Genomic DNA, 144,179 nt, shown 5'->3' on the forward strand with positions numbered 1-144,179 from the left:
ATTAAAATGGAAGGGGAGTAGAAAGCTCATTTTCTGGGCAAATCTGAAGACAAAAGGACAAGGAGTGTTCCTCTAGGAAGAGATAATCTCATTTCTTTCTTTGAAATGGTAACTACAATTTTAAAAATAATCAGAGATAGATGTTAGAAACAGTGTATTCAGATTTCAACAAGACAAGTGACAAGGCCTCTCATGATATCCTCAGACCAGGGTTTGTCATCCTTGGCACTAGTGATACTTTGGGCAGGATAATTCTCTACTGTGGGAAGCTGTAGGATGTTGAGCAGCAGTCCTGGTTTCTACCCATTAGTTACTAGTAGCATTCTTCTCTAGATTGCGACAATCAGAAATGTCTTCAAACATTGTCTAATGTTCCCTGGGGTCTAAATCGCCCCTGGTTAAGAACCAAGGCTTTAAACGTTGAACCACAATCTTATCTCTGATCATGTTTCTCCGTGTGTGCTCTTGGAGATTTAGTCACACTTTTGGTTTCAAAAAGTATCCCTCTATGATGGTTCCTACATCTGTCCTCTAGCTCGGCCTTTTCTTCTGAGCTCCAGACTCTTAAATCCAACTACTTATTGGGGGTAGATTTTTGGATATAAAACATATACCTCAAACTGTGTGCTTAAAATGAAATGTGTTGTTTCCCCCTCGTATCTATTCTTCCCATATTCCTTCTTGGTGATAGCATCACTATGTTACCAAATTGCCCAAGTGAGAAAAGAAATCATGTTGACCATTCATTTCTTTCTCACCATCAGACTGAATTAGCCCTCCACACTGCCAGTCCTGCCTTTTGAACAGTTCTTTAAGCATCCATTGTTTTTCAGCCCCAAACTGACTGCCTTAGGTCAGGCCTTCTTGATTTCTTGTCTGAATTAATCTTCCTGTCTCCAGTCTTACCTCCTTCCAATCAATTGTCTACAGAGTGGCAAGTCTTTTGAAAACCTAAATATTTTTCTTAGGCTCCTTCACACTTCCTCATTGCCATCAGGATGCAATCCAAGTTTCTTGCTTTTTTTTTTATTTTTTTAAGACAGAGTCTAGCTCTGTGGCCCAGCCTGGAGGGCAGTGGCAGGATCATAGCTCACTGCAGCCTTGAACTCCTGGGCTCAAGTGATCCTTTTGCCTCAGCCTCCTGAGTAACTGAGACTACAGGTGTGAGCCATCTCATTGGGCCCTTGAAAATGAAGCCCCTAGTGCAGGAATAGAAGTAGGGTGAGGCCAGCAAGTTGCCTTGAGTACAAAACCTAAGGAGACACTCACTCTTAGGATTGTCAAATGCAGTGTTGGCATTTTAGAGTGAGTGCCACTTTAAATGTTAATCCCTAGATATCTTGCTTGTCCCATGCTAGTTGCTTTGCCTTTGTAAGGGCCACTGATCCCCTTTCTGGTCTCCTCTCTCATCACATCCTCACTTAAGTCCTCATTTCTAATGCATGGACTGTTTGCAGATCCCTGAATGGCTACCATAACACCTGCCTTAGCAGCAGACTCCTCCTGGAGTGTCAGGGTAATGACAGAGTGACAGAAATCCAGACAGCATTCATCTCATGATGAATCGCAAACATCAAGAGAGCAGTGGATGGGGTTTTTTCTTCAAGTTTTTTATTGTGGTAAAATACACATAACATAAAATTTACTGTCTTAACCATTTTAAGTGTATAGTTCAGTGATATTAAGTACATTCATGTTGTGCAACCATCATCACCATCCATTTTCAAACTCTTTTCGTCTTGCAAGACTGAAACTGCATACCCATTAAACAACACTTTCCTATTCTCCCTCCCCTCAGCCTCTGACAACTACCCTTCTACTTTCTGTCTGTATAATTTTGACTATTCTAGGTACCTCATATAAGTGGAACCATATGGTAATTGTCCTTTTGTGATTGACTTGTTTCATTTAGCGTAAGGTCCTCAAGGTTCAATCATGTTGTGGCATGTCAGAGTTCCCTGCTTTTTAAAGGTTGAATAATATTCTTTTGCATGTACATAACACATTTTGCTTATCCATTTGTATACAGATGGACACTCTGGTTGCTTCCACATTTTAGCTACTATGAATAATGTCTCTATGAACATAGGTGTGCAAATATCTCTTAGAGACCCTGCTTTCATTTTTTTTTGAGATATACCCAGAAGTGGAATTGCTGGCTCATACGATAATTCTACCAAATGTCATGTTCTAAGCCTAGCTCAAAGGCATTCATTTTGACAAAAGCTTATACATTTAAACAAACAAAAATCATAAAACCCATCTTCTGTTATAGTCATTGTCATAACAACATCACATCTTATAGCGTATGGTTGCTGTGGTATAATTTACTTCAAAATGCTTCAGCAAAGACAGTATGATATATATTTGTGCATTTAGTTTAATCTATGCCCTAGGGGCTGTTAACATTTGAAGTCCTCTAATTGAGGATATTCATTCCAGAGACTATTAGCTCTTGAGAGAGTCTAATCAGGAATCAACATTCCCAAAGCAACTACTATAAGCGTTCAAATATCTTAATCCTCAGCTCAATATCACAGACTAATTAATTAGTCTAATGGATGTTAGAAATGATTTTCACTGGTGGAAATGAGTGTTATTCAAGAAGTGTGTATTGTTAGAAATATTGTCTAGGACGTCCCGCCCTTGCACAATAAGGATATAGGAATCCAGTGAGACTGATAACCTACAGACCTTTAAAATGGCACTCTAGGCTTAGGATTCCAGACTGGTCCCTTGTTTAGCTATTTATTGGAGGACTTGATTGCCTGATTCTGACTGGAAGTTTTGGTAAATTCAATAGTTTCAATTAATATTGCACATTTATCTCATGTGAACCTTTCATGTAAGATATAGTAGGAGCAGCTAAAGGATCACCAAGACAGAACATTGAACTTCCAGAACCAATTGGATGACTGTCTAGATGTCTCTTTGCATGACTATTTGTATGAGTGTCAGAATTTGGTCTCATACTTGCTTTTATTATAGCACACTACCTGCTAGTGAGGTTGTTGGAGAGGAGACCTATTGCTTTCACCTATTTCTAACTCTTGAAGGCTACCCCTATGCATCCAAAAAATCCTAAAATGTGTGAATCACCAATTTGCTTAGGTCATTTTGTAGCAGGTACCCTATTGGAAGCAAATAGAAGGGTAAACCTGTGCATGCAATCGTTGTTTCAAATTGGAGACGCCTGCCTTCTTGTTGAGATCTCACCCAGTAATCCTGTCATCCTTGGCCCTTAGCATTTTGTAATGTATAGCCCCTGCCCAAAAGAATTGGAAAAATAAATCATTCTTACGCAGCTGGGTACTCCACCACCTTGATAACCGGGATTTCACTTTCTGCCATATACTGCTTTCCTAATGCCCAGCAATAAAGCTCAAGTAAATTTAAAAAATTATACATAGCCGGGCGTGGTGGCTCACACCTGTAATCCCAGCACTTTGGGAGGCCGAGGCGGGCGGATCACGAGGTCAGGAGATCGAGACCATCCTGGCTAACATGGTGAAACCCCATCTCTACTAAAAATACAAAAATTAGCTGGGCCTGGTGGCGGGCGCCTGTAGTCCCAGCTACTTGGGAGGCTGAGGCAGGAGAATGGCGTGAACCCGGGAGGCGGAGCTTGCAGTGAGCTGAGATCACACCACTGCACTCCAGCCTGGGTGACAGAGCAAGACTCCATCTCAAAAAAAAAAAAAAAAAAAAAAAAAAAAAAAAAAATTAGACATAGATGAAAGGTAAAAGTGAAATGTTCTGCCACATTTTCCTTCTATGGACCTGTCCTAGGAAATGCAAGATATTAGATGTGCCTAAGCATAAGTGTAGAGAAACACCGTATGTATTAGTACATTTTCATACTGCCATGAAGAAATACCCGAGACCGGGTAATTTATAAATAAAAAGTTTAATGGACTCACAGTTTCATGTGGCTGGGGAGGCCTCACAATCACGGCAGAAGGTGAAGGAGCAGCAAAGGCATGTCTTACATGGCAGCAGGCAAAAGCACACATGCAGGGTAACTTCCCTTTATAAAACCATCAGATCTCATGAGACTTATTCACTATCATGAGAACAGCATGAGAAAAACTTGCCCCCATGATTCAATTACCTCCCACTGGGTCCCTCCCATGACATGTGGGGATTATGGGAGCTACAATTCAAGATGAGATTTGGGTGGGAACACAGCCTAACCATATCACCATGTATTTAAAAGTGTGTCTGACAGAAAAAAAGAGATATTTCATGGTGCCACAGCCAAAGATCATTGATTATTTAAATAGAAAATCATAGAATTTTTGACAAATGATTAAATAGGGAAAAAACGATGTTATGATTTGAGTAATAGTTAACATTTTCTTTAATTGTTTAAGCTGTGACTACAGTATATTTTATGAGCAGCAAATTACAGACTGAAAATTCATGATATAATTATAAGGCAAAAAGATTAATTTTCATATATTGCTCATAGAGTCTCATGGATTACTGTCATAATCAACTATAACTTGAAACCATATCAACAGGACACATGTTAATGATATGTACATAATTGCTATTATGCTGGAAGGTGATTTAGCTTAAAAGGTAAACAGATCACTTAAATGATGTAATTAGTATTACATTTACAGAGGTGTCTCAATTTTTGTGCTTTTCTCTTCTTGCTCTGCTGCAGATGAGATTTTCCTCTCATCTTCAAATTGTCTCACATGCACACACAAAATGGCACCCACTTAAAGCTGAGGCTGGGCTGAAACATACCAACATGTGGGCTTCCATTGTCCCTCATTCATCACCCCTCTAGGGCCCAAGGTGGAGATTCTCAATGTTCCTCAAAAGGGTTCCTACACTGCTGCTTTCCACCTTGAGGTTCTCGAATAGCTTTCAGCCTGGGTTGTATATGTCAAGGACGTTCTAAGGCTGTAAGGTTCTGGGTCACAGACTGTGGGCTTGAGAGTGGTGGCGTCATAGGAGGAGGTGTACCCTTGGGTACAGAGGTACTACTGAAATGTGAGGAACAGTGTGCCCAAGTGTGACTCAAGTGGGCCCTCTTTTCTCTCTCTTTGTTCTTTATTTTTTTTATTTTATTTTATTTTATTTTATTTCAGTTTCCTGTTTTTATAGCACCTCATCTTTTTTTTTTTTCTTTTTTTAAATTTATTTATTATTATTATACTTTAAGTTGTAGGGTACATGTGCATAACATGCAGGTTTGTTACATATGTATACTTGTGCCATGTTGGTGTGCTGCACCCATCAACTCATCATTTACATCAGGTATCCATCTTGGTGCCCAGGGCAGGGAAAACAGGAACTGAAATTGAACGTTCAGTATACTGGCTTGGTACCAGACTGCTAGGAATAGCTGTTAAAGTCAATTTTTTATGTCAAAATGTTTTAAAGTTATTTGCGAATAGATTAAGTCTCTGGTAAGTTTTTGGGGATGTCAATTGACAATAATGATAAAAAAAAATAAAACCCTTTCCTGGTGGCTTTCGGGACTCCTATACATGGATTGCTGCCTCTATATCCTGAGGTGCCCTCTCCTCCTTTGAGACTGCCGGTCTAGGCTTGTCACCTTCAGCTCAATGGCCCAGGGTCTGTAGCCTCAAGACCTCCTTGATGCTACTACCTGGGCTGAAAGCTGATTCAAGGACCTCAAAGTGGGGAGTGGCATGTAGTAGCACCTTTGAGGAGTATTGCGAGCCTTCACCTTGGGCCATGGAGGGTGGAAGAATCAGGGACAAGGGAGGCCCAGGTGTAGATGTGCTCGAGCTCAGCCTTAGCTGTTAAGTGGGTACCATTTTGTATGTGGAAGCGAGTATCATTAATTTTGTGCATAGAAAAAACCAGATGAGATTACCTTTGAAATCTGAGTTGCTGGAAGTCTGGAAGCAGAGTATGCTGCTTTTGGGGTAGAAGATAAAGAAGTGAGAAGAAAAGATAAAAGGGCATTTATATTTTGCCCTTTTGCCTGGGAACACCAAATGGAAACACTTGATGAAAACCCCTTCCCAGGAACTGAATTTAATTACATATTCTGAAGCTAGTATGACATCCTGTGGTTAGTGGATTGAGCACTGACTTTGGATTCAAATCTAACTAGATGACTTTGGAATACTTTCTTAACCTTTGTAAGCCTAACTTTAATCATCTATAAAATGAGGATCCATCTGGATTTATTTAATGAAAGAATAGCCTAAAGCACCTAGGGACTAGAGTATGAGGGGAGTTGTGGTAGTCTATTACATCCATAGCCTTGATGAATTATGTCTCCCTATATCCCTGCCCTTGAGTAGTTGCCATCCCTTGAACCTGGGTTGGCCTTGTGACTCACTTTAATTAGTAGAGTGTGTTCAAAGATTAAGCCTTAAGAAGACCTGCTACTTTCCGCTTTTGTGCTCTTGGGAGTTCTGAACCACCATATAAAAGTCTGACAGGCTGGGCGCGGTGGCTCATACCTGTAATCCCAGCACTTTGGGAGGCCAAGGTGGGCGGATTGCCTGAGGTCAGGAGTTCGAGACCAGCCTGACCAACATGGTGAAACCTTGTCTCTATCAAAAATACAAAAATTAGCCGGGTGTGGTGGTGGGCGCCTGTAATCCCAGCTACTTGGGAGGCTGAGACAGGAGAATTGCTTGAACCTGGGAGGTGGAGGTTGCAGTGAGCTGAGACCAGGCCATTGCACTCCAGCCTGGGCAACAAGAGCAAAACTTCGTCTCAAAAAAAAAAAAAAAATGTCCTGTTGAAGAGAACATATGACGAGGGAAGAGGCCATGTGGAGAGAGAGAGGGAGACCCAAGCATCCCAGTGTTCCAGCTGAGCCCAGGCCCCAACCAACCTGCCAGCTGAATGCAAGCACATGAGTGATTGCTGGCAAGACCAGCAGAACTGCTTAGCTGAGTCCAGGCCAGATTGCAGAACTGTGATTAAATAAACTATTTGTTGCTTTAAGAAGCTAAGTTTTGGAATACTTTGCCATGCAAGCATAGATAACTGAAACCTGGATCATGAATATTATGCAGATATTGTTTATGTAGGCAGCCCATGTCATTCATGAGGTATGTTCTAGGCCCTTCTTGAATACATTATGACATTTAGACTCACTCATAATACGCAGTCAAGTAAAACTGAAATATTTGAGTGGCCCTTTCAGACTTACGATGATTTTAATATAGCGTATTTGTACTCTGTTTATAAAAGACCTTGCTGCTTCTTCACTTCCAGTACAAACATTAATAGTTGCTGCCATCAGAGGGATGCTTTCATTAAGGAACAAAGTTTGCCTTTTGTCACCAGCTCTCCATGTAGATGCAGGAGAGAAGAACCAAGTCACTCTGAGATGTGGCTGACAGGTGGTCACTAGGCTCATTTATTAGCTAAGTACCTTTTCACTGCTTTCTGGCTTTATGGCATAGGCAGTGCAATTCTGTGCCTTTGCAAAATTAAAAAGTATGAATATCATGGGTATTTGAGGTGACTCAGGAATGGTCAGAACCATGAAAGTTAAATTCATAAATGAAAGTGTAGTAAACTGGGGCAGCTTTAGTTATTGTCCACCTAATATCCTGTCCTTCCCTCCCCAACCTTCTTCTTGTAGAATAACTTACTTTATTCACAGAAAATCCATTCTGGATGGATTAGATGAAGATGATCTCTTCTCCCTGCCACAGTGTTGGACACATGTTTCCACCCGGCCTTTCAACAAATGTTGGCCTCTCTTGGCAGATGCTGGTAGCCTATGGTGGCTAGCAGCAGGTGGAAGCCATGCGTCCTTTCCCCATAACCCCATTCCCAGATAGCATCCTACAATGAAAGCAAGTCTTAGACCAAATGCATGAGTATTTATTAGCAAGCAGGCCCCAAACACACCATTCAGTGTGTTTTGTAGTTCTGGGAAGTTTCATTTTTACCTGGATACTTGAAAGAACACCTTGCATGAGAGTCTCTTGTGGATGCCACAATATTCTGATGGTAGGATGAGCCAACCCTGTAAGTGGACCAGGTGACATGGCTCTCCTTGAAGTAGAGGGATGCAGGGAAGTGGGGGTCTGGCCTTTAAGTGCTGCCTGTGCCATTAGAATGCCAGGCTTGCCGGGTCCTCATGCAAAGTGGGGGAGAGTGGGCTTCTACATTTTTCCTAATCATTTACTACTTTGAATATTACTCATTTCACCTATAACATTTTCCTAACATTCTTTATATTATCAATAATTAGGAAACAGTCTAGGTATAGATTTTGATAATATATTTTAAGTGCTACATCCTCACATTTGCTACTGAATGTTTTCTGTTTGACTGTTTAGATGCAACTGCTTGCTTTTCTTCCCTTGCTCTCTGACCTGGGAGGCCCATGTGTCTGGACTGACTCCCTTACACTCTGGCTCCCTTACCCTCTGGCTTCTACTTGGGTTTGGCTAATGGTGAGCCCAGCAAATGATTGGACAGGGGAGGAGAGTAGGGTTAGGGTAATTATTCCTTCAACCCCATCCCTGCAGGGCTGCCCCACTGGCACTGACCATCATGAAGGTCAAGGTTATTGTCAAGGTGGCACTGTCTACATGGCTTTCTCCTGCCTGGTTCTGATAACTATTCCTTTCCCTCATCCCTTTGGGCCTATGAGTAGCAACAGCCCTGTTGTTACTAGTTTTTGAGTACTTCACTATCCTTTGTGATTTCTGTATCCCCTATTCACACTCCTCTTTGAATTATCCTAATTTGAATGGGCTGCCTTTTTCCTGCTGGGACATTGGGAAGGTGCTGATTCCTGATGAAAGTACTTCCATGCTAATTATCACCCCTGGGGTGTTGATTCCTAATTAGAGGATTTTAGATGTTAATCCCACCTAGGGTGGAGATCAGACTTGATTTATATACATATTTTACGTTGTTCATACTAAAACTTTTCTTTTTTGAGACAGAGTCTTGTTCTGTCGCTCAGGCTAGAGTGCAGTGGTGTGATCTCGGCTCATTGCAACCTCCGCCTTCTCAGGTTTAAGCGATTCTCCTGCTTCAGCCTCCTGAGTAGCTGGGATTACAGGTGTACACCACCACACCAGGCTAATTTTTGTAGTTTTAGTAGAGATGGGTTTCACCATGTTGGCCAGGCTGGTCTCGAACTCCTGGCCTCAAGTGATCTGCCTGCCTCAGCCTCCCAATGTGCTGGGATTACAGAAGTGAGCCACTGCAGATGGCTCATACTGAAACATTTTAAAAGTTAATGGCTATGTAGGCAATTTAACATAAAGCTTCCTGGCAACAGTGATTGGCTCAAAGATGGAGCTATAACCCTAGATGGAGCTATAACCCTAGCTCTAACCCTAATTAGAGCTTCTCCAAGAATTTTTGCTGCAACAAATACTGAAGAGGCAACCCCTTTTTGCTGTGATTGCTAGATATAAGGGTAAGTAAGTGTTGAACTTCTAGTGGATATTCCTGCTACCCAGAGAGGAAGGCTTAGCAGAAACTAAAAGTCAACAAGAGGAAGACAGGATTGAGAGATGGACAGAAAGGGACAAATTCCTGGTTATGTTATTGGACCCCTGGATCCAGCCATGCCTGAAGCTGAAGCCTTCTCTTTGAATCTCTCAGTTATGAAGGGAAATAAATTTCCTTTTGGTTTGTGTATATAAGATAATTTGAGTTGGGGTTTATTTTACTTGCAACCGAATGAGTCTGACAAATCCACCAAGGGCCTATTTTCTTAATGCTCTTTTTTATTTTACTTTTTCTCACTCTGTCTTATGGTGCTGATCATAATGTTCATATATATATAGAGAGAGAGAGGAGAAAAGATGCACCAGTACAAGTACCTGAAATGAGTTCAATCAATGCAGGCAACAGTTATATTTTGATGGAGGAGCTGGATATATTATCAAGGAAGGATGGCTGGGTGCCCAGTCTGGTGTTTAGTAGGCTGGTGTGTTAGGCCATCCTCACAATTCTATAAAGAAATACCAGTGACTGGGAAATTTATAAAGGAAAGAGGTTTAATTGGCTCGTGGTTCTACAGGCAGAACAAGCATGGTACTGGCATCTGCTTGGCTTCTGGGTAGGCCTCAGGGAGATTTAACTCATGGCAGAAGGTGAAGCAGGAACAGGCATGACACATAGTTAGAGCAGGAGCAAAGAGGGAGGGGCTTGGAGGAGGTGCCACACGCTTTTAAACAAGCAGATCTCTTGAGAACTCACTTACTGTCATCAGCACAGCACCAAGAAGATGGTGCTAAACAATCCATGAGAAATCTACCCCCATGATCCAAGCACCTCCCACTAGGTCTGACCTCCAACATTGGGGATTACAACATGATATTTGAGGGGAACAAACATCCAAGCTATATAAGTTGGAGAGATCGTTATGAATTTACATGTTGAGACTTCAACACTGCAGCTCCAGAAAATGGATTCTGTTAGTGTGACCGAGGCTACCCAAGTTTGAGGGGTTGGCTTCTTCTAGCCAGTCTCACAGACAGTGACGCATAAATCTAAAGTGAATTCACAATAGAAAACCTCACTGCTGAGCAGACCAAAAAGTTTGTGCCTTCTGGCACAAACTGGTGTAGTCTCTCTCTTTTGATTCTGCAAAAAACAGCCAAATTATAATCCAGAAGGCTAACAGGAGAGCAAGGAATCAGAGCTGGGACAGCAGAGCATGAAGGGCCAAGGGGGAGGGATGAGAGGTCATTTGTTGAGTGTAATGGTTAGTGTTCTCAAGCTCTGACTGCCCGAGGAGCTCATCCTGAGGTAGGGGGATTGTATTAGTCCCCAGTAACCATTGCAACAAATTTCCACAAATTGAGTGACTTAAAACAAGTTAAATGTATTCTCTCACAGATCTGGAGGTCAGAAGTCCTAAATCAGTATCACTGGGCCCAAATCAAGGTGTTGCTACACTCCCTTTGGAGGCTCTAGGGGAGAACTTGTTTCTTGTCTCTTTCAGCTTCTAATGGCTACTCAACATTCCTTGGATTGTGGCTGCATCACTCCAATCTCTGCTTCCATCTTCACATTGCTTTCTCTGTGTATGTCAAATCTCCTTCTGCCTCTTTCTTATAAGGATACATATGATGGCATAATTTAGGACCCACCTGGATAATACAGGAAAATCCCCCATCTGAAGATCCTTAATTTAATTACATCTGCAAAGTCAATTTTGCCACATAAGGTTAACATTCACAGGTCCCAGGGATTCGAATGTGGATATCATTTAGGGGGCCATTTTATAGCCTACCGCAGGGGTAGACCTGTTGAGTAGGGTGGGGTGTCCATTTTGGCTGTGCAGTGCCTTCACTCCTGGGTGGTTGCACTGATACCAGCTGATTCTTGCTTTCTGACTGAGCCTTCTTTTTTGACCCCAATATGAGCATCCTTTTTCTGCCATTAAGATCTTTTATAAATACAGAACAATCCAATCAGCTTTTTAAAGTTCTAGTTATATTCAAAATCTTTTTGATGGGATGTGGGTGTCCTCAAATATTTTCAGCCACAGTTTACATGGACTATATAGGTTATATTGGTAAGTAACACATCTGTTACTTAACCTCATCCATTCCTGGATGTGCCTAAATAATGTCACCCCCACCCCAATATATTGACAGCAACAGATGCTCTGGAATATCCACATGCCGAAATCTCTTCAAATCTGTTCTGACCTCTCCTGTCTCCCCAGTCCACACTAACTCATGCACGCGAGTGCAGGCGCACATCCCTCCCCCTCGCCCTACGAAGTTCCTTATATTTCTGGAAGCTTCTGGATAATTGACCTACTTCTGTAATTCCTTTGGCTTGTTTAGATTTGGGCAGAATTGAATCTTCACCTCTTATTAAATGTCAATACAAATAAGATCTAGCTTGCTTAGTGCTCTCAGTCACCTTTGAATTAGTTGAGACTACAAGTGTATAAAACAGACACACTTGTTACATTCTGATTTTCTCTTATTTAGTGTAGAACATTTAAGATACCTATGATGCTGGGCTACTTTCAGAAAAATAGAAATCATTCCTTCAGCTTCGACAGATATGACAGTCGTGAGGAAACTGTCAGCATCTGTTTGAAAATGTGCAGGGTAGAGAATGGAACTCGTAAATTTGACAAGCTTTTTATGTTCCATGCATAAGGGCTAGCGATAAATGAATCTGGATTAAACACTTATTTGTACTGTTATTGGCTTTTAAAAAAAGAAAACATTTTATTGCACTCTGATTGTAGATTATGCTTGTTGGGACTCATCCCTCTGTTTAGCAACATAGGGCAGATTTGATTCAATATTTACCATGTAAACACATGGTTCAGTCTCATGACTGACCATTTCTGGTTACCCAGCCCCAGTTGAGTGCAGCATCTCCACTCCATCTCCAGAGATCTTTATGTTAGTTTAAGGCAGTTGAAGGCCTCGTGCAATTTTTTTTTTCTTTTTTGCTACATATGATTTCCTCTATTAAGTGAATGACTTAAATTGTATTCAGGTTACCTTGGAATACGTAGTATAGTAGCGTTTAACCTGTCGACAGAAAACAATTTGCAGAGGAAAGCTTATCTAATGCTACCTCCTTGCTTAATCTGTGGCTTCTTACAGAATATAGGGTAAACTCATTTTCTTATATCCATGTCTCTCCACCACCCATCCCTAGGAAACCTCTCCAATCCTATCATTACCAACCATTTGCTATTATGAAAATGATCTCTCAGTATGCTTTATTAATTTCTACCTCGCTCTCTCCCTCTTCCTTCCTCCCTCCCTCACTCTCTCTTTCTTCCTCCCTCCCTCACTCTCTCTTTCTTCCCCATCCATCTCTTTCCTTTTTCCCTCCCTCCCTCTCTCCTGGCCTCTTTCCAGTGCATACTCATTAAGCACCTACAGTATGGTGGACTTTACACTTAGCATGGTAGGAAAGATGAAATTGACAATGCAGCCCCCAGCACTGCGGGGGATGTGGACAGAAGCAACAGTACTTACAGTATCTATAATGGTGAATGAATTATCCAACTTTGCTTGAGGAGGTCAGAGAAGTTTTCAGGGAAATGATGACTTGTAAGCTGAGTTTTGAAGGATAATTGGGGCTCACCAGGTAGACAATGCCAATACATTTATGGTTCGCAGAAGCAATAGTACAAAGGGAAGAGCACAGGCAAGGAACAACACATCTGTGCTACCTCCCTTCCCTCTCTACCTTCCTTGCACACATATTTACCGGATGCTCATGTTGCAAGCATCGCCCTAGGTCTCCAGAGACAACACCAGACGAGAAGGACAATATTCCTGTCCTGGGGCAACTTATCTGCTAGTTGTGAAATGAAACATTTGCTGAGACTAACAGGTCCTATATCCCTGAACACTTCAAAAAATGTTTGGGACATGTTGCATTCTGAATACTGCCTCCTGGAGTTTCACAGTGCACAATTTCACAGTCAAGGCCCTATTAAGAAATCTGTTATCTTCATTTACTGTGGTTCTCAAGTGCATTTAACCAGGGGAACTTTGTTTTAAGTAGCAATTAATACCACACAAAGCCAGTTTTCTAAAGGAGTCACTGCAGGAAATGTTTGAGGTCCTTCCAACCTCATTGCCTATTGTATCAGTTACCTGTTTTCATAATAATGCTGCATAAAAACGGCCACAGAACCTCCGTGGCATATAACAATAAGAACCCAGTGCTTGTACCCCTGGGGAGGTTGGTTAGGTGGCTCTGCTGACCTTGGCTGAGCTTGGTCCTATGTCTGGGGTCTGGCTGGCTATTGGCTGGGACAACTGGGATGAACTGGCTGTGCCCTGCTTGCCTGGGCATACACCTGGGCATATTTTCCTGGTGGTGACTGAGGCATAAAAAGGCAAGTGAAACTATGTAAGCAATTTTTCAGATCCCTGCTTTGTGAAGAATTTTGACATCCTAATGTCCAAAGCAAGCCACATGGCTGAGTCCAGAATTAAAGTGGCCGGGAATGGGGCACTACAGAGTTTCATGGCAAAGAGTGAAGATAAAGAGAACAGGGAGGAATTGGGGCCACTTTAGTACTTGACCGCATCTACCTAAGACCCCGACTCAGGTATCACCTCTTCCATGAAGCCTTTTCTGACTTTCTCAGACCCATATCCATTTCTTTATCTGAGACTTCCCACTGCACACCCAGTACCTTACTGCCAAATTAGAAGCTCTCTTAAATTCCCAGCTTGGTTCACATTGGCTCCCCTACCTAGATGACAAATTCCTCAAGGGTAGAGACCATATTTTTTATGTGTGCGTGTGGTTTTTTTTTTTTTTTTTTTTTCCTTTGGAGACGGAGTCTCACTCTGTTGCCCAGGCTGGAGTGCAGTGATATGATCTCGGCTCACTGCAACCTCCGCCTCCCGGGTCAAGCGATTCTCCTGCCTCAGCCTCCTGAGGAGCTGGGATTACAGGTGCCTGCCACCACACTGGGCCAATTTTTGTATTTTTAGTAGAGACAGGGTTTTGCCATGTTGGCCAGGCTGGTCTTGAACTCCTGGCATCAAGTGATCTGCCTGCCTCCCAAAGTGCTGGGATTACAGGCGTAAGTCATCGGGGAAAGACCATATTTCTTTTTCTTCTAAAAAAAGAAAAGGGATACACATGCAGAATGTGCAGGTTTGTTACGTAGGTATACGTGTGTCATGGTGGTTTGCTGCATCTATTGACCCGTTCTCTAAGCTCCCTCCCCTCACCCCCCACCCCCAGCAGGCCCTGGTGTGTATTGTTCCCCTCACTGTGTCCATATGTTCTCAATGTTCAACTCCCATTTATGAGTGAGAACATGTAGTATTTGATTTTCTGTTCCTGTGTTAGTTTGCTGAGGATGATGGCTTCCAGCTTCATCCATGTCCCTACAAAGGACATGATCTCATTCCTTTTTATGGCTGCATAGTATTCCATGGTGCATATGTGCCACATTTCCCTTATCCAGTCTATCATTGATGGGGATTTGGGTTGGTTCCATGTCTTTGCTATTGTAAATAGTGCTGCAATAAACATACGTGTGCATGTAGGGAAGACCATATTTCTTCCTGGGCCTGAGACTATATTTTATACTTTATTTGTATCTCCCAGAGCACCTAGCACAGTACTAGGCACACAGTGGGCATTTACTCAAGACTAAATTGAGGTCACAAGTTCCTAGATGCATAGATGCATAGGAACCAACGCTGAAAGTCAGGCTGTCTCCTGGGGGCTTCCCCTGAGGCTGGGCCCCCTGTACTCCCGATGCCACCCAGATTTGTGCCTACAGGGCTAAGATCAGCTCGGTGAGGTTGGGGGTGGGGATGGGGACTGGCACGTGTGTCAGAGAAATGCCAGAAAAGCTCTGCCCAAGAGCCGGAAGTTGCGTCTGTGTGTATGCACTTCTTTGCTTTTGTTGTGTTCTCAGCCCTCGCAGGGACTCTAACCACTTCCCCCTGAACTTCGTACGGGAACCTCACCTCTCTTGTGGTAGTGGTCCTCCTAAATTCGGGCCACTCGGCTCATTCTTTCCTGTCTCATTTTGTTCTTCCTGCCTCTTCTGTGCATGGGGGCTACATTACTGATGCTGCTGTTGCCCAGTTGGAGAGGAGAGCAGTGGTGTGAGAAAAGCACCCTGGACCTGTGCCCCTTAAAGTGAGGTCCCTGGGCCAGCAGCATCAGCTTTACCTGAGAACTGTTTAGAAATGCAGATTCTCTGGGGCTGTCCCAGACCTCCTGGATCAGCCTCTGTATTTTAACTGGACCCCCAGAGGCATAGTCAAGCCTGAGAAACACCAGCATCTGGTCACAGCTCACCAGCCCCTTAGCTTTACAACCTGGTAAATTTCTTCGCTTCTCTGTCGGACACACTGATTTTCCCTGTGTCAAATTAGATGCATTTAATTATGTGGTAATTCAGATTACTTTGTTGCTTCATCAGAGAAGTACAAAGGTGTGGGAAGTGGCAGAAAATCATATTGTGCACAAAATCAAGATCTTTTAGAGCTGGAAAGAACTTGATTGATCACCTCCTCCAGTTCCCTCTTGTTTTATAGCCACTTAAGGTCAAGCCTTGCTAAGGAGAATGTCAGTCTCCTCCATCCTTCCAGAAGAAACGCAGCCCCTGCAGTCAGAAGAGACAGGAAGTCCACATGAGACAGGAGGGAATGAGTTGACTGGCCTGAATTTAGAAGGACCACTACCACAAGAGAGGTGATGTTCCCATAAGGCTTGAAGTTTAGGGGGAAGTGGATCCCGACATGAAAAGTGTGGTCCCTGAACCAGTAGCATTACAGTCACCTGGTAAGAGAGGCGGTGGGTGGTTTGTGAGAAATGTGGATTCTCAGGCCAAAGTTCATATCTACTTGATAAATAGAGTCAAAATCTCTATATACCAAGAACCCTGGGTGATCTGTAAGCACAGTCAAGTTTGGGGAGCGCTGGGCTAGATGACACAGTCACTGGGAATGCTTGAAGACAAATGAAGCCCAGAATAGAAGCGTCATTTCCCAAGTAGTAAGAGTGCTGGCCCTAGAAGCAAAGAAATGTAGATTTGAATTTCAACTTGCCACTTCTAGACTGTGGTTTTGAGAAAGGTGCTTAACCCTCTCTGAGCTTCAGATTCCTCATCTGTAAAAAGTGTGAAGCAATTAGCATGACATTTGGCACTCAGGAAGTGCTTAGTAAATGTTAACACAACAAGGCTTCATGGCTAAAAACACAGATTTTGCAGCCAGAGTGCCTGGGTTGATAATCCTGGCTCTGCCACTTCCTAGCTGGGTGACCTTCAGCAAGTCACTTAACCTCTCTGAGCTCCAGGTTACTCATCTGCAAAGTGGAACTCACAATAGGGTTGTGACGAGAATTTCATGGGTTAATATCTATAAAGCAGTTAGATGCTGTCTGGCACATAGCAAGAGCTAAGTGTCTATTAAAAATTATATTGCTATTTTAGAGACTTGATGAAAGGAAGAGAGCCAGGGATACATTTTTTTTTTTTTTTTAAGCTTCAATAAGAGAGGAGTCTATTTCTCTCTCATGTAAAGAGTCAGGAAGTGTGCGGCCTTATGCTGGCTTTCAGGTATCCACAGGACCTAGATGCCTGCATTTGACTCTGCCTTACTCATCCTGTGGGTTCTGTCCTTATGGTGGAGAGAGGCTTGTGCAGCTCTCACTCCTGTACCAAGGTACGAGGCCAGCAGAATGAAACAGCTGAGGAGGGTCAAGGGGTTCTGGATTACTGGTGTATTGCTGTGTAATAAATTACCCCAACACTTGAGGGCTGGATATGATAAACACTATCTCACAGTGTCTGTGACTTATTATCAGGAGCAGCTTAGCTGTGTGGTCGTGGCTCATGCTCTTTCAGGCTGCAATCAAGGTGTCAGCAGGGGCTGCAGTCATCTCTAGCTCAACTGGGGAGGATCCACTTCTGAGCTCATTTCTGCAGTTGTTGGCAGGCCTCACAAGGTCCCCTTTCACGTTCACTTATGTAGGCCCCTCCACAGGGCTGCCTTATGACATGGCAGCTGGCTTCTCCCATTAGAAATCCAGCCCACACTCAAGCGGAGGGGATTGCACGAGGGCCTAAACCCCAGGAGGTAGCATCATAGGGGCTACGTAGCACAGGCCTCTTCCCAGTGACTCAGCTTCCCTCAAGCAGCCTTCCTGGAATTCCCACACAACACTTTTGTTTATAGCTCACAGGCTGGAACTTAGTCACGTGGCCATACCAAGTTGCAAGAGAGGTTGAGAAATAGAATCCTTTAGCTAGAGGCATTTCCACCCCCAATTAAAATCAGGGTTTCATTACTAAAGAAGAAAGGTGAGGATGGCTAGTTCATTTTCTATAGCCTTCCTATAGAGCTGTGGTTCTCAAAGTATGGACTCCAGAACTGCAGCATCAGCATCACTGGGGAACTGGTTAGAAATACAAATGTGTGGGCTCCATCCCAGACCTGCTGACCCAGAAACTCCGGGGGTGAGGTCCAGTGATCTATTTTCACAAGCCCTCTAGGGGATTCTGATGCACGCTCAAGTGTGAGAACCACTGCTACAGAGGACAAGTTAATCATCATGAATGGAGAGGCTTTCAAAAACGAGGCGTGTGCTACCTAATGATTTAGTTACAATTCACTTTGCAGTTTCCACCCCGAGGTTGCACATAATTTTATCAGGCAATAAGCTCCATTGTACAGATAAAACTTGAGGGTATACTTGGCAAAAGAGATCATAAATGAAGATTCCTTTATGATGAGCAAGGAACTACAGATTCTCGGTGGCTAGAAATTCCATTCTTAAATAGTAGAACCAAAGTCGGGTTATGTAACAGACTACTTGCATAATCAAATCCAGCAAAGCTGAATGTTTTAATCAACATGCAGGAAACAATAAATGAGGCAGCCTGTAAAAAAAGTGGAGGACTTCACTAACCCACAAGTAAATTGTTGGGAGGACGCTGCCTGGTATGGAAGACAGCTTATGGAGTCTGCAGCCCAATTCCATTTGTCCATGCACCCAAATATCCAGTAAGCCTCAGGACCTCTGAGCTTTATTTTCCTCCTAAAGTGGGGATGGTAATAACAGTTTTATTTGGCAGATGACAGAAAATTCACTGATGTTAAAATTCAGCATCGTAACCCAAATCCCTGGCACATAGTAGGGGTCACACATGTGAAGTGGTCTGTCTTCTCTCCTTTTATCTAAATAATGTATAGAGAGATGGTTCATAGCAATGATACTTTTAAGTAGTTTAAAAACTCACAAGGAAATTAAGAACTCTTAATTTGGTGTTGATTTCCTTGAAAATCTGTATTTTCTTGTTTTATTCCATTTCTCTTCGTTATGCTAGTTTCCATCACATTACATAATTCTTGCTCCATTTGGTGTTTACTATCAATCTTTATTTTTTCTTTATTATTGTTAGGCCTTTTTTTTTTTTGCAAATGGGTTTTGCAATTTAAACACTCTGGCTCTTTTTTGTTTTGTTTTGGTGTTTTGGCTTTCCTTTTAATTGAATATTCCTGACAACTTCTTGCTTGTGAAGAGCTGAGGAGAGCAGGCAGAATCCATCATTTCTGGTGTGCCTCTACCCTAGGAGGGGACTGTTACTTCCTGATGAGATGACACACTGCAGAGAACCACCCTATGTCTTTCTACTCCTGCATGTCCCTGTGTTGGGAGTGGGCATGCTTAAATTCCAGCCCCCACTTTTTTTCCCCACTCACCTCTGCTTTAGCAAAATGTGTAGCCTCTCTTTTCAACTCCTTGTTTGCATTGCCGGCTGCTGTGGGGGGAGGCTCCCCCAGCACCCCCACTCCAATCCAAGAAAGGAGCTATTCCTTTTGCTGAACACCAGTCTCCTTCTCTCATAGTGGGACTAGGTAGTGGCACAGAGGAGCTGGGGGAAGTTTGACAGTGCGAAGTAGCAGGGCTTCTGAGGGCTCTGAGCCATGTGTGGGCCAGCAACCCAGGGGCCTCTTTCTCTGGCCCTCTTCTCTGCCCACGCTTCCTGTCTGGGTTTAGCTTTGGCCCTTAAGCACAGCTGGCACATCCTCTGGGGCAAAAGGGGCCTCTCTTTGGGGGCTGTGGGGTGTGTTATTCTTTTTAGGCTTTCTCTGTGGTGAGGAGGGTGCAATAGGAAGTTGTCTGGTAGCCCCGTGGGAGCAGCCTATCCCTGGACTAGTTCTGGTGGATTACCTTGGGGTCTAATCAGGAGACAGAAGGCACACCAGGTATTTGAATAGTGAGGTTTTCATAGAAAGACATTGTTAATGAAAACAAAGTATAAAGTTGTTGTTGACTAGGTAATTGAAAGGGCAAAAAGAGAACACAAAGGTACTTCAGAGGTAGCAAGTGCAGGAACCCCACTCCTGAGGCTGAGGGAACAAAGGAAGAAGCTGGAAATATCAAAATCTAGAAACTTAGAGGAGGGGCCCCATACTGCTGAAACTCAGAGCTCTGAGGGTGGGCACCTCTCAGCGGGTGCTGAAGTCTCTGAGCTTGGAGGAGGGGCCTTTGGGGCTGGACTCCTGGGAGGTGGTATCTGGCTGGCAGAGCTGAAAAAGGTGCAGCTGGCAAAGCAGAAATGTGCTTTATGGAGCCCCAGCGTGAGCGTCACAGAACAGAGCATAGAAGAGCAGGTTTGGAGCTAAGAGAATAAATTAGTAACTGGACAACAACTTAAAAACTGGCACAAGTCCTTTTTACTATTGAGCCTGCCCTAGGGCAGCGCTTCTCAACTCTAATGCAAGTATGAATCACCTGGGGATCTCGTTAAAGTACAGCTGGTCTGGGATAGGGCCTAAGATTCTGCATCTTTGACCAGCTCCCAGGTGATGCGCATGCCTTGAGCAGCAAGAGCTAAGAGGCCTTGAAGAACCCGGTGCTTGCACCTTCCTGCTGGATGTGGACAGCAGTCTTCTGCAGGAGTCCCTTGTTGGGTTAGCTGTGTCCTTGTGACGCCCTTTATGCAGGAATGTGGTATGCCCTTCTCTCCCATGTTCCTTACTCCCGGACTTTCTCATTTCTCTCCTCCACATCAAATTTGTCAGAACTTTGCTAGCTGTTGGGAATTTGGAGTGGACACAGGTTAAAGCCTGGACTCTTCTAAGTGACATTAACATTTTCACCTGAGTCTTTTCACACCTTCGGTCAAATAGGGAATATAGGAAGGGAGCCCATTTGGGCTATTCTCAAATTGTTCCTCATTATAGACCTGAAGATGATGCCATATTGATGAGTGCCATTTTGTGATAGCTGTAGAGGGTGTTTCTTCTCCCATATTCTGTTGAAGAGGTGAGAAAGAATCCCAAAATATATGTACATGATCTCCACAAAGGCTCTCAGTACCATATCCATGTTTTCACAAGGGGATCATTTTGCTAAGTAAGTTTGAGGAGAAACAATGTTGTCCTTAAACAGCTTGAATGACAACACCAGGCTTCATAAATTGAAGTATAACAAGCAGGGTGGCAGCCTCAGCCCAAAAGTGGAAACCTGGGAACATCTTGAGGAAACAGCAGCTAAAGAATAAACTTCAAGCAGCCATGGCCAGCACAAACTTCTGGCAGCTAGCTATGGGGTCTCATGTTGGTGGCTGGGCCTAGTAGTTCCCTGGGTGGACTCAGCCGCCGAATTCCTTCTGCAGGGAGGATGTGAAGCTGGCCTTATGCTTCCTTATCACAAGTGAACTCTCACTCACATCTGGAGAGAGAGGGTATGAAGGTGAGTGAGCAGTTAAAGATAAACATTGAGATTGGAATATCTCAAGTGGAAGGTCTATTTGCTGCCCAGGTCATTTATGCTTTTCAGGATGATGCCCACTGGAAAACAATTTTCCTGGGATCTGAAGTTACAGTGTTTTAATACCTTTCCCCATTCACATATTGAGAATGTAATTTTATGTATGATCACCGTGACCTTCTGAAATAGGGGCAAAAATGACTTTTGGGGGAACTGAGAGAACTGGAGCACAGAGATGGTAAGTGCTACCTTGACCCCTAGAAAGGTCGCGGGTCTAGGGGTCACAAGGTAGCCAAATTGTGATCCAGGCCCCTGACCTAGAGAGATGTGTCCAAAGACCCTGGAAATCTGGCTGCTAGAGGCTGAGGGGTATACTTTGGTCAGCAAAGTTTTTCTGTATAGGTCCATATAGTAAATATTTAAGGCTTTGCAGGCCATAGGGTCTCAGCTGCAACTATTCAACTCTGCTCTTGTACCACGAAAAACAGCCATAGACAGTATGAAAACAAATACGTTTGCCTGTGTTCCAACAAAACTTTATAACAACAGGCAGAGGGCTACATTTGGTCAACAGGCTGTAGTTTGCCAACTCCTGCTATATACCAATGGTGAAAGTTGAAAACATGATACATGTACATGATTTAATTCTTTTCGGAACTGAGAAGGGTAAAGACTATGAGTTAGGAAGATGGAAGGTGAGAATAGGAGAGAAGGAGGAGTAGGAAATAAGATGGATAAGGTAGGCAGAGGGAGACAATAGATAAAAAGAAAAATAAAAAAAGAAGGAATAGGCGTTAAGACAACTTTGATTTGAGGGGAACTTACCAATAAGATAAAAGAAGCATGAGTTTGGAACCTTACCCAGGGCTGTGTGAAAGACAGTACAATTTCATCATAGTTTTTCTGTGCAAGATGAATTCACTTTTCTCACATGATTTTATTTTCAAATGACAAACTTAGAGTAGGCACAGTGAAGTTTGTGATATTAAATCACTGTCAAGTTATGCCTCTGTAAAAATAATTGTCCAACTGACTCTATCAGCTGAGTGACAACAATTTAAAAATACATAATTTATGACCAGGAATGATGAAATCTAGAAAATATTTCCCAGGAAAGAAATATGTTTTAGCTGCTCAATAGAAAAACAAGTCCTTTGTTATTAATGCACTGATGCTTATGAGTCTTCACTATCTCAGAGATTAAAGGGTTTCTTGGAGATGTCGAGTGCCTGGTATTGCTAAAGCTTTTGGAAAGTTTTGCAGACAGATCTTATTGTTTTGCAAACATTTCCCCCTTCTACATACTTTGAAAAATGATTTCAGATCTCTTTCAAGAGGCTTTCTTCTTCATAGTTTCCTTATTGGCTTTATTGCTTTCCTGTGCCAGCGAGAAAACCATCTGAGCCAGCAGCACAAAGACTTAACATTTGAAGAGGCAATCATTGCTGCCACTTTAGGGAATGTATTTTTCTAAAAACACGGGAACCTGGAGAGTGGGGAATTGTATGACTAGAGATGGTGAGCTGGGTCAAGTGGGACTACTTTAGAATTTTGGAGTACTCCCTGTGTCTAGAAATCCTTGTGGGTGTTGAATGCCTCCCTCTGTGGGGCTGTGTGGTGTAGTGGTTATGGGCACTGGCTTTGGATACGGACCACTTTGGCTTGACTCATATCTCTGCTACTGATTGGGTGGCCAATCTTAGACCAGTTACTCATTCTGTCTGTGGCTCACCCTATTCATCTGTAAAACAGACATGATAATATCAATATCTATCTTAAATAATCTTTATACAGATTGAAAGAATTAAAATACATGCAAGCACTTAGAATGCCTGGCATATAGAAAACACTCAACAAATGTTACTATTACAATTAACGAGAGGAAGACAAGAATCACAACAAATCAGGTTTGTGTGTGTGTGTGTGTGTGTGTGTGTGTGATTTGCGAATTATTTCTGTTATTGTTTTTTAATTTTTTAACTTTTAATTTCAGGGGTACATGTGCAGGATGTGCAGGTTTGTTACACTGGTGAACATATGGCATGGGGGTTTGTCGTACGGATTGTTTCATCACCCAGGTATTAAGCCTAGTATCCATTAGTTATTTTTCCTGATCCTCTTCCTCTTCCCACCCTCCACCCTCCACCCTCTGATAGGCCCCAGTGTGTGTTGTTCCCCTCTATTTGTCCATGTGTTCTCATCAACAAATCAGGTTTTCTTTTGAAATTTTGTTACCTATGGAATGGTGTATATGCATGTGTGTTTCCACTTAGGCTGTTAAATATTGGCAGTGGATAACCTTATAAGGTATACATGGAATGCAAAATTGTTGTGACAAGTTTTGTGCAGAGGTGATATTGCAGCTAATGAGATTTTAATCAAAGCACAATTATTGCTGATTGAAAGTTGTCATCAGCGTAGGCAACATAGAAAGACCTTGTCTCTATAACAAAAATTAAAAAAGAATTAGCCAGGAGATGGCTATAACTATAAAGTTATAGTGGCCCAGGTTTATAGTCCTAGCTACTTGGGAGGCTGAGGCAGGAAGATTGCTTGAGTCCAGGAGTTCGAGGCTGCAGTGAGCTATGAGTGCACCACTGCACTCCAGCCTGGGTGACAGAGCGAGATTCCATCTCTAAAAAAGATTAAAAAGGAAGAAAGAAAGTTGTCATGACTGTTAATATATTGTTAGATGAGATTAATCATATTTTAATGCTAAACTTTAGCTCAGACATCTCCTCTTAGTTCTAGACCCCCTTTGGATTAATGGTACCTCAAATTCAACATATCCCAAACTTATCTCAAACTTGTTCCAATTCCTGCATAACCTAACTCAGTAAATATATCAGTATCTATCCAGTTTCACAAACTAGAAACTTGGAGTCACCTTTGACCCTTCAGTATCTTTCACCAGATCCAATCCACCAACTTGCCAATTTTAACTCCTGCTATGGTCTGAATGTTTGTGTCCCCCCAAAATTCATATGTTGGAACCTAATCTCCAATCTGATAGTATTAAAAGATGGGGCCTTGGAGAGGTGAGGAGGCCATGAGGGTGAAGCCCTCATGAATGGGATTAGTGTCCCTATAAAAGAGGACTGAGAGAACCTCTTTCACCCCTTCCACCATGTGAGGATGCAGCAAGAAGGCGCCATGTACGAGAAAGTGCGCCATCAGTAGGCACCGAATTTTCCAGAGCCTTGGACTCCTCAGCCTCCAGAACTGTAATAAATAAATGTTTGTTGTTTATGAGCTACCCAGTCTATGGTAGGTTGTCATAGCAGCCTGAATGAACCAAGACACCTCCTAAATATCTCTCAAATTGGGCATATCTTTCCATTACCATTATTCACAACCATCATAATCCAAGCCATCTTATCTCACATAAACTACTAGGTTAGCCTCATTGGTCTACAATCACCCATTCTTTTCCACATCAAATCTATTCTCTCCAGTCTGGGCAATATAGTGAGAGCCCAACTCTACAAAAAATTAAAAAAAAAATTATCTGGATGTGGTGGCCTGTGCCTATAGTCCCAGCTACTTGGGAGGCTGAGGCAGGAGAATCGCTGGAGCCCAGGAGTTTGAGATTACAGTGACCTATGATTGTGCCACTGCATTCCAGCCTGGGTGACAGAGTGAGACTCTGTCTCTGAAAATAATAATGGTAATAACGATGATACTACTACTACTACTACTACTACTACTACTACTACTACTACTACTACTACCTTCTTGTTAAAACCCAGATTCAGCTTTATTCTTTTAACTGGCATCCTGCTGGATTTACTAGTGCTTTCCATTTCTCCTCTCTGTAAAATATACAATCCATGCTCACTGCATACTGACTGCTCATTGCTAGTAGATGACTCTTCAGGATGCTCACATATTTCTGTTCCTACCTGTGAAGCTGTGCGTTTACTAAAAATCCCTAACCTGTTTTTGTCACTTTTTGAAATAATTACATAATTTAATGAACAGTTACATAAGTTGATGAAACATGAACACATTCATATTTCAGAGAAGGAGGTTTTTTTTCCTATAAAAATTAGGTTGAATGCTTTGGGAAGACTCAGTAAGGGCAGGTTGCTATAAAAATTGCTGTTCAATTAGGTATGAGTGATAAAGCTGCAAAAGATCTCAGAAAATAAAAACTCTAGGAGGATTCTGCACTCAGAATGCTTGCAAATATATTTTTGTTCTTTCTTAAAAAAATTGAAATGGAAAATTGTAGAAAACACCTTATAGATAAGAAACAGGCCAAGGAAAGACATTCATCTAACCCACATTTAAAACGCAAAGTTGGCCGGGTGTGGTGGCTCATGCCTGTAATCCTAGCACTTTGGGAGGCTGAGGTGGGTGGATTGCCTGAGCTCAGGAGTTCGAGACCAGCCTGGGCAACATGGTGAAACCACGTCTCTACTAAAAATACAAAAAATTAGCTGGGTGTGATGGTGTGTGCCTGTAATCCCAGCTTCTCGGGAGGCTGAGGCATGAGAATTGCTTGAACCTGGGAGGCAGAGATTGCAGTAAGCCGAGATTGTGCCACTGCACTCCAGCCTGGGCAACAGAGTGAGACTCTGTCTCAAAAACATAACAAACAAACAACAAACAACAACAATAACAACAACAAACCACAAAGTCTGGGATCTGCATGGAAAGATTGGTGAATGGATGCACATTTTGAATAAAATGGTAAAGATCTGCATGTATAATTTTTAATGATTCTTATTTTATGGAGTTTTTCGAACCAACTGCTTAATTATCTGTATGGATTACATATCATCATATCATACCCTGAACTTAATATATTTGAATTCCTGCTTCTCTGTTTATCTTAGGTTATAGTTCAAAACCCTTAAAATGGCTGATGAGGTCTGGTCTAGGTGAGTTGGCCCAACCTCATCTTGAAACCTCAAGGTCATCTTGAAAGTTGCCTCTCTCAGCTCTATACTTCATTTAGTCCCTGGTACTAGCTATACAGTTTTCTTTCACAGGGACTTTCTTTGTGCATAACGTGCAGGTTTGTTACATATGTATACTTGTGCCATGTTGGTGTGCTGCACCCATCAACTCGTCATTTACATCAGGTATAACTCCCAATGCAATCCCTCCCCCCTCCCCCCTCCCCATGATAGGCCCCGGCGTGTGATGTTCCCCTTCCTGAGTCCAAGTGATCTCATTGTTCAGTTCCCACCCACGAGTGAGAACATGCGGTGTTTGGTTTTCTGTTCTTGTGATAGTTTGCTAAGAACGATGGTTTCCAGCTGCATCCATGTCCCTACAAAGGACGCAAACTCATCCTTTTTGATGGCTGCATAGTATTCCATGGTGTATATGTGCCACATTTTCTCAATCCAATCTGTCACTGATGGACATTTGGGTTGATTCCAAGCCTTTGCTATTGTGAATAGTGCTGCAATAAACATACGTGTGCATGTGTCTTTATAGCAGCATAATTTACAGCCAACAGACACATGAAAAAATGCTCATCATCACTGGCCATCAGAGAAATGCAAATTAAAACCACAATGAGATACCATCTCACACCAGTTAGAATGGCGATCATTAAAAAGTCAGGAAACAACAGGTGCTGGAGAGGATGTGGAGAAATAGGAACACTTTTACACTGTTGGTGGGATTGTAAACTAGTTCAACCATTATGGAAAACAGTATGGCGATTCCTCAAGGATCTAGAACTAGATGTACCATATGACCCAGCCATCCCATTACTGGGTATATACCCAAAGGATTATAAATCACAGGGACTTTCAACGTCGAAAGTTCCCTCTGCCCAGAGCACTCACCCCTTTTCTCTTCATCCCTCAGATCATTCCCTGATCTGCCTGAGTAGGTCAGATCTCTGTGGTGTTTGCTCTTGTCATATCACTTAACTCTCTATCATAGCTTTCAGCTCAATTGCAATTTTACATTTATTTTGTATTTGACTCGTATTTTCTGTACTAGTTTCCTACGGTTGCCATAACAAATTATCACAAACTTGGTTTAGAACAACATAAATTTATTCTCTCACCATCCTGGAGGCCAGAGGTCTGAATCAAGGTGTCAGCAAGGCCATGCTTCCTCCAAGGGCTCTAGGGAAATGTCCTTCCTTGCCTCTTCCAGCTTCTGGTGGTTCCTTGTATTCCTTGGCTTGTGGCAGCATCACTCCATTCTCTGCCTTTGTCTTCACGTGGTCTTTTCCGCTGTGTCTCTTAGTCTTTTTCTTCTGTCTCCTATAAGGACACTTATTGGATTGAGGGCCTACCCTCATTCAGGATGATCTCATTTCAAGAAACTTACCTTAATTTTATCTGCAAAGACCCTTTTCCAAATAAAGTTATATTCATAAGTTTTGAGTGTACATATCTTTTGGGGGGTGACTATTCAATCCACTAGGTCTACCTACCCCAATAGACTCTAAGTGTCACAATGGCAAGAATTATATCAGTCTTTGCCTATTACACTGCCTGACACACAGTAGGTGCTCAACAAATATTTATTCCTTGAATGAATAAATGGATCATCTTTTGAAGTATCCAAATTTACTAAAATTATTAATCAATTAAATGGAAGTATTGGACTACTGAAATGCTGATGTAAGTATACTGATCACATTTTTAAAACAAACAGAATTCATTAATTTTTATAAAATAAAAAATTCTATTGCTCTACAAAGCAAGTACCTGCTATTTTTTAAGTGTACCAAGCCCTCCTTTCCCTCCTCCAATTGACCACTTATTTCACAGTCATTTAGAATAAAACTTGAAGATCTAAGATCTAATTCATTCTGGTTTATTGTCATTTATCTAAAATTTAAAACAGGGTCTACCGATACTAGCCCAGTGAGAATTTAGTGATGAAGAGATAACTATGGGCATAATAGGAGAGAAGGAATGACAGGAGACCATGCAAAGAGTTAGGACTCATACTCTCTATCTCATAAATGTAAGCACTTCAAAGTAAGTGTCATTTAAATATAGCATCTGGAAGTCATGCATTTCTTGACAGCATTATTGCTGTTTATGACTATTACAGCTTCTGATAACAGTGAAGATTTCACCTAGAGATAAAGGACAAAAATTCTCAACAAACCCAAAGCATACCCATCTCCCAAATGTTTGAAGCTCAGGTTGCCCATTTTATTTAAATTTTTGCCTGGAGTCAAATGTGGCACAGCCAGTGTGGTTTCAGCATCGGATGTACACATCCTACAATTATAGAAAAGTATATTTATATTATAAGCTACTGGGAAGAAGCTGTGCCTAGGTTTCCAGACATTATTTGGCATTCTGGAATGTAAGAAAACAATGAGAGGCAGCACAAATGATAATGGTTGTAGAGGTGTCACTATTGACCCCCTTCATGAAACACTTCCCTGTTAGGGGAGATTATGGCTGACTAAAAGTAAGTCACTGGATCAAGGGGTCCTATCCTCTTCCTGATGAGAAACAATTATCAATTTCTATGAAGTCTTCTTTTAGCTGATGAATACGGGAGTGGGCTGTTGGCTTCATTTTCATTCCCAAGAGCTACAGAGAGGAGGAGCTTGGATGCCAACCAGGAAAGGCTGCCATGTGCATTAGCAGATAATTGCAATAGCAATTTACCGTTTGTTAAGTGTCTAGAAGGTCCCAAGCATTTTTCCTATATTATAGCAAATCCTCACAACAACCTGGTATGGTAGAGATTCCTAGCTTTAATTTATAGACAAAGAAATTAAGGCTCAGAGAGGCTAAAAAAAATTGGCCTTTAGTCACACAGCTAATAAATATCTCTTAGAATTAGAACCCATACTGTCTGGCTCCAGAGCCCATATACTTTCCACTTTGTCAAGGTGCCTTCCAGAGTTTGCTCTCTAAAGAGAAGAGCCAGTCCTTTGGTGACTTATTGCTAAGAGGGTCTTAGATGGCACTTGGATTTCTTGCTTTTCAAACTGAGATATTTGCACCAGTAGGTGTATGACAGGCCAGGGTAAGCGAAACCATAGAATAAACTTGATGCATCTTTCATGTGAAATAATCTATGAGGTCTATTTTATATGAAAATAAAAATTTTTAAGATGAAACAAAAGATTGAAAATATATTTCCTGCTTTTGGAAACTGCTTTGGGATCAACCATCAGATGCCAGATGTGGGGAAAATAGAAATTACCTTCATCCTTCTCTACCTTGAGAAGGGCTTCTATAGGAAAGTTTGAGAAATAGTGCAATAACATGGGAAAACTTAGTTGTGTGAGTATATCAGTTAGTGCTCAGTTAGGAAAACAGAATTAGTCTAGGTATTTCAGAGGGAATTTGATATAGGAAATTGTTTACAAAAGTACTGGCAAAGTGCAAGGAGCAAAAAGGGGAAGTTAGGTACCACAGAGAGTAGCCACTGTAGGAAGCTACCCTAGGGACTGGAGGAACTATTACTAGGACTGGAGGAACAAAAGGGAAGAGGTGATGTTTTCAGAGCTCAGGAGCATATTTGTCACTGAAATTATCCACTGCTGCAGCTTTTGGAATCTTGTCACTCTTGAAAACACCAAAGGCCACTGGAGCCTGCAGTTGCCCATCATGTCAAGATCTGCTAATGTCACTGTAGCACCCAGTGGCTGGCAGCCACCAGCAATTGCCCATCATCACAGCTGCTGGAAAAATAGAAGGCCATCTGCTGAGTCAGAGATGCCACCAGAAGCAGGAGAAAAATATCTTCTCTTGTCCTTCCACCTTCTTATCTCCCCTCATTCCTTCCCACTGGCAGAACCTAACCTGAGGCCAACAGGCCAGGGAGTCTGGGAAATGTAGTTTGCAGGTTTCCAGTCCCCTCCAACAAACAGATGAATAAAGAAGGGCGGGAATGGTGCAGTCAGGCAATTGACTCACCATAGCCTATTATGTGTTTAGTAACATATTTCCATAAAGGTTTACCTTATATTCCCTATCCCCCCCCAGGAAGTTAAGAAATGTGTATCTATTTGAGAGAAGTATATACAAGTATTTTATGCTTTCCCAAATCTATTTGGTTCCTGAGTTCAGACAGCGAGAGTTTGTATAACAAGTTCAGATAGTGAGGGATACTTTTTTTTTTTTTTTTTCCTAAAGCAACAAGCCTTTATTATGTGCGCCAGTGTCAGGCCTCACATATAGAATCATGGAAGTGCTGAAAGCATCCAATGGATTCACTTCTTGATTCAGCAAGCAATCATATGATGACCTTACTGAGAATAACTTCTTCAGTGAAGGGTTCAGGGAAGGTACACATTGTGCCCCATGGTTAATATGTATTCTGCAAAAAGTAAAGCTTTCATATGCCAATATTTTCTTTTTGGCAAATGATGTATACTACAGCCTCCTTTTTTATAGCTTTGCAATGCCTACATACATTGGAGGCTTCGAGCAGTTCTGTAGGTGACAACCCAATTTAATCTCATCTTATTTGATCTTGGAAGTCTCTTTTTACTGACTGCCATCAGGGCCCTATGACCTGCTGCCACAGGGAACCACCATCAGGGCTGTCAGCCAACGTGTGAAACATGTCCAATTTTTCTTTCAGGAAAGTGTAATGTAAACTCTGAACTTAATTCTTTGGCTCTAGCCTTCCTTGCTTTGTAACTTTGACAAATTATTTTTCACCCTCCAAGCCTTCATTTCTTTATCTACAAAATGGGGTGGTGGTGGTGGGGGGTCGGGGTGGGCGTGATGGCTCACGCCTGTAATCTCACCACTTTGGGAGGCTGAGGTGGGCAGATTACTTGAGCCCAGGAGTTTGAGACTAGCCTGGGCAACAAGGTGAAACCCTGTCTCTACAAAAAATACAAAAATTAGCTGAGTGTGATGGTGTGAACTTGTGGTCCCAGCTACTCGAGGCTGAGGCGAGAGGATCGATTGAGCCTGGGAGGCAGAGCAGCGATCACACCACTGCACTCCAGCCTGAGTGACAGAATGAGACCCTGTCTCAAAACAAAAACAAACAAACAAACAAACAGAAAATGAAAAACAAAATAGGGCAGGTGATATCTATTTCACAGGCTTATTCTAAAGACAAAATGAGATTATATGCATGCTCTATGGCAAACTGTAAAGTATCACACCAACCCAAGGATTCTAGGCTTCTCTAAGGTCTGTTTGAGGTCCCCAACCCTTAGGGTTGGTCATGATGCCTCTCTGCAGTGTGTCCTCTTGAACAAAATCTCAGCTCTGGAGCCCTTTCTCCCACCTTCCTGAGATTCAATACTTACCTGAGGCTTGTCATAGTCTTCTGGCTCCAGCTCTCAGGTGAATCCTGGAAGTAATAACTGATTAATTTGGCCTTCTCTGTCCCCCTCTAAACCATCCTAGACTCTGTTTCCAGAGATATCATTCTGAAACAGATTTCTGGTCTTTTTACTCTCATATTTAAAATAAAACAAAACAAAATTTTCATTAACTCCCCTTTGCATACCATATCAAATTCAACACTTCTGAGGTAGGTAGTTCCTTTTCTAATCTTATCTGCCCCTCACCTGTAGCATCAACGTTCCTAGTCTTCCAGTATACCCCTTGCTCTCTAGTAAAACACTAAGAGAGCTGGATGCCAATTCTGGCAGAGCTACTTATCAGCTATGTGACCTTGGACTTGTTACTTACACTCTCTGTGCCTCAGTTTTCCTCCTTGGTAAACGGGGATAATAATAATACTTATTTTATGGGATTCCTTTTTAGGATTACATAAAATAATACTTATTTTATGGGATTCCTTTTTAGGAATACATTAATGTGTATTAAGTTGTTAGTACTGTGCCTGGCATTATTAAGTGGGCAGATAATGTCATTTTTTTACTATTCATATTCTTGTTACTATCAGACCCTTATAATTTCCTTTCTCTTTTCCAGCTCTTTCTTCATCCAGGGATGACTTTCATCTTAGCTTCATCACTTAAAATCTTACTCATTTGTTTTTAATGTAACTTGGACAAATTATTTTAGCGCTCTTAGCCTTTGTTTCTTCATCTATAAAATAGATAAAGTCATATTTACCTCATAGGCCTTTTCTATGGGATAAATGAGATTATATGAAAGCTCTATGGCAAACTGTAAAGTATCTTGCAAGCTTTCTCTATAAGCCTTCTTTGACTATTTTCTGACTACTTATCTTCACTTTGATATCCCCTGAAAATGATATCCTCATAGGATTTTTGTACTTTATTTTTGGTATTTGTCATATCACAGCCTTGTTATAATTTGCCTTATTATTTATACACATGTATAGATTGAATACTTCTTAAAGTTAAGATTGATGTCTACAGCTGATGCAGTACAAGGCAGCAAAGTAAGTTTGCTTAATTGAATTGAAACCCAAATTTATAATACAGCTTTAGTTACTTTAGTCGATAACATGGGTTAGTATATTTTATTTGCACATTTCTTTACCCCAGGAAAGGGATCTCCAAAGGTGGAATTTCAGCCTTCACTGAATAGGCTATTAGTATAGAACAGTGCTATTCCAAGGTTGGTTTCCAGACTAGCAGCAGTAGCATCATCAACTGGGTGTTTGTTAGAGCTGTAGAACCTTGGGGTCCACGGGGCTGGGTAGGAATCTGTGTTTTAACAACCTGCTAAATTCTTATGCATGCTAAAGTCTCAGAAGCATTGGCATAGACAGTATGCCTGAAGAAAATTTTAATTTTCTTCATTTGGCATTTTATCGAGGAGTGCCTATTTGTAACAGTCTTTTTAATCAAAGGCAATTTATTTTAGCAAACTGTACCATGTTTTCAAATAAGCAAAATTTCTTAGAATTTAACAGAATTTACCCTAGTTTCTCAATGTGTGAGGGGCAGTAATTTTTTTTGGTTTATCATATCTATGGCAAATTTTAATTTCAAAAGGATAAACAGAGAGAGAGAAAAGACTAAGAGGTAAAAAGGCACCGACTGGTACTTAATCAAGTCTGTAAAACTGTGACTTGTTTTTGCAAGAATGTGAGGCTTTTGATCGTATCCTCCTTATAAGGGATATCCCAGACTGTTAAATGGAAAAAACCAAAAACATCTTAAGTGCTCTCTTTTTACACTTTGAAGGCCTTATCCTTCCATACTGAAAAATGGGGATTCTATATTGCAAACAGTAATGGTTCACGGCTGGAACCTGTTATAAATGTCGTCTTCCTGGCTGTGGGAATAAACACTTCAGAGCTTAGATAGTAATTATTGTCACATGAAAAGCAGGGAGGCATATTATGACTTCTCAACCGTCAGAAAGCCCCCTTCTTGCAAATGGCAGCACTTCACAGGGACTTTTACACTGTACTGTTTATAATTTTCATGACTGACCTGTTATTTTAAAATGCCAACAGGAAGATTAAGAATGTTGACAGGAAAGCAGTACCAACCAATGCCCTTTGGTCCTCCTAAACTTGAACCAGAAAGCTCCCTTGCCTTTTAAGGAAGATTATAATCTGCTAAAATAGAAAAAGGAATGACAAAACGATTATGTCCTATAATAAGTTTAGGACAATCCAGAATTTTCCTCAAGTAATTGCAGACTGCAGTGTGATTGTTTACATGTGTTTGTTCTGACTGGGCAATTTGGGCATAGATTGTTTCTAGTGCAAGAATAGGACAAAGGATGGAAGAGATTTTTGCCTGAAAGTTTGATCTGTTCCTGAACTCTGGACTGTTTTGGGACCTCATCCTTTGGTAGATTGCCAATGAAATAAATCATACAAGACTTTTGTGAAACATGTATGACCTCAGGACATTGGGACTTCTAAGCAGATAGAACTAAATGGGATTAAGTAAATTAATACTTGTAAAGCACATTGCATAATGCCTGGCACAGGGCAAGTGCTATATAAATGTTTGCTAAATGGGACATTCTACTTTGAACAGAGAGAAGTTGTATCTGTATTTCTAGGAATATTTTGGATTAGAAAATGAATGGATCTTGAAAGAATGGGTATCCTAGGGTTCAGACTGTAGAACCCCACAAAGCAGTTGGCACCAATTATCTTTCTAGCTGCTGACTGCCATATATGCCAAATTTCTACTTAGGATTCCTTCTGCCAATGCAGAGTTGCAGAAGGTGCACTGCATTTGGGATCTCATTCTAGACATAGCATGGCCACCTATTAGGTAAGAACCTTGGGCAAGTCCCTTCACTGCTCCCTGATCCTCATTTTCCTTAGATGTAGAGGCTCACATTAAATATGTCTAAGAACTTTGTAAACTTGAAAGCATTATTCACATGGATGGTTTTATCCTCAGATATTTACTTCTGGTATAACTGTGGAGTTGGGGCAGCTTACATATTTGGTGAGTCACCAGGGATGAATAGCTGAGTTGACATATTTTCCAGAGGAATGGCGGGATGCTACAGCAGGAATGTCAGGAAACTCCTTTTGAATGAAATGGCATGGTGGGGGAAGGAAGAGAATCCCTCAGTTGCTGCCACAAAAACTTTGTCAGAAATTAATGGAAAACATTTATTGTAATTGTCACGGCTTCTTGCCTATCTAGCATGCATTCTGCCTTATTTTCTAACAGAACTGTGCATTTTTTTTTCATCTATGTGTCCTGGGGGAAGTTAATGTCATCCACCTCTTCAGGGATGCCTGATTGGCTTAAGGTTATTCCTATTCTCCTTAAATGGACACATGATCAACTCTAGTCAATGAGACTGAAGAAAGCTGCTGAGGGGGCTTCTGGGAAAAGTTTCTTCACTCCCAAGAGGGAGCCACAAAAAGAAATAGTCTCTCTTTTACTTGTGAGCTGAAACCAGCCATCCCAACTGACATGGAACTTCCCGTAGATTATCTTATCAATCATCACAGCAGTCTTTGGGATAGGTGGTGTTGTCCCCACTATGTGGAATGAGGAAACCAAGAGGTTAGGTTGCTCAGGGTCACCCAACATCTAGGTGGAAGATTTAGAACTCAAATTGAGGTCTGTTCAACTTCAAAGGCTGGGCTCAAGTTGTTGTTGTGGTCTAAACTTTGCCTCAGATGAAAACTTGTCAAGAGGCAGTATATTTACTGTGCTATGGCCATGAAGCTAGCAGAGACTGGGAGCTGGATGGTCTAAGGGTTTTTCTTTCTTTCTGGTTTTTTTTTTTTTTTTTAAATGTTGGCTTTGCCATCTAGCATTTGACCTTCTGGACCTCCATTTCATCATGTGTAAGACAGTTGGACCAGATGTTTATTGAGGTTCTTTTTGGCTTTGAGATCTTTCAAAATGCTTGGTAAACAACAGGGAAGGATAAGAGAAAATGAAAAAACATACATTTGGTATCTTGAGAAAGGGCACCAGGCAGGATTTCCCCTTTCAGTCTGAGGTTCAGGGTTACAATGCATCAGTGATGTTGAAGAACAGCAGAAAGTTCCACATGGCATTCAACGGAACAAACCAAACCAGTTAAGATCCTTGCTACAATAAGAGGAACATAGCTAAAAAGAGGCCAGATGAGGGATATTTTCTGTAGGATCCTCCTCATCAATCCAGCCAGCTTGATGGCTGAGTTCCTGAAGAGGGAGTTAGGCTCTGAGGAGCGTTTGTGCTTTCACTTCCTTCCATTCCCAGAGTGCTTAAAATAGGGTGGGGCAGGGGTATATGAGGCATTTTTCAATACTTGACTTCTGTTTGCTTCCTACTGCTGGAAAAGTTTCTGTGATGTTATCACCAGAGATAGCAATAGTGCTTACAGATTCTTCAGCCCTGAATCAAGAAGGAGGAGCCCCTTGCAGGAGACACTGCAGCTCTCATTTGGGGCCAAGAAAGGAGTGGAGACTCTTGTAGATAGCATGAGTCCATTAAGCCCCTTTCCCATCGATGTTAGTTTTCTAGGGCTGCCATCGCAAAGTATCAGAAACTGGGTGGCTGAAAACCACAGTTTATTGTCTCACAATTTTGAAGGCTAGAAGTTCAAAATCAAGGTGTCAGCAAGGTCATGTTCCCTCTGAAACCTGTAAGGGAGAATCCTCCTTGGCTCTCTCCTAGCTTCTGGTGGTTGCTGGCAACCCTTGGCATTCCTTGGCTTGTAGATACATCACTCCAATCTCTGCCTCCATCATCACATGGCCGTCTTCTCCCTGTGTGTCTCTTCTCTTCTTATAAGGACACCAGTCATATTGAACTAAGTATGCACATAAGGTTATATTCTGAGGAATTTGGGGCTAGGAATTCAATACTTATTTTAGGGGGACATAATTCAACCATGCACCCTTCCAGGTAAACTTCTACCCATACCTAATTGAGTTCTTGCTGTATGAGGCAGTGAGTTTGTCTCTTTGGGGTTGCTTTTCAAAACCAGTCTTTATGTTTGTTGAAAAATGGTTCTATAATCAAGAAATTATATGGGGTGAAGGAGGAGCTGGATGTTCCTGGAGCAGCAGCCAAAGGATGTGGTCCCCCAGATCAGAGCTTCTCAAATGTAGTATGCACACAAATCCCTGAAGATCTTGTTAGAAAGCAGATTCTGATGCAGTAGGTCTAAGGTGAGACCTGAGATTCTGCCTTTCTAACAAGCTCTCAGGTGATGTTGACGCTGCTGGTTCCTGGAGTAGCAAAGCTCTAGATCTAGAATAGATGGTGGTCACATCTGTTTATGCAGAACAGCTAAAATGTATCATTCTTGGGAAGTTTCAAAACTTCAGCTGTATACTAGCCAGAAAAATTCCCAGTAAACTAAGTCAAAATATCCCAAAATGGGAAAGAGCAATTCAATTATTTTTTTTCCATGTGAGAATGAAGTCAGAAACATCTGTGTACATTCATCTGGATGAATACAGTGATTTCTAACTTCTGGACCACGCTGAATATTTGAGATATGCATGTCAGAAAGATTGTTAGGAACAGACCAACTTCAAGATTTAGGGCAACCAAGCAACTTTCTACCTCGGTGTGTTGGGAAAACATCATTTGGAGAAGCTTCAGGCCACTGTTGACAGGGACTGACTACCTCCTTGTTTGAGAAGTCAAACAGCCAGATTTATTTGGGTTCAAATCCTGTTGGAGGCTCAGTCTCAGGGCCCACCCACATGATCTCTGAAGACTGCAGCTGTGGCTTTGCTCCCACCCACACCCGTAACCCTCCTTGTTTGCCACTTCCCTTAGCCCCTCAATGATTCCCAGACGCTCCCCATCCATGCTAGTCAGAGGCTGGACCAGCATGTAGAAGGACCAGGTGGCGGAGCCAGGGTGTATCCCTTGGAGGGTCCAGCCTCTGGATGAACTTCTGCAGAGCAGGTTCCAGAGAAGAGAAATCCTTTTGTGATGTCAGAGGCTGGCAATTTGGTTTTCCAAGTTCAAGAATGACCTGATTATTTCCAGCTCGAAAACACCCATGCACTATTGGATCTCTTACAATACTTAGTTGGAAGTTTCTAGGAAGATAGTTGTCTGAGTGTTTGGCACAGTGCATCTTTTGGGTCAGAATGTTAGTTTGTTTCCATGGTCAATACTAAGACTATAGGATTTGTAATAAAATCCAACTGTGTCAGAGTACAAATCCCTGTAATGTCTTCTCATAGTTGAAAGAATGGGGAGAAAAAGAACAGCACAGAGAGTTTTGGTTACCTATTGCTGTGGAACAAACTACCCTAAAACTTAGTGGTTTAAAGCAACTACTATTTTACCTGCTCATGATTTTTTTAGGTCAAGTATTTGGAGAGGCATGGTGAATATGGATTGTCTCTGCTCCACAATGTCTGGGTCCTTGGCATTGGTGGCTGGAATGGTTGGGAATTGGGTGAGATGGCTCAGTTGGGGTCATTTGCTTGGGTCTCAGTTCTTTGCCATGTGACTTCTCTACTTGGCTATCTGGGCCTTACCATGGTGGTCTCAGGATATTCAGGCTTCTTATAATCAGACAGTGGAAGCTTCCAGGTTTCTCTGTGGCTTGGTGCTCAAAGGCTTGGCTCAGAACAAGCACATTGTCATTTCTGTCATATTCTATGGGTCAAAGCAAGTCACAGGGCATGCCTAGATTCAAGGGGAGGGAAAATAGACTCCAGCTTTTGATGGGAGGAGTGGCAAAGAATTGGTGGACACTTCTAAGCTATACAGAGACAGAAGTGGAAAGAAACATTTTTGTTCATGTTCTATCCAGGTTCTGATTAGATTAGTTCAGCTCAAGCAGTCAACAGAGTCCCCTATGATTCCCCTGGTCTCAAACTTCTAGTGGCCAATTTTTAACTTTAGGGTAGAGTTAGCAAGTGGCCTTTGAACCTTCAGCTACACAGGCTCACTCGGTCTTTTCATTTTTATTTTTCAAAACTTCCCTTTTGCTTTTCTGCCTTCCAATAGCAAGTCCTTTCTAGACGAAGGCTTTGTTCAAAAAAAATTCTTTTATTATGTATTTTTGTTGTTTTATAAAAATCATTTAAGCAATACATAAATACCTTTTCATATGCAAAATTATGATGATATGGCAGTACACATAGTAAAATGTAAAAGTGCCTCTTCACTTTGTCTCTCCATCTACTCACCTTCCCAGAAGCAACAACTGCAGTTTCTTGTGTCTCCCTTTATACATTTCTCTATACATATATATTCAAGTATACGTACATATGCTCATACAAAGCTTTTTTTCTTAAATAAGATCTACACGAATTATTCTGCAAGTTACTTTTTCCATTTACTACCATGTCATGGTGATTGTTCTGTATTAATATATCCATGCACTGCTTTCTTTTAAATGGCTTCATATTCTATTGAATTGGTGTGGTATAATTTATGTAATGACTCCCGTGATAATAGACCTTTAATTGTTTGTAACTTTTTTCAAAAAAAATGGCAATTGAAGTATTTTTGCATCTCTATGTTTTTGTACATGTGCATATATTTCTATACTTCTATATGATAGATGCCTGGAGTGTAATACCTGGGTCAGATAGCATGGGCATTTTCACTTTCAATAGATACAGACAATTGATCCTCAAAATCTGGAGTACCAAATAATACTCCTCCAATCCATTTCTCCATACTCTTGACAACAGTGAGTATTACTAATATTTTTAATTCTTCCAGGTTGATTGATGAGTAAAAATATCTCACCATTGCACTTCTTTCCTGTAATTATTGGTTATTTATATTTTTATTCTGAAATATTCTCTGTTATCATTTGTGAAGTTAAAGAGTATGCTTTTTATATTTTTGCTAAATATTTATGGGAGCTCTTGATGTATTAATCCTTTGTTAATTCCTAAAATAAAATTCCCAGGTGTGGAATTGCTGGGTTAAGGGAAGGCTTTTCACATTTCCTAGTTGAGTTTTACGGAAACTTCTCAAGTCTTCCTTCAGATTACACTCTTGAAAGGGAGTAATCCCATCTCATTGATGAGTTGAATCTCATTTCTTGACAGTATACAAGCTTTCTGTATACAAGAAATAAAGCTGTGAACTATACACTACTATATTATAAGGCTGCTGAGGACCAACTGTGATTAGCTACTTTGCAAATAATTGGCAAACTTCTTGAATGTAGCTGAGCTGATGGGGGCTTATTAGCCACTACCAGAGCCAAGGAAGACCTTTCATTCAATGATAGTATACTTTTTCTTGTTCCTGAAGATTTATGAGGAGAATCTAGACTCTGGTTAGTTGCTGAGCTATTTTTTAAAATATCTACTATGATCTAGGCACTGTTGTAGGCCCTGTTGCTTATTCTTATGATCTAGAATCTCCAAGGAAGAGGTCGATTTCTGAATATGGCAGTACAGTTGAAGAGGCCATTTGCAGTTCCAGATTTTTCTTTTTCTTTTTTGGTGATTTGAATTTTATGCTTTATGAGGCTGAGTTACAGAACTGTATCATTTAACCACTAAATTTAGCTGACCACTTAGCCTCTGAACCTCAACATGGTTCCTGTGTTCTCTATTCACATCAGGTACAAAGCAGTTAAAAATGTTTCTTTGTTAGACACAGCCATAAGTGAAAGAGAAAACATTGGTAAAAGTTGAAAAGGCAGATAACTTGTGGTGTGTGGACATGCACAGGAAATAAGCTACTCTTAAAGGAAATATGATTTAGAAGATAGCCAGGAGCTTGCACAAACATTTGTCATTTGAGAGTTTAGAAATTTGCAAAGGTTGCAGGCTATACCTTAGCAGTCTTCTGCACATAATACAGTTTATACACATTTCATTTAAAAGTGGTGCTACAGAAACAATTGTGGCTAATTTGTGTTTCAGTTATTTGAAGTCTTTAAAATTCAGAACACTAAATTGTGCGCCATGAGTGACTGAGAATTGTAACTCTTGGAGGTGATTTTCATTGTTTGTTCGTTGGCTAGACTAGTGACCAGTTGAAACCTTTGAAGCAAATGTGGGTACTTTGCACATGCATAGCATGGGTGTGTTGGCTCTTGGTGCTCTCATTAATTGGAGGATCATAGCTAATCATAGTGTGATACAGGCACATTGGATTTAAAGTATAAGGATTTTATTTGAGTCCTAGCTCTCTTCCTAATTGACTCTGTCAGCTTTGGGAAGTCACCTAATCTCAGTGCTCCATTTTCTTGTCTGCACAACTAAAGATGCTGGTCACAGAATTTTGTAAAAACAACTTTTAGATGGGACCCCAACAACCTTTGGAAGGGAAGGTAGTTCACAAACATAAAAAGGCTCTTTCACCTGGGTGTGGTGGCTCACACCTGTAATCCTAGCACTTTGGGAGGCCGAGACAGGTGGATCACCTGAGGTCAGGAGTTTGAGACCAGCCTGGAGGAGTTCGAGACCAGGCCAACATGGTGAAACCCTGTCTCTACCAAAAATACAAAAAATTAGCCAGGTGTGGCGGGCGCCTGTAATCCCAGCTACTTGGGAGGCTGAGGCAGGAGAATCGCTTGAACCCAGGAGGTGGAGGTTGCAGTGAGCCAAGACCGCGCCACTGTACTCCAGCCTGGGCAACAAGAGGGAAACTCTGTCTCAAAAAAAAAAAAAAAAAAAAAAATCTCTTTCAATGTGAGTTTATTATTTTGTCATAATAAAAAGAGGGGAATTGCACGCATGCATGCATTTATTCATCCATTTTCCCATTAACAGTTTCTGATTACCTGCCATGAGCCAGGCATTGTGCTAAGTGCTGGAATAACAAAATAAACAAGACCTGGTTTCTGCCTGGTAGGAGTTTACAGGCCAGTGGAGATGGTTGTCAAGATAATGTCTAGTCCAGTCAATGCTGTGCTGGAGCTGGCTCATTCAGGCTTACAAGAGCTGACTGTTAAATTTTTAGAAATTCTGTCAGTGGGTTGTTAAACATGGCCATTACTAAAAATTAAGTTATACAGTAGTTGACTCCTATTATTTGCGGATTCCATATTTGTGAATTCACTTACTCGCTAAAATTTATTTGTAACCCCCAAATCAATACTTGTGGTCATCTGTGGACACATGCATGTGCAGAGTTGCGAAAAATTTGAGTTGCCCGATGTGCACGTTCCCAGCTGAGGTTGAACAAGGGCTTCTTGTTTCAGCTTTCATACTATAAACAAGCGTCCTTTCGTGGTATATTTAGTGCCAGGTTTTTCACATTTTTCTGCTTTTTGTGGGTGATTTCCCTGTTTAAAATGGCCTCCAATTACGGTGCTGAAGTGCTGTCTAATGTTCCCAATCACAAGAAGGCTGTGATGTGCTTTATGGGGAAAACATATGTGTTAGAGAAGCTTCATTCAGGCATAAGCTACAGTGCTGTGGGCCATGATTTTGATGTTAGTGAATCGGCAATAAGATATCTTAAATAGAAACACATATAAAACATAATCGGTTGACGAAAATGCTTTGACCAGAGGCTCACAGGAACCCAACTGTGTATTTCTTCTAGAAACGTTGATTTGATATTTGCTGATTTAGTGTTTGCAGCAACTTTATAGAACAAAAGTACCATGAATAATGAGAATAGACTGTATAAACTTACAGTAAAATAAATTATATTATACAAAAGGTAATAAATACTAAAAACTCACTTCCTAATTATTTTGCTACATACTACTATTATCCATGATCTTGAGATTATTTCTATTTTATCTGTATAGTAGAAATACTATATATAATGGGGGGTGCTACTGTGTATTTCTTCCCAAACCCCCGTGTTCAGTGACATCAAATCAATAGTTTGACATTGGCCAAGGTGGGAGTATTTTACAACATGGAAATGGGTAATGGCTACAAATCAAGGCTTTTTCTCCCAGCTCCCACCCAGTTGTTAAACATTTACCACTACACAACTGCCTTCATTTTTTTTTTTTTTTTTCACTTTGGCTCCTGGAGCCAACTTTCAGGCACTAGGAGAAAACCTAAAGTTATAGGGAGTTTATCTCCTTGTACCTCCACCTCAGGTCCATTAGCTAATGACTGACTGGTGTTCTCAATGCCTCAGGGTGGGATTCACACTTCAGAGCATCCCTTGGGATCCAGATGAGCTGTGAGCCCCAAATGCTTGAGATCATACCCTTGTTTGGCTTCCTGCTCTTCCCTGCCTTGCTATTTTCTTATCCTGGTTTCTCCTGGGAGCTCTTCCTTGATAAATCACTTGCACACAAATCCAAGCCTAGGGTCTGCTCTTGAAGCACCCCCATCTAAGACAGTACTCTAGCAAACCTGGGAAGGAAGTCATGGGGTCTGCAACCTGGGTGTGTGTAGCTCAGGTTGGCCCCAAAGATTAATGATAGATCTTGATTCTCTGGTTCTAACTCCTCCTTAAGAAGCCTTTGCTTTCTGATTTTATCCTTCAATTTAAATGTTTAAATGACTTGTTAACAGGCATGAATTAAAAGTTTTTCAGGTTTTGTAGTTGTCACTTATGTGCTTAAGACATTCACATTTTGATGAAATATGAAATATTACTGGAATGTTTTTTACTCAGCTTAGCTTTTTGGTGGGTTTGCCTCTGCTGAGCTCAGCCAGTCGCTTTGAACTCTGACATGCAATAATAAATCAAGTTTTCATCAAATTCTTCTTAGCCTGTTCAGAAACAAAAACTCATAAGCAATGCTGCAATAACTTCCTTTGAAATTCTAATTGGCTCCACTTTGATAAAAATGTGATAAGCACTCAAGAAACCCACTGTGCTGTTGTATACAACTGGAATATGATTCTCTTCATAGTTTTTTTTTTAACTTTCAAATTATTCTTGCTATAGAGTTAGCAAGTGCCAGTTTGGATGCATGATCTGGGTAATTGTGCAGTAATTAAATGCTTGCCTGGGAAAACAATTTTAGAACACTGAATTGCTTTATTGCATTTTAAAAGACTGAAAGGGGCATTCAATCAGGTAGAGACTATGTGTTTGTCTTCTAAACAAGACTTATCATAAATTATTCACATGGGCAAAGACTGAATTTGAAAAGGAAGAAACTTGGGGGCATAGGGCAATTATTGCTCCAACAGTCATTGTAGAGTTTAGCAGGCCTCATAAAAGGAGACCTGTCTCAAAGATTCCAAGCAAGGTTTTGAGGATGAGGAAGAAGTGCTTCCTTAACTAATCTAATTTTTAAAACTGAGACTGCTGGGAGATTTTCTTACTCTCCTGGATGCCCCTGTGGCTCAAACGGCTCTGTAGAAGAAAGGGTTACCGTCAACTTCTGTTCAATTATATAATTCAGAGGAAAGCACAAAAATATGACTTTGCAAAGTGTGACATAGGTGAGAGAAATATTAGTATAAACATTGGGCATCACATGTATTACTGCACACAAGACATGCTTCACAGGGGCTTTTGACTATATTTATAATTTTGTATTTGCCCTGGAATTCTTTTTATTAAGGAATAATTTACCTACAGTAAAATGCATAAATCTTAAGTGTATAGTTTGATGAATTTTTATCTATACACTCATGTAACTACCACACAAATAGATACAGAACAATTTCATCACCCCAGAAAATTTCCTCATTCTCCTTCCCAAATAACATCCTGTCCCAGAGGTAACAACTATTCTGATTTTTAAGATAGAGATTAGTCTCATCTGTTTTTGAAATTCATATAAATAGATGCACTCTATTTTTTGGTCTGGCTTCTTTGACTTATCATAATATATTTGAGATTCATCCATGTTGTAGTGTGCATCAATAGTTCATTTTTTTTTTTTTTATTGCTAGGTAGTATCCAGTTACATGGATGTACCATAGTTTGCTTATCCAATTTCTCATTGCTGAATTTTTCCTCAGTTTTTACTTGCTATGAGTTAAACTGTTATGGAACACAGTGTACACAACAGGGCTGTTTGGGTACTTCTTTTAGATATATACCCAAGAGTGGCATTGCTGGGTCTGCCTTTGAAATTTACAAAAAAAAAAAAAAAGAAAAAAGAAAGAAAGAAAGAAAGGATACCAATAGGAAGAGTGCAGAAAAAAAAGATTGCCTTTCCAAAATCTGTTCTTAGTTAGCAAGGTGAGAAAGAAATCTTGTACTACCTGGTGGCATTGTTTCAGCATTTAGACTTGGACTATCTCAAGTTATTGCTTAGCCATGGGGGATTAGAGAAACAGAATTCAGGTTCTTTCTTGATGAGATGAATACAGGCATCATGTGTCTGAATGGATGGAAGTGTTCAAGAGCCCATGCAATGGAATGCTTGGTACCTTGGAGAACTGGATTAATTTGAGACTTGTCACCTGGACACAGGACTGTCTGGTTCACCTTGGGATCACCTTTGGCCACAGATAATCAAACTGTTTAGGGGAAAGAGTGGATTACGAAACCTCAGTGCAGCCAAAGTGCCATGGGGCCACCAGAGGTGACTTGGTTGGTCCCCAGGTGATCACATTTGAGATTTATTCTTTGCCAGCAACCCTCATAATGGAACAGGACTGCAGACCAGCCTAACCACACACAGAACAAAGGGCTGACAGACTTGTGAACAAAGGGCTGACAGACTTGTGAAGGGGTTATGGCGCCCCCTGGGGGACACTGAAATGTTCCTCTTGTAGACCTAACTCTCTTGTAGACCTAACTTTCCGGTCTGGGGTCAAGTTCAACTTGTGTCGATTGAGTAACCTCCAAGACATCACTACTTCAGTAATCCTCTTCAAAGGTTTCAAAATAAAGCATTTGCAATTTTATTGGGAGCAGCTCAATTCAGGGAAAGCTGAAGCGGAATACATGTGATGTATAAGTTCTCACAAGATGGGAGGGGGAATCTGGTTTATTTTGTATTGTTTCTGGTAGAAAGGCTTTACATGATTGGGTAGTTTCTAATATTCACTTTGTTAATGAAGGTGATAGGATAAGATGACAACTCCATCTGCAAAGTTATGCAGGCAAAATGCCTCTCCAAAATGGCTGTGAGCCTTTTGTGTCTTGCTTGCTCAGGGTGTAAAATGAGCGATTCTCAACCCACATCAGTACCACTCTCCTAGTGAGCAGTTGGAAGTGTGTGGGAGCATTTTTGATTGTCAGAATGACTGGGGTGTGGGGGGTGGTGCACTACTTCCGTTTGCTGAGATGGAGGAGGGAGAGAAAACTTCTAGTATGAAGGAGAGTTGTCCCATCAGAAATGCCAATAGGGCCCTTGTTGAGAAATCCTTTACCCCCCCTCAGGTGATCTGGAGACATTTATATGCAATTCATATTCAGAAGGTTTAACTACACAAAAAAAATATGTCAAGCAAGTGAAAGTTAGCAGATCTAAGGAGCGTATTCAGAAAGAAGTGTAGTTAAGCCTGTTTTTGGACATTTAGAGAGCATGATCACTTTGCACAAAACTGAAATGGAGCACTGGCCTTAAGTGGAATATGGAGGTGGAGAAATTTGTTTTCCAGGCTCCCCAGCATTTCTTTCTTCATCCTCTTCCAAACAATCACTGATCCTGCTTCCCTTCTCCCTTGCTTCTTGGGATGAGGAAGCAGCTGACAAATCCATTAAGTCGTGAGAATTTTCTCTTATTCCTCCCAGCAGGATATCAGGAAGAGAAGACTCTCAAATGTTGAAATTTCAGATGTGGGCGAGGAAGGTAGGTGTTTTTGGCTGTGGGATCTTTCTAGAACTCTTAAATTATTCCTGGGCAAGTAATAACTCATTTTCTTGTGGGGCTGGCTTTAGATGTGGAAACCAAAGTGTTAGCATTTGCTGTAACCATGGCAAAGAGAGGGAAGAAGGATTGGATACCTTTGTAAATTTATTGGCAAATGAATGAGCTGAACAAGAATCCTTTGGAGTATATAGTTTGGAAAGTGCTGTGTGTGACATTGCTTTGTAAACTTTAAAGTACTATGCAATTTTGATGTATTTTCATTATGCCAAAACTTCCTTGAAGTTCTCAAAACACTAAACTCAGAATCTTACACAAAATATCCGTTCAGTAAATGTGTCCCAAATGAAATAAATATTAGGTATAAGGAGTGGCAGTGGACCTTATGGAACAGGGTCTCATGTTGCCATATCTATCAAGGGCTAACATGCCTCTACTTGGATGGGGCTATTCACTGATAAGGAAATCTTGCTACAGTATTCTTTTTGCTTCCACTGAACATTTTATGGGAGGGAATTCTCACTATTCCTTTGTGAACAAGATTGATGATAGATCTCCCTCAGGCTTCTGAATAACATGAAATTATTCTGTATCTGTTTAATGCACAAACGGAGGATCAGGGGGGACTACCAATAGTGTCACCATTATCCATGAGAATCTAATTATAGGAGTCCCTGGGATTGTTGAACTCAAGATTGCAGGATCCAAATGTTAGGGATATCCTGATCACTTCCTTCCTCGGTTGGGAGAGAATTAGAAATGACAAGATCTTAAACACCTTCCTACGTTTATTGAGCAACCATTGTGCCAGCCACTATACGCTCACAGTCTGGGGAGAGTGCTGGCCAGGGAGTCTCAACCTTGGTTGGAGATTATAGTCTCCCTTAAAAATGCCCAAGTCACACTCCCAGTTCAATAAAATCAGAATCTCTGGGGGTAGAACCCAGACTTCAATATTTTTTAAGGCTCCCCAGGTGATTACAAAGTGCAGCCAAGGTTGAGAAACATTGAGAAAGAAACAAATTTGTACTGGGAAATTTTAGATTAAAACATGGCAAGTGCTTGGTGGAGTTAAAAACAAAGTGCAGCTGGAAGAGCAAAGAGAAGAAAGAAACTCTTGCACCCAAGAAAAGCTCTCTGTTTATGTCATCAAGAAATTAGAAGAGCACTAGAAAGTTGTGAATTCTGGACGTAAGAGTAAGAGTGGCATCTGAATCATTTTCTGATGGAACAAATTTCCCTTTGCATATTAATCATTATTCATGGTGGGGGGAGGTGTGAAAGCAAGGGTTGATAATTCGTGCACTACACTTCCCACTCCTTTCTTCTTTTTGCCTCCCTACCCTTTCTTTATTATAACCTGTGGCACACATATGGTACACTGAATGTTAGGTAAAGGTTAGTGGTTGCTAATATATTAAAAGAAAAAGGGAAAATAAAAGCTTACTGTTTCTCTCTGCTTGTGAGAAAAGCACATGAATACACTATGTGGTGTAGTCATGTGGCTAAGCCTAGACCTCAAAATAATAATCAATGGCCTTAACATATTAAATTGATAACTCTAAATATATTAACTGTGGTCTTCACAACACCCCTCTAAGAGAAGTATTATCATCTCTGGTTCATGGGTGATGAAACTGAGGCCCAGAGAGGTTGACTAACTTGCCAAAGCCCTTGTCTATTTGGTGGCACACGTGAGATTAAAATCCATGTCAGTCTGACTTGAAAGGGCTGCTTCTCAATTTGCATATGAGCTTGTTATGGCATGTGAGCATGTTGATGGATTTATGGGATATATCTTAATATCACAGTGAAATAATAGAGCTGGTGGCTAATTTAGTGTTTTTACCAATACTGCTATCACCACCTCCATCAATGAGCGTGTGGATCTGTTGGATGAACTCTTGAATAAATCACAACGGAAAGGGGAAATATCTAGTAGGGAAAAGTGATTCGAGGGTTCACTGGGCTGTAAGATTACAAAAATCATGAGAGTTATAGAGTATCTAGTTTTTAGTAAAAAGCACAAGACAGCATTTAATAGTGCATTTTAGAGGAACAACCTTCTGAAATGTGAAACCAATTGGCTACAAAGTAGAGACTCAATGCCACAAGATCCTTAAAGTGATCTGAGTGTCTGAAAAATAAAAACAGAATGAAAAGCCAACTAGACTCTAAAAAACAAACAAAAGACAGAAGCCTGGGGATTACCCCATTTCCCCCTCTCTCTTGAAGAAAACTAGAGAATGTAGTTTTGAAAGTTTTGTTTTAAATTCTTGTAGTGGAGTAATATTTAGATGGTAACCCCTGTGTGATCCATCCACAGGAGTTCATTTACTTCTCTTTCTTGCCCCATTCAGACAGCAGTGAAACCTTTCTCTACAGATTGCTCCCAAGGTAGGGTAGTCATGGCAGGAAAATAGAAAGAAATGACTTTTCACAGCTTTTGAGCTTCTTAATAAATTTTTAAGGTCTTGAGTTTTACCGGCATAATTTTAACACTATCAGAGCCAAAATTTCTGCTATAAACCAGTAGTTCTCAATCTTCTCCTTGCATCAGAATCACCTGAGGATGGTGTAAAGCCTAACAGTGTCTGAACTTCACCTGCGAAGACTCAGTTTTAATTGATTTTCGGTGGACACTCACATATATATACTTCCCAGAGGATGCATCATGCAACTAGGGTGGAGAGCCAGTATCTTAAACACTTGTTTCCAAACTTTGTTGCACATTAGAATCACCTGGGGGCTTTTAAAATCCCCAGTGGCAAGGCTACACCTATACCAAACCCCCAACGCTAAGGTTGCTCCTAGACCAATAAAGTTAGAATGTGTGGGAGGTGAGAGCTAGGTGCCTTAAACAATAGATTTGGGAAATATTTCTGATGAGAGTTCTACTGGGTTATACTTTGACATTTCCAGAGGCTGGCAAGTGAGAGAGAGAGAGAGAGAGAGAGAGAGAGAGAGAGAGAGAGAGAGAGCTTAGACATTGGTGTGTCCTTAAGAAGGGGCTCAGTGACCCCTGCACCACTCCCTGTCCCCTGTCAAGTTAAGATGTTGGCACAGGCAGTGATGTGCTGGTAAATGTTTAAAAGACGGTTCTTCAAGGGGAAAAAAATCTCCTAATTTGCAGTTTGTCAATTTTTGGTGTAAATACTTCCACTATGACCAGTTTCAAGTTACCAGTGTGAAATCATTGATTGTGAAGTTGGAAACAGATGCACACAATTTGCTCTAGGAAGCCTGTATGAACTGGCTCCAGCATGCCACTGGGTATAAGCATGATAAATCCCTCAGATAGGTTTGGGGATCTGAGGGTAGAGAGAATCTTGTGCTTTATTTTCAGGCATGAGACAGAAAAGGGATGAAAAAGCCTAAGTTCTCCCCACAATGTATCATCTAGAGTTGAAGTGGGGGGACATCTAGGAGAGTCTAGGTAGGAAGGGCATGAGACCAACTCTCAAGTCTCTTATTGCTTTCCAGTGGTATCAGAGAAGATCCAGATTTTTCTGTACCCCTGAGAGCATTATGGAAGTGGCTAGGCATAGGCTAGGGAGAATTCAAGGGGCCTTGAGGTTAGAATGAGAAAGCCATGAAGAGTTTTGGATGATTGGCTACAGATGCAAATGTTGGAGGGTAACAAAGAGGATAAAAGCCAATAACAGCTGGGAATCGATGCCATCTCTTGATGGCATGATGCTACTAAACTCTACGACCCTTAGAGAAGTGACAGAAAGGTCTGAGGAAACAGAAGAGATGGTGGCTGTTATTCATTGCAGTAATTAGAGGTTATTACAGGGACTGCAGCCAGAATCTCTCTCTCCCTCTCTTTTGTTATTCCTCTGTAGAAGCCAAGATTTCATCTTGTTAGAGCTATTGAAATAATGCAGTAGGATATTTTTCTTCTTTCTTGTTTCGGGAAGAAAGAACTGGCAATATTTTGCAAATTCACTTTGAAAAAGAACAGCATGTCCCAAGTTCACTGAGGCGACCTTCCTGAAGGTTGATGTAAGTAGGACAAGATGGAACACCTTATAACAGTGCATATGCAAACATACTGCTTAGGATAGGGGTGTCACAGGAGACTCTTTGTCCTCTCCTTGGGGTGTGCATTGCTGAACCTCTCTTCTGCAATTTGTGGATGCTTAATGGGTAGTGCCCTTTGGGGGCCTAGTGATGTTTACACTAGTTCTGGCCTTGTGCACAGTGATTCTCACATACTCTCAGTGGTAGGACCAATGTTCTCAGGAGAGACTAAACATCAGAATGAACACCAGAGTGGGGATCAGGAGATCTAAATTCTCATCCTGGTTCTATACCAGTTGTGTGATCATGGGCAAATCCTTAATCTCTCTGAGCCACTTGTTATATTATCAATGATCCCTTACTGTGATGTGCTTATTGAAAGGGCACATAAACCTGCTACTTTATTTTCTAGGTTTTCTTTTGACCATTCACCTCACTCCAGGTACTTCCCTATTTCTCCACTCACCTTTGCTACAAAATTCCTTGAGAGAGTATTGTCTATAATTGGTGTCTTTACTTCCTCACTTGACAGTTTCTCTTGGGCTAGCCTTGTTCTCCTCTGTTCCACTGAAACCATTTTGTGGAGGTCATCAATAACTTTGATGTTGCCAAATCCATTGGTTAATAGGCCTCATCTTGTCATCTCAGCACCTTTGACTTAGGTGTTGACTCCTCCCTTCTTGAAATATCTTTTTGCTTGGTTTGTGTAATACCACACTCGCCTGGTTTTCTTTCTATCTCACTGGTGGTTTCCTCTTCTGTTGCTGGTTCTTCCTCCTCTTCCAAACCTTTAAATGTTGGATTGCCATTCCATTTTCACACTCCTATAAAGATACTACCTGAGACTGGGTAATTTATACACAAAAGAGGTTTAATTGACTCACAGTTCTTCATGGCTAAGGAAGCCTCAGATCTTGTGAGGACTCCCTCACTATCACGAGAACAGCAAGTGGGAAGCCGCCCCCATGATCCAATCACCTTCCACCAGGTCCCTCCCTTGACACATGGGGATTGCAATTTGAGATTAGATTTGGGTGGAAACACGGAGCCAAACCATATCAAGTGCCCTCAGAGCCTGGTCCTCAGACTTCATTTCTTTTCTAACTAATCTCCCACCCCAGGTGCTCTCAATCAGTCCCATGATTTTAAACACTATCTATGCTCATTATTGTCAAACGATATCTGCCTCCAGGCCTCTTTCCTGAATTCTGGATTCATATATCCAACCTCTTACCAATTGCTTCTACTTGTATGTCAAATAGGCATCTCCAAAATGAATGCTTGATTTTCCCTCAGCTGCAGGTGGTATTGTCGTTCCCAATTATTCACTGCCTTCCCTGTAAGAGAATTTGATATTCCTGCCCATTGCCATCTGACTTGCAGGCCGTCCCCATGGAATGAGTATATCTCCCTGTCTTGTTGTTGGCTGGTTTGCCTACATGACTTTCTTTGCCTAAGGAAATGTGACATATACCATGTCTGAGCATATACTTTAAAACATGTTGCATAGTTCTACAATTGCTCTTTTGCCACTAGACAGGAGTTGTTCCTTCAGCTGGGTTCTGGAATAAAAAAAAGACATGGAGCATAGCTGATGTTGTTCTGCAGCCAACATATACATGAGCAAGAAATAAAAGTTTGTTGTTGTAAGTCACTTAGACTTTGGGTCATTTGTTATCACAGCATAACCTAGTGAAAGCTTACTGACACACCTCGTTTCAGCATCTATGGCTGAGTAAAAATCCACCCCAAAACTTAGTTGCTTAACACAATAACAATTATTTATTTGCTTACAATGTTTAAAGTTGGGTAAGGCTTAAGCCAGGTGCGGTGGCTCATGCCTGTCATCCCAGCACTTTGGGAGGCCGAGGTTGGTGGATTGCTTGAGGTCAGGAGTTAGAGACCAGTCTGGCCAACATGGCAAAACCCCATCTCTACTAAAAATACAAAACTTAGCCAAGCATGATGGTGCATGCCTGTAGTCCCAGCTACTCAGAAGGCTGAGGAAGGAGAATCACTTGAACCCGGGAGGTGGAGGTTGCAGTGAGCCGAGATCACACCACTGCATTCCAGCCTTGGTGACAGAGCCAGACTCCATCTCTCTCTCTCTCTCTTTCCATATATATATATATACACACACACATATATATATATACACACACACACATATATACACATACACACACACACATATATATATATGAAATAAAGTTGGGTAGGGCTTTATGAAGACATCTCATCTTTGTTCTATATGGCATCAGCTAAGGTGGCTAATGCAGCTGGGGGTACTACTCCCAAGATGACTCATTCATACACTGGCCACTTGATGCTGGCTATTGGCTGTGAGCTCACCTAGGGCTATTGGCTGGAGTTCTCAATTATTCTCCTTGAAGGCCTCTCCACTGGGTTCTTGAGCTTCCTCGCAGCATGGTAACTAGGTTCTCAAGTATGAGCATTCTAGAGATAAAGGCAGAAGCTTCACGGCTTCTTATAACCTACTCTTGGAAGGCATACAGCCCTACTTCTGCCTCATTTCATGGGCCAAGTAAGTCAAAAGCCCAGCCTAGATTCAAAGGAAGGGCAAATAGACTCTACCTTTTCAATTGAAGAGGGAGTGGCAAAGTCATATTACAAAAGAGCATGTAGTATATTGTTGTGGCTGTCTTTGGAAACACAATCTGCCATAGGCCACCTATACCCCGTCTTGAATATCCTGCAGGCTTTTTCATCTAAGCCAGGCATAGGCAAACTACCTGCTTTTGTAAATAAAGTTTTATTTGAACACGGCCATGCCCGTCCATTTGCTTTTTATCTATGGCTGTTTTTGTACTACAATAGCAGAGTCGAGTAGTTACAGCCCAGATTGTGTGGGCTGTAAAGCCAAAGATACTTACCATCTGGCCTTTTACAGAAAAGTCTGCTGACGCCTGATTTAAGTTAATGGGACTATAATCCACTCAACTATTCAGGTCACAAACTGGAGTCACCCCTGATTACTCTCTTTCTCTCATACTTCTAAATCCAATTTTTCAGGAATCCTCTCAGCTCTCTCTTAGAAAAATATTTGAATTCTGATGTCTTCTCACCATAATCCACTGGTCCAAGCTACCATCATCTCTGTTTTTCATTATCTTCTCTTGCCAGGACCAGTATCCCTGCTTTTACTTTTGTTTTGTTTACAGTCTTTTCTCAACACAGTAGGTGGGCTGATCCTTTACAAACAGTCTGATTATGTAACTGCCTTGTCTAAAATCCACAATGGTTTCATGTAGTATTTTAAATGAAATTGAGAATTCATATCATGGCCTCCAAGTCCCTATATAACCTCCCCTACCCGCAGCCTGCCCATCCCCACTATGTGACTGACTTCATCTCCTTCCACTCTTCCCTTCCTTCTCACCACCTCAGCCACGCTGGCCTCCCTGCTGCTTAACTCTCCAAATATGTTCTTGCCTCAGAGTCTTGGCACTTGCTGCTCCATCTACCCAGAATATTCTTGTCCTGAGTATCCATGGGCTGACTTCCTTCATTGCATTCAGGTATATGTTTGAGTGGCATCTTGGAGAAGACTCCCTTGACTGCTCTATCTAAAATAGCACTCCTGTCCCTCTCTTTGCTTACCCTGCTTTTTCTTCAGAGCAATTATCTATTGGTTATTGTCTAATTCCCTTGTAAGAATGCAACTCTAGCTACAGTATCCCAAGTACAGTGTTCAATAAATGTTTGTCTAGTGAATCTGTTGAGTGAATGGGCCTCAGTTTCCTCATGTGTAAAATGAATGAGAGGGCCATCTGGCCGGAGCATCTGTTACTGAACTGGTTGCCAGGATTGTTTCCACTGATCTGACTGGCTAAGTGGGTGTTCCTTTTCTCCTTATATCCGTCCCTCCCTAAGCCTACGGGTGCAATGGAGTCTTCCTTTTCTTTGGGCAAGGTTATCTGAGTCCTGATGCTTGCTTGCTGGAACCTCAAAACAAGTTCTTTTCTCACGAGGGACCACCACAATAATGCCTTTTCTGCCTCTTTTGTAAATAGTGTGAAAATCAAATGGAATAATAGATTTGGAACTGTAAACCTCTATGTAAGTGAAAAGAAAGAAAATGTAAAATGGATGAGGACTGATTCTAGCATCACCCATAATCCCCTCTTCTCCCTAGGGCCTGCCTGCTCCCCTGGCCTAGGGACCGATTTAACAGTGTATGTGAGACACAGAAAAGAAGCTGACAACAAAATAGAGCAACCTTGGGAACTTGAGGTCAATAAGATATTTATTACATTTGTAAAGAAAAAATTAAAGAAGGAAACCCAAATGTTTCTAGCTTCAGGATGTGACTAATCTCTCTACCTTATTGGGCTCTAGAAATGAAACAAAAACAACCTCCTTCCCAGAACAAAACAAAACAAAAACAAAACCACTTTCATCAGTTTAGGATTCTTACAAAAGAAGTTTACTTGTAATTTACACACTTAAATAGTAGTAATTCAAAAGCCCAGAATTCTCATATGATATTTAGATTATTGGAACACCACATTCACATCTAAGTTGTTAATCACTCCAAGGTAACTTTGACTTGTTTCTTAGCTGTCTCTTTTCCCAGATGTACCTCATGATAATGATGAAGGCTTGTCTCTGGGTTTTGCAGGAGAGCCAAAGAGGCAATTGAGTAAAAATATTGGTACATTTTCAGCCGAGCTTTCTGGTTTTCATCTGGTGCAGGCAGCTAATAATCATTTAACTCAGGCATTTTTCACCTAGGCAACAGTAATGTATGTTTTGGATCATATTTTTTGGCTTTATTTCTGTCCTAATGAGAATAAAAGACTGAGTATTTTCAGTATTTAGTGGAATGGAGCTGCTGAAAGCTATTTTGGGTTCACTTCTGATGTGAGCTGTATTCAGAAACAATGAAGAGACACTAATAAGTGGGAATGAAAATGCTACTTGTTTGATAGATAGGGTAACTGTGTAAAAATCAAGAGTTGTGGCCTTCCACAAGTTTCTCGGTCCCCAGTTTTTTGAGGTCTTGATTTTTGTTGCCTTCTCTCTAGATACAAATCCATATGAGGAATGATCATGGGAAACACATCATTGGAAAATTCTGGTCAAAATATGATTCTATCTTCGTCTTGAACTTCATAGCATGGTGATGAAGTGCATGAGCTGTGGAATCAGACAGATGCATGAAATTCAGCTCCGCCACTTTATGAATTTATTTAAGGTACTTAATTTCCCTGAGTTTCAGTTTTCTAATCCGTAGACTGGGGGACATTTAGAATTATCTAACTTATAGGATAATTTGCAGATTAAATTAGATCATTGCATATAAAACACTTAGTCCAGTGCCTTGTACATAGCAAGCACTTGATAAATGTGAGCTAATACCTATCATAATATTATTCATTTTAAATTTAGAATAAGAGGTTTGTCCAGTATATCAGTTTCCTGGAGCTGCTGTAACAAAGTGCCACAAACTTGGTGGCTTAAAGCAACACAAATGTATTCCCACAGTTCTGGAGGCTAGAAATCCCAAATCAAGGTGTTAGCAGAGCTCTGAAGGCTCTAGGGGAGGATCCTTTCTTGCCTCTTCCGAGTTTCTGGCAGTCGCTGGCAATTCTTAAGTGTTCCTTGGCTTATAAAGGCATCATTTCAATTTCTGCCTCCATCATTCCATGGTGTTCTCTCTGTGTGTCTCTGTGTCTAAATTCCTCTCTTCTTCTAAGGACCCCAGTCATTGGATTAGGGCCCAACCTGCTCCACTACGACCTCACTTTAACTTGGTTACATCTGTAATTACTCTATTTCCAAATAAGGTCACATTCTGAGGCTCTGGGTGAACATGAATTGTAGGACACTGTTTCAACCTGTACACCCCGTATAGAAGGTGTTAAGTGCTGGAAAAGATTAAGATTGGACTTGCCGAGCTCACTATGAGCTAAGCAGAACTGGGCAGGAAGGGAAGGGATGGACAGAAATGAGTCACAGAGGGCACTGTCTCCCTCACCCCCAGAAGAATTGTGCATATTTAATGGGCGACTGCTTTATTCCACTGAGTGCAATACCACCTCTTATGACCGGACTCCTCTGCTCAACTCTGGAATTGAAAATTGGGAGCAGCTAGAGGTTGAGTCCTGTGGGCTCAGAGGCTAGGTCCCAATCCATTTTGGGGTGGAATAAAGTATATCAGTGCACTGAGGGATTGGGGACAGAAGCAACTGACATTCCTGTCACATTCTTCAGTGGTTTCCCATGTAGGAAGACACACACTCAACAGCACTTCTCAAACTACAGTGTGCAGAAGAGTCACCTGGGGATTTTGTTTAAATACAGATTCTGATTCAGTAGGTCTGGGGTGAGGGTTGAGACTCTGCATTTTTAACAAGCCCCTGATGATGCTGATGTTGCTGGACCATGGACCACACTTAGTTCTAGGCTTGGCTTATGCTGCACGCCACTCTAAAGAAGCTACTAAGTATGCACCTTTTAAAAATATCTTGGGCAAAATAACATTATCCCTCTTAAAATTATACTCACTTAGTATTATTTAATATCCAGCCAATAATCAAATTTCCCCAATTGTTTCCAAAATGAATGAATGAATCATTGTTGAATCAAAATCCACTCTAGGACCACCCATTGCATGTCATTATTTTCCTTACATCTCTTTTATTCCAAAACAGTCTCTTATTCATGACTCTGACTTACTGGTGGACAAGCTGCCCACAAAAATATTTCACCTTCTGGATTTGCATGGTTGCTTCCTTGTGGTGTCATTTTGCTGTATTTAGCTGTATTTCTTGTAAACTGGAAGTTGGCTCTAAAAGCTTGATGAGTACACGTTAAATATTGGTGGCCAGAATTCATCACAGAGGATGGGTACATTATAATGCATCATGTCAGGTGACATGTCATATCTGCTTGTCTTACCAATAGTGATGCAAAGACTGAGCCCTGAATTAGGGTGATGACAGCTTGATCCTTCAGTCATACACTTAAATTTTACTCTTTGAGACCAGAGAGTAATCTTCTTTGTTTTTCTTTGGCAATATATGAATGCCTTGTTCCTCATGAATCATTCCCCTAATAGTTTTTTTTTTTAATTTTGAAAAACAAAACATTCCCACTAGCAATATATAAACATTCCCTTTTCTTCAACCTCTCCAGCATCGGTTATTTTTGACTTTTTAATAATAACCATTCTGACTGGTGTGAGACAGTATCTCATTGTGGTTTTGATTTGCGTTTCTCTAATGATCAGTGATGATGAGCACTTTTTTCATATGCCTGTTGGCTGCATGTAATATCTTCTTTTGAAAAGTGTCTGTTCATGTCATTTGCTTTTTAGGACATATCAATGCAGAGCCAGAAAACATACACACATATGTATATGTATATGTCTCTCTATATATTTACAAATGACTTCATATCGATATATTCAATTTGCTTTAACATTACAATTTTAAATTCTTTGATTTTATAATTCTCTTTTATTCTGAAAATCTTGATTCTTAACATAATTACTTGTTTTATTTATCTTATATTAAAAATAGTTTTAAATAAGAATACCACGGTTACATATAACAGTAACATTACTGAATAACTTAAAATTTCTTTGTGACTCTCTGGCCTGAGATGAAATTACCCTCTTACACTGATTTCCTTAAAGCTAAGAACTGAGTCTTGATCAGATATTAGAAACTCTGTAAATGTTACTTGAATGAATAGTTTGAGTTCTGGTTCCTAAATACTTCATGCGACAGAATAAAAATGTGTTGGGAACATAGGGTGAGTTATCAAGTGAATTCTTTAAAGTCAAGTTCATTTGGGAAGTAATCAGTAGCTATTTGAAATTTATAAGCCCGTTTTCCTAAAATTTCCATTTCTTAATTCAAATATATTGAACCAGTTTAAGAAGATGGCTTATACAGAGTCCTGAGTTTGAACTGAATTCTCTTTAATAGTACTAGATTGGAACCTTTTCCTTCCTCTTCTCTATTCTTATTAAAAGGCATGAAGAAAAGAGCAAGGAATCATGGGAGGTTGTGAAAGACCTGGGCAAGTTTCATCCCCTCAAAGTATGAGGCACGGTGAATGATGTGCAGCCTGCATATTCTTCGGTTGTCCATTTCTAACTTCATGAATGAGTCAATTCTTGTCTTACTTTTCCTATAAAATGAAGCCGATATAGTTAGGATTTGTGTCCCCACCCAAACCTCATCTTGAATTGTAATCCCCAGGTGTTTAGGGAAAGACCAAGTGGAGGTAATTGAATCATGGCAGTGGTTCCCCCATGCTGTTCTTGTGATAGCGAGTGAGTTCTCATAAGATATGATGGTTTTATAAGGGGCTCTTCACTCTTCACTTGGTACTTCTCCTTCCTCTTGCCTTGTGAAGATGGTGCCTTGCTTCCCCTTTGCCTTCTGCCACGATTTTGTTTCCAGAGGCCTCCCCAGCCATGCAGAACTGTGAGCCAATTAAACCTCTTTCCTTTATAAATTACCCAGTCTTATTAGTAGTGTGATAATGGACTAATATAAAAGCTCAAGCATTTCAACATTGGTCTTATATAGAAATATTAGCTTTCGTATGATAGAGGAGAAGAAAGGAGATAGCTCTTTCTTCTGGCCCATAAGGATCTCCAGGAGTCCTAATATTGTCGAGGTGTCAGAGATTTTTCTTCCTGTATATAAGAGGTCAATACTCTAAAAATTGTTTTTTATTTTACTCTGCTCTGACTCAGGAAGGACTTTCATAGTCATATCATTCATGCTTCATTTAGCAATAAGGTTCAAGAAAGGAATGCCAGTTTAAACATGTAATTTACCTCTCTTTTCCCGACAATAACCAATGAGTGCAATTTATTCATCACACATCAATACTCCTAACTCATAACAACAGGAAGGTTACTGAAGACAGTCATTTGAGAATTAAAGGAGTCTATACATGCTGACAGAACAAGCAGCTTGAAGTGTTTTCTGTCAATTTACCATTGACCCAATGGTTCTTTTGAAAATCCCCTACTCAGCAAGAGAAAATTGGAAGATGTGAAAAAGAAATTGTCTGTGGAGGCAATATAGAAGCCCTTTCACACTGAAGGGTTTTGAGTGGATTTACTGGGCTTGAGGCATCTATACCCCTTTCCAAATTTATACTTTCTTTGCTTCCTTTCATAAGTATAACCTGAAGTGGGTGGAGTCACGAGCTGTGCTGCTAACTAGAGTAAGAATTCATTTTATGTATCCCAGCATAAATGTTAGAGCCTGACCAGGATAAAAATATACTGTACTCCAAAAATTTTCTTCCTTTTTTAAAATAAAAACAATGTTTTTATTGTGTCTTGGGTTGTTGCTGTTTAAGTACATGGTCTGCAAAAGGCAGGAACTCTGCCTGTTTCTCATGTTTTCAGAGTACTTAGCATGATGATAGGTCATGTAGTCAATATTCAGGCACTGAAAGGTTCAAAAGCGAGAAGTCTGTCTTGAAATTTAAGATCAGAAAGAGCAAGTGCTCCCTTCTTTTCTTGAGACAAATGTCCATTCAAGGTGAGATTTCTTATTTCTAAAACTCCTTCCCTAGGAAACATTCCTACAGTGAGATTTGGAGATAGCTTACTGCTGAGAATCCAGCATTTCATTATATGCATTATGACTATATTTTCTAAGCTAAAAATCAGCACTGGGATCTGGCAAGATGATAAAATATTTGAAATCAGGACCACTGTAGGAATCATCCACATATGGCTGCCATACCTTGATGTCTTGAGAAAATCCTCCCTTAATTTGTGTTTGATGGCATCTGGGTATCATATGATATCTTATTGTTTGAATTCCTCAAAAGGAAATTTGGCTTTAAAAAATTTGAGTGCTAACCACCATCATATAGAACTGATAAACTCACAAAAAGTAGAATATGTACATCTGTAGTGTCCTTAAATTATTTAATTTTAGGTTTTTTTAAGGGTATATTTGTTTTACATATTCAATTATCTTAAACTTCTTTTGGACAAGCTGTGGTAGAAAGGTAGACTTTACTGTTTGCTGACATAATACATATACTTTTCAGTACCTACCCTATATCCCCAAATGCTCAGTGACCAGAATTTCTAGCCAGAACTGTGTTTTAGGGCATCATTCTCTTCTAACTGCACTATAACATAAATGCAAACATCTTATAGAGCTTATTCTAGTAAGGTGGCTTTTAAGTGCAGGCTGAAACATAGCTCCCTTTAGAGGAAAGAGTCTGCGTAGATTAGGCCTTTGGGGCAGGTGGTCTTTGAATAAATGTCCTTGTCACCCTAGCAAATGTATTGTGCTTACAATAATGCGTAGATGGAAGAAATGGGATAGAGCTGTTAGTCATCCATTTGGTGCTTTAGGCAGTTAGCAGTGGCAACTGTTGGTACAAGACTTTTCTATTAGGTGTTTTGAAATGTCAGACACAGATGGAAGGCAAGGTGTGGCACACTTGCCTCCATTTATGCTTGACAATATTCATTGCTTTCTTTCTTTACAAGAAACTGAACAAGAAGTGAAGACAGCAGCATAATGTGCCTTTGTGCTGATGTTTTGAGCCTGGATGGGACAGGAGATGAGAGGTGGGAGTCAAATGTTTGAAAAATCCAAGTGTCTGTGATGCAAGAAAGAAGCTTCAGCGTGTGCAGGAAGAATTCATTTGAGCCTGATGAATAGCAATTTAATGTTTTTTATTAAACCTTCACTGAAAGAGATGTACTTGGGTTTAGTTTACCTCCTATTCCTTGTGTCTTGGATTATGCAGAGAATTTGCTAGTCTACATTCGGGTTAATGAGAATTCAACATTGCCCAATTGAGGACAGCTGGAGCTTTGGGAGAGGGAGCTGATGAGGATAAGAAAGGGGGTACAGAAGATGCTTGGGGGTGTCATTAGATTTGTTTGGGTTCTGTTCTACAATGAAAAAACAAAGTGAAAACTAATAGATTTTTTTCTGGCTATTAGATTGAAAATTTAAAAATTCATGTTTTTTAAACTTTCAGGAGACATGAAAATACTCATCATCTCACTGTCCCTTCCCAGAGATGGACTCCTCAACCTCAACAGACAGGCACATTTTCTTTACTTTTCCCTGAGCTGGGTGACATTTCAATGGAGAACACTGATTGATCTTTGTGTGATCTTGAGAAAGCAACGTGGGTTTTATTTGCCCCATAAAAAGTACCAAATGTGGAAAATGTACTTAGCATATGTGGATGAGCATGCAGTTCTGCAGCAACTTGGTTTTTGAGTCTGAGCAACTGTATTTAGCTGCTTCCTGTGGTTGATCAGTAGCTTCATCTGTGAAGTCAAGAAACCCAACCAGACCCCCAGCCACATCACACATGTGTTAGAAAAACCTCTAATGATTAAAAGTTATTTCAGGGAAAGGTGGTATGTAAATGAGGTAATGGAAAAATTTCGAGTATTATTAGAATATGTAGAGCAGGGTTTCTCCACCTCAGTGCTATTGACATTTGGGGCTGGATCATTCTTTTTCATGGGGGCTGTCATCTGCCTTGGGGGATTGTTTAGCAGCACTGGAGACCTAACTGCTCCTGGTTGACAACTACTGATTAGAATTAGATATGGAACAAATGGATGGTTCCAAGGGCAAGTGCCTCACCTGAGAGACTTAAAGTTTAGAAGGCTTGTTTAATTGATGATTATCATTTGTCTTTGCCAAAAGCAGCCTCTTGCTAAGCATAAGTAAATAGATGGATAATTTTCTTTCAAAGGCTGAGAGTTGACAAGAGGCTGTAGGATTCATTAATCAAGGGCAAAACATCATTTGGTGAGGCAGATGACCTTGACACTACCTTTGAGGGAGAACAGACTCGTCTCTGCCTTGTGCTCAAGGTGAGAGGCAATACTCACTGTGGCATTGCTTATGGAAACACATTCTCTTTTAGTTTGCTTATCCCTCTCACCTTTTAAGTCAGTTCTCTCTTCTTCCCGGCCTCTATTTCCTTTCTTTTCTTTTCAGTAGAGATGAAGTCTTGCTATGTTGGCCAGGCTGTTCTCGAATTGCTGGCCTGAAGTCATCCTTCTGCCTTGGCCTCTGAAAGTGCTGGGATTACAGGCATGAACCACCGTGCCTGGCCTCTAGCATCTATTTCTTGAACAAAAGTGTCATTTCACCTGCTCAACTTTTGGAATTGGTGCTGTTAATGGTTCTGAGTTTCAGAGTTGTTCCTTGGGCAAAATTTGATGTCAGAAAACTCCATGTTTTCCCAGACTTCATTTTCTTTGCACTTTACCCTCCCTTCACTCATGCCTTTCCTTCACCACGTGTTACCTCCTCTGCAAATCCACCTCCAGGTGCGCAAAATGCCTTAATTTTTCTTCCCTCTGGCTTTATATAAATCACATTTTTTTCTGGGGTGTCGGTGGGGGGGGGATCTGATTGTCCTTCTACATTACAGCTAAATACACATCTATTTTTGAAACTGGCATGCACTGTCTTTTTAAAAAATTTAAATTGACATATCATAAAATTGTTTCTCTTGGTACCCAGTTCTATTAGTTTTAACACAGGCATGTTTATGTAATCACCACCACAATTAGGATACAGAACAGTTCCATCACCAAAAAAACTAAAAAGCAAAAACAAACCTTTGGCCTTTGCAAAACTCTCCTCTCCACTTCCAAATCCTGGCAACTGCCCGTCTGTTCTCCATCTCTATAGTTTTGCCTTTTCCAGGAAGCCATGTAAATGGAAGCAAACAGAATGTAACCTTTGGGAGTGTCTTCTTTCACTCAGCACAATGCCTTTGAGATTCATCCATGTTGTTGTTTGCATTGATATTTCATTCCTTTTCTTGCTGGGTAGTATTCTATGGTATTGATAGCCACCGTGTGTTTATTCACCCATTGGAGGACATCTGGGTAGTTTTCAGTTTTTGGCAATTATAAGAGCTGCTATTAAGCATTCCTGTACTGGTCTCTGTGGGAATGTAAATTTTCATTTCTCTAGGGGTGGAATTTCTGGATCATGTGGTAAGTACGTCTTTTTGTTTTCCAGAGGAATTTTTATTTTAATTGGGCCCAGCAATGAATTCAACACTTAAACTGTAATGATTCTGTAAGTGTGGAATTTCAGACCGGGTTTTTGAGATTTGGAGTAAGGATGTGTGTATGAGTGTTGTGTGTGTGTGGTTGTACTGGGAGTGTTGAGTTGGGAGCCCTGAAATCACTTCAGCTCAAATGGGTGGCCTATTTTTGCCCACCTTATGCTTGTGGGTCAACATGCCAATTTTTCTTCTAATTCTTTAATCCTGACCTATGGTATCAGTACAGGAAAAGCCATTTAAATTGGGTGAATGACAAACAACCGTCTGTTCCTGATGAGTGGATTTCCTTCCATCTCTAAATCCCATGACTATGACTGTGACTCTTATGCTTGAATCATTCTCTAGCTACATCAATTTCATGGTTGTCAGCAATGCCTAATCCATCTTCCATAGTCTGGAACAACTCAGGCGGCAGACTCCCTTGAGGTGGGAGTGCTCCTTGTACTCACTTGTGTTCCTGCCATCCTTGGGGTGCTTACAGTTAATATGTGTCCAGAATTATTTCATTTTAATTTTGGCTGCAAGAAAAGCCTTTAGTGAAAGAAATATGAGCAATGCATTAAACAATTCTATTGATATCATTTCCGTCTTTTAAAAAATGGGTATTTTCATTGTCTGAGGTTTCCTTCTAAAGTTCCAAAATTCAGATTTTGCATATACAACTATACTTCCTCATATCAAATACCATTGTCATGCATGGCTTACAAACATTTCAGTAAATGTTTGTTGAACTGAATGAGTAAAGAAAATAATTTGGTAAGAAATAATAAGATCTATATAATTTTCTTCTTTTATCATTATTTATACTATATCAAGCACTCTCTTTTTTTTCCTGAGCAAGACTTAGCTTTAGATGCCAAAAACATTTATTACCTATTATTTTTGATTAGGTATTTTATATTGGAAGCTTCAAAACTCACTTGCCTGGGAAAACAGTGACCCCTCTGAGTATGGAAAAATGGATCCATTGATTATTTTATAAATTTGAATATTAATGTAATACGTTAAATAGAAATACCCCAGAGTTACCAGGCAATGCACACGACTTTGCCTTTAAACTCCATATAAAATGCCACCTTCTCAATGAAATTTTTCCAGACCATCCCATGCAAAATTGTTCTGTTTTCCATACACCACAGCTCTGTTAAAGTTTATTTGATTTCAGGTCCTTCTCTTCCAGGGGTATGTGAGCAACTTGAGGGTGGGACATGTGTCTCATTCTCCTTGATGATCTTAGTGTTTAGTACAGTTTCTGGCACATTTGTGCTAAATTATTTGTCATACCAAATACAATTCCTGAGGTACGAGGATAACCTTGCCCAATATTTTAGTTTTTGTACATATTTATATATGCGTATATGTATATATGATACACACACATATTTTTAGAAACCGATAGATGGTGGAACTGAATGAAAACAGAGCCCTTTTCTGGATTTGTCTAGACTGGGTGGGTGAAGTTTTTAAAAAACGGAGCTGATAAATCATCAGCAATAAGAACAGTGAATTTTAGAGCAGTTTGTTATTATAGAGGGTAAGTAGGTCTTCTTTGATCACTTTGAAAAGACAAGGACCACAATTATCCTGCCAATTCAATTTCAAGAACTCACTGAGCATTTCTTGAGTCAAAATTTCTTCATGAAATTGCTTTTTAAATTGCAAAAATAATTCTATGGCCCTAACTCAAAACCACTCTGAAAAATGATGAAAAAGTTAGCTACCTGGAAATCTTTGTACAAAACCTGTGGACCTCAGGTTAGCAGTGTAAATTGTCTTTCCCTCAGCTTTATTTTACAGCTCGAGTTCACAAAATTCCTTATGAGATAATAGGTCTAAGGGCTACATCAAATTATTTCAGCTGAAATGAAGTGGAGGCGATAACAATTTAGTCCAACACCTGCATATTATTGCTTTTTATTCTAAATGGAGATTTAGCTTTTAGCACTAGCGTTTCCCAGGTGGCTTGCTATGATGCAGATGTCTGTCTGATATGACCTTGGACTGGCATTGAGGCTGACTGGGTACTTATGCCAGGCAGCTGGCCAAATCATCTTGGAAAGAAGTGGTCTGGTCAGATTCCTTCTGAAGGAGAAGACCACACACAAAAAAGCATATTTATTTTTTCTTACTGGAGGATGACTTTTGGTAGCATGCTGTAGCAGGCTGTTGGTGCCCTTATTGGGCTGTGGCAGGATACTGTGAAAGTTGGCTGCTTATCAGCCCATAGTTGTACTCTTCTCTGTAGAATTATACTTAGCCAGTTGGAGCTCCTTGTGGGATCAATCTGGGCTAGACTTCAGCTACACTACATCTTTACTGCTTTTGTCCTATCCTGCTCCCTCCCTTCCTTACTCCTGAGTGCTCCTGAGAGCACTTCTTCAATAAATTCTTGTAGAAGAATCTTCGTTTCAGTAAGTAAGACACATGCCTCTGCCTAAATGACCTGGCACAACAAGGTGCTAGAAGGATCATCTTCACAGATACTGAAACTTCCAAGAATCATGACAGGAGCACGCTGGAGAGAAAAATAGTGATATTGGTGTTAAAAATTATTGAGGATGAGGCAGAGACCTGGGGGCCACAAAAGGACTCTCCCTACCCCACATTGGCACTGAGAAGCTTAATGTGGTTGGAGAAAAACCCATACCAATAAGTTGTGCTTTGAGTTAGTGATTATAACAGTTTTGCGAGTTCTAGATGCAGCCTGGTCATCATACTATATTTCCCAGTCAAATTGCCGTCCAGATTGTCTGTGTTCATTAATTAACATTATTCTAGTTACTGAAAAGATCAAGTTTAATATCAGTGACTTAGTACAGTAAAAGTTTCTTTCTTCTCATGCAAATTCTCAAATAATGTTTCCAATTTTCAGGCTGTTATACTCCATGTAATTCAGAGCTTCAAGGTTCTTACCCTTTTGCAGTTTTGCCATCTTTAGCTAATAGTTTCCAAGGTTCCATCTTGGAGAAGGAGCATGGAGAGTCACATATAGAAGGATTTTATGGGTGCACATCATTCTCACATTTTGTTGGCTAGATAATGACTATATGCCAGATCTTCCACTGACTGCATGATGGTATATAAGTCTCCCATATATTTGATGCAACTCTGGAGAAGGGATGGTGCAGAAGTGACTGGAATTAATTTTCCACCATTAAATAGAGATGGGAAAAGGAAATTAAGTGTAGCCACAGAAAATAAGTTAAATGGCTTGGTAACCTGGGTTTGTGGCTCAAGATTCATATGTGCTGCATATGTTTAAAATGATATCTGGAAGGGTGAATTTGTAGTCAAGGGGGACAAATGAAGTAGAGAGCATAGAATTGAAGAACCTGATAAAGTTTAAAATTGTATCTACTGGATGGACCATGACACAGTAGTAGCTTTTGAACCCTTTCCTGGTGAATCTTGAACAAGGTTCTAATAACCCATGTAATGCTTTTGTTAGAAAAAGGACACAGCTCCATGCCAGGGTGCATGGCTTTGGGGAGTGGAGTGTGGCTGTATTCCAGCTTCCACCCTCCCTTTCACCAGATGTTGTTGTGGAGGATACACCTGCACATCAGTATGTGGTAGTGCTGATCTCAAAGCAACTGCTTCTGCTCCTCTCTTGTTGTGGATTGACTTAACGACCCAAAGTTTTCAAAAATTCCTTTCTGTGTCCATACCCCTTGCCATATGACTTTGTAGTTCCTCGCACTAAAGAGGTGGACTGTATTTCTCTGCTGCTTGACTCTGGCCATGTGATGAGCTTTGGCCAACGGAATGTTAACAAGTGTGACATGAACAGAAGTAGAAGCATGTGCATGATTTGGCTTGCCCCCTTATACTTCTGCCAATGCCTTGAGATGCCCAGGCTAGCCTCTTGATTCCAGAAAGAGGATGAGAACTATGTAGAGCAGAGCCAAGTCACTCAGGCCAAGCCCAGACCAGATCCATTGATCTCCAGTCAACCCCACATCTGCATAAATAAACCCAGCAGAGATCAGCAGTTACTCAGCCAAAGCCCAGTTGAGGGGATCTAGATCCCCTCAACCTCTGTTGACTTGTATACTCACGTGCCAAATAAATGCTTACTGTTGTTTCCCACTGAGATTTCGTGATTGCTTGTTATACAGCATTTTTGTGGCCACAGTTAATAGGTACACCTCTTTCTCCTCAAAGCCCTAGGAGTATGGAACATACAGATTGTTGCTTCTACCATGACTACTTTATGCCATTACAAATTTGCATTCCTTTTCAGAATCAATCTCTTTTCACCTTTCCATCAGCATTGTTTAAAAGCACACGTTAGAAAAGATTTAGGGATGTTCCATTTAAATGGTTCTGATGAGAAATCATAAAAGCTAGCACTAGGTCCTAGACCTGGAGGGAGATTATGATTAGACAATTTAGATAAAATAAGTGTGGGTGGTGGAAAGTAGGTGGAAGGGAAATAGGTTAACCTCTTTCTTCTTAGTAATGAAGGTTTCTCAGTGCAGTAGCATGTCAATTCCTAGCTGTCCTTCTCCTCTTTATAATTCCATTCATATAGGATTTGGATAAACAGTAAAATTTTGCAGGCCATAATTTAAAAAATATAGATAGGAGAGATGTCATTTTTCACCTTGGTAGTATATGGGAAATGAATATATCTAAAATCCCTATACATAATGAGGAAAAGTAAAGGGACCCAATAATTTTTGATGTGTGCTGCATTAAGATGCTTTTATTTTCTATTTTCTCTGCTTGCCTATACTTGCAAATGAAAGATGACAACATTTTTTGTCACTGTTCACATTAAAATACATCTCTATCTTTCTATCTAGTGACATTGAATAATTTTATTAGCTAAATAAACATTTTAGTCATCAGTGAAACTCTTCCAGCAGCAGATAAGCTAGATGAAATTGTTAGGTCAAAAGAGTGCACACTGTAATAGCTGTCATCACTATAGAAAATTTCAAATAATGACTATTTTTTCTTTTTTTAATCTTGAATGCTTTGGGGACCAAGCAGCAAGTCCACCCACAGCTATTGTCAAGCATATTTCTTTCTTCATCAGTAATAAGGAGTGATCCTTCCCATGCCTAAATTTAGCCATCTTAGAAAAAGATCTAGAGATTCGTGTTGCAATGTTGAATTCCTGGTGTTTTATTTTCTTCTCTTTGAAGTCTCATGATTCCTAATCTGGTCAGAACCTCTAATTTTAACATTAAATGGGAGTGTTTAGACCTTCTAAATGTTTACTACATTGAATTTTTTTCAATGTTTACTAAGTTGAATTTCCTTTCCTATAAGATTTGACTGTTGAGATATGTCTTTAAAAATCCCCAGTTTTCCCAGCTCTCCTGCTTATCAGCCAGCATAGCTCATGAGAAGTGATGGTTATGTCCATAAAGAACAGTGTGTCCTTCTTGGCTAGCAGGTACCTTAGATTAAATCTCCCTGAGTCTACAGTCTGATCACACTCAGATGGAATAATATTTAAGCTGAATGAGTATAAATAATTTTATTTCCTTATACTAAGTGATATAATACATAGCAACGCTGTTGCAGGTTGGGTTTCCTGGGACACATACAATGAGATGGAATTTAGTGGGCAAGATATTTATTAAGTAGTGCCCTTGGGATCATCACAGTGCCACTCCATTTCCCTCTCTGACTGATTTTGCTTCCTTCCCCTCCTTAGCATTCATATTTCATTAGTTTATATAATATTTAAAATTAAATAACATGCCTACAATTATAAATGGAATAAACAGATTTGAGAACAAAAACCCAATAGTTGATTTTTTTTTAAAGCATACACCTTAAAAGATGGGAACTGAGCTATGGGGGTGGATTAGCAAGGACCCTGTCAGCTGTAGGCATTCTGAATGCCATGAACTGGGGTCACTATGCTTTACAGAGGGAATGAAAGGGTCAGTCAAGTGGAAGACTTATAAGGGGACTCCTACCTTACCGTCACTTCTGAGGCAGGCTGTGTCATGGTCTTCGGCCATACTTATGCTTGGGCACAATATAAGGCACTCGTAACGCAATCTTACCAGTTTCAAAAATTAATTTTTGTAACTGTTGAATTGAAATTCTTGAGTCAAGGAGGATTGTAGCATCTGACGGGGCCATGGACTGGAAATAAAAGGGAAGGAGCAAGACCTTTCATGGAGAAAAGCAGAATGGGGTAGCTTGATGAATTGGCTATGCTCAAACGTTCAGATGGAGTCAAGTAGCAAGGCAGAGACATGTAGGATCTTAGAGCTGGAAGAACCTTGATGAGGATGTAGGCAGGTGTTGTGTTTATAGGTGTGTGAGTGGAGAGGTGGGTTGTAGGGGGAGAGACTTGAATTTTTTAGTTTCATTCACGTCTAAATTGAGACTTGTAGGAATAATCTGCATTAATTTTCTAATTAAAGCTAATTAAACAGTCCCCATGTTTAATTAAACTGACTAAAAAATACTCATTGACTGTGAGCTCACTAAACCAAGAGTGTGGGATAGAATCATTGCATTGGGTTTAGTATGACAGTGTCAGCTTAGGCAATTGACCAGAAAGGACAAATGGTGGTCATAACGGCATTCTGAATACATGTGATTTAATTTGTTAAGTGCATTCTCTCAAACACGCATTTAAATTAAATGATTATGAATACAATCATTTTAGTACTGAACTATTATCTTCGAGATTGGTTTTCACAAGAAACAAAAAGCCTGAGAAAACATAAAATTCCATTAAAGGGATTTCCTGATATCAAGGAAACCTTCATATTTCATAGACAAGCAAATACTTTTCCAATTAAGAATTAGAAATAACACAGAGGTCAAATGCTCTCTCTCCTGAAACTGCAGCAATGATGCTTGTCAGTGAGATGGGGAGGGAAAAGCTGTATTGCATTTGTATTCTGAGAGCTGCTTTCAACAGCTCTTTCCCTCAGAGCTTTCCTTCTCACTTAGTGCCCTTTGAGTCATCTCTTTTTCCAGGTGGCAAAACTGCGAGTATTAGCATAGCCTTTCCTCTCTACTGAGTAAAGGTGTATTTTTGATGAGTTTATTCATCCTCCTCTTCAGCAGAGAGAAGCAGTAAAGTCACCAGAGGCAAAATGTAAAGGGTGCAGAGAGCAGCACAGGGCCTGGGATAGGGGAAATAGGGCATGGGGTAGGTAGACATGGAGGGGAAAAAATAATACTCTGTGCTTAACTACTCACCTCAGGGACAGGCATTGCATTTACTTTGCCTCATTTAATCTGCCCAAGAATCTTGTGATCTAAGTATTATCTCCATTTTACAAATGAGGAAAATGAGCCTCAGAGTGTTTAAGCAACTTGTCTAGGTGCACAGGAAGCATCATCATAATCTGCTGCAGATCAGAAATTCTAAGCCAGATGGATCTGGTCTCCAGCACATCCTCTTACTACAGTGAGATACTCTGAGGGAGAAATGAAGGGGGGCAGCCAGATAACACGTGTATATATGGGGCTGGGCATTTGACTAGGCCTCACCTAAAGTAATTTAAAGTCTAATGTTTTAAAAACACCATGAAGATTAAACTGAACACATCTGCAGAGCTGAATTCGCACCAAGAATTAGCATGCAACTTCTGCAAATAAGGTTTGAAAGAAAAATTATACAGTAAATGCTAAGTTCACTACTTCTTATCTTAAGCTATTTAAGGAACAGGATGGGGAAAGGGGTAAATAAATACTGGGAAAATGAGGGAAGGCAGCTTTCAAATTATAGAAATTATTTAGGGCAGAATATCTTGTCATATTTTGAACACACATTCAGAGATATTATACAGGCTAATGGAAAAGGGGTGACAATTTCCAAGTCACTGTCAATGGCTCTCCTATTTCTGGGACCATTTGATATAACAAAGTTTAAGTAAAAAATGGTTTTGACGTATGGAACTTGTTGTAGTGAATGTGACCTATACCAACCAGGGTTACTCAAAGTGTGGTCCCTGGACCAGCCCAAGTCCACAAACAGTTACTGGTCTGTGATAAGTACAGGGATTGAGAATAAACACGTGGAAGCTTCTATAGCAATTTGACATTACTGCATTTTGTAATTGGGCTTGCATTTTGTGAGCTTTTTAATATTTTTCTTATAATTTATTTTCATTGTATTTTATAAAATTATTGATCTGTGAAAATAATTTGAGAAGCACTGGCCTATGTGACATTTGAATGAAGAGGATATTAATTAATTTTTAACCCAGTGCATATGAAGCCACATGAAAATGCATGCCTTCTGTCTCTGATTTTTAAATTCTTTATTGTTTTATTTTTATTCTTTAAAGAAAAAATGAATACTGTTAGGAACATCAACTCTTGGCCAGGCACTGTGGCTCATGCCTGTGATCCCAGCACTTTGGGAGGCCAAGGTAGGTGTATCACCTGGTTCAAGACCAGTCTGGCCAACATGGCGAAACCTTGTCTCTACTAAAAATACAAAAATTAGCCAGGCATGGTGGCACGCGTCTGTAACCCCAGCTACTTGGGAGACGGAGGCACAAGAATCACTTAAACCCAGGAGGCAGAGGTTGTGGTGAACTGAGATCAGGCCACTGCACTCCAGCCTGGGTGACAGAGACTGTCTCAAAAAAAAAAAAAAAAATCAAATATTTTTTCTATTGACTGATCCAGTCTCCATTGTGATAATCCAAAGTACAGCCATGATGGCACACCACCAGCAAATATAGCAGGTAAATTGGTTTAGGGTATTTCAGAATAGAGAAATGACAGCTAACAACCATAATTGTGATAGCCTGAATTTAAAAAATATTATAACAATGGAATATTCTCACTCTTAAACAGTTCTTTGTTAAATACCTTGAATGGTTCTTGTGTTTCTCTTATGTTTATAAGACGAATTTTATTTTTATTTTGTGTCTGCCTGGAATAAATACTTTATATTTACTTCTCTAATTTCATATATTCCGATGAATGATTTCAATATCCATAAATAAAGCCCTTTGCTGTTCAATTGTAACACAGAATTAGGTGATTTCAAATGATTATTTGAATCCATAGCTAAGTGGTCCCCAATTGTGTTAAAAAGTATATACCTTAAATATACACAATAAAATTTATTTTAAAGAAATCTCAGAAGTTGCTCTAAATTATGCCTGCACCATTGACGGGCCTAGCACCAACCATTTCTTGTCTCATAAAATTCTAGAGCTATTGGCTAATGTGCTATTCTGGCAGGAAGAGGGGTGATCCAGGGCTGGGGCAGAGGAAGATGGCTCACCCAGAGGCCACTGGGTCACAGCAACCTCTTTGGTGGCTCTTCTCCAGTTAGAAAGATGCCCAGCAAGGTCATGGAGCAACCACTAGTCCCACCTCTGGGCCACTTCTAAGGGACACAAAATGTATTACTACTTTTGTTTTATTTTTTCCCTGAAGCCTTTGTTTCATGTATAAAGCTAGCACATTCTTGAGAGGTCTCTCCCAAACTGGTTGAGGGCTTAGGTGAGGTCTCCTCAGCTTCCCAACTTCTTGTTGTCCTTGAAAGTAAGTGGTCTGGTTCTTCACACTTCAAGGGTCTTACTTGTCCCAGGACTCATTGCAAAGCATTACCCAGAAGCTGCAATGTCCCCCTGTTCATCCCCTAATCACCCCTTCTGGTCTTCTGGTCTGGGGGGACCTCTTCCTCTGTAAACCTCCTATTAGCGCCTTCGATTTGTATATTTTCTAACTAAAAATAATTTTGATGTTTGATTGATACTGAATCTGTCTGGATCAATGGTAATAGCATTATATATATATATGTTTTATATATATATACACACACATATATATATACTGAAAGCAGTCCACTGTTTATTTTTTGTTTCTTATAAACAATAACAGTATATTTTAATTTTATTTTACATGGTATCTGTTTTCATAGTAATTATGTCTAACTAGCTTTCTAGTCTCTATTAACCTTTTAATGCAATCATGATACATTTATAAGATAGGAACAAATGAACAAACACTGTGGTACTTGTAGTATTTGTAAAACGGCTATAACTGCTAAGAATCAATGGGTATATTTTTAAAAATTCCCTTGAAGGGAATTATATGATATCTGATTATACATTGAACTCTGTTGACCCATCAGAGTAAAGGACACAATTGTACCAAAGATGTGTATTAATCATGGTTTCTACTTTTAGAAGTCAGGGCACCCTGGTAAAACAGTTTCTGACCTTCAGATTGTCATGTTTTATTTACAAGATCAGAGTGTGGCATACTTAGCTGATATTGCTTCAGGGACTTTGGGGCCTGAACACATGAAGACATAACACAAAGAACCTTTTCTTTTAATCAATGATCTTTGTATCCTTAGTAAGTATGCCCAGTGCTCAAAGCCATTGCAATTTCTCTGGAATCTGTAAAACAAATCAATTCCATAATTTAATTCAGTGAAGAGGAAAAATGTGTGTTTAACATGTAGTGATTCAAGTCAGATTAGAACATTAATCTTTGGGGAAGAGCTCAGAGTTATATTTTTTCCCCTCACATTCAAAGGCCCAGGATTTTAAAATCTAAATTCCTGAGTTTCCTTGAACAATCGTTATATATAGTATAAATAATGGATATCAAGGATTTATATAGCTAGTTAGATGACATATTCTGTGAGGTAAACCAATGTGCATTATTCAGGTATTTCAGAGGTCTTATAGTAAATCCAACAGATGATATGAAAATACGGCTTTTTTTACCCAAGTATTTGTCAGCAGAAGTAATTGATCACAGGATCAATTTTTTTTTATCTTTTCTATTTTTTATCTTTGCCTTTTCAAGGAGCTACATTTTTGTGATCATTCTTAAAAGCTTCTACCGTGAGCATTGTTACTTTAAATGGTCTGCTTGCTATGTTTAGCTACAAGATGCCTGACAAAGAACAGTGCACATGCTTGATAAACTCTTCATAAATTTATTATAAAGCAACATCCATTTGTCAGCTCTTGAGTCATTACTTTTGACATCAAGCAAAGATACAAATGGAAGGCGAATGTAAATCCCCTTCAATTATTTTAAATGACTAATATATATCATAAGGAGGGGTTGTTAATGAGGGTAAATGAAATAACATTTGCTGGCAATATGATGATTGCTTTTATAAAACCAAGAAGGGGTGGTTAAAATGTAAAGTTGATTAGAGTCTGTTAAACTACAGGTGATGAAATTATGCCAAAATAAATCTAGATTAAAAACCATTTTCACTGTGTTTTTTTCTAAGTATCATTATGTATCTTTTATATACAATTTAATCAAATTTCTCATTTGCAGCTAAAATTACAATCAAATAATATCCACTGACTATGCTTGTGCTAGGCATTGCTAAGCATATGATCTAATGCTCAGCAAACAGAATTTGGAATATATGGTTGTGATCATATGTTTAGTGATCTAGGGAAGGACCTGAATTCCTATTAAAATTCAACTCCCATTAAGATCAGATTTGGTGGTTTCAATAAATCACTTTACAGATTATTGAGCTAATGTGGCCACATCATATATTATCCACCTCCACCGGTCTCTGCCCTCCAGGATCTTAAATGTAATTGGGAAGACAAGATATACAGATATGAAAACTTAAATAATCATCCTAGACAGTGATATAGGAGCTATCACAAGGCAATACGTGATTGAGTACCAAATGATGCCTTCTGTCTCTGAACCAGTGACATTTATTGCTGTACACAGAAGAGAATGAGCCAAGAAGTGCTGTAGGAGTTCAGAGGCGAGAGAGAAGAATGTGGCCTGATATGCACAGAAGATTTCGTGAAGGAGGTAGGGCTGGAGATGGTCCTTTAGGGTGGGTGAACTTTGCAAAAAGGAGAGAAAGGCTAAATGTGTCCAGTAGCTCTATGGTTTGACCCCAAGATTTTGTTCTTATCCTGTTACCACTCTGTCTATTCCTATAGAAGAGTCTGCTGACTGCTTAGTAAAATCCACATTCTCCTCTTCTTTCTGGGCTAGACTACATTCCCCGGCCTCCTTTGAAATTATGTGTGACTGTGGCTGATTTCTATCCAATGAAATAGGTGGAAATCTGTTAATTATCTATTGCTGCATAACTGATTACCCTGAAACTTGGTGGTTTAAAGCAACAAACATCTATTATCTCATAGTTTGAGGGTCAGGCATTCAGGAGCATATTAATTAGGTCAGTCTGGTTCAGAGTTTCTTATGAAGCTGCAGTTGAGGTGTGGGCTGGAACTATAGTCATCTTCAAGCTTGCCAAAGGCTGAAGGCTCCACTCCTAAGATGGCCCACTCACATGGTTGTTGGTGGGAGGGAGGCCTTATGGGTCTTCCCCATGGGATTGCTTGAATGTCCTCATGATATGGCAACTGGCTTCCCTTAGAGCAAGTGATTCAAGAGACTAAGACTCAGCCCTGAAAGTCACACACTGTCATTTCTGCAATATCTTATCTGTTACACAGGTCAGCACCATTTGCTGTGGGAGGGGGACTATATGTGATCAGGAATACCAGGAGGCAGGATTTATTGGGGCCATCTTGAAGGCTGGCTACCATAGGATGTGCCATCTGCTATTTCATGCTTGGTCCGTAAAAATCTCTCATGTGCTCCTTCAATCTCCTTTCCCGTTCTAGCTGGCTGAAATGCAATGATTCCCAGGGAAACTTGGAACCCATGTGTTGAAGGTGGTAGCACTTCCATCAGTCTGGGTCCTGAATGCCCGTAGGAGAATGTCCTGTTGATCCATGTACCTGCTGAGGACTAGTAAGTGAGCAGGAAATAAACTTTCACTGTTTTTGAGTCATTGTACAGTTTCAGGTCTATTTGGTTCAGTAGTTAGTCCACCCTGACCGATATAACTTTAATCCAGGGAATCTTTACAGTGTCCTCCCACTGAAGCAAAGTCAAGTGCTCTAGAATGTTGAGGTAATGAGTGACTATCTGTATTGCCTCCATTTGTCCTTTTTCTTATGGTTTTCTTTTTCATCAAGTATCTATTGAGTGCTGATATAGTTTGGGTATTTGTCACCACCCAAATCTCAATTCAACATGATTTGAGATGAAAAGTAATGGCAAAACCAGCAATTACCTTTGCACCAACCTAATAATCCCCAGTGTTGGAGGTGGGGCTTTGTGGGAGGTGTTTGGATCATGGAGGTGGGTCCCTCATGAATGGTTTGCGCTATCCCCTTGGTGATGAGTGAGCTCTCACTCTGAGTTCACATAAGAATCTGGTCTTTTAAAGTTTGTGGCACCCCTTCCCCACTCTCTATCTTGTTCCTGCTTTTGCCTTATGATGTGCCAGTTCCTGCTTCACCTTCTGCCTCTCTGAGGCCTCCCCAGAAGCTAAGCAGATGCTGGTGTCATGGTGCTTGTACAGCCTGCAGAACCATGAGCCAATTAAACCTCTTTTCTTCATAAACTACCCAGTCTCAGGTATTTCTTTATAGCAATGGCCTAACACACATGCCTACCATATATCAGGCCTTGTTCTAGTTGCAAGGGGCACAGCTGTAACAAGACAAAGTCCCTGCTTCATGGAGCTCACATGTGTAGTAGATGCCTCTTGATGAATGTATCCAAAATTTTAACTACCAAGTTAGCCCTGAATATGAACACCAGCAAACTGGTTATTCAGTAACAAACTTGACCTACTTGTTACTGAATAACCAGTTTGCTGATGTTCTTTTTCAGGGGTTCAAAAACCACAAAGGCATTAGCTGAATCTTCTGATTCCATGGGAGTCTAATAGATTAGTGTTTCCCTACTTGTGCTCTAAGCCAGCACCCACACTTCTAAAACTCTAATATGCACACAAATCAACTGGAGATCTTGTTAAAATGGAAAATCTGATCATCAGGACTGGGGTGTTGCTTGAGACTCTGCATTTCTAACAAGCTCTCAGGTGGGACCGATGCTGCTGGTCCATCACTTTGTGCAGCAAGGCTCTAAGGAACATTAGTTACTGGATGGTAAAGAAATCCTATGTGAAAGGGATTTCGAGTTCAAATAAACGGGAACAGATAGTCAAAGGGAGAGGCCAGGTCCAGTTGCCCTGGTTCCTGATTGCTCTCTAATTTCTGGTGGCAGTCCTACCAGAAGCCTAATTTTTTTTTTTTTTTTTTTTTTTTTTTTTTTTTTTTTGAGATGAAGTCTCACTCTTATTGCCCAGGCTGGAGTGCAATGGTGCGGTCTTGGCTCACTGCAACCTCCACCTCCTGGGTTCAAGCGCTTCTCCTGCCTCAGCCTCCCGAGTAGCTGGGATTACAGGCATGCACCACCATGCCCTGCTAATTTTGTATTTTTAGTAGAGATGGGGTTTCTCCATGTTGGTCAGGCTGGTCTCAAATTCCCAACCTCGGGTGATCTGCCTGCCTTGGCCTCCCAAGGTGCTGGGATTACAGGTGTAAGCCACCATGCGTGGCCAACATTACTTTCTACCATGGGTTCTGTGAGATAACCCTCTACCCTTATAATAAATTTATCTTTTAAAATTTAACCAATTTAAGAGGACTTCTGTAATTTGTGCCCCCCACCCAGCCCCAGAAAAAAAAACCTAGAGTAAAAAGACCCAGGCACAGGGAATGAAGGAGAAACATACCTATGCTGCAGAGCTGAGGACAAGGTCAAGAACAATCAAGCTGTGAAGGTAACATGAGGCAGATGCCCCAGGAGCTCGGAATGCCTTACACACTTCTGCCCCCACTAAGCCTTAGTTTCTTCATTGATAATAAAGGATTTTCTGTGAGAATCAAATGGAATAATGTTCTTGGATTACATAGCAGTGGTACTTTATGAATGTGGCCATTATATTTTTCTTCTGTAAAATATTACCTGATCGCTAGGGGTTTGTGAGGATAAAGTGGGATAATGACCATAAAGCAATTAGCAATTGGTTGGACACTCAACAAATGTTATCTACTGGAAACCAAGCTGGATTTAAAGGAGAAGAATTAAATGTTTATTTTTCCCCCCAGATAGAAGAGAGCTGTCATGTTTGAAAACAGAAGTGAAGATATCCCTGGAGAGTTAGTGAAGGTCATTGATGGAAGCTGCAGGAGAGAGTGGGGATAATGGAAGGAATAAAGTTATCCACATCTCATCTTAAAGCTAGCATCTTTAATACAGTATAACCAAGATGATTCCTGAAGGAATACCCCACTTCAACTCAACAGTAGTTGCTTACCAAGAAGCGGTTAATTGTTCCTAAAACATGTAATTTGTCTATCTATATAGTTCAAATTTTAGATAAGGATTGTAATTTTCAAATATCAACTATTTTCCATTTATGTGTCTAGAAGGAACAGCTGAACTAATGTAAATGCCTATCCACTACAGCTCAAATTTCCAGGCAAAGATTGTTTCAGTTTTCCACCATTAACTTTATCTTCCATGTCTGCATATCTTAGCATCCCCAAATCTTAAGCAAAGAGAGAAAATTAAAAAGGATGTAAGTTGTTCTCAAGGATGTAATCCTTAGGGTGATGGAAATGTTCTGTGTCTTGATTGTAGTGGGGGTTATACAACTATATGTGTATGTTAAAATTCATAGAGCTGTACAACTAAAAAGGGTAAAATTTACTGTCTGCAAAGGATGCCTCAGTAAACCTGATGTAAATCAAAGACAAAAAAAAAAAAATTCTTGAACACCTCCTCTGACATTGTGGTAGGGCACATAAGCAGATAAAAAAACAGATTTCAGTCTTAAAGACTGAAATGTGAAAGTAAAGTTCCAGTGTTATCATCTAAATTACCATAGACAAATTTTCCTAGGACTCCACATTTCTGTTGTGCCTTATCAGTGACAGCTCTTTGAACACTTCGACCTGACCAGTTAGGAAAAGTACAAAGGAAGGGCCCTATCTTTTAGCCATCTTGTTGACTGGACACAGAAGGAATACTTCCTTTAACCACTGGGGCAACAGTTAAGTTTGCTCAGATGCAATCTCATGCAGCGTGATGTTTTTAAGATAGTCTCTGCGATTTTCCGGACTCTAGGTTGTGCTCGACAGAAACTCAGCTCCTGCCCAGGCCCTTGCCTAGCTTGCACCCTTGCTTTGTTCAGTTCTCTGCTCAAATGTCTCTTGGCAGAAAGGCCTTTCTCATCAGCCCTATTGCAAATGACCATATTTGTAAATTGGCTGCCTCTCCCACTAGACTGGAAGCTCCATGAAGGCTTCATCTTTTCTCCTAAGTTCCACAGTCCCAGCATTAGAGCGGTGTTTGGCATACAGTAGGTGTTCAGGAACCATTTATAGAATAAAATGAGAGGAGAATCCATTGGCCTCTGAATCTAAACCACAGTTAAAGGGAGGAATAATTAGAACTATGGACTTGAATGCACTCAGAGTTCACTTTGGTCATTCACCTGCCATTCTCTCTGGTGTCTCCTTCCTACTCTCAATGATCCACATAGTGGCTGCCTTGGAACCTCCAGGCTTACTATATCACAACTCCACAATCAGAGGGGAAAAGGGTCTTTCTCGCTCAGCTACAGGTTGCATAACCCCGGGAAATGTTCTGATTGGCCTCCCAGTGACCTACAGAGGAGGCCAGGACAGAGCCACAGTGTATCTGCTCTTTTCCTCATTTCTTACTCTCCAATCCTGCCTGCCCCATCTATTTTGGTGATTTTGCCCCAGTTTTAATAACGATGCTTTACAGCCCATTGCAGATGCTGTTAGAACTCTGCCATTATCCCCTTGGATCCCTTTAGTATTTTTGTTCACACCTGCTTCCTGCATGACATGCATTCGCTCTCAACAGCAACACCTGCCGATCCTTGCTGGAGGGCTGCCCTAGGCTACTGGCACCTGCTTTGCCTGTGCAATGAGAGAGTTGGAAGTGCCTCTAGGGGTAGCCCTTGACCGATGTCTGACAGCCTAGGAGTATAAACGCTGCAGTCCCTGTACTCATGATGGAGACAACTCTGAGATGTGACCTCCATATGTCCCCAGAACTCCCTCAGCATGGAGCCTAAGTTACCCTCCATGGGGATTTGCTGGATGCTGTACCCTTGCTTGGCCCCCTTCCCATCCCAGTCCCACTTCCCATTCCCTACTTGGGAATCTCTACTAATAAATCACTTTCACATGAATTTGCAGTCTTCATCTGGAGAACCCCGCCTACAACAAGCTCCATCTTTGCCCCTAGCTCTCCACCTATTTGTCATAAGATGTTTTTTGAGAGCAGGTACCTTGGCATAGTTTCCTGCCTCCCCCTCCACACATATGCACTATAGAAATGTTTATTTATTTGCTTTTAATATGTTCCCATCCTTAGAGTTCCTTCCTATTTTCCCGGTTTCCCTGTTTCAACTATCATTGCTTCTCAGATATGCTAATTTTCTTGCTTTGCTTATTACTGATGGCTTGTCTGTCTGCCCTCTCTAATTTAACATGTTAAACATTCCTAAGTCATAAGTCAAATACTGTATGTTCTCACCTATAGGTGGGAGCTAAGCTCTGGGTATGCATAGACATACAGAGTGGTATAATGGACATTGGAGACTCAGAAGGGAAAGGTGGGAGGGGGATGACGGATAAAAACTATATATTGGGTACAATGTACACTATTCTGGTGACAGGTACACTAAAATCTCAGACTTCACCACTATACAGTTCATCTATGTAACCAAAACCCCCTTGCACCTCAAAAGCTATTGAAATTTAAAAAAACCAAAACTATTAGTAACATGGAGACAAACTAATTTCTTTGAAAAATGTAAACCATTTAAAAGGCAAATATTACCAAATCTATTCACAATCTTCCTTATCTGGCCTTTAAGGACTATTTATGCACTATTTAACCCAGCTGACCTAACCCGTTGACCTGGTTTTCCACTGAAGTGGTTAGATTCTTTGAAGTTAATGTTGGACTTGATTTTTTAAAAGCAGGCCCTGAAAAATTTTAATTAAAGGACTATATGTCCAGAATATTATAAAATCAACAAAAAGAAACATTCCTTGTATTTTCCTCTTATTTTCTATACCTTTCTTCTATGTTTTGCATTAGGTGCTTGCTCAAGATCTCAGTCATGCTTTGACTCAGTTTAACAGTCAAATCATTGCTAATCATATCACCTTTTTGTAGTTCACACTTCTACAATATTAACTTGTAAAAGAAGGAATGTGATAAAGCCATCAGAAAACCAAGTGGTGTCTTTATTTCTTAATCATTTTCTGAAACATGATTTGATTCTGTTGAATTCAGTGAAACTTTTAGTAATTCTTATCAGATGAATTTATATACATACCATTGTAGAAAACAAAATAACTTGTGAGCATCTTTGATTCAGCCTCAATCAACATTGATGTTGAAACCAGAGGCTATACGTTTCAAATAGCAGTTTATGAGAAAACATGGAGAGAAATTTTAAAATGTTGACGTGAACACTTTTGACAATGTAAAACACTCGGCTAACCATTGCCCTTTGCTTAGACAGATAAGAAGTTTAGCAAATATTTACATACCAGTTTTCACAACATTTAAGCTAAATTTTTACTTCTATATATTGTCATCATAAGGTTTAATTTCTAAGACTGTTTACTAAAAAGGGCAAAGAGCATTTTTATAATATTGCAAGGTCTATCTTAGTAACTCCAAAGACTGCTGACTTGTAACCCTGAGACTATGAATGTTTATTACAGGAAACTGCATGTTAGAATGTTTGAGGTAGAAAATTGTGCTTGTTTGCTTCAACTTGTAAACTATGTTTTGTCATAAGAGGTTGATTTTACTCACCAACTCTTTGATAATTGTCCTACCATTTTTGACCTCACTGTTCCAGCTCTAATTAACTCAACAAATAAAAGAGAATGTGCAGATTAGTTTGGAATTAAGGACATAGCTGAAGGCATTCCTTGGGAAAGGTGATTTTGCCAACAAAATAAATAAATGACTCTAACAAAAGAATGTTAAAACACCAATACAGATCACATCACTCTTCATAAAACCCCCAAACTGGAAGCTATCCAAATACTGCCTGACAATAGTAGGTTGGATAAATATACTGTGGTATATTTATAGAATGGAATATTATAATATTATAAGAATGCTCTGCAATCAGGCACAATGACATAGATGGGTCTCATAAACAAAATGTTGAGTGAAAGCAGCCAGACACAAATGAGAACATACCATATGCTTTCATTCATTAAAAGTTCAAAAACAGACAAAAGTAATTTATGGTATTGTGTTGGGATAGTGCTTATCTTGGGGTAGTAAGACCTGAAAGAGGGCATAATGGGGGATTCTGGAGAGCTGATATGGTTCTATTTCTTGAGTTACATATTTATTTGAGTAGTTTTCTATATGTTATCCTTCAATAAATGCTATTAAAACCCCCAGGCAATACCGAACCTTTATTTTCAATGGCATTATCTACTTTCCAAAAGAATTTGAGTAGTCTTTCAGATCCAGGAAGGATGCTAGATGCTGTGAGTGTTGATAAAAGCAGGCTCGGTCCTTAAAGACCTTGTGGTATGATGGGAGGGTGGCTTCAACATAAGGTGAATAAAGTAAGCAGAAGCTGCTCGGGTGGTGCAAAGGCGGTGCCTTACTTAGTCTGCCAATAGGAAGGGTCATGGAAATCTTCCAGTAAGAGATGATGCTTGAGCCATGTCTTAAAGGTTATGTAGGCATGAGCCAGGCAGAGAAGGAAGCAAAGGAAGAATTTCAGAGGGAGGAATTTTGAATGGGCAAATTATAGCAGGACATATCTATAACTGGATATGGCATGAGTGTTGCATACAAATAAAGAAGTAAAAAGGTTAGCAGGGGCTTGATCCAGAAGAAAACTGTACTCATGAGCTAAGAGGGTTTGAACTTTACTCTGGGATCAATAGGAAATTATTGAAAGGTTTTAAGCAGGGGAATGTTGTGGTCCTATTGGCTTTTTTGAATAATCCTTCTGGTTGTGAGGAACCTGGTGGGTTCTTCTAGGTGGGTGGGTGAACTTGAACAGATACAACACTCAAACAAGAATAAAAACAGAAGATCTGAGATATAACACAGTATGTGGGGTGAGGCAGGGAAACATTGGAAACACTTATTGAGAGTCTTACATGATAGAAAAAAAAAAAACCAAACTACTCTAGGTCCCTATGAAAGATATTAGCAGTCCAGGTAAGCCTACTGGTGGTCACCCAATACAGCAGTGTTGCAATAGTCTTTTGTTTTAGTTTTTATCATTTGCTTTTATCATTTACTTAAATATATCCATGGAAGCCCTCATTGCACAATTCTCCCATGGGTACATCCAAAAATTCTGACCATCAGAGCTGTGAATAATTTCAGTTGTCTCCAGAGTCTTCATTTGTTTCAGGTTCCCAGCCCATGATCCTGTGATTCAGTATAGAGTTGCTTCAAGCACCTCAGGAAACAGAAGCATGTCATCAAGTACTTTTCCACCCTCTAAATCAGTGGGTGAAATGTTAACCCACTAAGCCGGGATGTGAGTCCAGGAGGCTTGGTCTAATTCTTTGTTCCAACAGCACTTAGCAAGTTATCCTTCAAAAAATAAATCTAGGTGAAGATGATTCCTGTCTCAAATATGAGGGAGGGTGAAATAGAGAACAACTTTTTACCCAAAGGCAATGTTAGAATTTACAGTTGGGTGCTCTCATCATCATATTTAGCAAAGGTTATTATTATTTTTTAACAGCAAAAGAAAGACTAATCCACAGGGTTTTAACTAGACACAATAAAGCAAAACAGAAATTGTGGTTTTGAAATCCAAGGCAAATAATGTTTTGATTTTAATGCTTTTGCTTACTTCTACAGACAAAAAAGTTTGCTGAGAAGTTAGTGATGAAAAACTTCCTTAGGTGTTAGGGTAGGAAAAACATAGCTCTTCTCAGGTGCTTTGTTCTTCTCAAACCCAGGCAGTGTATAGCCCATACAGGCTAAGAAATCCTGCCCATTCTTAGTATACCAAAAAGCAAAATCTGCATGGAGAAGTGTGACTTGAATCAATGTATTTTTGCTAAGGAGCATCTACCCCATGAAGTCATTTTTTAATTAAGCTTTCAGTGTAGTCAGTGTTTAGTATGCAGAATAAGAAGGAATCAATGACTTAGAAAAGTTGATTTGCAGCATGGCATTTTGACAATAGCTGTCAGTGGTTTAAAGATAATTGAGTCAACCTTCTCATTTTCTGATAAGAATACTGAGGGCCAGAGAGGTTATGTCACATGAGTCCAATTTAACTGCAGTCATGGGGGAGCCTGGACCCTAGTGAAGTGACTGCTGGGCCCTGGGTTATTAGGTATGCAGGAGTATTGTAAATATCGAAGTAAACAAGAGAGAATTTCCCCTGCTTCCCTTTCCCTTTCCCTTCCCTTTCCCTTTCCCTTCCCTTCCCTAACCTTCCCTAACTTCCCTCCCCTCCCCTTCCATCCCTTCACCTCCCCTCCTCTTTTTTCCATAACAGTTTTGTTGAGATATAATCCACAAACCATACAATTAACTTATTTAAAGTGTACGATTCAATGGTGGTCAGTATTTTCATACAGCTGTGCAGCCATTGCCACAATCAATTCCAGAACTTCCTCATCATTCAAAAGGAGACCCTGAACACATTGATACTCTTCATTTTCCCCTCTCCCCAGCCCTTGGAAACTATTAATTTCCTTTCCATCTCTTTATAGATTTGCCTATTATGGACATTTAATATAAATGGAATTATATACTATGTGGTCCTTTGTGATGGTCCTCTTTCACTTAGCATAATGTTTTCAAAGGTCATACACATTGCAGTCTGTATCAATACTTCGTTTCTTTTAATGAATGAATAATAGTCCATGGTATGAGAGTACCACATTTTATGGACTCGTTTAGCAGTTGATGGACATCTGGGCTTGTTTCCATTTTTTGGCTATTATGAATAATAATGCTACAAACATTTGTGTACACTTTTTTTTGTAAACATAGGCTTACAATTCTCTTAGGTATATCCTAGGTGTACAATGTCTGGATCATATGGTAACTCTATAAACTTTTGGGGCATTGCCAGATTGTTTTCCAAGGCGGCTGCACCATTTTGCATTTCCAGTAGTACAGTATGAGGGTTCCACTTTCTCTACATCCTCTCCAACACTTACTATTATCTGTCTTTTTGGTAAATGTGAAGTGGTATCTCATTGTAGTTTTGATTTGCATTTACCTGATGACTAATGAGGTTGAGCATCTTTTTAAATGCTTATTGGTCATTGGTATATCTTTTTAGAAGAAATGTTTATTCAGATCCTTTACCCATTTAAAAATTGTATTATTTGTCTTTTATTATTGAATTATAAGATTTCTTTATATATTCCAGATACAAGTTCATTATCAGATATATGATTTGCAAACATTTCCTCCAATTTTATGGGTGGTCTTTTCACTTTCTTGATGATATCCTTTGAAGCACAAAAATTTTTAGTTTTGATAAAGTCCAATTTATCTATTTTTTCTTTTGTTTCTTGTGATTTTGTTGTCACATCTAAGAACCCATTGCCAAATCCAAGGTTATGAAGATTTACCCCTAGGTTTTCTTCTAAGAGTTTTATAATATTACCTCTTACATTTAGGTCTTTGATCCATTTTGAGTTAATTCTTATATGTGGTGTGAGGTAGAGGTCCAACCATTCTTTTGCATGTGCATATTCAGTCATCTCAGAACCACTTGTTGAAGACTCTTCTTTCTCCATTGAATTGTCTTGGCATTCTTCTTAATCCCCTGCATCTTGATTATGCCTTAGGGTCCTGGGAACTTGTGAACACCCTATGCAAAGTGATTCCCCAGGATCCTGTTGATAGTCTAAGTCATCAAGTGATGGGGAGGGGGTTCGCTTCCAGTATTATTGAGAGAAGACCCTTCCTGGTGTGATCACCTGGGATGGGTTAGAATGCAGCTTTTTGGGGTTCCTCATTTATTGATGACCTGATATTACTAGCATCTGGACTACCCCCAATGTGCCCCAGTAGAGACAGTGCACTTATTTAATTAATAAGTGACTGTCATCAGTATTTCCCAGTGGTCATCTTAGACTTCTCCCTTATCTCACCACCCGCATCTAATTAGTGACTAATTCAGGTGATTCTGTATACTAAATATTTTTAAATTCCATTTTCCCTCTCTGTCATAGCCACTATTTTGGTTTAGACATTCATAATTTATCCCTGAATTACTACAATCCTTTTAACATATCTTTCTATAAGAATTCTCTCTTCCATGCAATCCATTCTCCACACTTCAGCAAGAACTTGCTTTCTATAACTCATACATTTAGTAATAAAATTATATCATAATAGCTGTTATTTTTTAGTTGCTTACTAGGTGCTAGGCCTTATGCTAAGAACATTATGAACACTTTCTTGTATAATCCTCACTTCAACCTCTTTGAGTTTGGTATTATCATTCCCATTTTACAGATAAGGAAACTGAAATAGCCCTACCTCTTTGATCACAATCAATCAGATACGCTGTATTCAGGACTAATTTTAAGAGCTAAGTTAAAAAAGAAGGAAACTGAACGAGTAATAGTAAAGTGTAGAGAGTAAAGCGGTAACTGCTTTAAGTACATTTTCACAGAACCCATTTCAATAACTCTCTAAATTGGGCTTGAGACTAAGTGACCTCAGTGATTGGCTCAATGGTCTTTGTGGAGATAAGATTAGTTATGAAAGTGACAGTGGAATCACCAGCCTCTGGGCTCCCCTCTAGGAGAGGCAAGCTGGAATGAAAGCCAGAACATTGGCACTATGATAGGCCCTTGGTCAGCTCATCCCTGGCTCCAACAACCTCTAAAGCAGGAAGATCTTGTTAAAAATGCATATTCCTCCTTGGGAGGCTGAGGCAGGAGAATGGCGTGAACCTAGGAGGCAGAGCTTGCAGTGAGCTGAGATCGCACCACTGCACTCCAGCCTGGGCAACAGAGCAAGACTCTGTCTCAAAAAAAAAAAAAAAAAAAAAAAAGAAAAAGAAAAAGAAAAAAATGCATATTCCTGGGCCTCACTCTAAATCTGTTGAACTTAGAGTTCCTGGGAGATGGGGGCTAGGAATCTGCAATTTAACAAGCTGCTCAGATAGTTATTTCCCCCATCAAAGTTTGAGAACTATGGATCCAGAGTCTCTACAACCCTCACAGGATCAGTAGAACAGGTAGAGGCAGAAACTGACAGTCACAGGGCCAATGCCACTGCTTGGTATTAGGACGTCACCTTCTCCCACCCCCATCCCTGTGTGCCAAACCTCATTGTATTATGCCAAAATTTGGCTCATAACTTAAATACATAATCCCATTTGGCAAAGTGTTAACTATGTAACTGGAATTTTAATATCTGTGTAATTGTTTTGTCTCTCATGAACTCATCTTCTGAATTAATTTCTCCTTACAAAATGGAAATATTTGATGTTTCTAAACTCTTCAAAAGATGATGCTGAAGATTAAAAGTTGACATTTCGTACAATCCTTTCATTGCAAGACATTTTCTTCTTCCTTTATTTACCTTTCATAGCCGTCATGCACACATTTTCTTCTTGATCGCTGATCATTGAAAAATAAAAGCATCAATGAACCAGTGTATCTGAGCAGAGTCATGTCCCCTATGGTATACACAGAGGCTGGAATGCAGGATTGTGGCACCTGGAACATTGTAGGCACAAAAATTGTAAAGTATTCCAGCCTCCTTCATACCCAAGTGAGCATAGTGAGCCTTCATGAAATAGGTTCAGGGTCCTGGTTTCATAGATCCATGTGAGGATCTATGGATGCAAGGATAAAAAGATATCAATATCTTTTTTTGTTTGTTTTTGAGACAGTATCTCGCTGTGTTGCCTGGGCTGGAGTACAGTGGCATAATCACAGCTCACTGCAACCTCTGCTTCCCAGGTTCAACTCAAATGATTCTCCCCCTTCCGCCTCCCCAGTAGCTGTGACTACAGGCACATGCCATCATGCCTGGCTAATTTTTATACTTTTTCCGGGGACAGGGTTTCACCACGTTGCTCAGGCTGGTCTCAAATTCCTGGGCCCAAGTGGGCCTCCAGCCTTGGCCTCCAAAATGCAGGGATTACAGGCATGAGCTACTGTGCCTGGCCTAGCAATATCTTTTGCTAGTTGGCTTAGCATATACCTGTGTGTATGCTAGGGAACGGGTCTGCCTCAGTATGGGTAGAGAAGTTTTATTCTCTTCTTCCAGTAGCAAGCCACAGTTTATCACCCTGTCTTTAACAAATGGAGTTAAAAAATGGAAGCAATCCCAGTTTTTATAAGTGACAGAGAAGATGTTTTTTTTTTTTTTTTCCCCACCAAGATTAAAAGCGTGCAGAGGGCAACAAGCAGCTGAGGAAACTGCTACAGCTTAGGATCATAACCTTAGAGCCAAAAGATGGTCGTTCAAGGTAAGGGAAAACTGGAGGCAGAAAACCAGGGTGGGGGTGAGGGTGGGGAGTGCACTACAGTTGGGTAAACTGTAGGAAGTGGAGGTATTTACAGGACTGAGTTTGTGGGGATCTATTTCCTTAGACAACTTGCAGATTTAATGTTTATGATATTACTGTCTGTTAATTAAATCTCTCTCTATAACTTTGAGCTGAAGAGGCATTTTCTAGGAGCTGGGTACCTGCCTGAAAAAAAGTGAAGCATAAGCTAGACTCCCTCTTCCACAAAAATAACCCAGACCTTTGGTGCCAGAGGATTGTTGAAGCCAAGGGTTACACTGGTAAACAGTCTCAGCCCTTGAGTTCTGAATTTCAATTCTTTTCTTAAACCAGATGCACCATTTCTAAAAGTCATTCCCAGGTTTACTATTTGACCTAAATCAATCTTTTGGTTTTTGGGGATCTTGGCCATTCTCTTCATCCATATGACAGACTCATGGCTCATTTTGAAGAGATTCAGACTGGATGAATAATTGCCTTGAAAAAACCAGAAGTGGTGACTCATCATTCTAAAAATCCATACTGCTTGGCATTTACAGCACTCCTACTCTGTATCATAGGAGATGAAAAAAGAATTTGCTGTTTATGCCCTCTGAAGAATGAGTCTTCTTCCCATCTCTGGGAAAGTAGATGCATTATCAATGGAGCAGATCATTTCAGACAAAAGCTCCAGTCCTTTCAAGGACATTGGGAGCAGGAAGTGTTAATACATGGTACTACAGGCTTGAGGCCTTGAGCATCTCAAGACCTGCATCTGTGCCTTTGTGTATATGATGCTAGGGACCCATCAATGGCTCTGGAGGCGTGCCATGATTTAGATCCACATTTTTTGCCTTCTGCTCCTTAACACTGGCGTGACTTCAGAATTTTCTCAGAAACTAGAGGGATTAGCAGAACTTAAAACATCAAGAGAATAAACATAGAGGTTAGAACCTGGAGTTCACTGGGGAAACATTGCCCTAGCCAGAAGGGTCATAAGGGCTTCTCTATACCTCAGCTGTGGTAGAGAAAGGTCAGTAGGGAGAGGAAAATAGATGGATCTCAAATGGCGTTTGTGGCAGAAACTGACTAGCCTATTTCAAAAAACCCTTTTCTTTGCACCCGACTAGACTACATTTATTAGTCTCCTTTGCAGTTAGGTGATGTCACATGACTGAGTTCTGGCCGATGAAAAAAAAAATGTGGATAGAAAAGCCACATATGCCACTTCCAGGCTTGGCCCTTTTGAAATCTCCTATGCAAGCAGTTTCTCTTACTCTTTTTCTCTCTCCATCTCATCCCTCCCTGCCATCTGCTGACTGAATCCATGCTCAGAGTAACCTTGGAAGCCACATATTGAAGATTTTAGAGCTTCTTCAGCCTGTGGTCCTGAATGACTGTGGGAACAGAGGCCCCCAGCCCCAACTCCCTGTACTAACTGTACTTTTTATGATTGAGAAATAAACTACTTTGTTAAGCCAAGGTTATGGGGGTTATCTATTATAACAGCTTCCTTTACCTTCACTAATATAGGATGTAACATCATACAAGTGCTACAGTCTGAATGCTTGTGTCTTCCCCAAATGTATATGTTGAAACCTAATCACCAATGTTATGGTATTAGGAGGTGGAGCCTTTGGAAGGTGATTAGATCATGAGAGTAGAGCCCTCATAAAAGAGGCCCTAGAAAGCCTTGGCCCTTCCATCATGTGAGGACACAGCAAGAAGACACCTTCTATGAATCAGGAAACAGGCATTCACCAGACACTGAATCTGCCAGTGCCTTGCTGCTTTTAGACTTTCCAGCCTCCAGAACTCTGAGAAATAAATTTCTGTTCTTTAAAAGCCACCCAGCCTATGGCAATTTGTTATGGCAGCCCAAATGGAGTAAGATAACAATAAGCACTTTTGTATGGTTGTTGAAATTATTATTTGCACCAACTTAAACCTGTTTACATGTTTTTAAATATAGTTTTCTACTGTGATGACATAGTTCTAAATATGTATGACTCCCCAGGAGTAAGGGATTTCAGACCCAGGCTAGGTCCAAAGCCTTAGCACCTGGAGGATGGGCAGCATTTCTTTGAATATAGTCACATGCCAGAAAGAAAGAAGATAGGAGGTCACCTCATTTCTCCTGATTACAGAGATGCAGGCAGAAAGGGTGGTAACCCCTTGAAATGTTTAAAAAGATTATTCCCAACTGAAACAGCCTATATTTAGAGAGTTTGAAAAATATATATTTTAAATGAGGGTTTTAAAAAACTGACATAATTAGAAACATATGATTCTGATGGATTCTCCTCAAAAATTAAGCTGATATCCAGTATTGAGGTTTTGTATTGAATTCCCAGAGACTTGTGGGTATACAGTATGTTTCTCTATTGATTTTTTTTTTTTTTTTTTGAGACAGAGTCTCACTCTGTCACCCAGGTTGGAGTGCAGTGGTGCGATCTCTGCTTACTGCAACCTCCGCCTCCCGGGTTCAAGTGATTCTTCTGCCTCAGCCTTCTGAGTAGCTGGGATTACAGGTGTCCACCACCATGCCCGGCTAATGTATTTTTAGTAGAGACTAGGTTTCACCATCTTGGCCAGGCTGGTCTTGAACTCCTGACCTCATGATCCACCTGCCTCAGCCTCCCAAAGTGCTCGGATTACAGGTGTGAGCCACCGTGCCCAGCCATGTTTCTCTCTTTCATACCGTCAATTAGAAGCTGGGCTCTGCTGATCCAAATCGTCAAAATCATACTCATTTGTCTATCTTGCTTCAAGATGTCTGCATATCAAAGCCAGACCATAAGAACTACCTCAGAAGCTACCCGAGGCAGCCTGTTTGGGACTTCTTCAGGTCACCTAGAATGTCTATCCATTCACATCACTTTTTCTGGTTTCTTGGTCACTTTTTAATTTAGTTTCTCAATTCTTCTTTCTGCCTAGCTTTCTTGGGTCAGTCATCTAACAGTGTACTTGCTTGGCCTCTGGCGTGAGCCTAAAACAAAGTTGAATTGTCAACCAATGTCCAATTGTCAAAGCCAGAACATGGGGTGGGCCAGTGGCAATATTTCCATGTGGTCATAGCAGGACATGTGGTAGCAGTTCTGGTTAAAATGAGCTCAAAGACCACAGTCAGGTTGTGATACTCCAGGCATATCTCAGTGTAAAGAGCACTAGTCATTTACAGAGATGCCCAAGCCTCAATTCTGGCCATTAACCTTATCCAACAGCTATCACCAGCCTTTTGGCAATGCTATTACAGGGGAGTAGAGCTACTACTTTAGTTTCTGGTGTTATACCTTTCAGCCCTCACTGTAACAGATGCTATCAGTACCCTTCCCATATCTCCTTGGCATTACTGCTATTTACTGTGAACACACGTGATTCTCTGCCTGAGGATGTTTTTCATGGTTGCAAAGAAACCTCAGTCTGAAGCACTGAAGAGCAAATGCCTCCAGAAGTAGCCCTTAGCTAAGAACCAATGGGAAGTTGGTGCATAAGTACCCTAGCTTCCTCAACCCTCAGGTGGAATAACTTGGAGGTAAGTCTACACAGTTTCCTAGAGTTCCCCAGTAGGGTTGAGCTCCAGTTGCCCATAGTGGGAATTGCCTTGTTAACATGCTGTGTGTGTATATATGTGTATATATGTACATATATATGTCTATATATGTATGTATATGTGTATATATGTATATACTTTAAGTTCTAGGGCACATGTGCACAATGTGCAGGTTTGTTACATATGTATACATGTGCCATGTTGGTGTGCTGCACCCATTAACTCGTCATTTACATTAGGTGTATATTCTAATGCTATCCCTCCCCTCTCTCCCCACTCCATGACAGGCCCCAGTGTGTGATGTTCCCCATCCTGTGTCCAAGTGTTCTCATTGTTAAATTCCCACCTATGAGTGAGAACACGTGGTGTTTGGTTTTCTGTCCTTGCGATAGTTTGCTCAGAATGATGGTTTCCAGCTTCATCCATGTCCCTAGACCTAAAACCATTAAAACCCTAGAAGAAAACTTAGGCAATACCATTCAGGACATAGGCATGGGCAAGGACTTCATGACTGAAACACCAAAAGCAATGGCAACAAAAGCCAAAATTGACAAATGGGATCTAATTAAACTAAAGAGCTTCTGCAGAGCAAAAGAAACTACCATCAAAGTGAACAGGCAACCTAGAGAATGGGAGAAAATTTTTGCAATCTACCCATCTGACAAAGGGCTAATATCCAGAATCTACAAAGAACTCAAACAAATTTACAAGAAAAAAATTAAACAACCCCATCAAAAAGTGGGCGAATGATATGAACAGACACTTCTCAAAAGAAGACATTCGTGCAGCCAACAGACACATGAAACAAAGCTCATCATCACTGGCCATCAGAGAAATGCAAATCAAAACCACAATGAGATGCCAGCTAACATGCTGTTAATTGGCTTTCTTCCCTTCTCTATCTCAGTTCCCCAACTGCCCTACTGATGCTTCTTGGGATCATCTTCCAAATAAACCACTTGCATACAAATCTTTGTCTCAGGCTTTGCTTACAGAGGTACTCAAACTAAGAAACCTATTCTCGCTGGGCGTGGTGGCTCACGCCTGTAATCCCAGCACTTTGGGAGGCTGAGGCAGGGGATCACGAGGTCAGGAGATCGAGACCATCCTGGCTAACACGGTGAAACCCCATCTCTACCAAAAATACAAAAAATTAGCCGGGCGAGGTGGCAGGAGCCTGTAGTCCCAGCTACTCAGGAGGCTGAGGCGGGGAATGGCGTGAACCCAGAGGCAGAGCTTGCAGTGAGCTGAGATCGCCACTGCACTCCAGCCTGGGCAACAGAGCAAGACTCCATCTCAAAAAAAAAAAAAAAAAAAGAAATCTATTCTCTTCTGATTGTAAAATGAAGCAGAGAAACGACCCCTAAAAAGTTAGCAAGAGAAGGAGGAAGCAACAGCAGAGTTCTAAATATTCCACAGAACAAAAAATGGAGCCCCTTGATAGGAACTATTTGTTAGTCTAGATTTGTGCTGTCCAGTATGGTAGCCACTAGCCACATGTGGCCATTGAGCACTTCAAATGTGGCTAGAACCACCTGAGGAAATACATTTTTAATTTTATTTAATTTTAATTGGTTCAATTTTAAATAGCCATGTGTGGCTAGTGGCTACTGTATTGAACAATACAGAATATGGAACATGTGCATCATTGCAGAAATAATTTCTATTGGACAGCACTGGAAGAAGGGGAGGAAAATTTCTTCAACAAACGGCTAGATAGTAAATATTTTAGGCTTTGTGGGCCATATGATCTCTATTGCAATGACTCAACTCTGCTGTTATAGTGTGAAAGTAGCCATAGATGGTAGGTAGGTAAATGAATGAGTATGGCTATGTCCCAGTGAAACTATATGGACACTGAAATTTTAATTCATATAATTTTGATATGTCACCAAATGTCTTTTGATTTTTTTAATCCACCCAATTGAAAATGTACAGCCATTCTTAGCTCATGAGACTGTACAAAGACAAGTGGTGGGCCATTGTTTGCTGACCCTTGTTCTAGACTAACATCATCATGAACTGTTACTAAGGGGATCATTATTAAGATGTCCTAGTGATCCAATGCAGATTGTGACAGCAGTGACCAAAGTAGCAAGTGAGCTGTTTATTCAAAATGAAATCAACTTTTGGAGACAAAAAGCTTTGTTCAGAGGTTTTTTAGATGGGGTCTTGTTCTGTCGCCCAGGCTGGAGTGTAGTGGTGCGATCGGTTCACTGCAACCTTCGCCTCCTGAGCTCAAGTGATCCTCCTACCTCAGCCTCTCCAGTAGCTGGGACTACAGGTAGGTGCCACCATGCCTGGCTTTTTTTTTTTTTTTTTTTTTTTTAAATTTTTGGTAGAGACAGGGTTTTGACATGTTGCCCAGGCTGATCAGAGTGTGGATTACTCTTAACCAAAGTTGGCAAGGGGAAATTTTTCTCTGATGTTTACAAGGTTCCTTCCATGGCGGTCACTGAGAATCATTAGGGCTGCTCTTGAGAAAATCATCGAAGTCTAGGATGTTCTGTTATCCCTACCCTGATCCATTTTGCACCTCACAACAGCATTCTCCTTGCATAGAGAAACCCAGGAGTGTCCTCTAACTTCTTGATTCCTATTTGTTTGCCCTGCCTGCTACATTTCTTTCTCCATCTCCTTCCCTTGCCACAGAGATCAATACTTAGGCCTGGCAGAGATTCACTCAAAGCTTTCAAATGGCTCCCAGCATGCTAAAAGGTTGGTTTTCAAAAAACACAGTGTTCTCAGAACACGAGGCCATCAAAATAGCTAATTTCATTTTGGGACACCAGGAATTAAAGAAGTGTTATCTATGTGACACAGAGAATTCTTTATCTTTGAGATCTGTTTCAGAGCCAGCTCAAAGCAAAATGGGGAGGGGCTGGAAGTAGGGCTGGGAGTGTTTCCAGTTGGACAATTCAACATGACAGATCTCCACTGCAACTCAACAGAGAATTGGCCACATCAAGCTAAAGGATCAAAAATGAGGTACCTGGCAGGGATCAATAAAGCAGTAGGGGAGAGTCATTTCTGGAAAAGACTGAGCTATCAGCTCAGTTAGTTCTCAAGGGCTCCCCAAAGAAATGATGGGCACTGACGTTTTGTCAGCTTTGCCAACAGAACCCAGAGACCCAGCTGGTGTCTCTGATCCTAGCTCTTGCAGCAGTCAAAGGTCTTGAGGCAGTGGAGAAGCAGGCTTTTTTGCTTCTCTTTAAAAAAACGATGCATGGTGTTTCAGCAAAAAAAAATTGTAAAGGTAATATCCTCTTCAGCTGGGGTTTAAAACAGCCACTGAAAGCTCTTTGTAATCAATAATATAGATCTCATTATGGGCCCTACATTAAAGAGGTAGGAGCTATGTTAACTTTACAACTTCCTTGTAGGAAGAACAAGCAGAGATTGACCATGTGTGTTTTTATGTTTCTCAAACCAAATGCACATGCTACAACAGAAGCAGCGCATTGCACCTGTGCTTTACCCTTTATTATGTTATCATTTGATTCTCACAATAACACCGTGCTTACTTCTTTTAGAGGTAGGAAACAGAGCCTCGGTGAGGTTGATTTTGCCAAGTCTCTCAATGAATGAATGAGGGAGTCAGGCTGCCATCCAAGTCTTAAATCTAATTCCAAAGCCAGTGCCTTGTTTTCTCTTTCATGCCAGCTGAGAGATTTTGTTGAGGCCAACAGTGAAGGCGGGGTCTAACTTAGGTGCAAGTGCTGGTGAAATGACACAGGCTTGCCTGGAAAGCCTGGCCTGGATGCTCCTCAGCTAAGCCCTCAAAGTGTTACAAAGAATTCCATAAACAACTGAAAAAAAGTTTTTGAAGTCCTTAGCAAGGCCAGATGTCCAGAGTGACCACTCTGTTCATTGCTGGCCAACTAGTTTAACCTCACAAATGTGCAACGAGAATCCCTATTCCTACGCTACCTGCAGGTTTTCCCTCCCCCTGTCCCCAGTCTCTTATAAATTCTGTTTTGGCTTTGACTCAGTCTATCAACTGATTCCATCACATGCAAGGAAACAATTTGCCTAAAAATTATTAAATATCTCTGAGTTATTCTTCAACATAGCTAAACCATGTCAGGGGCACCAGGATTATACATACTCTAAAATCAGGTACTGTTTAAATTTTTTTTTCCAATTGAGCATGTGTTCCTTCTTTTTTTAATTAAACTTTTATTTTGAGATAATTGTAGACTCACTTACATACAGTTGTAAGAAATAATAAAGAGCTCCCTTGTGCCCTTTACCTAGTTTTCCCTGATGGTACCATCCTGCAAAAGTAGAGTTCAACTGTATTTACTTTCATATTAAATGAAAAATTGTTGCATTGCTAAGGGGAGGAAATAAATAAGGAGGCAGCTGGAGGTGAATACACAGTCAGGGCAATGGATCTGTTGATTAATTTAAACGTGAGAGATAGTTGAGCAAATGTAAATGATGACAGGGAGTAAAGAGAGGTGAGAGAGGCAACTGAGTCCCCTAGGCCAGCTTGCTGGGCTCTGGTCAGACACTTTTCTGCCACCGTGTATATTCTGTACATGCTCTGCTCAAATTACAAAGAAGAGCAGGGTATTTTATTTTATTCCTTTTTGGGAAAAGAGAGACTTCCTGATTAGGAAGTCTGTAGAGAAATTCCCCATTGGAAAGAAACATGGATGGGATTCCACTTCCAGTGTGCTACTGTCCACATCTCTCTTTTCTGTCCTCATCCCTTGACATTTCAGCTAATAGATGAGTTTATTCAGCCACATCATGCCCAAGTAGGTGACATATGGTGGACCAGCTTTATGCCACTGAGTTGCTAACCACTCCTAGTTGTTTTCTAAATTATATCTCAATTAAAAAAATAAAAGAACGGGCCCACTTTCTGAAATTTTCTTTTCTCCTTCACCTTCACACAAAATATTCCATTAACTCTTTTATTCTTGAGATATAAGAACAAACAAGGGGACTACACCAATTTTCAGGGGAGACTTGATTATGTGTTTCATTTCTTCATCTTTAATCTTAAAGCAAGAGAGACCATAATGAACAACTTTTTACTTTCAGAGGCTACTTTAATGATTACTCATTTCTTATAGCATTTTCTTGTTTATAGGGCATGTAAATATCCCCTCTGGGTATATAAATATCCTGAATAAATACTCCCTCTCACAGGAGGGTCACACTGGATAACAGTCACTCAGGAAGCTTTATTCTGAACTATCTTTGTGGATTTCTTCTACATATTCTACACTCATTTTAATGTGACAATTCCCCTGTGGTTTAAAATAGGACATGCTTATTCTTCCTAGAATTGAAGGACACTAAAATAAATTTGACTTAAATAGTTCTACCTGAAAAAAATGCACCGAGATATCCAGGGATAGTTGTATAGGAACAAGATTTTGAAGCAAATGATAGTATATACCTTTTATTTCTTCCAAAATTCAATACAGATGAAATCTAGATGACATCCAGATCATTCCACCCCAGGCTCTGGAAACACCACCCTCTGCTCAATAATTATGAGTAAAAGAACCCATTTCCCTCTCTTCACCCCTCATCTCATTTCGCTTTTCCTTAGCTCAGTCATGTGGTCACCCATAGCATTGGGGTGGTGGGAGGCAAGCTTGGATTTAGAGGTGAAGGGTAAAGGAGAAACACAAGACCCAGGGCAAGCACCTTAATTTATAGTATACCATGAATTAGGGGTTCCCAACCCCTGGGCCTTGGACTGGTACTGGTCTGTGGCCTGTTAGGAACTGGGGTACAAAGCAGGAGGTAAGCGGTGGGGTAAGCGAGCATTACTGTCTGAGCTCCGCTTTCTGTCAGATCAGTGGAAGCATTAGATTCTCATAGGAGCATGAACCCTATTGTGAACTGCACATGCGAGATATCTAGGTTGCAAGCTCCTTATGAAAATCCTTAAAAAACAAATGCCTGATGATTTGAGGTGAAACAGTTGCATCCCAAAACCACCTACCCTCTTACCGTCTATGGAAAAATGGTCTTCCATGTAACTGGTCCCTGTTGCCAAAAAGGTTGGGGACCGCTGCCATGAATAACTCTGATGTGAATTCCCAAATGAAAGCTTCAAATCCACTCTTCTTAACCACAGATTTTATAGACAGATTGAAGGGAAACAAGGGAAAAACAATTGTATCAGTTAGGATTACATTGACCTGCATGTAATGGTAACTTCTTATAATGTGAGAAAAATAAGAAGTCTAGAGGTAGAGGTACTACTAGGGACAGATTTATTTAACCTTTCCATTCTGCCACCCTTGGGCTATGGCTTTCATCTTGAAGGTTGCAAGATGGCTGCTTCACCTCTAGGCCTCATATCCACATTCCAGGGAAGAAGAAGGTAAAGGGTAAAGGGGAAGGTGAAGCTGGTTTGCTTCCTTCTGTCAGGAGAGCAATAGCTATTGGGAAGCTTTAACCAGTAGATATCTGTTTACATTTCATTGGACAAAATTGGGTCACATGGACACTAGCTATAAGGAAGTCTGGGAGGTATTTTTTTTCTTTTTAAAATTCATTTTTAATTGACAAATAAAAATTATATATACGTAATATATAACAGGATGTGTGTGTATGTATATATATGTGTGTATATATATAGTAGAGTGGCTAAATTGAGATAATTAACATATGCATTACTGTACATACTCTTTTGTGTGGTGAGAACGCTGAAAATCTATTATTTTAGAGATTTCCAAGAATACAACACATTGTTACTATACAGGCACCATGTTATACAATAGATCTCTTGAACTTATTCCTAACTGGAATTTTGTATCCTTTGACCAACATCTCCCCAACCTTTCCCCCTACCAGCCACTGGTAATTACCATTCTACTCTCTGCTGCCAGGAGTTCAACTTTTTTAGATTGTATATATCAGCGAGATCATGTAGTATTTGTCTTTCTGTACCTGGCTTATTTCACTTAGCATAACATCCTCCAGGTTCATCCATATCATCGAGAATGACAGAATTTTCTTCTTTTTAAAGGCTGAATAGTATTCCATTGTGTATATATACCACATTTTCTTTATCCATTCATCTACTGATGAACACTTAGGTTGATTCAATATCTTGGCTATTGTGAATAGTGCTGCAATGAACACGGGAGTACAGATATCTCTTTGATATACAGATTTCATTTCCTTTGGGTATATACCTAGTTGTGGGATTGCCAGATCATATAGTAGCTCTATTTTTAGCTTTTTTGAGGAACTTTGGGGAGGTATTTTTAATGGGACACTTTGCAGCCCTGAACAATGACAGGCTCTTGTCAGTAGAAAAGGAGGGGGAATGTAGAGGTAACCATCAGCATTCAGTGAAACAGTTAACATAAATATCTGTCCTTATATCTATAAATTTGTAGAGTCAAATAGAGACCTTGCACTGATTCACTACACCTTCTGGGAGATATGGGGAGCAGTAAAATGCGTAGTGTCTGTAACTAAGACTTTAGACTCCAGAACAGGTATTTTTGAATCCTAGCTGTTATCAACTGTGACCTTGAATAGATCACTTTATTTTCTCACAAGCACATTTCTTATGCCCACATCACAGGGCTATTTAAGGATAAAATGAAATAACATTTTCATGATGTCCTTCCCGCTATTCCCCTACATTACAATGTCCAGCACACAGACCCCAGCAGGCCCACTCATTGACTTCAAAGAGGAGAACAAAATTATCAGCAGACCATAAACAAGAGGAGAGTTAGATAAAGTAATTTAGCCCTTAGGTTACATTGTCATGTAGTGTGAAGTCAAGTAATGAGACATTGTGAAATGACAACAGCATCTATCTCACAAAGTCTAGTCTCTGTGTGTTTTGATGCTGTGCAGAAAATGTTTAGCTGAGGATGATTTCTAACAAAACTTTTTCTAACAAATATTATGACATAATATAGTGCCCAGCTTGAGGGAACAAACATTCCTCATCAACTTCCATGCACTTTTTGAGAATGACATTGAATGAGCTGATAGAGGAACACTTACTAGGAAAACCAAAAAACTGACATGAATTCTTGAAATGCCCTCAACATCTTTGTTCCTCAGTAACACGTTATGTGTTCAAATACACATAAAACCTTAGACTGCTTCATTACATATAATCCTACAACTTCTGAGTTCCTTATATTTTTACATTTCTATTAATCTTATTCTACATCACAGTTCAAGAGATGGTTTGCCTCTGCGTTTTAAGAAACAAACATTCTTTGATGGTATTTTTGTTAAATGATTGAAATTGATTTATCATTTGGAATAGTCTTGACAAGGTTTCCCATGGCTAAAGAATTGCCTCTCTGGGTCATGAACTCCATAATCCACAGCAATGAACAGTTATGTCAGAGCAGCTATTTGTGGTCACCCATAAGCTAAACACTGTTAAGCTGCTCTAATGGAGGTGTTGGATAGTGTGTTTTCTGTGTATTTGTCACACCAATAAGTAACACTGTGTTTAAGGGTTGGATCAAACTTTGAGTTTTTTTGGTCGATTTGAATGCATCCAGGCCGGATCTGAAAGCTATGTCAAGGAGCAATGATTGAAGAAACTAGAGATATTTAATCTAGGGAAGCAGAAACTAATGAGAAATATCATGATCTTCAAATATTTAAACAACTATCAGACTTGGAAGGATATGGTTTTATTCTATATTGTCTCAAAGGTCAGAAGTAAGGCTGATGAATACAGTTACCCAAGCAGGGCATTCAGTTCATGGTAAGAAAAAAACTGTTCCAACAAGGAAATGAGCAGCCTCATAAGAATTAGTTTCCTGTGCATTAAATATCCATTCTCAGATGTGGTGATCAGCTGTCAGGGATATTGCATTAAGTGGGAGGATAGATGAGATAAATCTAAACATCTCTTCCAACCCTGAGTTGATTCTAACAGCCACAGCACTCAGAAATTCAGAAAGAAAACATCTTGAAACCTGAGATGGGAGCCATAAAAATCTTCCTTTGTTTTTAGTACACTTTAGGCTTTGAGGAGGTTAGAAAGATTACTGTTAAGACTTTGTGTATTCTAGTGGTATAAGTAAGTTTTCTACAGAAGTACCCAGAGCCCTTTAAGAAGGGCTGCTGTTTTGATCACTTTTTGGTAAACACTCCTCTTTACCATGTGATCTATGGATGTCAAGGTCACAGTTTGAAAAGTATGTTTAAAGAACAGAGGATTTTTTCCATCCACGGTTCCCTTTTCCATGCCCACTTTTCTGCTTGCTACCCTATGCTCTGAAGGAGAAGGGCAGGGGGCACCTCACTTACCAGGGCTTCAAATCTTATCCCTTGGCTCATAGCTCCCTGCTACAGATGTATGGCATTCCCTTCTGATCTATAACTTGACCTACAACGGGCCAAGAAGGACTGGATGAAACAGAGACTAGAGGCTGTCAGCTCAGAACCCAGACTGTCACCTCACTCTCCCTTCTCTTCTAGGCTCAAAATGTTTTTGCTGAAACAAAGAGGATACATATTCTCAGTAACATTAACATAGAATGCCAAACATGACATGTATTATACATGCATTTATTGGATGTGAGCATATGAAATCACTACAATGTAAAAGGCATAAGTAACCTTGTCTCCTGCCACCAAAGAAGTGGAGAGTAAAAATCCTTTAGTGGTTTGAGCCAGATCAATACTCAACTCTGAAGCAGGAAATTGTGGTGCTCTCACACAGAAAGCTACTCAGACATTGCCTGCACCAGACTCGGAGCCAGACATCCTGACAGAGGCTAATATAATGGCTCATAAGTGGTGAATGGCTCCTTAAATTGCAGCCTAAATTCTCCCACAGTATCCCCAACTCAGAAGGCCCTTGGCAAAGAAAGTCCAAGATGAAAGAGCACTAACTATCTCCAAGCCAGTTTTTAGCCTTCTGATTTGGGTGAATTACATCCCAGGGAACTAAGAGAGCATGCAAATGAGATTTCTTGGGGGGAATTGACACTATATAAAGTCACAAAAAACTGAGACAGCAAAGTAGAATTTTCATTTTTGAAGGGTGAGAGAAGATAGCTTTCACATAGTGTGGCTGAATAAGTTTAATATTGATTTCCAGAAACATTCTATAACACATTAAAAGAATAATTTATGAATACTTAGAAAACAATGTAAGAGTCCCTAGGACCTGCAGGAATTCATGAAGAACAAGTCGAGTAAGACTAATTTATTTATTTAATCAGGTTATTGCATTATTATGATAAACCAGGGAATGCAATAAGCAGTATTATCTTTTTAAGTCGACTTTATGGAAGTGTAGTTTACATAAAATAAACTGCACCTATTTTAAATGTACAGTCTGATGAATTTTGACAAATGTGTACACCCATGAACCATCACCATGATCAAGACAGAACATTTCCATCAGCCCTGAATGTTCCCTTGTGCCCCTTTATAGTCAACCCTCCTCCCATTCCTGGCCTAGGCAAGGAGTAATCTGCTTTCTGTCACTCCAGATTAGTTTCAGTTTTCTAGAATTTCATATAAACAAGATGGTACAGTATGTAAATTTTTGTATCTGGCTTCGATCACTCACCGTATTGTTTTTGAAATTCATCGATGCTGTTGGGTGTTACTTTTATTGTGAGTCAAATTTCACTGGGTGGCTACATATTTTGTTTATATATTCACCTGTTGATGGACACTGGAGGTTGTTTTTCATTTTGGAGGTATTATGAAAAAAGCTGTTGTGAACATTCATGTACAAATTTTGTGTAGAGGTATGTTTTAATTTCTTAGTTGGCAATGATCTGAATGCCAAAGGCATTTAGCAGGGTCTCATATGCAACTGTAAACAAGATAGAAATATGTGAACCAAGTGCAAGAATTATATATATAAATTATATATGATATGTAATAATGCATACTCTTTCTATATATATATAAAAAATATCATAATAAAGTAACTTTGTGGCTGTACTCAGAGGCTGCTAATTAATGGATCAATGCCAACATGACAAGAAGTTTCTGGTGATATGTTACAGCCTCTGTCCTCAGTATTCTTTTTAATTTAAATTTTAAAAAAATTGACAGATAAGATTGTATATATTTCTTGGGTACAAGAGGATGTTTTAAAACATATGCACATTGTGGAATGGCTAAATCCAGCTAATTAACATGTACATCACCTCACATAGTTGTCATTTTTGTGGTGAGAACACTTAAAATCTACTCTCAGCATTTTTCAATACAATACACTGTTATTAACTATAGTCATCATGATGTATGATACATCTCATGAACTTATTCTTCCTATTTAACTGAAATTTTTTAAAACAGTGAGGAAGGTTTTATTCAGGACTTTTAAAAAAATTTTTTAATTTTTAATTTTTGTGGGTACATAGTAGGTGTATGTATTTACTGGGTACATGAAATGTTTTTATACAGACATGCAATGTGTAATAATAACATCATGGAGAATGGGGTATCCATTCCCTCAAGCATTTATGCTTTGAGTTACAAACAATTCAATTACACTCCTTAAATTATTTTAAAATGCACAATTAAGTTATTGACTGTAGTCACCCATTGTGCTATCGAATAGTAGATCTTATTCTTACTACTTTTTGTACCCATTAATCATCCCCACCTCCCCTCAGCCCACCCAATACCCTTCCCAGCCTCTGGTAACTGTCCTTCTACTTTCTATGTCCATGAGTTAAACTGATTTGATCTTTAGATCCCACAAATAAGTGAGAACACGCAATGTTTGTCTTTCTGTGCCTGGCTTATTTCACTTAACATAATGATCTCCATTAACTGAAATTTTGTAATTGTTGACCAACATCTCCCAAATCCACTTCCCCACCGCCTCCCCAGACCCTGGTAACCACTACTCTACTTCTGCTTCTAGGAGTTTCACTTTTTAGATTCCACATATGAGTGAGATTATGTGGTATTTGTCTTTCTGCGCCTGGCTTATTTCATTTAAACACAGGGTCCTCCAGATTCATCCATGTTGTTGAGAATGACAGGATTTCCTTCTTTTAAAAGGCTGAATGGTATTCCATTTTGTATATATACACTACATTTTCTTTATCCATTCATTCGTTGATGAATCCTTATTTATTATTTTTTTGAGACGGAGTCTCGCTCTGTCGCCCAGGCTGGACTGCAGTGGCCGGATCTCAGCTCACTGCAAGCTCTGCCTCCCAGGTTCACGCCATTCTCCTGCCTCAGACTCCGGAGTAGCTGGGACTACAGGCGCCCGCCACCTCGCCCGGCTAGTTTTTTGTATTTTTTTTTTTTTAGTAGAGACGGGGTTTCACCGTGTTAGCCAGGATGGTCTCGATCTCCTGACCTCGTGATCCACCCGTCTCGGCCTCCCAAAGTGCTGGAATTACAGGCTTGAGCCACCGCGCCCGGCGATGAATCCTTATTTTGATTCCGTATCTTGGCTATTGTGAATAGTGCTGCAATAAACGGGAGTGCAGGCATTTTTTGAAATACTGATTTCAGTCCCTTGGGATTCATTTCCTTCAATTCCTGAAGTAGGACTGCTGGATCTCATGGTAGTTCTATTTTTAATTTTTTGAGGAATCTCTATACTGTCTTCCATAATGATTGTACTAATTTACATTCCCATCAATAGCGTGCAAGGGTTTCCTTTTCTCCACATCCTCATCAAACATTGTGGTCTTTTGTCTTTCTGATAATAGCCATTCTAACAGTTGTGAGGTGATATCTCTCACTGTGGTTTTGATTTGCATTTCTCTGATGATTAATGACATTGAGCATTTTTTATATAACTGTTGGCTATTTGTATGTTTTCTTTTGAAAAATATCTGTTTGGGTCCTTTGCCCATTTTTATTTTATTTTATTTTATTTTATTTTTATTTTTAATTTATTATTATTATACTTTAAGTTGTAGGGTACATGTGCATAACGTGCAGGTTTGTTACATATGTATACTTGTGCCATGTTGCTGTGCTGCACCCATCAACTCATCATTTACATCAGGTATAACTCCCAGTGCAATCCCTCCCCCCTCCCCCCTCCCCCCTCCCCCCTCCCCATGATAGGCCCCGGTGTGTGATGTTCCCCTTTCCGAGTCCAAATGATCTCATTGTTCAGTTCCCACCTATGAGTGAGAACATGCAGTGTTTGGTTTTCTGTTCTTGCGATAGTTTGCTGAGAACGATGGTTTCCAGCTGCATCCATGTCCCTACAAAGGACACAAACTCATCCTTTTTTATGGCTGCATAGTATTCCATGGTGTATATGTGCCATATTTTCTTAATCCAGTCTGTCACTGATGGACATTTGGGTTGATTCCAAGTCTTTGCTATTGTGAATAGTGCTGCAATAAACATACGTGTGCATGTGTCTTTATAGCAATTGTGTTATTTGTTTTCTTGCTATTGAGTTGCTTGAGCTCCTTATATATCTTGGAAATTAACCACGTATCAGATGTATGGCTGGCAAATGTTTTCTCCCATTCTGTAGGTTGTTTCTTCGTTCTGTTGATCATTTCCTTTGTATAGAGAAGCTTGTTAGTTTGATGTAATCCCATTTGTCTATTTTTACTTTTGTTGTTTGTACTTTTGGGGTCATATCCAAAAAATCATTGCCAAGATGAGTATAGAGCTTTTCCTCAACTTCTAATAGTTTTATAGTTTCAGGTTTTACATTTAGGACTTTAATCTATTCTGAGTTGATTTTTGTATATGGTGAGACAAGGGTCCAATTTTATTCTTCTGCATATGGATATCTAGTTTTCCCAAAGCCATTTATTGAAAAGACTGTCCTTTCCCCATCTTGTGTTCTTGGCATCTTTGTTGAAATTCACTTGACTTCTTAATATTCTTGTATTTCATATGCTTATCATGTCAGTAGGACCAAGATAATAAAATCTGTACATTCTGTGAAGCTAGAAGTGTTAGCTAATCATTAGCAGATTCAGGATCCAGAAAAATGTTAAAATGATCAATGTTTTTAACTACCAAAATTAAATTTAACAAGGATAAATGGGAAGTATTGGGTATAAGTACCAAGAAACAACTGTCCAAGTTCAGGATGAAGGAAATATGACTTAGAACCATATGTGTAAAATAACTTGATATTTTTCAGTGAATAATAGCTTCAATGTTAGTTGACAGTCATACCACCAAAGAAACCATGCTTATTTGGGACCGCATTAATAAATGTTATACACACACACACACACACACACACACACACACACACGAAAAAAGTAATATTTCGTCTCTACCCAGTTTTTGTTAAAGTGTATGTGGAGTACTGAGTGGAATTCTAAAACAACATAAACTGAAGTACATACAAATAAAAGAGGCCAAGATGGTGGTTATTCAGGACTGTGTTGTATGAAGACAGGTTGAAAGAACTGAAGATATTTGTTTTGGTATAAAGAACTTATGATGTGGGTAGGGTATGGTTATAGCTGTCTTCAGAAATATGAAGAACCATCCCACATAAAAGAAATTAGACTTATTGTAGACTCTGAGTGCTAGAATCATGGTTTGAGAAGCTACCAGAAGACAGAAGAGATAATACTCCAACTATTAGACTGGTCTAAAGATAAATATGTTTTCCTCAGGAGACACTGAATTTTTGGTTATTGGAGGTGTTCAAATATGGATCCACTGACCTGGAACATTACCTCACCAGTATAATGGGTGTAATGATACCAGTATATGTAGACTGAGGATAATGTGAGTGAACATACCTCTATTAAAGTAGTTGTCCCATTTCACTAGGCTTATTGATTGACATGTCTATCTTAATTAGCTAAAGAATGCCTCAAAATCAAGGACTACATCTAATTCATCTTTTTTTTCTGTAACATCAACCATAGTATCTGGCTCATGAAGGCATTTTTAATAAATGTTTTTGAATGACTGGAGATAACAGATATAAGAGTACTTCATAAATATAGCACAACACTAATAAAATGTACTATTAATTGTTAATATTAATAATTTCTTCCTAAACAGCCTGTCAATTCATGTTATCTATATTCATAATTATAACAAAAATTTATATATGCCATATAGTTTTACTGGTGAGTTCTTTCTTTCTACTAAGAAACATAATTTTTATGCCATATGAACTGTTCAAGAAGAGAATGAAAGGACAAAAACTTCCCATTCACTTTTATTGTCAAACTTCTTTTATGAAGTTAGCATTAAAGTGGTACTAAAACCTGACAAAAAACTCAAAAACAAAAATTATGATCTAATCTCAGTATGAACATAATGCAATAAAATAATATAGTATCAAATCAAATGTAATAGAATATTAAAAGAATAACTCGCCAAGTGGCATCATCCCAGGGATATAAGAATAATATAATATTAGCAAATATATTAATATAATGTATCATATCAGGATGACAAATAAGAAAAATCACATGATTACTGTAATAGATGCTGAAAGGAAGTTGATAATTCAATAGCCATCTCTATAAACCTATAAATAGTCATCTTTATAAAACTATAAGTAGTTTTATAAAAGGAAAGAAAAACTGGCATAGTAATAATAACAGTATTAATCTCAAAATGGTAGCAAATAGGCAATTAATTGTGATACACCAAAAGATTTATTATTTAACATTGTTTTAGAAGTTCTGGAAAACCAAAACTCAAACAAAACCCCCAAACAACAAAAACAGAAGGGCTGGAATATAAACAGATATGAGACAGAGGAAGAAAAGAATCAACAAAAATTGTTATAATTAATGAGATTTCAGAGTAGTGGCTGGGTAAAAAAATGTACAAAAATAAGTATATTTACTCTATAACAGAAATAACCAGACAGAAGAGATTATGGATCAAAAGAACGAATTTGAAATAGGAACAAGAACATAAATACTAACATAATCTTAATAAGAAAAGTTCAGCTCCCGCCGCCCGAAAGGAAAGAAGGCCAAGGGAAAGAAGGTGGCTCCAGCCCCTGCTGTCGTGAAAAAGCAGGAGACCAAGAAAGTGGTGAATCCCCTGTTTGAGAAAAGACCTAAGAATTTTGGCATTGGACAGGACATCCAGCCCAAAAGAGACCTCACCCGCTTTGTGAAATGGCCTCGCTATATCAGGTTGCAGCGGCAGAGAGCCATCCTCTATAAGCGGCTGAAAGTGCCTCCTGCTATTAACCAGTTCACCCAGGCCCTGGACCACCAAACAGCTACTCAGCTGCTTAAGCTGGCCCACAAGTACAGACCAGAGACAAAGCAAGAGAGGAAGCAGAGGCTGTTGGCCCGGGCCGAGAAGAAAGCTGCTGGCAAAGAAGAAAGCTGCTGGCAAAGGGGATGTCCCCACTAAGAGACCACCTGTCCTTCGAGCGGGAGTTAACACCGTCACCACCTTGGTGGAGAACAAGAAGGCTCAGCTGGTGGTGATTGCACATGACGTGGATCCCATCGAGCTGGTTGTCTTCTTGCCTGCCCTGTGTCGTAAAATGGGGGTCCCTTACTGCATTATCAAGGGGAAGGCCAGACTGGGCCGTCTAGTCCACAGGAAGATCTGCACCACTGTCGCCTTCACACAGGTGAACTCGGAAGACAAAGGCGCTTTGGCTAAGCTGGTGGAAGCTATCAGGACCAATTACAACAACAGATACGATGAGATCCGCTGTCACTGGGGCGGCAATGTCCTGGGTCCCAAGTCTGTGGCTCGTATCGCCAAGCTCGAAAAGGCAAAGGCTAAAGAACTTGCCACTAAGCTGGGTTAAATGTACACTGTTGAGTTTTCTGTACATAAAAATAATTTAAATACAAATTTTCCTTCAAAAAAAAAAAAAAAAGAAAAGTTCAAAGATCTGTGTGAGATGGAAAACAAGAGACCATTATATGTTCATTCTTCCCTAATTAATATTTAAATTTTATGTAATTACAATGTATACATTGGAATTATTTTTTGCAACTTGATACAATGATTCTAAAGTTCTTATGGAATAGCAAATAGATGAAAATAGATAAGAAAACATTGGGATAAAAAAGAATTAGGGTACTGTTACTTTGACAGATATTAAAACCTATTAACAAAGCTGCAATAATTAAAACATTGTGATCCATTAAAAAAGGAGATATATAGCAACGGAGACAACTCACTAAATAAAAATTGGCCAACAGGGACTGCAATTGGGGAAGTGAGGAAATCAGTTTCATGTCACACTTTACTGGATTGAAAAGAATGTAATGCAGAAATACAAATCATAGGACATTAGAAGAAAAGATAGGTGAATATTTACCTGGTCTCAGGAAAGGAAAATACTTTCAAAGCTCAAATGTAACAGAAATAATCTCAATGAGAGAATAGTTAGATTTGACTTCATAAGGCATTTAAACTCTTTCGTGTCAAAAATTATGAGAAATGGAAAGGACAAATGGCAAGATGGGAATTTTTTCCACAAATATAATAAAAACTTGCCAGTAATTTTTAAATGCAGTAGCAAGAAATACCACAAGAACCAGTAAGCTGTGTGAATAGTTGTTTACAAATAGGAAAGATAAATGCTCAACAAATAGGTGAAAAAAAATTTACCCTCACTGGAAATCAAGATAATGAAAATGGAACTGACAAGTGAAATTTCTCTTATAGATTTAACAAGTTTCTAAAAGGATGAAAATACTCATTGCCAGCAGGGGTGTGGTGGATGACAGTATTGCATTCTCTTGGTATGAGTGTGAATTGGTACAGCCTTTCTGGAAAGCAAGATACATTAAAACCTTAAAATGTTATTGTCCTTTCCAAAAGGGATTCCTCTTCTGGAAAGAATCTAAGATGCAGATAAAGAGTTAGATATAGAGATATTGACTTCAGCATCTGTTATAAGAATAAAGAAAGGAAGCAATACCAATGTTCAATAACAAGGGAAGGGTTAAGCAAATTTTGGTAACCCACATGTCAGGAACATTATCTAGCTTTTAAAATGGATTTATAAATTTTTTTAATGGCATGGGGAAATGCTTATGTTAAAAGATGCAAAATTGTACACACACTCATGTATATGCATGCACATGTACACACTGTATTTTCTCAAGCATCTTAAAAATATATTGACAATCAGGCGAAAGGAGATGCCTACAGTGTCAATTCTGCACGGTGGAATTATGGGGAATGTTATCGCAATCTTTATACTTTTCCATATTTTCCAAAATCCTTATGAGTTACTCTTATTACCAGAAAAAATAATTTCCAAATAAAAATTATTCTTAAAGTGAAGACCCCAAAAAGCTGGCAAAAAGGAAAAAAGATAACTATAATGTATCAAGGTTTCTTCAGACCTTCTGATAGGTTCATTTTGAACATGTTGCATCTGAGATGCCAGTAGAATGCTGGCAAGGACACCCAGTTGGCAAATGGACAGACTGGTCTAGAGCGTAGAGGGACAATATGGGTTGTAAGTACAGAGACATCAGCATATATATGTTAGCTCAAGTCACTAGTGCTACAACTTCGGCTAGTTTAGCCCCTCTGATTCCCAGTTTCCTCCTCAATAAAATAGAAATGATAATAGTACCTTGAGGGCTGTTGTAGGGATTAAATGAGCTAATATAGGTAAAACACTTGACCTAGTACATAAATGTTAGCTATTGTCATTATTAATTTTATTACCATTGATGAGAGTAACCCAGGGATGATGATTAAGTTGAGGAGAGAACAGGGGTTGTTATAACATTCTATGCACATCAGCCCGACTTCCAGTCATTGGTGTGTGACTCTGCCTGAGGGCAGGCTAGATGTATCAGGTAATTAATGTAGCTCTATCCCACTTTCAGGAGCAGCCTTTGACCAATGACTGATGGGATTGGTGGATAAATACTTCAGCTCTCTTGATCCACAAGCAAGATAATTCTGAGGCTTGTGTTCTGCAGTGGGACTGTTCTCCAGTTGCCCACGGTGGTAACTGGCATGATATCACACCCTTTATTGGCTATCTTCCCTTCCCAGTCTTACTTCCTCACTCTCCTACTGGGATCATCTTTTCAGCAAATAATTTGCATGTAAATCTTTGTGTCTCAGGGCTTGCTTCTGGGAGAAACAAAATTAAGACAGCCAAGGATGAAACCTGTTCTATAATAACATTCAAGGGATGGTTGGCAAAGAGAAGCCCATGACGGAACTAGAGAAGGAATAGAGAGAGGTAGCAAAAAGCTGTGGTCTAAAAACCCAAAGTAAAGGACAGTTTCCTGAATGAGGTAGGAGGAAACAGCATCAAATGCTATGGAGATGAGATGCAAAAAGAACTGGAAACTGTCCATCTGAGTTGGCATCTATGAGGTGCTAGGTGACCTCTGCCAGCAGATTTTTGGTTTTGTGGTGGAAGATGCCAGATGGTAGTGGGTTGAGGAAGTGAATGGGAGGTAAAAAAGTGGAGGCAGCAAATACTCATTTAGGAAGTCTGGCTGTGAAGGGAATGAGAGAGAAAAAAGAGACGGAGAGAGGGAGAAAGGAAGAGGGAGAAAGGAAGAGAGAGATGGTGGGGGAGAGGGAGGAAGGGAGGGAGACGGAGAGAGAGAGAGAGAGAGAGAGAGAGAGAGAGAGAGAGAGAAGGAGAAAAAGACTTGGCTAGTTTGATGATGAGAGAAAAATAACCAGCTGACATGTGATTGAAAAACCATATCCTTGTTGATACAATGCTTTAGCCACTACCATATTCCGAGAGTTTCCCAATATTCTCATCTTCATCAACACCCTTTTATTGAACACCTCCTGTCTGCAGAGCACGGCTAAAGTATTGAGAAAACAAAGTAAAAGACACTTCCTGATCTCAAGGAGATTATACTCTAGTAGCGGAGGTGAGACATGAAAAGGTTATTAGAAATATAAGATGGTATATAATGATGATAAAATGAGAGGTACTATTAATTAGTACTTTACTGATGGCTTAAATAAAAATTTTAAATGTAGTAATCATCTCACTGTGTGTGTATCAAAACATGTTGTACACCTTAAATATATACAATAAAAATAAATAAAATAAGTGCTTTAGCAGTTCAAAGGCAGGATGGGACAGGTCGGGAAAGCTCATGGGTTCGGAGTGTAGGGGTAGTGAGACATAGATGCAGACTATGTCCAGTTCAAAGACTTAGAGAGATAGAGGGGAAGTCATGAGCCCAGATGACTTGGCAGACAAACTCACTTGGGGAGAAGGGTTCAAAGGGAGAAATTTAAGAGAGAGGTAGAAGTTGGTAGCAAACAGGTCTAAAAGGGGTTTGAATGCTGAACTAAATTTAAAAGTTTGGATTTCATTTAGCAGGCAAAAAGGAGCCGTTTGGAGTTTGTGAACAGAGTACAAAGCAGTATTTTGGAGAAAGTAATTTGAAAAGGGTGTGCAGCATGGTTTGGAAAAGAAAACAAAGGAAGGAGGGCTAGCTGAAGAGGGAGGAGAATGAAGTATGGACTAGGCTAGGGAAGGATGAAAAGAAAGGACAGAGGAAGGGACTTTTTGATTTTATGTATATTAAGTTTGCCTCATCTTTCAGATTATAACCTACTTGTGCTATGCCTTGGTCATAACTGGAGCCCATATCACGCCTCAGAAAAGTTCTACTATGTAACTGTTACTGAATAAGTGAATGAAGTAACAGATGAATAAATGAATACACATCAAATGAATGAGCATTACCAAAGATGAGCCACCAAGTGGCTCTTGGAGGAAAAAGAACTTTCAATCAAAGGATTAAAAGTTTCTAAGTGTGGTTGATTAGGGAAGATCACAGCATTGTTGTTTGAATTGCCTGGCACCTAATAAGCACTACAATGGGTGTAATCTTATATATGTACGCTAGTGAAAAGAGACAAATCTGGAAGGCACTGAAAGCCCACTTCACCCTTTTGGTAGTTTAGCAGAGAGATAGCCCAGCAGGTCTGTTTTAACTCAACAGGTGCCAGTTACTAAGTTCCAGAGGCTTTCTTTCTAACTAGGCCACTTCCTCAAACATCAACCTTTTATTGTTACATAGTTCCTAAGAATCCCTTATTCCCCATTTTCTACAAATACATCAGGTATAATGGGAGATATCTCTCTCGGAACCCTGTGTGTCTAGCCCAGCCATGACTGGCCTAAGTACACCTCTCTTTGAGAGTGACGGATTGTGTGCGCTTGCTACGTCTCTCATGTAAGTTTCCCCCCCCCCAAGAAAACCTTATATTTTACATCATGTGGTCTTAGTGTATGAGGGACTGAAATATTCAACATATCATAGTTAATAAACAATACACTTATAGTTGAGATTTTAGAGGCGGGATGTTATGAGGGAAATTTTAATTTTAGACGTGATCCAGAGAGCTATCATCTGTAAAAATGAACATCAATTTGATAGAGATTATAAAATGCTATCTAAATAGATTTGTAAATACTTAAATCTTTGTAATAGAAATTCCACAAAACTTTAACGTAAAATACTCATTAAATGTGAACTTCAGATCAAATCAACTGATACCTCTTTATTGAGTGCAAGCTTGTGATTGGCACTGTTTCGTAGCTAATAAATGCAGAAGGAATGATAGAACTAAAAAGTATCAATTTACAAATTCTAATGAAATAGTAGACCTAAAAAACCCCAAAAATCAGTAGATGTTAAAATCATTAGGTCTGAGGTTACCAATTTTGGCTGTTCATTGGAATCAGTTGGGGGTTTTAAAAAATGCTAATGCCCATGTCTTAGCCCCAGTGATTCTGATTTAAGTGATAAATGTGGCCATGGCGCTGTGATTTTTAAAATCTGCGCAGGTGATTTTAATGCGTAGTCAAGGTTAGCGAAAGGTCAATGAAGTCCATAATGGAGGAATTAAGCTAAATTCAGTCTTAGAATCTTCACAAGTGGGCAATCAGAAATTACACATCTCACAAAGGAAGGACATTGGATACTCCAGCATCACCTAGGAAGTCTTCTTTCCTAAAAAACATTGAGCTTACATCTCATCAAGTGTCTAAGTATAGCTGGTAATTTATATGAAGTAGCCTGATAGAAATAATAAATAACATAATGCAATACACAAACCATTGTTGTTTAGAAATTATACAGGAGATAAAGGAACGATTTAAATGACACGTAAAGGAAGCAATCAGCCAAATCTCAAAAGTGAGACATTCTACAAGGCCAAAAAACCCAGTTTCTCCATTAATGACATATTAAATAAATGAAAGGAAGGTGAGAGCTGTTAAAGAATAAAAAAGGCTTAAGAAACATAATACCCAAATGCAATGTGTAGGTCTTGTTGGATCCTATGCCAGATATCTTTTTTCTCCTCTAGGTTTTCTCTCTACACTTCTCCCTCGTCTGAGAAGCTGATCAGTATGGACTGTGCCTTCAGGCTTTCTTGCCTCTGGCTTTTGGTTGAATTTGGCCAATGGGAAGCCCCAGCAGGAAATCAGAAAGAGAGGCAAGAGAGGATGGTCTGAGTATTGATTCCCCTGGCTTCCTCCCTGTGCGATCACTTTGGCTGGCTAGATCCCTCAATGGAAAGACATTGTTCTTCTGGAGGAGGCCTTCTCCATAGACTCTTATCCTTCCAGTTTCAGTAACCTTGATCTGGTCCTTCTGACTCCTTCACATCTAGGGGTGGTAACAGCTCTGTTGTCACTAGCCAAGTGTCATTGCACTATTCTCTGTGATTCCCCCACATCCCACCCATGCTTTTGTAAATAGTCTCTTTACAAATAAATGCTCCTTCAATTATTCTAATCTGAGAATACTGTTTCCTGCTGAGTCATTGGACCAAATTATTTCTCCTTTGAGACAATGGAGAAATTTTGAACTTGAAGTAAACATTATAAGCTATTAAGGAGTTATTGTTGATTTTATTGGGCACGATAATGGTATAATTGTTATATAAAAATAATCCTTACCAGTTAGAGATACACACTTAAGTATTTATTGAAATGACATGTCTAGGAATTATTTAAAAAATATTGCATTGAAAGCTGGGTGCCGGGCGAGAAGTAACACAAAAGTAGGGGAACAGATTATCAAATATTACCAAGATTATCAAATATTATCAAGATTATAGAAATGTTGATAAAGCAGAGTGATGGGTATATGAGGGTTCATTACACTATTTTCTCAATTGTGTGCAAGATGGAAAATTTCTATAATAAAATGTTAGAACAAATAATCTTATTTTTTCCTTAGATGAGATCTAGTTTGCAACTTTTCATGAGCGAGATATGTACACAAAATCTGAATTTACAGCAAATAAAAATTTTAAGGGTGTGTTTAAAGTGTGACAATGTAGACATCTTTCTACATGCTATTCTTTCTTGCAGAGAAAAATTGATGAGGAAAGCGCATAAGTAAACTGGATGTAACTTTTTTCTCTTTAGATATTCAGGTGGTCACTCAATTAACTCCATCAATCTGCCTGTGGGCACCTGCTGTGGGAGGGTGGAGACAGTCTGGGGTGAGGAAGAGAGGGGCCATGAAAGGTTAAATGTGCTAGGCCTAGAGTTTCTGTTGTCTGCATCTTTTGCACTATTCAGAGTCAATCTGCACCTTCAATGAGTGAACTGTTATTGCTTAGAGCTTTCTTTTTGTATTTTTTTTGGTAATAAATCCTAATAATGGAGCAAATTATGCATGAAATTGTCCATTATTTATAATTGCTTCAGGAGATTTAGTTGCATCTGGGGCAGTTTAGGAAGCCAACATTACAATTTCTTCTGCAATAAATTTTGCCCTAAGCAAAGGAAGTAAGGTACTGGATTGGTTCTGCTTCAGTAGCATTTTTGCTTCTTAAACACCATAGATAAGAGAATTTTGTAGATATTTGAGAAGAATGAAAGAATACAAATTGAAAGACATACATATCTTGCCACCAAAATAGTCTTCCTTTTATTTGAAGCAAGTAGCAGACAAAAATAAGGAAAATCTGTGTGCAAAGAATTCAACTGCATGCTCAAAAATAAAATCAAAATAAAAGCCAAAGCGTAATGCCTGTTGGATTAATAAAGTTTCTTTGTTTTCTTACAATAATAAAAGTTGGCAGGGCTCCACCTACATTAAAGTATTTCCTGGCATAACATTCTTCATTTTGGTTCCCCTTCCCCCACCCCGCTTTGGTAAGCTTGTCTTATTGACATTTCTGTTAATTGACGGCTACTAGATATAACCACAAGGCAGACAGATTAGGTAGGAAAAGTTGAAGGTTGTTTTATGAAACAGGAAAACATAATTTTTTAAAAGGCATAAATGCCTTTTAAATTGTAGTATTAGCTGAGGAATCTCAATTCACCACGATAAAAATTGTAGGTACTACAGTTATGATACAAGTAGTAGTAAATGGTGACAATAGGATCAATATTGGGGAAAACAATTAAGTCGATTCAAGGGTGTTGTAAAGTATTCTTAACCCCCTAGAATGAATCTAAAAGAAAGCCTACCTTTAAATTATTCCTGTGCTAAACATCATTTTCAAATGTTGACTAGAATGTGGGACTTGGTAATATGGACTTTTGCATTTGGTGAAGTTAGTAGCATAAAAGTCAAGAGCAGAGACTTTGGAGTTAGCTTGCTTGGATTAAAAATGTGGCTCCACGACTCAATAACTATATTATTGTTGGTGAGTTACTAGATCTCTCTGAAATGCTGACTAAACTTCATCCGAAAAATAGGGATGATAATAGGGTTTCTGGGAGAATTCAACAAAATAAATAACTTAGACCATCACTTGACACATGATGTGTTAAAAATACAAACTATTAGGTGATGATGATATGACTTCTGATCCTCATGAAGGTACACAATATAGACAGAGCTAGAAAAAATTGTTTTAAAGAAATGCCTACTTAGTTGTTCGTTGTTCAGAGGTTAAAACTATTGTTTTGTTTGTGGAACAAGTTAAGAAATAGGTAAGTAGCCAACAAACCAACAGAACAAAAGAGACCTATCAGAACTGTCAATATGTTAAAACTAACAACAGTTCTGAAGGCTGATCTCCTGAGAAGATCTGTTTCTCTCTGTAAAAGAAAATGGTCAATAGCACTGATTTTGAAGTTTTTTGGCATCAAGACTTGTGGAATCTCATATCAGTTCAGTCTAATCATTAATTGGGACCAGCAGCTAATTTGAAATTGAGGTTTAATACCAAACATGATGGACCTTCAGGCTGAATCTGAATCAGGAATGAAGTCATCAATCACAGTGACTTTGAATGTCCTACTGTCATTATTTTATTAAACTGGAAAGAGAATTAACATTGAGTCAAATTACACTAAGATAAGTGTCAACACCAAATGCATCCTGATTCACATTAATTTTCCAGTTCTGCATTCACTCTGCCTTTCCACATCGGGACCAAGCCATGATTCAGAGGCAGCCCACTGATGAGTCATCTTCTGCTTATGTTTGGATGGGTCAGAATGCCCCGAGTGGGTTGATGAGGAGGAGGCAGAGAGGACAAGGGTGTGACATAGCACAAGCCTAGGGGCTAGGATCTAAGTCCCAGGACCCAGGAGAAGGACCTGCCACACAATGTCCCTGGTTCTCAGAGGACTGAACTTCCAATGGACTCAACTCTCCCTGAATGAGGCTTCCATGTGACCAAAGAATGTATCAGAGTCCTTGGGCAGAGAAAGATACAACTTCAGACCTAGAGGAATAGTCTTCTTCTCCCTAGATGGTCCTGGTTCTTGATATTGCAGAAAGAGAATTACAGAACAAAGAGCACCCAAGACACCATAGCTGAAAGTCCCAACTAGGTGACAAACCCCACCTGGTGCTAAAAACCATCCAAACAAGCCAAACGAGTACTCAAACTAATATATAGGTCCTCTGAGAATGATTCCAGTTGTTGCCTCAGATTCCAGCTTGAAATTCCACCTTTCATCTTCCTTTCCCTCCTTGATCTTTTCATTATCATACTCTAGTCCATCCTACCTCTGCCCAGGGGCCCTGCTCTCTACAATGATCTCCCTTTCTGCCTATTTTAATGGTGCACACCCCCAAGTTCCACTGCCAGCTCCTCATCTGACTATACCAGGCCAACCCCTCTCTAACACCTATTCATATTGAGAGGCTCTTGGCTGATGAGAATTTGCCATTCCTCCTTGGGTCATACACCTAGGTTAAACCAGTCACATCCATAGAAAATTGAGACAAGAGGAACATCCTGAACCTCTACTGAATCAGGCAAGACAGAGTGTTTGCTATACTGGATTCAGGATTCAAATAAAGATCAAGATATTACAATACCTGGCTTTAAGATACTGAACTCTGAAAAGAGAAAGTTTTACAGCCTCTAGTTTGAATCGTCTTTGCAATCATGGTTCAAGTTTTTCCAGTTTCTAAAGGTCATGCACAAATGTCTGGGACTTTTGGGACTACTTCTTCATATTCCACCCTCTGTACCAGCACCCAGTAGAGCATCAAGCCCATAACAGGTAGTTGGTAAATTATTTTTTTGATGCAACATAAATAATCTATCCTTGAAAAAATAGTTGTATAATATCTTTTCCATTATAGAAACTAGACCAGCCATGAATTATATGTATTTACAGATCACTGGCCTGGAAAAGCTCAGGTCAATAACTTGTTGCAGTATTATGAGAGTTAAGTACTGCTGCATCACAAGTCACCTCAAATGTTGGTGGTTTAAAACAACAATGACTTATTATTGCTCACAAGTCAATGGTTGGCTGGGGGTGGGCTGATCTAGGCTGGGCTCTGCTGGGGAGGCTCAGCTTCATGGGTTGTACCCCCAGGCATGTTCCTAGAAGATGGCAGAGCCACAGGATGGCAAGAAGCAGGCAAACTTCAAACTGGCACCCTGACACTTTTACCCACATTCCTTTGACCAAAGGAAGTGACACAGCTTAGCTCAAAGACAAGGAGTGGCAAAATACACTCTGCCTTTATGGAGGAAACTCCAAAGTCACCTAACAAAGGGTGTAATACAGGGAGGGGTGAAAAATTCAAGCTGATCATGCACTTTATCACAATTACAATTTCTGAGAATGTGGGCAATTTGATTATAGAGGAGGGCTTTGCTGATGTCAAAATAATGAGCTCTGGATGACATTGGTTGCAAAGTACTTACTTCCTCCAAATGCTTAGTCATTTGGTTCTTACTACTTCCAGGAGGGTCACAATGGTTGAAACTAAAATTAGCTGTGTTCAAGTAAATGTGACTCATAAGAGAGCAATGAGGAAGCTAGTTTCATATGGCATTCCCTCCCTTCCCACCCCCACACACTAGGTAATACAAAAGAAATTAGCTTACTTGTCCAGAGATGGGTTTATCTTGAAATCCCTAACTTCATGCAAGTTCCAACCAGTAAATTAACTGCAGTGACTTTTCTCTAGATCATTTGTTTAATCAGAAACCCATGATAATCAAAATCTTTGAAGTATTTTTATTGATTTTTTTGAAGTTTAAGTCAATGTCCCTCATGGTCACCCAAATTAACAATACAAATTTATGTTCTTGGTATTGAATCTACAATTCTGATATACAAGAATCTTTACTGAAGCATGCAACAAAATGCAAAGCAAGCTCTCTCCACAGAGAGTTTTTGTGGTTGGTATTTTCAGTTTCATTAGAAGATAAATGTGAAACAAACTCTAATTAAAGTACTTTCAGAAACTTCTTGTTTTGGCTTCGGCAAATTATATAGCTATCTTGCTTCTGATGGCAATTAGAATTTTATATGTACCAAAAAAATAATTTTTCCCCCAGTGCTCTAATTTGAAAGCTCTGTGCTCTATATGAAACAAGCAAAAGATGGTCTATGTTGATTAATTAGGGGTTAGGATATTCAGAAATACTACAAAGCAAATTATCAGGGTGACTTTTCTGTAAGAAGCAAGTTTATCAACCTCTTGCCTAATTTGTACACACAAGACAAAAAGCACTTTAGCTCCACTGTACCCCTGTTCTTCCCTTGAGAAGGATGCTTCTGCAACAGCACACAAATTTCAGGTAATAGTAAAAGCACATCAGAATCATCCTTTAGCAGAAAAACAAGCCAAAATACCCACCCACTCAGTTTCTCCCAGAGCGCTTTACTTCAGGAAGATAAACATGACTGCAATAAGAAATTAATGTAATAAAGAACGTACTTATGTTACATTTACAGCCATACCCAGGGAGACAGCTAATGGCACTCTAAAAATCGTCATTTTGTCAGAGCTTTGGTGTCAATTACTGATTACACACAGGCAACAGTGGCTTCAAATACCCAGTGACAGCACAAACGGCACCTGGTTAGGTCTGGTGCACAAACATGCTACACAGATGACATTTGGTACACAGATATACTTGGTTTGATTAAAACTCCTGGTATCATCAGCAGGGAGAATTATAACTAGTCAGCTCTTTTTTTTTAGTTCAATATCTAAAAATTTATTTCCATAAGTGTATCCATAAGGGATGAAGAAAAACACTGATCAAAATTCACAAGAGGTCTTATACAGCCTGGTGGAGATACAGAAAGAATGCTGGACTGAGAGAACAAAGCTGATAGCAATAGCTAGCATTTAATTAATACATCTCATGGTGCCTGGTACTGTGCCAGGTGTTCTGTGAACATTAATCTATTTCATCCTTTGAACAGCCTATAATGTGGGTACCGTTGTCATCCCCATCTTGCAGATGAGGCTGAGAGAGATGTTTAGAAACTGGTTCAGTCTCACAGCTAGCAGATGGCAATACCAGCATCCACCTTCAGACCCAACCTTTCTCCATTGCACTGTCCCTTATTTTGCTAACTAGAAGTGCATCCTTGAACAAATCCCTTTCCTTCTGTGGGCCTCTGTGTTTTCATACAAAAATGAAGTAGCTGGACTAAATCAGTGGTTTACAACCTTGGCTGCAAACTAGGATCACTTGGAGTGCTTTTATAGGGCAATTTGTTGAGTATTTACTCTATGCCAAGCATCTCATTCGATTCTCTCAATAGTACTGTGAGAGCTCTTTGAGGAAATGAAGAGCACCTGATCTCACGGAGGAACAATTGAGGTTCGAGAAGTTTGGTAACTTGCCTAGCTTATATAGTTCATAGGCTTCAATTCAGGCACAAAGGCCAGTTGCATGGTTCAGGTCTCCGGCATTTCTGAGAGCCATTCCTGGGCTTTGGGTCCTGGGATGAATTATTCTCATCATTTAGTGACTTGAGACTGCTCTCCCGGCTCATTCTTTCTAATCTGTCCTTCCCACTGTTTCCTAAATGCTTCTTCTAAACTTGCATCTTACTCCCACCTTGAAATCTGACATTATGTCTTCAGAGCTCTCTGGATATTTTGACCTCCTTGATGCAGCGCACGGGTCACTTCATGATCTGGTTAGTTCTCCAGTCTCATTTCCTGCCAGTGCCTCCCCCGCCACCCCTCCCCCCCGGCTGCACTTTGTTCAAAGTGTGTCATATAGTTCCTTACATCTGTGTCTTCACATATGTGGCCGTTTCTTCCCAGAATGTCCCCCCCAACACCCCATTTAATTCCTGCTCCTCCTAAGCTCAACTGAAACACCTACTCTTGAAACTGCTGTGGCCACGATGGCAACTGTTAGGCCCTCTTTTTTTGTTTCCCCAGTACCCAGGGCCCTTCTTTAAGACAGTCGGTTTGAAAGGCCACTTTCTTCTGAAGCATTTTCTAACTCTCTGATTTATAATTGACTGTTTTCTAGGAAGTGAACTGGAGAAGAAGGGATGGACTGGAGAGGGAGCAGGATGGGGTGATTTTCTCGGGGCTCACTCCACCTCTGCGTCCTGCCCTCTAGTCCGAGCTCTATTATCTGGCCCCTAGATTATTACAATAATTGCCTCCTGACCGCTCCCTTCCCATCTATCCAACAGGCTCTTCCCAACACAGAGGGCACAGCGATCCTTTTATATATAAGGCAGATCATGTGACTCCTCTGCTCAAAAACCTGCAATGATTCATGTCTCATGCCTAGTTAAAATCCAGGTGCTAACAAGGGCCTATAAGGCTTCCCATCAGTGCTTCTTAAACTTTCACGTGCATATGAATCACCTGGGGATCTGATTAAAACTCAGACTATGATCCAGTAGCTCTGGGGGCAGGGCTAGAGAGTCTGCATATCTAAGCAGCCAGCAGGTGAGGCTGAAGCTGCCAATCCTAGGACTTCAATCTGAGTAGTAACCTCTCCACAATCTGGTTTCCTGTTACCTCTCCGATCTTTCTATTCTTCTCCTTGCTCTCTCCAGCCACACTGGCTTCCCTGCTGCTGTTCAAAGAACACGCCAGAAATGTTCCCTTGCCTTAGGGCCTGTACAACAGCTATTCCTTTTGCATGGAATGCCCTTACCCCAGATAGCCACTTGGCTAACTCTGTTGCTTTCTTCACATCTTTCCTCAAAAATCTCACCTTTTCAATGAGGTCCACCCTGAACACCCAATTTAATATTGCAATCTTCCCCCTGCTGTCCCCAACCCTTGGTCCTGCACTCCTGAAATTCTTTATCTTGATCTCCTATTTTTTTTAATACTTCTAATCACATTTTCACATATTACATAAACTTATATATTATATTCATTCTATTGTTATCTAGCTCCTCCTTAATTCCAGAAAGTCTGTTCCTCACGAAGCCCGTTTGTGTGTTATGTCCATTGTTGTTTCCCAAGAGTCTAGAACAGTTGCCAACAAATACCATTTGAATTTTGAATTTGAATGCAGTGGGTGAGTGAGAAGAAGAAATTAAGATAATGTGGTGCAACTCAGTGTTTATATTCTACTGAGTACATTTTCCCCGAGTGCATTTTGCATGGGGCTTGGTATATTGATGCGAGGCATTGCTTTGTACATTTCAAAGGCTTTTCTTGGTCAAGATGCAGCAAAGCGCCTCATGCCTGAGACATTTCATGTTTTCCTTACTTTATTTCCAGATGACTCAAATTAAAATGTTATTTTCTTCATTCAAACTCGCCGTTATCTTCAGAGATAAATTTCAGGAAAGAAATAAAAAATAGTATTTGTAATTACTGCCTTGTATCTTACCTATGACTCAGCTGGGTAAGTGCCTCTTCTGTACTTCATTGTCTTCAAATTTAGTAAAGCAATTAGCTATGTCTTTTATGATGGCAGAAGTTGATTCCCTTTTAATTCTATCAGTCATTTTATCCTCCTTCTCCCTTCATTTTTCTCAATCCTCCTACATTACTAAGCTTTAACTAGGCATTGTTTGACTGACATTATAGGCAGTATTTTTTATATAACTGAGAAGATTATATCCTGGGATAATGACACAAGCGAACTTCATTGATTTAGCTCTTGAATTCATCTCGGGTACCGTGCACACAGATCAATAAGTTGCCTTGATTTTTTTGAATTGGATTTGATACTTGTCCATCCTCCAAAAAATCTCTTAAACATTACGTTGAACCATAGGAAATTCCTATTTTTATGAGTCAAAATGGTTGAATATTGGCAATTTTCTATGATTCAACCTAAATATAATCAGGAGGCTTTCTACCCACCTTCCTTCAGAGAACAACTAATTCCTCAAAAAACGAGCAAGCCTTGTAGGTTGCAGAACAAAAACCTTGCTAGAAAATAGGGCACTTAGGTTTGGTGAAGCGAGATCACTCTTGCTGTTCACATGAAGTCTCCATCCTGATAGCTGGGCTCTTTGAGCAAGCTCTGGCTGACACACTGGATAGGTAAGGCTGTGGGGGGCCTTCTGGTGACCATTCACACTGGATGGAAATATTCCCATTCTCTTAAAGCCCCCTCAGAGAAATCCATGCCTACATCCTTTCCCTGAACCTTGTCACCAATCTTTCAATTTTGTTTCCTTAAGACCATGTTTCCCACTTAGATCTTTAACTGTTGCCAAGACATTTTTTTCTCTCTTTTTTTTCTAAAAGCTTTTTATTTATTTATTTTTTGGCAGGGTCTCACTCTGTTGCCCAGGCTGGTGTTCAGTGGTATGGTCAGGGCTTATTGTAGCCTCAACTTCCTGGGCTCAAGTGACCCTCCTGCTTCAGCCCCACAAGTGACTGGGACCACAGGTGTGTGCCACCATGCCTGGCTAGTTTTTTTGAATTTTAGTAGAGATGAGGCCTCACTATGTTGCTCAGGCTGATGTTGAACTTCTGAGCTCAAGTGATCCTCCTGCCTTGGCTTCCCGAAGTGCTGAGATTACTGGCATGAGCCACCACGCACAGCCTGCCAAGGAATTTGTGTAGATGCTGACGCTGGGCAATCTCTCTTTCCAGACAAAGCAGATAAAGAGATGTGCTGTTTGACATTCTATTGTGGGAGGATTTCCCTTCTTCACCATCCTTTTGGGCCAGGCTTGAGTGAGGCTATGTTCTGGTTCTCTACCAATATGTAACAAACCACCCCCAAACACAGTGGTGTAAAACAACCATTTTATTTTGCTAATGGATTCAGTGGGTCAGGAATTCAGGTGGGGGACAGCAGAGATGGTACCACAATGTCTGAGGCCTCAACTGAAACACTCAAAGCCTGGGTGTTGGCTCCATGGCCGGGGTCTGGAATCATTTGGGGGCATCTTCACTTACATGTCTGGTGGTTGCTGCTGGCTATCAGTGGGGCCTCATCTGGGCTATTAACTAGAATGTCTACACATAGTCTCTATGCACCTGGGTTTCCTCACAGCATGGTGGCTGGGTTTTAAGAACAAGCAACTTAAGAGAATCAGGTGGAAGCATACCACCTTAATGACCTAGCCTCAGAAGTCACAGAGCATCATTTCGGCCATGATAACAAGTCTGCCTATATTCAAGAGAAGGAAATATAGGTCCCTGCCTCTCAATGGGAGGGGTGTCAAAGGCACACCAGGAAAGGAATATGTGCGATAGGCAATATTGTTGCAGCTTATGAATGTCAGCTGTTATTAGGCAGTTTCAGCCCATCTTGTTGAATGCAAATTGTTGATGCAAATTAATTTTCACTTATTAAGCCTTTTAATAAGTACCATGGGGTGGTTTTTGCAAACTTTTATGTGCTATTAAGCAGTTTTGCCCATTTTTCAGAATTGAAGCAATGTTTGTCCTCTTATTTTTAAAATTTCCAATTCATTGAGGACATGTGTGTAGAGGTATCAGCTATTGGCTGGAAAAGTGGCCTTTCATGGAAGAGAACTGAGGTTTATTTTTCAGTGAATTCAAACTACAACTAGCTACATTGATTACTGATGGCCCAAAGCCCATGACAATCATAATATGAGTGTTAATATTTAGATCCAGTTTTTCTGCCTGTCTTAATATCTGGGATGAGATTTCTGTGTCCTGTCTAGCAGCAAGGCAAGCATCAGCTCAAGCTGTCTCCAGGCCGACAATGTAAGGCATCCTAAGCTTGTCCTTGTATTCACATTGTGGTTGCATGTGCTTTGTATTATAGCTTCAATCCTGACAGCAAACACTGTATGAATGCTGGCCAAGTAATGCCAAATATGGCTAAGAGAACTTTAAATATAAAATAAATGTTTATGCAAAGATAATAAAAACATGTTAACTAAAATAAATGAACAATGATGGTTGAAAATTAATTTTTAAAAGGACAAAAAGGAAAATGAGAAGGTAGGCAAAATTACTTTTATAAATGTGTTTAAAATTGTATGCAATTATCCTAGGTTGCAAAGAAATTATAAAAACATGGATTGGATATTGTAAATATTAATTCTTATGCTAATTTGCTTTAGACAATTCATTTAGAGCTAAAGACAAATGTAACAAGGCATTTGCAAACCAGCATAACAGGAATAAGTGGATAAGAATGAACTATAAATAAAAATGTAGTATGTGTGTGAAGACTCAAACTTCTGGAGATAAAATTGATAAATATGTTTTAAAACACTTAAAGGATTGAAACTCACCCCATGCTGTAATCTCTATAAAGAAAGACACCATGTTTGTCTCATTCAACATTCAATTTCTGTTCTATTAATAGTTCTTTAATTATTTAATGGTATATCAAATTACCAGCATTTGGGAAAAAAACAAACTTGGAATATTCAGCTTAATTTTTAATCAATTTGTTGCTTTGACTAATTGTGTTCAACCCAAACATTTTCAACCAACTTATTTTCTGTTAATCTTAAGCCACGCTAGGCAAAGCACTATTACGAATAAAACAAACTGTGAGATACAATTCCTGGCTTCATTTTTTTTTGGGTAATTTATTTGAGGAGAAAATGTGTAAGAAAATTTCTTAAGATTTAAATAATAGGTCAACACAGCAGAAGATCTGTTGCAAGGCTTTGTTTGAATAATTACTGAATTGATTGTAAATTTCCATTTCTTTTAATGTGGTGTATTAGGTAATGTTAACCACTCTGTAAAAAATGAAGACCTAATGGATAAAACATGATAAAGACCTTTTTAAAGATACAAACTGAGATAATGAGAAACTAAGGGAATTTCTTCCAAGAAAAATTAAGGGGAAAACTGAAAAAGCAGAACTAGAAGGGTGGAGTTAAAGCTCTTGTTGCTCAGGATTGGGGGGTGGGGGGGGTGGGTTTGGCTGGTCTCTGTGACTAAGGGGGTTAGGTTTCAAGTGCCAAATGGGGACAAGCACCTATACTTCAGGCAAGAACAAAGCCAGAAAGGTATGACTGCATATAGTCACTATGAAGAGGTGGAACAGAAGCAAAATCTATCCACTGCCAGGGAGATAACCCCTCTGTTCTCCAGGTATTCAACCTGAAAAGTTGAGACCTTGGTTCTGCTCTCAGTAGAATTTGTGGTTCATATATGTACTCCTTTTATTGTCCAGTAAAATACAACCTGTGAAATGAACATAAAACGTGGTCCCCTCCCAGTGATTCCCCCGGTAGAAGCAAATGGCAATCTTGTCTAGAAAGCCACATCCTCAACTCAGACCACAAGGGATTAATGTAGATAAAGCCTTACTAAGGATGAGCTCACCATTTTTTACAAAGCACAAGGATACATGCCGCCACGAGTGAGAGGCAGCCAACACAATCAGCAGCTGGATGAGACCCTCATATCCTCTAGATGATGAGATTAAATATGTACCATGAAATATGACTAAGCATATTTTAAAAAGAAAAATATGATAAAATATCAAGGTACTACCAAAAAAGACCAGGCAGGCTTGAAAAAGAATAAATTGATTTGCCTTGAAATGAAAAAATGTAGTCATTTAAATACAAACTCAGTGGACAGATTAAACCACAGATTAGACAGAGCCAAAAAGTGAATTACTGAAATGGAAGATAGAGCTGAAGAATTTACCCAGAATGACACATTCTAGGAGTGTGGGAGCAATCACTTCAGATTGGCACAATTGGAGAAAGCATCGTGAAGGAGATGAAATTTTAGCAGAATCTTAAAAGATGTGTAAAATCGGGTAAAAGAAAGCATTTCAGAGGAGTAGCATGACATGGCATGAGCCAAATTTCAGAGGCTAAATTCAAGGCTTGTTTAGGTCACAGTGAGTTGACCACTTTGGCTGAAATGGAGAGTTCGTGTAGGGAAGTAGAGAGATTAAGCCTGATTAAGAAGGTTAAGGCCTATGCCTAAAGCCACATGAAATGTTTTACGTCACATAAAATTACTTTTAAAAATAAAGCAGAGATACAGTGTCTACTATGCTGACATTGTAGTCTTTTTCACATACACCACCCCAGCTTGGCTGGCCTTACTCTACCAAGCATGTACTGTGTATGCCTACTTACAATGAAGGGGGTCACACCCCCTATTACTCTCTACACAGAGGTACATTTCAAAAGCTTTCAGGTTAAAGTTGTTTAAAAAGAGAAACAAAGTTCGTGGAACCTATAGTTCTGCCAGGTTGGGAATGATGCTAAAAAGCAGTTTATAACATTTTTGTTGTTGTTGGAAAAGCCTATATATTATCTTCTCCTTAAACTAATTTCCAAAGGTGTAGGTTTGGTTATCTCTAATTCTGTGGTAAAATGAATCCCAGCACTGGAAATTTAATAAGCCCTCAGAGGAGAAAACAGATTTCAGATTCCCCAGCAAGAGATTAACTCAATTCCAGGTGAATTATCTCCTTCAACTTCTTCACGTGGCATATACAAATATATATATATATGACTATATATATTGTATACATATTTATATTATATTGTATAATATTATATTCTCCAACAGGGAGAAGGACAGCCTTACCTTAGATGAAGTGACAAAGGTGTCAATGAAAATTTACCCACACAATTTCTGAGCAAACAGATTTGCATAAAGCTGCCCATATGCAGCATTAGCAGGATGAAATAAAATATCAGGAAGTAACATAACAATATTGCAGCTAAATTAAGTAGGTAGACATATAGATAAATTAATAATAGAAAGTAGGTAGATGGAAACAAAGGAACACAGCAAAAATAAATAAATAAATAAATAAATAGCAGACGCCCCTCCAAATCTGGAAGAATAAGGAGATTCTTTATATGTACTACAAGTTATAAAAGACTCCACTAATAATATAAACTCAAGAATACAAGTAGTAAATGACATGTGAGAGGTAAAGGGAGATTGTAGAAATAAAGGCCTACATTAAAAATTAATTAGGGATAGCAAGAAGCAGAATATTTAGAGCTGAAAATAGGCATGGAGAATATTTATGCTATTTCAGTATATGCAGAGGGGACAAAATAAATAGAAGACAAGATAATAGAAAAAGAAGACAGAAAAGATAATGCAATACTAGGCAATTGTGTTCCTGAATGCAGCAGAATAGAATACAGGAAATATTCTCTGAAATGAAGGTAAAAGGACATATAAGATCAAAGTGGGGTATCATTTGTATGAGAGAAAGAAAGATACAGAACAACTGACATCCAATACTGAAATTCAGGTTGAAAGAACAAATTTCAATTATGCAGGTAATTTTAAAAAATCAGCAAAAGTTTCAGAAAAACTCTTGGCCTAATTTGCTTTTATGGTGACTATGTCATGAGCCCACCCCTGGATCAGTTATTGTCACAATGGAAATGGGCTATTCCTCTTATTGGCTAGGCTGTGTCACCTAGAGCCGGGGTGTATTTAGCCCCACATAAATCAGTGAGAGTAGAAGAGGGATGATAAAACGCCAGATCTTGTGACCAAAAAGAGGGGATGGATTCTGTGAAGACCAGAAGAGCATCTATTTTATACACTATATTATTTCCCCAATTAAAGTTTAAATTTCTTGAGAATAAGAACTCTGTATTATATTTCTTTCTACCTTATGCAATGACTAACTCAGTTCCTTTTTATTGTGTAGGTATAGGTATTAAATTAATAAATAAAAATAATGAATTTAACTTGACACAAATTCCTTTATTTGTGAAATGAGGAAGTTGGAACACTTGAATTCCAAGATCCCTCCTCATTTAAGAAAGTTCTATGAAGATTTCCTGAGAACATATTATATATGGGGCCCCACATTAAGCATTTTTTGTTTACTCTTGTAGTAAAACATTTGAACATTTGTTTGTAGCTATAACTCATGGTAGATGTTTTTCACTTCAGAAACTTCAAAAGTTTTACAACGTCATATCAGATGAGTGTATTCTCATATGTCTTCAAGTTGATGATTCACAATATAAACAGTTGTCCTTATTGTGCATAGGCCTTTTCCTAATATGCATATTTTTGATTGAATATGTTTACCTTTTATTGCTTTTAAGCCTCTAAACAAGAAATGAGAATTTTATCTTCATCTACTCTCCTCCCACTTTTGTCTACTTCAAAATTCAGTATCTTGATTAATTACCATCTCCCATTTTGCTTAGCCAGAAACTCTACCATCTTCCTTATCTTCTTCCTATCTAATTGCCCACCAAATGCTATTAATCCTACCCTCAGATGTATTTTAGGTCTCTCTTCACTTTAAATTTCTGCTCCCATCCTTACTGCCATGGTTCAATTCCTGTAGTTACTTACTACATATTTCTTCTATTGTATTTGCCATATAAATACGCCATGGTAAGAGAACAAGCTTGGGCTAGGTTGCCTGGTTCAAAGTCTGGCTCCAGCACTTAACTCTGTGTGACTCTGGAAGGAGTTATATAACCTCTCTGAGCCTCAGCTTCCTCTGTAAAATGAGGCTAAACACCTCACAGGAGTACTGAAAACATCAGATGAACTAAAACATATAATGTACTTGAATCAATGTCTGGCACCTAGTAGTATTACATAAATAATAAATTATTAATAATGGTTTTCCTTATAGCATATTTTTGCTGTAAATATTTAAGTGGTTGATTCCTCCAGTAGACTTAGAACTTATTATGGGAAGGGCTATGTTATTATTAGTATTTAAAAAATAGTAGCATGAATATTTTAATCGCTAGCTCTCCGTATAGTGTAGGGGCATTTAAACATTTAATCCAATGAATTTCACTTGTCAGAATGGGACAGTTCTACATCATAACCACTAGATGGAAGCAAATGATTTTATAAAATCATTTATCACCAGAAACTGCTGCAGTGTACAGAACATCTACCTCTTTTGTCTCCTTTATTTGTACAACCTAATTATCGCCAAGAACAAAGTAACACCACCATCATCATCAATAACAACAGCTACAACAAAGGCAGCTCATGAAAACGCCCAAAACTTTGTGTATTGAACCCAATTCAGAATTAAGGTTTTAGAACATATTTGCTATACAATTTAAAAATTATTTGTCAAAAAATGCTGAAAAATATTGTCACTGAATCGAAAGCCAGCTGGCACCCAGCCACACTTACATAACAAGTCTCTGAAGGCTTATCACAGGAAAGATGTAGATCTCCTGCTCTACAATGTGTGACCGCCACATAACAACCAATTGTCCCTGTGAATGACACATCTCTCATTATTAATAAAGAATTGCTGCTTTCCTATATTGTTTGGGATGGCGTGATTTATAGGTAATTGATGATTTAATTACTGGGTTTATTGTCTTCTTTGGGAGTTTCCATATCTCATCTTCAAATATGTATTTGGTGTCTTTCATTTGCAGTGAAGGGATTCATTTCTTTCTCCCTTGTTTATTTTCAGGTCTTCAGCCTTTTCTTTCTCCACATGATTCTTATGTCTGACAATCACATCAGTGACACCTCCCATTACAGTACTGTCAGCAAGGATTCCCAGTGGGGAAAGGGCTACGCATAGTTGGATTACCCCTAACCTCAGATTCTATTCAGCTGTTAGCTTTCTTTAATTAGTCCTATTATCAGAAATGAATTGACACTCACTTTTTCTCGCACAGTGGGACTTGCTTTCTGTAATATCCATAGGCATTCCTGGGCTCTTTCACTTTTCTCCCCCCTTCCTTTCTCCACCCCCTCTCTATTTCCCATTCTATCTCACCTCCCTCTTACGCTCTCTCCCTCTTAACATTCTACTTATTTTCCTTCTACCATGCAATGCTATATGAACCATATAACAAGAGAACATCCATGTAATATAAATTCGATCACAAAAGTGAGAAGAGTTTTCTTGCACATTAAATATGAGATTTCTTGGTAGAAAAAAAATTTCTACTTAAAATCAATGCTTCATCATTGCCTAAAGCTGAATGAGCATCAGTTGAATGCATAACAGAGCCGAAGTGCAATGACCTACTTAGGATCACTCTAAATTACTTGGATGAAAAATGATTTCAATTCAAATCTCTTCTTTTTCTTATCACAATTTCTTTCCAGGTGGAGAGATGTTTTACTTGCCCACTCATTGCTCTAACCAAATCTCCATCTGAGATTTAGACTTCTTTAAATGTAGTCGGGAACATTAGCAAATAGGAGACCGGTTATCAAAGCTAAATTGAATTTCTCAGATGTCCTCTTTTCTTTCCACAGAGCAGTCAAGTGAGAAAGCTCATCCAAGGAGCAGGAAGCCTGATTTTTTGTTATCCTACTATGATCACGGCTGCTGTGTTCACCTTAGTCACTAAACACATGCTGCCCTGGTAGGAAAACAAATGAGCTAAAGCCATCCCCAGCACACTGCTGGCCATCATCAAGACTTGAAGGAATTTCAAAGAAGCAAAATATGTTTCTGTATTCCCCTGGGGCAACATGAATTCTGCTAAGTATTTTGACTTCTGGATACACAAATGTAGCAAGAGGTTCTATTCTATACCTGTGTGCTTGCTGGCTGGCACAAAATACATGCACAACTACAGACGTCTGGGTTTATTTTCACGAGTGGCTGATGGAGGAGTCTCCAAGCACGTGGGTAAAACCGTGGCCGTGTAATCTGCCTTCTTGGCCTCATAGCTGACCTCACGGCTGCTTTATATAATGTGGTTTGTTTGCTGATGGGCTCGTGTTTGATTGGTTCCAGAGTGGGAACTGCAAAACCTGTGCATAGTCCCCGTGAGTGCTAGACTCAGTCAGCTGATTTGATTTTGTATTTCTTGTGCACCAAGAGGTCAAACCGAGCACCACGAAGGAAATAAACGTGGGTGTTTGTGCACAGCAAGGTGAGGAATGATCTGGATGAATAATGGAGGCAGTTGAGGTGGCATGAATTAGAGGTGTCTGTGGGTGGGGGAGAGTGAAAAAGGAGAAGTAGGGAAGGGAATGGTTAGGGGAAATTCTTTCAGCCACTAGCAGCTAAGCATAGATCATTGGAATGCCTTCCTTATCAAATGTGAGCAGGAACCAGGGAATGGAATATTGCCGGGTGGAATGCCTAATGAAGTAACTGGCTTTCTCTTGCTGCCCTTTCCATCTAAATACTTCAGTAAAGATATGCAGCAGATTGCAGGGCTTTTACAAGGAGGCACAAAAGTAAAAAGAAAAGATTCATCATTGGGGGATTTGCCACTGAAGGCATAGCTTATTGTATCGTATTAAAAAAACTCCACCCCATTTGTGTTTAGACAAAACACTTTTTAAAATTAGCTCGATTTGCTTTGGAATTCATTTTGTCCGTCTTCCCAAATTAAGGGAACTGCACACTGCTTTTGACTATTTTAGTAAGAGTTTAACGTGAATAGCCCAAATCCTTACACCGCTGCCCCTTCGGAGTCGCTTTAACTTTTCTATAAATACACCCAGCAACAAGGTATTTTGAGAGCTCCCTAAGTAACAGAGCTTTGAATTTCTCTTGTGCAAATCTCCATGAGAACTAAAGCAACTCTCAGTGGGTCTTCCATAACCGCCAACTTATGACTACAAAGTTGAACATTAATGAGTCCTCTGTAGCTCTTTTCCCCCCCAATAAAATATTCTTTCTGGTATGATAATTCTGTTTACTTCTCACAAGAGCCAGTCGTTACCACAATTTACCATCAGAGGGCGCACATTCACAGAAAATGCAGCAGTTCCCCGCTCTGGCGGATTGCTTCCCCTCCTATTTGCAGGATGGAAGGAACAGGTTTTATTCGGAGGTATTTTCAGTTCAAATTCAAGTTCTAGAACTTTGATTTATTATTAGCCTGTTCTCTTACTTGGGTGGAAGGGAAGAGAGAAAAACAGGTCTGTCTGCAACCACTGTGTTCTACCCCCATTCAGGGACAGCCTCAGAAACTGCAAGGTTTCAAAGATAATCAAAACGAGTCTGATCGCTTACGGATCTGAGGGCATAGGCTCCAGCCTCTCTAAAATGACAAATCTCCTCACGTTACCCAAGAAACCACAAAAGATTCACACCCACCCCCTCCTCCCCCGGGCCCTGTCCTTCTGCAAGTGATTTGCAATCCCAGACAAGTATTATATAACGATGAAACAGAAGCCTGGAGCTTTGGTTTGTTATTTCTTTCGGAGAAAAGACATTAAAAAACTGTTATTATTTCACTATCCTAAATGCCTATGAGGAAAACATTTCAGAGAATTGTTAGAAAAGCAGGGCAGTAGAACTGAAATTTGCATCAGTGCTAAAGATTGTGACCATCTGTAATTGCCCAAGGGGGCAGTTTGGATGAAAAGACACACACTGGTGGGGTGAATGGAAAAAGCTACAGACCTGAAGTAGGGGAAGCTGGGGGCCTAATCCTGACTGACTGCTAACTAGCTGGCTGAGCATCCTTGAATTAGTTAACTTCTTTGGGCCTGAGTTCTGCAAGCTGGCAATTAGATGATGTCAGAATGCCTTCCATTCTACTAAGTTATCCTCTCAAGAACAAATGTAGATAGTGTTATTAATTTGACCTCTCATGGAGAATACAGCAGCACCCAATAATAAATTAACCATTTTGCAGGTTGTTTTAATACTGCATTTCAAACAGCTCTGAAGTACTTTATATGTCATATTTATGAAAATAGTCCATTATTTAGCAATAATTTCTCTACTGTTTTTATGGCAATGAGCTGCAGAGCAATTCTCTGTGGGGAATGCTAGACACTGGTATGGTAAAACAGACGAACAAACAAACAAAAACAGGCTTAGGTTTGGACCCTGGATCCATTTTAATTTGCTATGTGACCTCAGACAAGTTACTTAAGCATCTGGGCTTTTGAGTCTTAGACTGCAAGAATCTTTTAGGGTTATAGTGAGAAATAATGAGCTAATTAGATGGCTGGGCACATACCAAGCCATCATTATATGAGAACACTTCACTACTATTAATATTTATCATTACCACTAAAACATCCAACCTATAAAACTGCTCAAAGAGTTATTTAACCCCAGATAACTATGCAATATTTAGCTCTCTTAATGATATGTTTACTAACGTAGGAACTTCAGTGTTGCAAAATCTCGAACGAAGAAATTGAAGGAGGATTTTTCAGAGATACGATCCTTGGAAAATGACCTCATCTTGGTCTCCAAAAATTGGAATTTGGGGACTTTTAGAGGATCTAGTCTCTGCAGCCTAAAGGAACAATGGGAGAAATTTGTTATGGGGAGGGTACAGATTTCCATAGTGTAGTCTGGTGCTCGCAGGTGGAAAGTGCTGGTGTGCAAAGGTGGGAGGAGGAGTAGGGGCATCACTGTTCTGGTGGTAGCAGCCCCACAGTCATTCCCATGTCTCCTTCAAAGTTTGTATTGCCCAGCTGGACACAGAAAAGAGAATTATTGGAAAAATATGGTGATACCAGTTAAACTGAGTCTGGAGGATGGTGTGTGAAGAAACTTAATTGAACATGTGAGCCTGGGGGTGGGCGTTTCTCTCCTTTTTTAGTTCTCGGGCCATATGCATTTGTAGCAGATGCTCTTGGTGCCCTGCCTGCAGCCCCCAGAACTCGCTCTACTTGCTGCAGTATGCTTTGTGGGAATGTCTCTGTCTGAGGTTTTTTTCTAACTGGGGAATATGGTCCGTCCATACTCAGCTGCCCTCAAAGCAGCTCTCAACCTGTGACCGGCATGGGAGTGGGTGGAGAAATATCTCAGTTTCCTTGCATCCTGATTAGGTTAACTCAGAGTTGTGTTCTATGCTATCTCCCGGAGTTCCTCAAAGGATGCTCACCCTTTACTGGCTTCCTTCCCTTCTTGGGACCACTTCCCTCTTCTAGTGCTTGTGGACAGAGTGCTGCCACCATAAATCCTTGTTTCTGGGTCTGCTGGGAGCACCTAAGATACCAGGAGTAGCTTCTATTTCACAATTTACAAGTGTTTTTCTGCATACAGAACATGAGTTATGGTGCCAAGCCGATCTAGGGCTGCAACTGGGCACTGCCATTTATCAGCTTGGCAACCTTGGGTCAAGTTCTTTAACCTCTCCAATTTTCAGTTGACTTATCTAAAATATGAAGAGTGTGATGATACCTAGTCATCAGATTGATGCGATAATTGAATGTGATTCTGCATGTCAAGTCCCTGGCACAGCATCTGCCTCATAGTAAGTCTTAGTTTTCAAGTAAACATTGGCAACCACTGACTACTATTGTTCTTAATTGCCCTTCTAAACATATGTAGGAGAGCTCTTATATTGGCCATATAAGATGTCTTCTGAGGCTACTGTGGAAATCGGAAGAGAAAAAACAATGATCTGTAGCCTTTTAATTCCCATGGGAGAACATTATTGCCTCAGGAGCCTAAGCTTCATTTTAAAAAATGCTATATGAGCAGGAAGGAATGGAGACACAAAAACCTAATGCCAGTGAAAGTGATCTGTCCCAGTTGGGCTCTGAACATGATAGGTGTGCAAGTGGGAGCTCAAACAGTGAACAAAGCCAGCATCTGAGGCGTTATTTTTAGAAGCTGGAGAAATGCTGGGAAAGAAGTAAGAGGGGAAATATGCAGCATTTATGTAACACATCTCCAAGTAGCTCTGAAAGGAAGTTTTATATTTAATGGAGTTGTTAACAATTGGGATTGAAAGCCTAAAATAGAAGTAAGAACACTTAGCCAACTTGGGAGCATTTTGTTGGGTCTGCTGTAGAATATTAGGTTTGGAGAAGTTATGCAGGGATAGGTAATATACACGGAAATGAACATAGCCCTGTTATTAAATTCATGTTTGATTTTTGTCTTAAGACTCTTACTAATGTTTTTTCTCCATTCTGTTGATTGAACCATATCTCTCTGCATAACACCAGCTTTCCTTGCCCATTAGCTTTTCTCTTTTCTTCCTCTGAATCAAATAGTGTTTTCGACTTCAGTGCTTTTGCTCATATTTCTTCCCTAGTCGGGCATGCTTTCATGCTTACTCTCCTCCCACAGAAGTTCAATTCTTCTTCAAATTTCTTTGACAGCTGGGGGCCCCAGAGACTCTTTGACTTCTGGGGCTAGAAAAAGAAATTAGGTCCCTGTCATGAAGGACTTTGGATGCTGTTGTCTTCAGCCTATACAAATTGAAGTCACTGGAATCTTTCGGGAGGATGGTCACATTACCCACTGTGTGTCTCAGGAAGAAATGAATAACTCTGGCAGCCATGTTATGAATAACTCTGGCAGCCATGTGAATGACAGCTTTGGAGAGGAAGAAACTGGCACCAGGTTGCAAGGCTGTTGTGACGGCTCAGGTGCCAAGAGGTCAGGATATAAGCTAGACAAAGAGTAGAGCCAAAGGGGCAGAAGGGATGACTTTGAGCGACCTCTAAAGTGCTAATATGGAAAACGTGGTGACCAATTGCATGTGGGAAATGGAAGGAAGACAGGAAAACAGTAACTGTGGAGGACTTGAGGCTTCCACAGATTTGTGGAGGACAGCAATAGAGGGCTGGGAATTGGATGGGAGAAGTAAGAATTTGATTTGAACGTGTGCTGCTTGGCCATCCATTTGTAGCTATCCCAACATGCAAATGGGGATGTGAGTCTGAATCCCCAGATGAGGACAGAGGAAATGATATGGATATGGAGGTCTTCTCAAAAAACTTGGGAATGAAATTTTTGAGAAAGAGAGTAAGAGAAGAAGAAGTCTTTGGCAAAAGCTACAGGAAAATCCAATATTTAAAAGGCTGATGAGGGAAGAGGAAACAGCAAATAAGAATGAGAAGTGATCTGAGAGGTAGAAGGAGACTCAGCATGCGTAGCCTCACATGTTGAGAGTGGGATTTCAAAAGCAAGAAGCTGCTGAACAGCATGAAAACTGCAAAACCATCACGTGAGATGAAGACTGAGGGAAGCCTATTTGTTTTGATGTGTTGGTGACCAACAGCAGTTGCTAGACCGAGAAAACTCTCTAAATTGCAGGAGGCGGAAGAGACTATTAAATGAGAAAAGGGGAGAGAATGTGACCAAAAAGCTTCTCAGAGGATTTTGATAGTGAAGGACTCTTCACAGCTGAAACAAAGCTAGAAAAGGTGAACCAGGATTGTTTCTCTCTAGAGCCAGCTTCTTTATTGACCTCTGCTAAGTGCTGATTTGACCCTATTGTCTAAATCTGTCAGGATCAAGAGAGAGGTTGGTGTGGCAAAACAGGATCAAGAACCGCCAGGGCAAAGAATCCTGCCAGGCACTGTTGCAAGAAATTGTTTAAAAAGTAGAGCAAGAGTATACAAAAGTGTTTCCTACTTGTATGAACCACATTTCCTTTTGCTCCTCATCACAGAGAGAAGAAAATATATAATCATGCCTTAAATGCTCAATTCTGTAAGCAGGAACATAATTTGCATAAATAGCCCAGGTGATATCATTGGGAGAGTTGTACCTGAAGACTTAATGAGAAAATTTAAACAGATGTGTTGGAAGTAGTAAAACTAATGTTAGCGTTTACAGTCACTCAATTCCAGGCACAGTATTTTCTTCTTTTATAAATATGAAGAGAATTTGATAGCTAAATTAAAAGAAACAGGCAGTCCAGGTATTGGGGTAGTGGTGAAGTACTTGACATTATAAGAGCTAATGAAGAGAGTAGAAAAGTATGCATCTATTTGAGTAAATTAAATTTTAGGGAAAATAACGGTTTTCCAATTTAATTTGAGCAACATTCTTGGAGTGCTTGTGATGTTAAAGGCACTATGCTCTCATCACTGGGTAGGGAGTGAGTGTGGGCTAAAGAAGAATGAGTGTGTATGAGAGTAAAGTGTGATCTCTTTACTAAAGTGGTTAGATTCCCCACCCTAGATGTCTAGTTCCCAATCAAGTCAAATCTCATTTCTGAAAAATATTGAGATAAGCCAGAGTAAAAGCTTGTCTTATAAAAATGGGTATCTAGACAATGATTGTCAATAGCTAAGATCTTAAAAAAAGAGGGAACCAGACCTGAGATGCCTTCTACTGGCGGTACAAAATACCACATATGAAGTTAACATGTCAACATATCAAATCAGAATCCGATCAAGCCTCTAGATTTAACTACCAACGTATAGGGTACAGAGGAATGTGTTAAATGATACCATAGGGATACAAATAGCAGAATTCAGACTATCAAAACTCTAAGGACAAACAATATGCTTTCCTCAACAAAATTGCATTGAAATGTGTGTGTGTGTGTGTGTGTGTGTGTGTGAGAGAGAGAGAGAGAGAGAGTGAGAGAGACAGAGAGAGAGAGAGAGAGAGAGAGAGAGAGAATGAGAAAGGCTACAGATGATTGCAAAATCTTAAAAGACATATCAACTAATTGTCAAGTGTGGGCCTTATGTTGATTCTAACTAAAAAATGAGAGGGAGAGACAGAAAGAGAGATAGAGAGAGATAAGGAGAGAGAGAGAGAATTAGAAGTTAGAGATTGCAAGAATCTTAAAAGACATATCAACTAATTGCAAAGTTTGGATCTTATTTTGATTCTAACTCAAATTGTAAAAGTATCAGATTAAGGGGAAATTAAATACTGATTGGATATTTAATTATATTAAAAGGAATAATTATTTTTAGTGGAAATGACATTTATTATTTAGAAAAAGACTATTTAGAGTCACATGCTGACATACTTAAGGATAAAATGACATGATGTTTGGGATTTATTTCAAAATAATCTAAAAGGGGGAGGGATATATAAGAAGCACACTTGGCCATGAGTTGATAACTTTTTTTTTTTTTTTTTTTTAACAAAGTGATGAGCACATCGGGGTCCTTCTTTCTATTTTTGTTTAAAATTTTTCATAATAAAAAAATCTTTAAACATTGGTAAAAAATAGGTTTAGCATCATTCAAGATGGTGAAGTATTAAACTGAAATGTTTTTCCCCAATCAGTGTACTAGTTATAGAACTACTACGTGGCAGGTATGAGGCACTTTTGTTCACACGGAATAGGAAGAATGACAAGTTTATCTATTTTTCCCATGGCTTGAATTGAGACATCACTGGCATCCTTTTATCTGTTTTTCCTTTCATCTTGAAAATGTTACTTCAGATGTTGATGTGAATTTTGGCATCGAGTGGGCTGAGCACAGTGTTACTCTGTGGCGAAACAAATTCAGAAACAAGAGTATGAGGAAAAGAGGAGGATGCTGTCTGTGCCCTCATATTGCTCCAGGCTTCTTTCCCCTTAATTTTTCTGGGAGACTATCAGATTCTCTAACTTCCATAAGAAGGGACCATTCCAGTCACTTAGTCTTAGGCTGAAGATGCTTATAAAATAGAATAATAACAAAATAGTAATGATCTTTTATTAAGTGATTCCAACATGCTAGAATGTGCTAAGATATTTTACAGGCATATTCTAGTTTATTTCCCACAGCAACTCTATGAATTACAACTTATTACAGTTATTATTATTTCCATGTTGCAGATTTGAGGAAGGCAAGTGTCCTGTGCAGAGCCAGGTTTTAACCTGGATCTTTCTAACTCCAAAACCTGTGCTATTTACTGCAACACCAAATGCTTCTTATCCTTTCTTTTCTACGTCTTGGGAATTCTGATGAGGACAACCCAACAGACTTAGAGGGTCGCCATCGCTCTAATTTTTCTCCTTTACATTATTTATAAGTTCTCCAAATGCTATTTCAATAAAGAGACCCTGGCTCTTTGAACAGAGTCCCCAGAATCTCTGTGTGGTGCTCAGCCATTATATGAACATGGCTTGCATATTGGATGTGAATTTTCCAAACCTATCTTTGGTCCAGCATGAGGCTCACTGCTCAGGAGAAACCTCTTAGTTCGTAGTATGCTGATGGTGTCCAGGCCTTGAAAATCCAGATGTACCTAACTGGCTACAGAATTGCCAAGGCGCTGAAGACTTCCTTTGGGGAAAAGTGCCCCCCATTATCTGCATTTGAATCTGTGATGTGTTTTGCAAACTTATATTTATATAATGAATCTAATACGTTATCATTAGAATTATACAGTCTAAAAATGTGACAGTAGGCGATGATAGGGTTTAGAATATAGGCTTTGGAATCAGACAGGTTTGGTTAAGACATATAACTTAATAGCTCTATGGCCTTGGACAAATTATTTAACTTCTCTGAGCTTTAGTCTTTTTATCTGTAAAATAGAGATAATAACCTACAACATAATTGTTGTGAATATTAAAGGGCATTCTCTGCTGCCTAACACATAGTAAGAACTCCATAAATGGCTGCCCTTCTTGATTTCAATATCATCTTTGCTGTTTGTGATTTCCTTGGCTTCTGGCCAATGACTTTAAGACTGAGAACTTCCTCTGTGCAAAGAGCCAGACACCCAGGTGTCAGGTATGGGGATGGAGGATAGGGTTGGGGGAAATGTAGGAGAGAAGGACAAAGACAAATTTAAGAGAAAGGTTAAGAAGAAAAAATGTGGCTCAGTAACATTGGGGATTCTGATTTTAGCCAGGGAGAGCAAATTCAGGATAAACCAAGAGAGTATTCTGTATGACCCCATAGGAGGTGAAGTTCCCTTACTGCCTCCCTCCATGATTGTTCCTTAGGATAGTAGGAATTGCTGCCCTTCATCTGATTCTTTATAAAGTCTGAACTACTTTAGTGTGAATGATAAAGTACTATTTGGGGAAGAACATTAAGATAACCTAAATCAATATTAATTTGGGATTTTATTACAGGCCTCTCGACAGATTGGGTAAAATGAAAGGAAATAAATATAATACCAATTTAGTAATTATAACTGGGGTCATGACTCCATAGCAATCATTTGATATTATAGTAAACACATTTTTAGCTATTGCTTTATGGAGCAAAATATTAAAGTGCTCCATTGAAGAGGTGGTGATTATAGTATCCATAGGATAAATATTTTAGGTGTGCAAAGGGGTACTTTTAACTTGAGATAAAATTCCCAATGATCTCATCATATATGAAATCAAAACGTGCTGTATGTCAATAGCTCAGAAGGAATTGAAGATAAAATCATCAAAAATAACTATAGTGACAATGAAGACACTGATACATAGCTATATAAACCTGTCCAAGATGAATAAATTATTTTCTGACCTATAAGTTTGGAAAAGGGCAATATTTTAATACCACAAGATTTTTATTTAATTTGTGATATGCATATATGTGAAATTTAAACAGTAAAATATTATAAGTAAACGTCTGACTACTTAATCAATGACTCTAAAAGTTTATATATTGAAATTGTCTCCAGTTTTGTGGGGAAGGAATTTTCTGTTTGGGAAACTAAGGGGTTGCTCTAGGTTTGGGCATATGAAGTAAACAAATGTCTTGGTGTATATCTAGGGGAAAATAAAAGCAAACAAATTATATTGGTTGAGATGGGTAGTTATTTAGGGCCTGAGTATTCCCAGAAGAAGAAAGACAGCAGAATGTAAAGTCCAGAGCATGGACTGTGGAGCTAGCTGGCCTGGACTGAAATCCCTGCTTTGTTATCTACCAGCTCCATGATGTTGGATAAGTTAATTCTTCTGTGTGCCTCAGTGCCTCAGTTTCCTCACCTATAAAATTAGCATTTAAAAAATGCTTATCTGTTATGCTGTTATAAGAATTAAGTTAGTTAAGAGGTTTTTTTTTTTTCCTTTTTCTTTTTTTTTGAGATGGAGTCTCGCTCTGTCACTCAGGCTGAAGTGCAAGGGCACGATCTTGGCTCACTGCAGCCTCTGCCTCCTGGGTTCAAGTGATTCTCCCACTTCAGCCTCCCGAGTAGCTGTGGTTACAGCCATCATGCCTGGCTAATTTTTGTATTTTTGTAGAGATGGGGTTTCACCATGTTGGCCAGGCTGGTCTCGAACTCCTGACCTCAAGTGATCCACCTGCCTCAGCCTCCCAAAGTGCTGGGATTACAGGCGTGAGCCACCACGCCCAGCCAGTTAAGAGTTTTAAAGAGTTTAGAACAATGCTTGGCACATAGAACCTATGCATTTGTTACATAGATAGATAGACCCTGTATCTTCCCTTGATACAGTGGCCTTACCCAGAAAGAGGTCTTGCCTCTGCTGCCTGGTCTCTCTCTTTTAAAAAGTTTTTAATTTTTGTGGGTACATAATAGGTGTATATATTTATGGGGTATATGCAATATTTTGGTACGGGCATATAATGCATAATAATCATGTCAGGGTAAATGGAGTATCCATCACCTCAAGCATTTATCATTTCTTTGTGTTACAAGCATTCCAATAATACTCTTTGGTGTGGGTTTTTTCTTTTTATTATACTTTAAGTTCTAGGGTACATGTGCACAACGTGAAGGTTTGATACATAGGTATACATGTGCCATGTTGGTTTGCTGCACCCATCAACTCATTATTTACATTAGGTATTTCTCCTAATGCTATCCCTCCCCCAGCCCCCCACCCCCCAAGAGGCCCTTGTGTGTGATGTTCCCCGCCCTGTGTGGCGATTCCTCAAGGATCTAGAACTAGAATTACCATTTGACCCAGCAATCCCATTACTGGGTATATCCCCAAAGGATTATAAATCATGCTACTATAAAGACACAGGCACACATATGTTTATTATGGCACTATTCACAATAGTAAAGACTTGGAACCAACCCAAATGTCCATCAATGATAGACTGGATTAAGAAACCGTGGCACATATACACCATGGAATACTATGCAGCCATAAAAAAGGATGAGTTCATGTCCTTTGCAGGGACATGGATGAAGCTGGAAACCATCATTCTGAGCAAACTATCACAAGGACAGAAAACCAAACACCACATATTCTCACTCACAGGTGGGAATTGAACAATACTCTTTTAGTTATTTAAAAATATACAATGAGTTATTGTTGACTGTTGTCACCCTGTTGTGCTGTCAAATACCAGATCTTATTCATTCTATCTAACTATATTGTTGTACCCTTTAACCATCCCCACTCACCCTCCCACACTTCTCAGCCTCTGGAAACCATCCTTTTACTCTATTTCCATGAGTTCAGTTGTTTTCATTTTTAACTCCCACAAATGAGTGTGAACATGTGAAGTTTGTCTTTCTGTGCCTGGCTTATTTCGCTTAACATAATGTCCTCCAGTTCCACCCATTTTGTTGCAAATAACAGGATCTCATTCTTTTTTATGGCTAAATAGTACTCCATTGTGTATTTGTACCACATTTTCTTTATTCATTTGTCTGTTGATGGATACTGAGGTTGCTTCCAAATCTTGGCTATTGTGAATAGTGCTGCAGTAAACATGGGAATGCTGATATCTCTTCAATATGCTAATTTCCTTTCTCTTGGATATATGCCCAGCAGTAGAACTGCTGGATCATATGGTAGTTCTATTTTTCATTTTTCATTTCCCTAATCACCATGTGACAAGGGAAAGACCAGGTGGAGGTAATTGGATCATGGGGGTAGTTTCCCCCATGCTGTTCTCGTGATAGTGGGTGAGTTCTCATGAGATCTGATGATTTTATAAGGGGCTCTTCCCACTTTACTTGGCACTTCTTCCTGGTACCTTGTGAAGAAAGTGCCTTGCTTCCCTTTTGCCTTCTGCTATGACTGTAAATTTCC

The 144,179-nt window shown here is 39.8% G+C and overlaps 2 pseudogenes; both read left to right on the forward strand.

Annotated features, from left to right (window-relative positions):
• The first annotated feature begins 16,205 nt into the window (after positions 1-16,205).
• Positions 16,206-108,879, forward strand: LOC697178 (large ribosomal subunit protein eL8 pseudogene; annotated as a pseudogene).
• LOC144338859 (U4 spliceosomal RNA) lies at positions 23,527-23,605 on the forward strand (annotated as a pseudogene).
• Positions 108,880-144,179: the final 35,300 nt, after the last annotated feature.

Source organism: Macaca mulatta, chromosome X, assembly GCF_049350105.2.
Source record: "Macaca mulatta isolate MMU2019108-1 chromosome X, T2T-MMU8v2.0, whole genome shotgun sequence".
Lineage (NCBI taxonomy): Eukaryota > Metazoa > Chordata > Mammalia > Primates > Cercopithecidae > Macaca > Macaca mulatta.